This window comes from Mobula birostris, chromosome 15 (genome assembly GCF_030028105.1).
Source record: "Mobula birostris isolate sMobBir1 chromosome 15, sMobBir1.hap1, whole genome shotgun sequence".
Classification (NCBI taxonomy): Eukaryota; Metazoa; Chordata; class Chondrichthyes; order Myliobatiformes; family Myliobatidae; genus Mobula; species Mobula birostris.
Window position 1 is genome coordinate 51879717 of NC_092384.1, and position 144179 is coordinate 52023895.

The 144179-nt window shown below is 40.9% G+C and overlaps 4 protein-coding genes across 7 annotated transcripts; 2 read left to right on the forward strand and 2 right to left on the reverse strand.

Annotated features, from left to right (window-relative positions):
• Positions 1-376: 376 nt before the first annotated feature.
• Positions 377-19560, forward strand: LOC140210642 (zinc finger MYM-type protein 1-like). Of its 3 annotated transcripts, none has more exons than XM_072279782.1 (3): positions 377-2848; positions 5287-5477; positions 18612-19560. In XM_072279782.1, the coding sequence occupies exon 1, from the start codon at positions 551-553 to the stop codon at positions 1397-1399; it is 849 nt and encodes a 282-aa protein (XP_072135883.1). In that variant the 5' UTR covers positions 377-550; the 3' UTR covers positions 1400-2848; positions 5287-5477; positions 18612-19560. The 3 variants fall into 3 exon arrangements, with proteins under 3 accessions (XP_072135883.1, XP_072135884.1, XP_072135882.1); XM_072279783.1 differs by lacking the exon at positions 18612-19560 and adding an exon at positions 13695-14318; XM_072279781.1 differs by lacking the exon at positions 18612-19560 and adding an exon at positions 10242-11177.
• A 3153-nt stretch (positions 19561-22713) lies between these two features.
• Positions 22714-55170, reverse strand: LOC140210644 (ataxin-1-like). The gene is made up of 4 exons (XM_072279784.1): positions 55042-55170; positions 35620-35693; positions 29760-31625; positions 22714-29203 (listed from the first exon to the last, which is right to left on the reverse strand). Exons 3-4 carry the CDS (start codon positions 31518-31520, stop codon positions 28703-28705), a joined length of 2262 nt encoding a protein of 753 aa, XP_072135885.1. The 5' UTR covers positions 31521-31625; positions 35620-35693; positions 55042-55170; the 3' UTR covers positions 22714-28702.
• A 5013-nt stretch (positions 55171-60183) lies between these two features.
• nob1 (NIN1 (RPN12) binding protein 1 homolog) lies at positions 60184-80723 on the forward strand. 2 transcript variants are annotated; one of them, XM_072279785.1, is made up of 9 exons: positions 60184-60268; positions 68535-68667; positions 71730-71863; positions 73900-73971; positions 74768-74956; positions 75177-75404; positions 75908-76005; positions 79065-79209; positions 80331-80723. In XM_072279785.1, the coding sequence occupies exons 1-9, from the start codon at positions 60200-60202 to the stop codon at positions 80595-80597; spliced, it is 1335 nt and encodes a 444-aa protein (XP_072135886.1). In that variant the 5' UTR covers positions 60184-60199; the 3' UTR covers positions 80598-80723. The 2 variants fall into 2 exon arrangements, with proteins under 2 accessions (XP_072135886.1, XP_072135887.1); XM_072279786.1 differs by having other exon boundaries at positions 75180-75404.
• Positions 80724-82791: 2068 nt separating this feature from the next.
• cog8 (component of oligomeric golgi complex 8) lies at positions 82792-93539 on the reverse strand. The gene is made up of 4 exons (XM_072279787.1): positions 92980-93539; positions 89943-90761; positions 86359-86527; positions 82792-84184 (listed from the first exon to the last, which is right to left on the reverse strand). The coding sequence occupies exons 1-4, from the start codon at positions 93535-93537 to the stop codon at positions 83862-83864; spliced, it is 1869 nt and encodes a 622-aa protein (XP_072135888.1). The 5' UTR covers positions 93538-93539; the 3' UTR covers positions 82792-83861.
• Between the last annotated feature and the right edge of the window lie 50640 nt (positions 93540-144179).

Genomic DNA, 144179 nt, shown 5'->3' on the forward strand with positions numbered 1-144179 from the left:
GACATGACAGGAGGGAAGATGATGGTGGTGGTGGTGGTGGCGGCGGTGTTGTTGAGTTTATTGACGAGGTTTTACCTGACAAGATTTTACCTGACGACACTGAACCTAGTGAACTGGATGGTGTCAAAGAGCCTCGAACTGTCATACCAGAAGTGATTGAACAGCATGACATTGGACTTCTGAAGTTCGACAAGGATACTGGAAAAGTAATTCTGCCTGACGCGTGAGAACAGAAATAATAAAGCTGGGTTGGAAGTATTTCCAGAACAGTGAGGGGCCTTTCTTACCAACAAATAATTGCTCAATGTACAAAACTTAGTTCAAGAGGAAATTGGGAAATGGTCGTGGTGAGGAAGTGACTCGCTCATGGCTGGTCTATTCCCCTTCTAAAAAGTCTGCATTTTGTATCTGTTGTCTTCTGTATTCCTGGTCAGACCATCAATCCTGATTGAAGCAGGAAAGTGGATTCAACCAGTGGAAAACACCTGAAAGGATTAGTGTTCATGAAAATGCCAAGAATCATCGAGAATGCTTCACACAGTGGAAAGAAATGGAAAGCAATTTAGCTGGAAACAGAGGAGTTATTGACGTGGTATTTCAGTCACAGATTGAGAAGGAAAAGCAGAAGTGGTGTGATATCTTGACGAGAATTCTTCACTGCATAAAATTCCTTGTGACTCAAAACCTGGCTTTGCGAGGACTCAGGGAGTCACTTCAGCTAGACGATGACTCCAATGTGGGAAGTTTCCTTGGCTTATTGAAACTACTGGCCATCTTTGACCCTGTCATAAAAGAACACTTCACTCATTTGGAAAGTCATCCTGGATCCACATCTTATCTTTCACCGGGCGTTCAGAACGAATTCATCCACATGATGGCATTCACTGTTCACCAGAGTTTACTGAGAAGCAGTTGTAAAGCCAAGTACTATGGTCTCATGTTCGACTCGACTCATGATCAGGCACACCGTGAGCAGATGTCAGAAGGAGTGAGGTATGTGGAAATTGATTTTGAGAGGAAAACAGTCCGTGTTAGAGAGTCCTTCCTTGGTTTTATCCAGATAAGGCAGAAGGATGCGGAGAGCTTGGTTGAAGACATCTTGAAACAGCTAGAGAAGGACGAAATGGAGCTACAAGATTGTCAGTCACAGTGCTATGACAACGCTGCTGTGATGGCTGGACACAGAAGTGGTGTTCATCAAAGAATAAGTGAGAAAAACAACCTGGCAGTGTTTGTGAATTGCGACAATCACTCACTCAACTTGGTGGGTGTACATGCAGCCAAGCAGGATACAATAGTGGTCACAGTTTTTGGAACCATTGAAGCTCTCTACGTGTTTTTCTCTCATCCAACACAGCGCTGGGAAAAACTCAAAAATGCCTGTGCCTGTGGTTGTTAAGTCGGAGTCCGAAATCAGGTGGAGTGCAAGGACAGAAGCAGTGAAGCCCATCAACAAGTACCTTGAGGAGATACTTCAAGTTCTCCAGGACATGATAGACAATGAAAACGAGACCAGTGAAACAAGAAGTGATGCAAGGCAGCTGTACAACCGCACGTTGAGTTACAATTTTCTGATTTTGCTAGGATTTTGGAACAAAGTACTCATTTGCATTGACTGTATTCAAAAGAGGCTGCAGGATCCTAGCATGAACTTTCATGATGCTGCCCTGGATTTGAAATTCCTCTAAGATCATTTTTATGATGAAAGAGACGTGTTGGTCAGTGAGTCATTCGAAGAAGGAGTCTGTCTATGTCAAGAATGGAATATTGAAGTTGAAAGATGTCAGAGATGAAAGAAACGAATGGCGGATGAGAACTTGAGAGATGCTGGGTTAACAGCTAAGGAGGAAATGGAAAGAGTCATGAAGGGAACACTCGATCATCTTCACAGAGAAATGGACGAAAGGTTTGCTCGTTTGCACAACACTGACGCCAAGTTTGGGTTCCTTCTTGATATCGAGGGACTGTGTTACGGCACTGACAGTAATGACCTAAAGCAGAAGTGAGACAATTTGGGTGAATTGTGCAGCTCTGATGTTGATGGATGGCAGCTATATGAAGAAATTTTGGATTGCAGAATGTTGCTGTCAAGGCAGGTCAACGTGAAAATATCAAAACCTGAAGAGCTTCTTGAATTTATTGGTCAGTATGGAAATGAGTGTCTTCCCCAATCCTCACATTGCTATTCAGATAATGCTAACCATCGCAGTTTCCATTGCCAGCTGTGAGAGATCATTCAGCAGGTTAAAACTAATACTTTCATATTTGAGAGCCTCCATGGGTCAAGGCAGACTCTGCTGAGTGTAGAAAGAGAAGAAGCTGAAAAAACTGACTTTGATCACATCATAGACCAATTTGCATCAGTGAAAGCAAGGAAGGTGCGGTTATAATTTTCATGTCGTGCCATAATTTGTTAATTAAAAGATTAACAAACTTGACTTGTGTTTTTGAGCTGATATTATGGTAAAGTTATCTAAAAGATGTGTGTCAGATGTTTGGACGGGCGCAATTTCAGTGCTTGCCATAGGCGCTATTTTCCATAGATACACCCCGGGCAGATCGCATGAATGGTCTACCAGGAGATGGGATTAAAATGGCCCGTGGCATTGCCTATAGCACTGTATACCCTGCAAAATCAAGTTAGCCATTCAACTAAACTGACGCTTTTTGAAATATTAATGGGAAGATGTACAGTACATCAATGGGAACATGGCACCCACTCAGACTGGTCTCATCTGGATGAATGAGAAGGAGGAATCCCTCTGATGGCCGGACCCTTTAATAGAACTGGATTTACCTGCTGAGGAAACCTTGCACACCCGGAGTCGGTTTAAGAAATGGAACAGTGGTAAGAAGCAAATATTTTACAGGGTGGTATTTCCTCAGATACAACAGACCTCACTCAATTAGTCCCAAAGTGGAAGTTGGAGGGCAATTGGGTAGAGCCGTAAAGAGGAACATGCACTCATGTTATCCAGTCACTTGTCTGTTCCATGATTAAAAATACAGATGTACTTATTTCCTCCTGGTTATGTAACAGTTTGAGGAACAACTTCACTTGCATGTCAGTATTTGCCCATTCATCAGTACGCAGAAATCGCTCTGTAATGCAGAGCCAACTCTGCTGCAGGCTGTCCATGATATCAGATTGAATAAAGGTATCACCAGCTGAAGTCTGGTCTCTGGAGTCATTTTTCATTGACAGTCATAATACCACATGCAATAAATGTGCTCTCATGATTTGACTATTGTGTATCTTCACACAGAATTAAACATGCAAAAATAGTTTTTGATATTAAATTTTAGGTTTCATTATTATTATGCTATTGTGTACCAGAGCACAGAGCTTGAATTGTGGAGTACAACAATGATGCGATTTTGAAAAAAGTTTCTGCCAAGTGTTTCTTCATAAAGGGTAAAATGTAGGATCTACTATTTACCGAGAATAGTCAGTAGATTCAACCCTCACATATGAATTGAATTTCATAGTTTTATAATGTTAATTAAGACCATAAGGTATAGGAGTAGAATTAGGCCATTGGGCCCATTGAGTTAGCTCCACCATTTCATCGTGACTGATCCAATTTTCCTCTCAGCAATTTAACTGTAATTTCAGTGTTTTAAATCATTAATGTTTTTTGGCAATTTAATTTTGTCTTGTAGAAAGGAACAAAAGAGAATAAGGGATTATTTATAATCCAGGAAATGACCTAGTTTACCTAATGTAATTATAACACTCCATTATATAAAACCACATGTTTCTTGGGGAGAAATTTTTAAAATTTTGTTAAAATCGTAAGGCTATTTGAGGGCAAAAAGCTGGGAAATTCCACTCTGAGGCCAATTTCCAGCTAATTAAGACTAATCCACGGATCACTTTGGCTTTACAATTTCATATAGTTTGTACAAGCTAATGTTCTGTGCAATCTGATCACAACAGCCCTTGCTTAAAGGAATTAAGTGCTTACTGCATAAACCAACAAGAGCCTTGATGAGAAATTACCTCCACTGATATTTTGATTGAAGTTTGATCCTTTCCCATCTGATTGTCCATAAAGTAATGACAACAGTTTTGCACTTTGTTCTGGGCTTGTTCAAAGTAAATTTATTATCAAGGTATGTATACAACCTTGAGATTCATCTCCTTACAAGATAGTCACAAAACAAAGAAACCCCAGAAGAACCCATTTAAAAAGAGACCATCAAATACCCAATGTGCGGAGAGGAAAACAAACTCGTGCAGACAGTGAAAGTAAGCAAATAGCACTCAGACTGAAATTTTACAAAGGACACAAGGCCAGGCATCATCTCCGCTGAAACGGGCCACAGTCTCAGTTCAGCGCAGTGCTGAGTAAAAGTTGTGGAGCAGTGAGCAGAACCGACCCTCGCCTCGCCTCCGGTCCCAATACCCTGACCATCTCAATCTGGCACAGCGCTTAAATCGTCCAAACATCGGGTCATTCTTCGCTGCTGTGGGACCTGGACCCTGTCACCACAATTCAGCCCAATCCTGACCTTTCCAGTTCGGCCTGGCACTGAAATTGATCAGACATCGGGGCTTTCCTCACTCCTGCCTCCGCCATGCCTCGCCTTTACCTCTGCACACCTCTCCACTGTCAGCAGCGATGGTTACTAATGAGATGTTTAGTAATTTTATTTGTCTTGTATTTTGCCACCGATGAGTAGTCGCTGGACATAACCAGTGCCATCTTCAACCAGAATTGCACTTGGGCTAAAGATTGTACTGGTTCGATATTGACACATGTACCAAGATACAGTGAAAGTTTTTGTTTTAAGTGACCCCCCTCCCACCAGACAGATATGTAATCACATCGACATATTAAAATTAAAATAGAATGCAGACTATAGTATTGCAGTTACAGAGAAAGTGCAGAGCTGGTAGATAAATGAAGTGCATGGGCCACAACGCGGTAAGCTGGGAGATGAAGAGTTCAACGTTTAGTGTATGGGAGGTCAGTTCAGGAGTTTGATAACAGTAGGATAGAAGCTGTTAATTCAGGAGACCCTTCCCAGATGCTTTAAGCCACACATGCTGAGGGCTGGCATAGCAAAACAATACAAAACCTTGCAGTTTTCTGGTAGTGTCCTTTCCTAGCTAAAGCATTATTTCACAACCTTAAGCACTAAATAAAAGTGCCACTGAATGATTTGGAAACACTTTACAGTTTATTGCAAGATAAAAAAGGTACATCAGTTAAACTTGTAAATAAATTTCCAATTTTATCTTTTTTTTCATGTCAAACATTGTCGGTCTGTGCTTGGCAGACGGCTACAGTATAAATAGGCACTGAACCAAAGACGACAGTATTCAAAGGCAAATCAAGTTTGCTATGGGATCAAGAGAGTAAGGAGACAGAAGAAGACAGACGGACTAAGGACATTGCAAAGTACCATACCTGGAATGGAAGGAGGGAAGAAGGGATAAAGATGGAAATAAAGTCAGTAGGAAAGGAAAGGTATGTCGCATCCGGAGTTTCTCCAGTAAGTGGACGATTTTCCTCCATGCCTCTCTGACGTCGTGGGGGGCAGCGTACGAGGCAAGTTACAGCAGTGGTTTGCCTTTGCCATTGCCAAAGAGACCACCAGCTCGTAACCCAGCACGGATGGAAAGCGTGCAGGGGAGCGGCTGGATTCGAACTCAGGACCTTTCGTCCCAAAGTCCGGCACTGATGCCACTACGCCACCAGCTGGTAGAGACAAGTAAAATTGCATTTATTGATGAGAACATGGGGAATTCAGCATAGCTAGGGAAAACTTGCCATGCTCATAAACAGCGAGCAGGGATTGGATAAAGCAGTACAAAATTGAAGTTTAACATTAATGCTGTTAGCAAGTCAGCGTTTAGACCATTGATTTCCGTTCTGGCTTTGTTTCAGCTGTGGAGGGAGGGTTGATCTTTATAGTAACTTTTTAGGGCCAACATATCTTCTGAGGAAGCAGAAAGTTTGTCCAGTAGATTCAGAAAGCTAGTTTTAAAGACAACAATTCAAATATTACAACCAGTCTTGGTGCCTTTCTGGGGTGAACGGGGTTGAGGATGGGGAGGGGTGGGAGCAATAAATTAGTTTCCTGCTTCTAATTATTATTGAGTGATCCATGCTGTTACAAACATAAGGGAGTGCAGGAGCTGGAAACTGGACCAAAAGACAAACCTCTGAAGGGAGTGAATGGGTCAAGCTGCACCCTTCACAACCCACTGAGTTCATCAGGCAGTTTGCTTTTTACATGCTGTGAAAACTGGCACTGCTGCCGTTTTCCTTGCCAGGGAAGAATGAACTAATGGAGAGGCTGCTATACATTCACCACCCAGCAAGGTTTCATATGTTCTTCAAATGACTGTGAAGAAATCAATACTTGAGGACATTTCTTGTGTGAAAGAATGAAAATATGCAAGATTGCTTTTCAACACACACACACACACACACACACACACACACACACACAAAATGCTGGAGGAACTCAGCAGGTCAGGCAGCACCTGTGGAAATGAATAAACAGTCGACGTGTCAGGCCGAGACTCTTCTTTATTCATTTCCATAGACGCTGCCTGGCCTGCTGAGTTCCAACAGCATTTTGTGCGTGTTGTTTTGGATCACCAGCATCTGCAGACTTACCTCGTGTTGAAGGTCACTTTTATTTTGTTCTGTTGTATTTGGCCTTTCAAAAAGATCAGGAAGCAAGTGCTATGTAAATGAACATTTTTAAACAATAGTTTGTAAAAATTCACCTGCATTTCATACCAGTTTCTAATTTTCAGCTTTTTCGAGAATAGGTGGTGATGCAGCACAATTTTCAGAAGATGAATTGTTGCCCAAAGAATCAAAAAAAATCATTGACCCACCAGTAAGTTGGTGACAGTGGGATACTGTATAAAGACAAAACTGAAAGCAACCAAAAGTGGCAAATTTTTCACAGTCTGAGGCTGACCACAATCCTACTCCTATTTTCTGAGTTCTTTAATCACCAGCTGTTGTATTTATCCTGGTGAATGGATTACAAACCAGAAACTTACCGGTGTTTATTTTTCTTCACTTATCTATAGAAGATTGTAATTTGTGTTTATACTGTGAAGCAGGGTGAATTTGGACAGAACTTAAACTAAACATTTGGAACAATAAATAAATTTGAGGTGTCGCCTTTTATGTATCCTTCCGTTAATGCAAACTTTACAGAGGTTTCCTGGCAACTGTTTGCATAATTAACCCAGCTCAGCCACTGAGATCCTCAAACACGTGCTACTTACCATAGATTACGTCATTTGAAGAATGCAAATTGAACCTGTAAAAATAATTTTCTATAATGTTAATGGGGTTCTGAATCCAATTAAGAAAAATAAGCTTATGTATAAATTGAAAAAAAAGAGAGGGCACAAATAGTTTTCCTTCAGGAAACGCACATGAGCCAATCCAAACATGCAAAATTAAAAAGAATGGGCTTTAAGCATGTATCTTATTCATCATATAAACTGAGCTGCAAAAGAGAAGTGGCTACTTTAATATCAAGTGCTCTTAACTATGAACATATTTCAGAGACTAAAGACAAGGATGGATGATTTGTAAAGCTTACAGGAAGAATAGAAGGTACTGAAATAACATTGCTAGATGTTTATGCTCCACCAGGTAGTGAACCATCATTCTATAGACACATTTTTGACCTAATGGCCAGCTCTCAAGGGGTAGTGATCTGCGGAGGGGATTTTAATATTAGGTGGAACCCTGCATTAGATTCTTCAGGATCAGTTATTCAGAACAAACCTCTGACTAGGAAAGTGAAATCATTGATGGAGGAGTTGGGAATAATGGATGTGTGGAGGGAATTACACCCCACTAGTAAAGACTATACACATTACTTTTCCCCTCATTCAGCTTATTCAAGGATAGACTTTTTTTAAAAATATATTTAACATAGATAGGTTCAGGATAACAGAGTGTAATATTGCAATAATTGACTTGTCGGACCATAGTCCAGTCTCTATGTCTCTAATTCTGGAAAGGAAAATGAGGAAAACGCTATGGAGGTTAAATTCACATATACTCAATAACTCGAAAGTAATGGAGAGATTAAGGGGAGAAATCAAAGAATACCTAGACCTTAATGACACAGGAGAAACATCACCAGTGATCTTATGGGATACATTGAAAGCTGTACTGAGAGGGAAAATTATTTCCATTACTACTCATATGAAAAAATTTAAAGCACAAAAATTAGCAGATCTTCAAGGAAAATTAAAACAACTTCGTTGTAGATAGCAACAAAATTAATTCTAATTTAAAACAGGAAATCAAGAAATTGCAAAGTGAAATAGATGATATTTACACATGGGAAACGCAAAGAAATTTTCTTTACCTGAGACAAAAGAATTATGAAGTAGGAGGTAAATCAGATAGATTATTAGCATACAAGTTACTTAAACAACAAGCAGACAATACAATTCATAAAATAAAGAATCCAAAAACAAAGCTTGTTGAGAGTACAATAGGGAAAATTCAAGAGAGTTTTGAAACATATTATCGAGAGCTGTACTCTCAACCCCGGGCCTCCAATAAGCCATATATAGACACCTTCCTGAATTCTTTAGAACTACCCAAGCTTACAGATTTACAAAATGAATGCCTATTAGAACCAGCAACTGCCAAAGAACTGAATGTGGCCATCTCTAGATTAAAGGCCGGAAAGTCTCCAGGTTCTGCTGGGTTTACCGCAGAGTGGTACAAATCGCTGAAGTCACAGTTATCTCCATTATTACTTAACACCTTTAATTGGATCTTACAGAGTGGAGAGATTCCACCTTCCTGGAGAGAGGCAATTATCTCAGTTATTCCTAAAGAGGGTAAAGATAAACTAGAATGCAGTAATTACCAGCCAGTCAATGTCCTTAATTTGGATTATAAATTATTTGCATCTATATTAGCTCGTAGACTGGAAAAGCTTCTACCTGGCCTCATCCACTTAAACCAGACTGGATTCATCCAGCAAAGACAAATTCAGGACAACATAAGGAGAACTTTACATATACTAGAACAGGTTACTAAGAATGGGACAGAGACAATGGTAGTGCGATTAGATGCCAAGAAAGCTTTTGATTCAGTTAGATGCGTATTCCTATATAAAGTGTTAGGAAGATTCAGCTTTCAAGAAAAGTTTATTAAGGTAATCCAGACTTTATATGACAGCCCTACAGCTCAAATTAAGATAAATGGGGACCTCTCTGACTCTTATTTTAGACAGGGATGCCTAATTTCCCCTCTCCTCTTTGCACTATACATTGAATCTCTTGCCCAAGTAATAAAACAGAGCGAAATTGTATAAGGTATCAAGGTGGCAGGGATTGAACAGAAGGTGGTGCTATTCACAGATGATGTCTCAAGGTTGATTTATACTTGTGCGTACGGGCTACACCGTAGCCTATGCTATGGGCCTAATTTATACTTTTGCATAGCCCTACGTCATAGCGAGCATGCGTAGTTGTGTCTGCATCGCTCTGCAATTCATCACCAAAATGCTAGTTGGTGGTGGAGTTTATATGCCACTGTGTTGAGTTTCTTCTTGAGAGACATGGACGAGGAAGTGCATTTCAAATATTTTCGGATGTCGGCAGGTAGATTTGATGATTCGGTTCATTGTCTTCAACCATTTATTTCGCATCAGTGTACATACATGGTGGAGAAAAGCAACCAGAAATGCGTAGGAGTAAACGCAATGCTACCAAGCGAACCAATCACAGTTGTTGCAGTCTGCGTTGCTGTGATGTGTGAATTACATTTTTGGGAAGGTGCACATCACCCTACGACATACGGTATGGCGTAGGGTACGCAGTACCTATGGCGTACATTTGATACACAAGTATAACTCAGCCTTTAGTCTATTTGAGTGAACCAGAAAATTCATTCATAGGATTGTTACACTGTTGGATGTGTTCAGGAAAATATCAGGTTATAAAATTAATGTAAAGAAAACACAGGTTATGTCTCTAAATTATACCGCATCCAAAAAACTGCGGGATACATATGATCTTAAATGGGAAGCTAATTCATTAAAATATTTAGGAATAACCCTGCCAGAAGAGCTTTTAACGTTGTCACAGGTAAATTATGGGCCATTAATTTCAGAGATAAAAGCAGATATATATAGATGGAATCCTAACCCCTTTTTAAGTCTAAATTCAAGGATAAATACCATAAAAATGAATATTCTCCCTTGGTTACTTTACTTTTTTCCAGACTTTATCTGTGGAGGTAGACGATAATCAACTCAAGGTAGTGGCAAACAGCCGGACCTACCTAGCGAAGGCGAGGACACAAAGTGACAATTCCAAACAATGACAGACTGTTCCTTATCTTGACACAGCAAGGCCCTTGTCTTGCTGTGACGGTGTTACAGGCGAGGACACAGGCAAGGTTGCAGACAAGGCTTCAGAAGGAAGGGGAAGGAAAGGGAACAGTCCAGCAAACAATCCCTGGTTTGCAGAAGTATTTATGTGCCAGACCAAAATGAGAATCAGGTGCCTCAATTAAGGCACCCAACAGAACAAGGGAGAAAACATGAAAACCCGGAACAAGGTTTGACTGGACCGTGAACCAGAATGTGGACTTCATGGACCAAACTATGACAGTATTGTTTTTGGAACAGAAGAAAGATATAAAGCTGCTGCAGGCCCTTTTAGCGGCAAGTAAGAAATCAATTACCAGAAAGTGGCTAAATCCTACATCACCTACATTAGAAGATTGGCATGAAGTTATTTTGGAAATATTTAAAATGGAAAAGATGACTTATTCTCTGAGAATTCAGAAAGAAAATTTTTTATCAAATTTGGAATAAATGGATTGAATTTATAACCCCAATGCGAGCAGACTTTAGATAGCTCTCCTAAAGGTTCATACTGCTTTCCTCATCAACATAGTAATAGTGTTAACGTAAGCTCCCTTGGTTTGAATGTTCACTGTTTTATTTCCGGAAAGCATGGAATTAATACAAGTAAAGGAAAAGATTTGTGAAAAAATAATAAAATGAAGTAAATAAGTACACAGGGATTGGGTAAGTATGTCTGTGGGTCGGAGCAAACATGAATGTGTACTTGTGAATGTATAAATATATATAGATTTATACATATATAAAAAATGGAAAAGGTTTTATATGTAAAAAAGTTTGTGTAATACTTGCGAATACCTTATCCAAATAAAAATAAAATATATATAAAAAAATAAAAAATAAAGATTACGTCATTTGGTCCATGTATCCCCCTTGTTAGAGGACCTGAAATAGCTTCCACTCAGGCCATATTTTGATTTCTAAAATCCCTGTCCTTATTTTCAAATCATTTTGCCCTTCCCTTTCTCCAGCCTGCAAGTGTCCTCTGCCTTTGTACTTAAGTTGTACGTTTCCATGCACCACCAGTTTTTATGGGTCCACTGTCGAAAGCCATGATACCAGTTGCCTTTGACTACTGCTGTGGAATTTCAGAATGAACTCTCCTCTTTCCTCATCACGATGCTGCTTTCAAGCTTTTGCTTCTATTCTGCAACGTCATCTCACGCTGCACGATGTCAAATCTTACTTAAGAATCACTGTGAGAACTGTGCTGGGATGCCTTACTGTGTTAATAATACCAATACTTTTTGTGGGTAATATGATAAAGATTCAGTTGATTAAAGGGTTTCATTTCAACACTTTAATTTTGATTAAAAGTACGGAGGAGAGAGGCATCAGTCTGCATTTAGGGTTGGATGCTGGGGAAATCTCAGCAAAACTATTGCAGCACTAAAATGTTTTAAGAAATGTTAAAATGTGAAATTTAATGACTAGAAGATGAAACAAAGCTTTATTTGTAAACTCTTATTGTAACAATTAATGCACAATGTAGGATTGGGAGATACTAAAGGGGTCGTTAGCAGTACTCATGGCAGTACTTTAAGCTGCATTAGTTCATTGGATTAGCCTATGTCCATAATGGTGACAAACTATACTGGTGTGCAGTATATGGTCAGTCACTCACAGCAAAGAACCACATGGACAGGTCAATTAACTGTTGTTGATATCAGTCAATTTGAAAACATGATCCATGATGAAAGCATTGTCATTTGGACCCATACTTCATAAACTACCAAAAGTGCATAAAACAAGATGTATTGGGCCAGAGTTTACTACTAAATTAACACCAAGGTTAATGTTACTTGCTGTTGTTTATAGTCTATGATACCATAAGGCTCCAAGATATAGGAGCAGAATTAGGCCATTTGGCCCATCGAGTCTGATCCAGTTTTCCTCTCAGCCCCAATCTCCTGTCTTCTCCCCATGTCCTTCATGCCCTGACCAATCAAGAATCTATCAAGCTCTGCCTTAAATATACATAAAGACTTGGCCTCCACAGCTGCCTGTGGCAAAGAATTCCACAGAACCACTCTCTGGCTAAAGAAATTACTTCTCATCTTTATTCTAAAAGGTCACCCCTCTATTCTGAGGCCGTGTCCCCTGGTCTTAGACTCTTCCACCACAGGAAACATCCTCTCCACATCCACTCCATCAAGGCCTTTTACCATTCAATAGGTTTCAATGAGATCACCCCTCATTCTTCTGAATTCTAGTGAATACAGGCCCAGAGCCATCAAACACTCTTCATATGACAAGCCATTCAATCCTGGAATCATTTTCATGAACTTCCTTTGAACCCTCTCCAGTTTCAGCACATTCTTTCCTAAGATAAGGGGCCCAAACCTGCTCACAATACTCCAAGTGAGGCCTCACCTGTGCTTTATAAAGTTTCAAGGTTACATCCTTGCATTTCTATTCTAGTACCTTGAAATGAATGCTAACATTACATTTGCCTTTCTCACCACGAACTCAACCTGTAAATTAACCTCTAGGAAATCCTGCACAAGGACTCCCAAGTCCTTTTGCATCTCATTTTTTTTTTGTATTTTCTCTCCATTTAGAAAATAGTCAACCCTTTCATTTCTTCTACCAAAGTGCATGACCATTCACTTCTCAACATTGTATCCATCTGCCACTTCTTTGCCCATTCTCCTAATCTATCTAAGTACTTCTGTAGTTTCTTTACTTCCTCAAAATTACCTGTTCCTCCACCTATTTTCATGTTGCCTGCAAACTCTGCAACAAAGCTATCAATTCCATCATCCAAATCATTGACATATAACATAAAAAGAATCGGTCCCCATACAAACCCCTGTGGAACACCATTAGCCACCAGCAGCCAGTCAGAAAAGGCTCTCTTTATTCTTACTCTTTGTCTCTAGCCAATCAGCCATTGCTTTATCGATGCTAGAATACTTCCTGTAATACCATGGGCTCTTAACTTGTTAAGCAGAAGCCTCATGTGTGTCACTTGTCAAAGGCCTTCTGAAAATCCAAATACAAAACATCAACCCATTCTCCTTTATCTATTCTGCTTGTTACTTCTTCTGTTACATACCCCGAGGGTATCGCGTGACTGTCTTATGAGCATGAGGTAATGGTCTTGTGGAGGTCACATGATGTAATTTTCCCACCAGCGTGAGGTCACATGATGACCTGTTCTCAACGGGTATATAAAAGGGAAACCCTGGTGATGCAGTTAGTTTCAATTGAGTTGATGTTTGCTTCATTAGTTACTCCGTTATGCTGTGTATTTGTCATGATACAGTTTTGTTTTAAAATGGAGTTCTCCTCTCTATTTTAAGGTGCAAAGATTGGTGCTGGCAGTTTCGCCAATTGCTGCAGGTTTGTGTGTTGCATCTATAGTTTTCTCTTTTCAGTAGTATTGGAGAGTGAAGACTTTATTAAAGGACAGGAACCTGAAGGATCGTAATAAAGTTGGAGTCGTTCGGCGGCTTTATAAAGGATCGAACTTATTGAGGATTCGTTCATAATATAGTGACCAGTGTCTGAGATAACTCCTGCAAGAGCAGGGAAGTTGTGCAGTGTTCACTTTGAAGTTGTCCAGTGCACTTGTCAGGAAAAGGTCAGTTCCTTTAAGCCGTTTTATTTCCTTCGTCGTAAATCCTTTGGAGAATCAGCAGTAATGTCACGTCTTCGAAGAAATCCGTTTCCAGAGAAGTCTCTCCTTATTGACTGTGTAAATCACTTGGACTTTCGAATTTACCACTTTAAGACTGGGTTCGAATTTACCACTTTAAGAACTGTTTTCGCATTTACTTTTTTAGGAACTGTTCCAGAATTGCAGTATAGCAATTAACTTCCGGTTATGTTAGTCCTTTGAATACTTTTCGCTATTTGTTGAGCAGAGTTTAATAAATGTTTGTTTGTCTTTATGAAACCTGCCTCAATTGATAATTCATTGTTGCAGATCACGTGACACTTCAAAGAATTTGTCAGGTAAGATTATCCTTTGAGGAAACTATGCTGACTATGGCTTATTTTATCAAGTGCCTCCAAGTATCCTGAGACCTCATCCTTAATAATCAGGTCCAACATCTTCCCAACCGCTGAGGTCAGGCTAACTGGCCTATAGTTTCATTTCTTCTGTCTCTCTCCCTTCTTGAAGAGTGAAGTGACATTTGCAATTTTCCAGTCTTCCGGAACCATTCCAGAATCTAGTGATTCTCGAAAGATTGTTACTAAATGCCTCCACTGTTTGTGCAACCTGCAGAAGGGAATACAATCACCACAAGCTATGGTTTGATTGGTGCAACACACATCAAAGTTGCTGGTGAACATAGCAGGCCAGGCAGCATCGCTAGGAAGAGGTACAGTCGACCTTTCAGGGTGAGACCCTTTGTCAGGACACAGGGACTCTGACGAAGGGTCTCGGCCTGAAACGTTGACTGTACCTCTTCCTAGAGATGCCGCCTGGCCTGCTGCATTCACCAGCAACTTTGATGTGTGTTGCTTGAATTTCCAGCATCTGCAGAATTCCTGTTGTTTATGGTTTGATTGGTGCTGCTTTTGAGTTTGAGAATGGCACCTCGTGTTTAAATCCCCTGATAATTTTCACAAGGTTGTGGTATTTGTATATCATTTGCACAGTGAATCTAATGTGAACCCCATTGGGTCAGATATTACAATTAAAAGTAGAACTAGTCATAAAACAATTGAATGTGCAAAGAAGTTGTTTTAAAACAGTTCCTGTTAGCTGTTTGCTGATTCCATTCAACACATCATAGCATCTGGTCAAGCAGTTATACATTGTTGGACGTAGTGCAGGGAGAACATTTATTTCATTAGAGGGAAATTTATGAGGAATTAAAGAGTTAAAATTTCTTAGACAGCTTTTAGCTATTTCATTTAGAGTCTTGGAATATTTGATTCCCGCCATGTGTCAATTTTCTAATCCTAAATCCCATTATCATGTAGATTTTCCTGCTCATAATGATCCCAGTTGCATTTTCTCATTGATACCTTAGGTAGCTATCTCTATATAATCCAGGAAAAGTTGGAAGTCCATAAGACATAGGAGCAGATTTAGGTCATTTGGCCCATCGAGTCTGTTCCGCCATTCAATCATGGCTGATCCTTTTTTTCTCCTCAATGCCATTTCCGGCCTTCTCCCTGTAACCTTTGATGCCATATCCAATCAAGAACCTATCAATCTCTGCCTTAAATACACCCAACGACCTGGCCTCCACAGCTGCATGTGGCAACGAATTCCACAAATTCACCACCCTCTGGTCAAAGAAATTTCTCCACATCTCTGTTTTGAATGGACACCCCTCTATCCTGAGGCTGTGCCCTCTTGCACAAGACTCTCCCACCATGGGAAACATCCTTACTACATCTACTCTGTCTAGTCCTTTCAACATTTGAAAAGATTCAATGAGATCCCCCCCTCATCCTCCTAAATTCTAGAGAGTACAGACCCAGAGCCATCAAACGTTCCTCGTATGATAACCCTTTCATTCCTGGAATCATCCTTGTGAACCTCCTCTGGACCCTTTCCAATGCCAGCACATCTTTTCTATAATGAGAGTCCTGAAACTGTACACAGTACTCAAGGCGAGGCCTCACCAGTGCCTTATAAAGTCTCAGCATCACATCCCTGATCTTGTATTCTGGACCTCTTGAAATGAATGCTAACATGGCATTTGCTGTCCTCACCACCAACTCAACCTGCAAATTAACCTTTAAGGTGTTCTGCACAAGGACTCCCAAGTCCCTTTGCATTTCAGATTCCTGGATTTTCTCCCTGTTTAGAAAATAGTCTGCACATTTATTTCTACTACCAAAGTACATGACCATGCACTTTTCCTTAAGCTTTTCTTGTGGGAGGACATCCTTACCATCGGACTATTGAATGTCGGTGATGGAAAACCACCAGTCTCATTGTTTTGCTGAATATGCTACAGTCACTGCAAAATTTGGTTGTACCTACCACCATTCCCTACCTTGAAGCCCTTTCTTGGCTCTCCACTGTTTCATTGTTTCTCTAGTTCTGTTTGTAGCACTGTTTTTTCACCAATATCGAGAAAACCACCATGGCCTGCATCAATTTTGGTGATCTTCCATTATGATTTCTGTAATGTCAGTTCTGAAGTCACCAACTAGCATTCCCTCAGTTCAAAAACATTTGTTTTCCTGGGCTGAAGAGTCTTTTCCACTTTGGTTTTAAGGCTGTGATAGTTTCCCTCGCACTTTTAGAATTTTTATCGTTGATTATTGTTTCACTTGGATCATGGTGTTTTATGAAATACCTTAACCTAGGTTTGTTTTTTTATGTTTGCTTTCTTTGAAGAAGTAAAGGAAGGGTCACTATATTTTTGCTGATTTTTGCTTGTGATAATCAATTTACAGTCTGACATCACCTGATGGAAAATCAGTAATAGATTGTGACAATGAGAGCACTTCCATATCATTTTGCTAAATAATGGTGGCTACTGGCATGTTTTTTATCTGTGAAACATGTTTCAAATGTTTTTATTGTGAAGCAACATCAGCTTAACCACAACCGACAATGTCCTAAAGTACAATGCTTCTTTTTTCTTTTCTTTCTTATAACAACATAATGAAAATCAAATGAATGCATGTACAGTAATCTGTGAAACATATGTAACTTGAAGGAATCTCATTGAAGCTCCCAGAGACCTTGGTCCATAACTGGATGGTCCTTGCTCATACTTTTACAAAGACTGGAGCATGAATAGACTGCAAAAAGATTTAAACATTCTAATCTGCAGATGAAAGGGGAATATGTCAGCTTAGAGATCATAAGGCTAAATATTTTCAGAGACGGCAGGAATCTGAAGAGCAGAAGGCAAGGAGGTTACAACATGATGGGGTGGTTATGAGAATGGAAGGGCAAATGAGACACCAAGAAAAAGGCAGGTAAAACATCATGAGAAAGAGAAACAAAGCAGATAAAGAGAAATATACAGAAATTAGATACAGATCTAACAGTTCATGCTGTAGAGAGCCGTCGATCCCAGGGGATCATGGGGTTTGTCCCTCTGGTGGACTATGTCCTCTCCAGGACGCAAGCCTGGACGGGAAGATTTGAAGAACCGGCTGTTGCCCACGCAGCGGGTTCCTCTCGTACTGATGTAGTCCAAGGGAAGGGCAAGCGCCGATACAGCTTGGTACCGGTGTCGTCGCAGAGGTTCCCAGAGTGAAGTTGTAAACAACATCAAGCTGCCTTAGGGACCCCGGCTCCAGATTTCTTCCTCGGAGTTTCCATGGGTGGGTATGATCACAAGACAGTGGAGGTTTAAAATCAGAGTTTTCCTTCTCTTGGGCAGGCTGCCGTCCAAAGCTGATGAGCCCCACCTGCCTGAATAATATTTCATATTTCTAAGAATTTAACATCAGATCTGAATCACGAACACGATAAAATCTGTCTCATCTCTTTTTCTTCCACTCCTGATAAAGGATTTTGGCCTGAAACACCGCCTGTTTACTCTTTTCCATAGACGCTGCCTAGCCTGCCGAGTTCCTTCAGCATTTTGTGTGTGTTGACCAATTCTGAATGTTTTTTTCATTGTTTTTTTATTGAGATTCAGCACGGAAGGCCCAGGAATCCCCTGATTCAATCACGGATCAATTTACAATGAACAATTAACCTACAAACCGGTATGTCTTTGAACTGTGGGAGAAAACCAGGGACACCTGAGGGAAACCCACACGGTCACTGGGAGAACTAGAAACTCCTCACAGGCAGCAGCGGGAATTGAACCCAGGTCACCTGTAAAGTGTTGTGCTAACCATGCCACCCAATATATTTCTTCCAAGTCTGGAAAGTGAAGATAAAGTTGTAAAACTGTGATTTTACTTTTGACCTGAAATGAAAATTAATATCGAGAACCATGCAGAATGGTTCTTTCAGTTTCACAAAATCCAGAATCATAATGAAATTAAGGCCAGAAAATATAGCAATAGTACAAATTAAGTTCATAATTATGATTTCCATAACTGTGATTTTATATAATTCTACAAAACATTAAAACATGCTTTTAACATGATCTAGAGCTCAATGGATCTGAGTAATTCTTACAAAACAGAATTATGTGAACCATTCTTCTTAAGCACATTTTAAAATGAAGTTTGTGCTGAATTCTGTATTATTTGAGACTTGGACTAGGGTGTTTTAAGATAATGGACAGCAAATGAGATGAAATGATCTAAAATAATAACTATTTCTGAATGCACAGATGTTCCTCTAGATGGTTGCTGCACACGAATGCTCCGGATGGCTCTTAATGTGAGTTGGCAACAGCACATGACCAACGTTGAGCTCTGTAACAACCTACCGATGCTCTCCACTAAAATCGAGGCGAGAAGACTGCTACTAGCAGGGCACTGTCTACGCCACCCCGAGCTACCTGCCAGCCTAGTCATCATATGGGAGCCCAAGCACGGGAGGATGAACCCTGGGCACCCTCCCAAGACTATGGTCAACACGCTCCTAGAAGACAGCGGCGCGTCTAATGTAGATGAACTGAACACACTGATGAGGCAGAGGGAGACGTGGAGAGTCCGTCATCGTGCCCGACGCCGGCCCCCTAGGCCTGAGTCTACATGGTAGTGATAGTAGGTGCTCCTGAGCTTTTCCAGCATTTTCTGCTTTTGGTTTGGACAATTAACTTTCACTTTTAAGACGTCCTTGTATCCACTTTCTTCTGGATATTTTGAAACTGAGCAATGAATTCTCAAAATTCATCAACAAAAATAGCACAGTTGGGAGACAACATCTACTGTTGTACATCATGATATTTTAACTGAAATAGAGGTTCATAGATAGATTTAGTTTTTAAGGTATTGATATTAGGTATGAATATCATCATTGCAGTAGGAAACTTGCACAGGAGCAAAATATTTCATAATTGTCTGGACTGATCAATTATTGACAATCAAAATCTTGACAGGGTTGATCAAACAGTGCTAGTGTAAATAATATGGTTATGCTTTCAGTGGTTATAAACAATCCTGTTTTTAGAAGTGTCAGTTTAATATTCATTTTACTTGCAATGTTTTTAATCATATACACTAATTTGCAAGTTATTTTTTATAGCCTATGTTTCTTAATCCTGTGCATGAAAGTTGCTTCTTGGTCATGACCTGAATTGTTCTGATAGTTGATACTTTGTCATGGTATTAAAAGTTGATGTGATTTTATTTTAAAAATAAACTACATTCTCCATTTCAAAACAGTGTTTAAGTACTGAAATCAATTTAATCATGGAGTAACATTTGTAATACTATATTTTAAAACAAATGAACTTCCCCTCAAATGTTTTGCTTATATTAATATAAAATTGCTGGTATTGTGTTTATATTATATCCACATGCTTCATATTTTCATGGATCATTTTGGAGTAGGAAAATTAATTCAATCCAAATTTATTCTTGTCTTGGTAACTACACAGCCCACTAAAGAAATCAATATACAAGTTAAAGGCTACTGGAAATACTTGGGATTTCAATCACATTATACTTGAGTTGTCCTGAAAGTGCAAAAGGCAGTAACAGGAATTTTTACCTCTTCACACTTCATTTCAGATTTTATTCTGTACTTACTTTACCAGCCTGGTATCAGCATTGATGCAGTGAACTCAAACTAACAATAAACAACAACACTGCTGTCTTTAGACTGTTTCCGTTTGCTGATGAATGGTAATAGTCCAGAACATATTTATAAATTGTTATTTATTCTGGAAAGTACACAAATAGGCTAGTAAACATTTTTGGCCTATTCTTTATGAAAGCAATTTTCTAGAACCAATATATTTTTGCACCAAAAAGTGCATACTGAATATTATCACTTGTTAATTTTTGTGCATATAGTTTCAAAAGATCATTTGTCTAGGAAGTGGAATTGGGAGAAATAGTTTCTTTACACTTATTCTTTATTAATTACATTGACATTCTTTATGACAGATAATGAACATAGTTGATTCCTGAATAGTAACTGTTGAATATTACTATAGCTTCTCAGGTGTACCCTTGATTTGATTTAGTACTAGTAATCTGCTTGCGATCCTTGCCCATCCAAGAATGGTGAGATTGAAGTTGACCTTGATGCATTAACAATTAACACTGCAAATACAATTCCTGTCAGCAAGAGTGTGAAAACAAAAGGATGAAAGAAACCTTCTCAATTGTTATAACCTGTGAACAACTGACTTTTGGGCTAAAGGATGTCATTAATCTGGAAAGAGTGCAGAAAAGATTCACAAGGATGTTACTGGAACTGAAGAACTTGAGTTATAAGGAGAGAAGGGATATGCTTAGACTTTTATCCCTGGACCACAGGAGGCTGAAGTCACCCAACAGAATTGTATAAAAATCATGAGGTGCATAGATAAGATGAATAGTCAGCCTTTCTCCCAAGGTGGGAATGTCTAAGAATAGATGGCATAGATTTAAGGCAAGAGGGAAAAGATTTAAAAGGGGCACGAGGACCAACTTTTTCCATATAATGGCTGGTGGGTATCTTATTTATTTAGAGATACAGCGCAAAATAGGCCCTTCCAGCTTGAGTCGTGGTGCCAAGCAACCAACCGATTTAACCCTAGCCTAATCATGGGATAATTTACAATGACCAATTAACCTACTAACTCGTAGGTCTTCGGACTGTAGGAGGAAGCAGAAGACCAACATGCACACAGGAAGGAATGTATAAACTTGCCTACAGAGGAAGCCGGAGTTGAACCCCAACACCCCGAGTTGTAATCACATCGTGCTAACAGCTATGCTACCAGGGCGCCCCATGTGAAATGAACAGCCAAGGAAGTTGCAGAGGTGGATGTAGTTACAATGTTTGAGACCCTAGGGATTTGAGAAAGATACACAGATAGAGGTTATAGATCAAATGTAGACAAACAGAACTAACTCAGGTAGGCAACTATGGTCGATGTGAACAAGTTAGGACGAAGGGGCTGTTACTGTTTCTGTGCCGTACAGCTAATTTGAAGAAAAAAAGTTTTGAAATTGCAAAATCAATGTAAATCTAATCAATGTAACCATTTAAAACAAAAGTTAATGTTTCTTTCTGTAAAAATCTACTGGAAGCATACCCATCAGGAATAGATTTCCATGTTTGGCCGTTTTTGCATAGCTTTAATGTGTGAGAATTTGTATGGCATCGGAACAGTGTAAGATTAATGGTTTTCATTTTTCATTACTTCACATTTCCCTTCTGCTTACCTTTTCATGTGAATAATCGAGAGATTTGCCTCAAAGAGCATCATGCCCTCTCTTTGCATGCCTTCTATGCATTCATCTCTCACCAGGCATCTGTGGCCCCTAATTTTTTTTTTAAACTTTATTGGGGTATCAACTCTAGGCACAGCTCAATTTTACCAGAATCTTATTTCTAAATAGATTGGTGAATATTTTTCATGTCACTTTTATGATATTTATATTGGGGTCCATGGTGCATTTGCGGATAAACTATTGCAGGCATTGTCTAAAAACACAGTGGATTCTGGTTAATTGGGCCATCTGTTAACCCTGACAGCTGCTTATTTGGGACAACTCTTAAAGAACGAAAACTAAACAAGAAAATAGCTTGGATTGCCTACATTTATTTGGGACACTATGCCGCTTGATTGGGACAGGAGACTGTTGTCAAACAATGTCCAAATAGCATCAGTTGCATGTATTTGTGTTCAAAAAGAAATGATTTTTGCCACTGATAGTTGGCAAGAAATAAGCAGTACAACAACTCTGAACTGTTTTGCTCACTGCGGTGTCAAGCATTCAGGTTTGGAAACGCCAGATATGTCTGTGAGTAAAAATGAAATGATTTCACTTCTTTAACAAGTTAGGAACTATGAAGACTTTGAAAGGTATTGACAATCATCTTGAATGTTACAATGAAAATGAAGATTTGGAGGGCACAATTGTCGAAAGCATTTCCTGAAGGAAGTCCATTATCTGCATTGGGTGTCTGCACTCGTTTTGTTCGTTTACAGTCAATCAAGAGAACATGGCAGCAGACACTGGATGAATTCCTCTGTTGATAACCATTTGGAACTAGTACAGAGTTTTATAGTACTGTAGTAGCATAGGTAGATTACTGATTTTAACTATTTCCATGAAATTTGGGCTAATTAGGGCAGCCGCTTTATTGGGCCAAAATGTACTGATCCCACCGGGTCCCAATTAACCAGAATCCACTGTATGAACAATTGCCATAAAGGGTTTGAGCATAATAATGATAGAAGATAATAATGGAAAGGAAAATAGATGCACAGATATGAAGAAGACTGATTCATTTGACACCCAAGATTCAGACAATAATTATGGCTGGACAAAATTTTATTTAAATCAATCTACAGGAAATTAATGTCATAAGTAATGATTGTGTGAAGTTATTGAACCACTCAATAATCATCCTGAGACAGAAGTAAAATGTAGAGTTTATATTATGCAGTGTTTACATACCAAGAAATTAATGCAATACAGAGGTTAGACTCGACATAAAAATACATTTTCTCTTGCAGTACACAAAATTAACAGTAAACAGCATAAAAGGTCACAAAAATACAAATATACAATCTAAAAGTTTTAGTCTTTTTTCTAGAAAAATGGTTACAAAACACAACAAAATATAGATTAATGCTTTCAAGGATGCTGTTAGGAATGCAGTGATTTTAACATTGAGATATGACCAATACCTATGGGGCTAGAGCAATATTCTAGGCCTGACATTGAAGCTATATTAGCTTTTGCAGAACTTTCAATCTGACCATTTCTACAGATTAAAATGCTGCAAAATGATGTTAGAAAATCACAAACCAAATTTTGCTTTCTAAACAGAATGCAGGATAAATTATTTAATTGGTTTTGGATAAGCTAAGAGGGAAAAAAGTATTGTTTAGGCATTGGAATTGGGTTAAAACTTCCAAACCTTCTACAATAACATAAGCAACTTAAATGTTTATCAAATATCTGTGCGAAACAATTAAAATTTACACTAGATTTCAACATTTGTGCATCTCCTCATTGTGCATTGTAAGTTAAATTATAACATCTCTCATAACACACAAAAACACAAATAATGCAAGGAATGCCTCCTTAATATACATATTACTGTGTGCAAGGTCACTTGAAATGTCATAATATTGTTATAGGTATTGATCAAATCCTACTAGAAAAGAGCACTTAATTCACCAAATGTATACAACATCCATGAACAAATCGATAAAGCTGAAGCAAATTCTATATTGCAAAATTTGAATTGAAATGCATTATCATTTGTACATTTGTGATAATACCAAGGACATCATCAGTATATATGTGCATATGACAAAAATGAGCAAAAGTTTTATTTTTAAACTACGGCTGTTATAGTTTCATTTAAAATAAAACCTTTGCTCATTTTTGTCATATACACATATATACTGATGTTTTTACATTTTATCTCAACAGTAATAAAACATCCTGAAATTGTTTGTTTGAATGCATTCTTGCAATGCATTATATATGGGACGTAACAATGACAATGAAAACTATAGCAGACGATGTATAGCTCAAATAACAAAAAGTATTGAAATGATTCAGTAAGTCAGGCAGCATCTGCGGAATATTAATATTCCGACCAAAGATCACCAGCCTGAAATATTAAGGGAAACCAAAAATGCTGGAAAATTTTAGCAAGTCAGACTACATCAGTGAATGGTGAAGCATTGCAGGCTGATGACTTTTCATTGGGTGCCTGGCCTCCTTGCATTTCCTGTTTTATTTAAGATTTTCACCATCTTCAATATTTTCCTTTCAAAATTGTTTCTCTTTCCACAAAAGCTGTATGACTTTGTAAATATCTCCAGATTTTTCAACTTTTAATTTCAATTCTTTTACTTCATTGGGGTTTAATAGTTTGAATATAATTTCAATCCCTACAGTGTTTAAATGTTGCACTTAACTGCTGTAGACATAGAAAATGTGCAAATTTTGGAAAATGCAAATGAAATTCAGTTTTTGTAAAGCTAGCAGTGAAAAATAAACACAAATCTCATCATTTAAGGAATGAATACTAAGGCTATTGGTCAACTGCAAAACCTAACTTTTGAATTAAAAAAATATTCCTTCCTTCCTCCTCACCTCAAGATATATTACATTGTCTGTGTGTATAGGTTGTCTCAGCCAGTCATATTCCAGAGACATAAATGATTTGCAATAACATAACTCCACTGCACTTGTGTATATATTGACTAACAATGTTACAAGATGCTCAATATATTTTAAGCTAATTTACTTTGATTTACATAATTTTCCTTCTGTTGACCTGCACAGATTAGTTTAAAAAAAAACAAATAAATCCTGTCAGCATCCCTTCTGAGGAATCTTAAACCAAAAGTTGTTTAGTGTTCTCTTTATACTGGCAAACAGATGACCAGTCTCGCCATAGGGAATAAATGTTAAGAATTTTCTGTATGATCCATTAGGTGATAAATGTAAATAATGTTTTTAAGTTGCACTTAATACTTGGAATAAAATTTTATGTTGTAAACTATTGTACACATTTTTGAATATTTTAAGGTATACAAATTTACTGCAAATATTATTAAACACTACAAAGTTTTGTATGGGTGATTTTCAAATTCAGCAAGGTTATCTTATCAAAAGGGATACTGTCGACTTCAAACGTAAGTGCTGACCATCCTGACAAACACACCAACAGAAGATTGTAACACAATTCCCTACATAAGAGGTTAAATAGAATTATCTCCTTTATCAAATAGGCTGAAACTTCCATGCATTAAAAATTTCCTATAGCACAAACATATAAAACTAACATTTGTCAAACATTAATATACAACCAACAGAGCATAATTAAGGAGGTAAAACTTACCAATTGTTTCAATTTGCATTTTTGATAATTTCATAAAATGTTCTACCATAAAAGAACTTTCTGTACATCTCAATGTAAATAATCTGCAAAATGAAAATGCATCATTCCAAGCAACAAGTTGCAAAACAAATTAAAATACCCTTATGTCCTGTTTAGAATTCACTTACTAGTTCAGGCCCAAATGATTAGTAGAAATCAAGTCACCAATCAAGAAAACAATTCTGAAAAACTGTTAAATCAAATGAAAATAATGCAAAGTTGAAATAGAAGTTTATTCTGTAAAATGTCTGACAAAAATATTTTTAAATAATAAAAGCAGTCAGAATTAATACTGCATATCAGTAAGGGCCGATAGATTCTAAAATATTAAATTGTTTTTGTTGGAGCCGAACAATAGAAAAGATGTAGCTTCTAATGGAGACATAAGGGGATTTTTATGTGAGATTTGGTTACAGCAGTTTTGTTTTACTTTCACACCCAGTGGTTGTTTTTAACAAGTACAATTTTGAAATTTACTAGACGATATCAAACTGCTTAAATCTTTCACTTTGGTATAATTCTTAAACTTTTATATTTCCCTTTTACATCCTCCCATGTCAGTTTTGAGCACATGCAATTCCTATATAAATTAGAAATGCAGTTTGAGATATAAATACTGCATAATCTAGGCAGTCATTTACTTCCAGTGACAACACTAAAATTAAAATGTTCACAAAAGTGACTCCAAGTCTATTACAGTTGACAAAGAGCTTTCATTCCCCCATGAGCATAATTAGACTCAATTACTGGTGTGCTGCTAAATTTACCACATTTCGAATTGAAAAATTCCTCTGCTGCAAAAAAATACTGCAGCCACTCACATATCTAAATACATTTGAATAAATGTGTGCTAAAACACTCATGGTTCAGATTATGTTGCATTTTAAATTGGGAATTTGGGAGGTGAAATAAGGCTGGGCACCGTCAAGGTTACTGGAGACGTGGCAGTTAATTTAAAATGCAAAAGCCAACTCTTGTTTGTCCAATATGTTGTGCAAATATTAATGATTTTTCACAGCTACATGCATAAGTCCAATCCCCAGTTATTGAATGCACTTTGTTTCTGACACCACTGATCAAACACAATAGCTTCTCAAGTACAATAACCACAATTAATTAGATGAACATGAAAAATATTGTGCATAGGTTTCTCAATATATTTTTAATGTGTTATTAAATGCATCCTGAACTATGAAAACCTAGTTTTTTTGAGAAAGTTTCAGCTAAACTGATGTTAGTTTAAGGTCATGGAAGATTACATTTTAAATTTAAACTCAAAGTGCATAAACACAAACTAATGTCATGTGAAAAGATCATCAGTATGCACAGCAACATCAGAAATTACATTGGGCAGTTCAGTTAATAAGCTGGTATAGAATGATGCTCAAGGCATCAGCACTGTTAATTACATAAAAAGTGCTAGGTGACAAAATGTTTAAAATAAAATATAGGAAAACTACAGTAAATAAGTCATTTCAGCACTAATTCTACTTCTAATATTCTTTCATATCACCTTCATAAACATTTAATTAGTTTTATTTTCTGGGATCCTCAATCAGCAACAGGACAAACTAATTTTCATAGTAGTGCACCAACTATTCTCCAAATCCCTCAGTCACATTTCTTCTTTTTCCTCAATACCTCTTTATCCACCATTTCAAAATTAAAATTACACTTCACCTAATTGAAACTTCCTATTTTGTTTCTTTTCCAATGGCAGCAACCTAGAAACAGCAGAGGCAAAAACAATACAACATTGAAGTTTATCCTCACTATAACTGAATTTCAGCCAATTGATTCAGCAAAACTTTTCCAAATACCATTTTTTTTTCTTAAATAAGTCATGAAACACAACACAAAAAAATCCAAAATTAAATACCTTTCTAAAACAAATGCATGCATAGAACTTGGGCATCATGCAACAAGGGAAGCAGTAGATCACGTGTACAGTACAGCACAACTTAATCAGTCATTAACCACAGGAGTTGATTAGTGGGAAGGATCACATTAGCTATATATTTTGCATATTTCACTAAAATCTGCCACCTATGGAACAATGGGCTTTCACCTTTGTGTATCCTATTGTATCTCACTTTTGCTTACTTTTTCACTAATGTTTAAAATTTCTGTTTAAATGGAAGTCAAATTCCAATTATAAATGCAAGTTCAACTTTTGTACAGACTTGAAACATTGATTATTTTAGGACATCATAAGATGAAGTCTCTACAGCCAAACTTATTAGAGAGGAACCCTAAATATCAGTAACACACAGCAGAATTATTCAGCTTTTGGTACTCTGGTCGCTCACATATAAACTTAGGCAGTAATTCAGACTAATTTAGTACAAAAACTCACAAGCACCTTAAAACACTGGTACTCAATAGTTTGATTCTCTTAAAAAGATGCAAAACAATACTCTTAACATCTACTATCTCTTTGATTGTGTTTTTAGGTATCATTACCATTTAAATTACTTTAGATAGCTTAAATTTAAGAATAAGAAAATCAATGCATTATTTGACCATGAGTGTTAAAAACAGGTTACACAGTTACACAGGTCAACTACCTATTTTGTGAAAATTAAAATTTGACTTTAATGAGAACTGAACCAGGCACAACAAATCTTGAGTTTACTCAGTTAAAGAACCAGGGCACACCTCACTACAAAGAATAGTGATGGGCCCTTTAGGGATCTTAAACCAAGCATTCATATTCAATAACATGCACTGTATCTGGATAAGCAAAATGTATTGAAGCAAACCTCTGAAAACTAAGATGACCAATTAATCCAAGGTCAGACTTCATGTACCCTGTAAGTACGGCATTCATCTCTTTCCACCTGAATTTTGCTAACCAGCTTAACTTTTTATTATTCCCTGGTTTCTGTGATTATTACTGTTTTCCCAAATACGTCTACATAAATAAGTAATCATCTTGAAAATAACATTCAATAATTTTCTTTAAGTGATTATCTTTTATCAGATCATTAATATATTTAATGTAATATAAAATTTGCTTTGTTGTTAATGAAGTAAAACTAAAGTTTTTCAAATGGGGAAATGAAAATTAATTTTTGCTGCAAGTACTTCAAGAGTTTAATTTCTCATCCTTTCATAGAGGATCACCAAATGCAGAAAAAACATGCAGGGCATGAAACATCATTTAGAATTTACTAGGTATCTTTATGTTGTAAAAGGTATGCAGCATCAGATTAGCTCTACTGCACTTCAAAAATTCATCTTGTCACACACTCCCTTGCTACTAATGCTTCAAAGGTGAATCCAAGCTCTTCTATTTTGCAAATTATTTGCATAAAATTTCATAAGTACGTTTCAATACATTAATATAACTGGTCAAACACTGTCTTAGGTGGTGTGAAACTGCCTTAATTTACATTTCTCAAGTTACTTTCCAGCATTTGATCGTCCTTCTATTGAAAGTTTGACTTCCTGTGATATGAAGGATGGTCGAGTGGACATTTTTGCGTCCTCTGACTGAATACTCTCTCTTTGGAAAACCGGAGGAGACCAGCGACACTGGTAATCTGGGTGGCTGGGAACACCGGTGCTTTCAGAATCCGTGTGCAAATGCTGCATGACACAGTCTTTAGAATAATTTCTAATCTCAGAGCTTCTACTTATGTGGACTGAAATCTCTGGAGGAGCTAAGACAACCTCTGGTGTTGCCATGGTCCTTGACTCAAGAGCTGAAATGGTATTGATTGAAGATGTTGGCTGGGTAGAACTCCTGCTAGAAGTTTGTGCGCTGAGTGATATGCAGGTATTACCCACTGTAAGCCTTTGACATGAAAGTCCAAAGAGGTGTGCAGTGCGTTCTGGGCTACAAGAGGACCAACCCTGGCCAAATACAAAGAATGGGTGCTCTCGAGGGACCTCTACACTCACCTACAACACAGGAAAGAAAATCATAATGTCTCACTCCCACAGTAACACATTTCCATTCATGAAATAAAAATACTTTATTTTTCCAGGTTAGCCACCCCCATTTCACTTTTATAAATACAAAACTTCCCTTCATTGGTCAAGTCGCGTTTCATAAGTGATTTAAACAAATACGCTAAGCATTACTGTTTCACCCATTCTATGGGGCTAACTATATACCTGGACTCTGTTTGATATCCCACAGTCATGTGAGTTATTGATCCCAAACACACTATCCTTATTACTTGTTGCTCATCCTTCTAAGTAGATAACTATCCCAGCTGCAATTCTGCTTCAAGTCAAATGTTTGCCAGAAACTCTCTGTCATATAGCATTGTGAAAGTGCCTTCACTAGGATATCAATATTTAAAGGAGCCAGGTCACCAACTTGAAAATTAGGGATGGACGATAAAAGCTAGCCTTGTAATCCCGTTAATGTAAATAACCTGGCTCGGTAACAGTTTTTATTCAATATATGTGTATTATTCAGGTGATTACTTGTAACAGACTGTAGACTCACCTTCGATTTAGGTTCTCCTACAGAGAAATGGAGGGTGACATAGCCAGCCCGTTGGCTGTCCTCAATATCCATCAGTGTGCTGGAGTCAATTTTTAACCCAGTACTAATTTCTGCACTACGCACAAAGTCCTGCGCTTGTAAGTCTTCTACACGTTTCAGTTCCCCATTCGCTAACTGGATGATGGCACCTTTCATAAAGTGTGAAGGAATAGGAGCAGCTGGAGACTGCTGGACAAGGACAGACTGAAGAACTGGTACAGTGGGCTGTGAAGCTGGAAGTGGAACCACTGTACAAACACTTGTTTGTGCATCAACAGCCCTTTGAATTACGGGTTCTGTAGTTACAGCAGCTGTATTAACCAAGGAATTCGCAAGAGCAGGGGCATCAACAGGCATTAATATTGGCTGCCCATTGGCTAATACCATTGTTTTATGCAAATGCCCACATTGGTCATCCAGCATTTGCCTTTTGAGTCCTGGGGTAACATGCTGTTGAGCAGGCAGATATGGAGATTGTGGTAATTCTTCACTAGAACAAAACTCTGCAAAGTTCTTACCTGGAATGACTTGCAAATGGTGTCTTAATTGCTCTTGATTTTTGACTGAATTCTGAGAAACTTTCACATTACTTAAGACTTCGTTTCTAACAACTACAGGACCCTCAGTTCCTTGAGCACTCAAACTCCCAACTACTTGCTGGACTTCTAGGTCTGTGTCCGGTGTACTCCTTTGTGCTGGAGAGGTAACCTCATTCCTTGGTTCCCTATGAGAAAGAAAATGGGGACTGCCTCTAGCTTGCTCAATTGGTGAAGATAACTGCGGTTCTTTTCTGCCAACATTATGGGGTGCCTGAAGTTCTATAAATCTTTCTTGTCGCGGCCGTTTCTCAAAATTTTGATGGTTTGAAGCTCCTTCAATTCGGTTTGTTGAGACTTCCAATACAGCTTCAGCAATTTCTTTGTCTTTTGCCATTTGAAAGCTAAATCTATTGTTATGGGAGATATCTAGATTCGGTACTGCTGTAGTAAATGAGGCATATGATGGCGTTAACACCGAGGGTTGAAAATGAACCCTACCATGAGCCATACCTTGCGATGGTTCTGTTGCAGATAGGTGAGCCAGTGGTCCTTGTGGAGTCAAATTTTGTATAGGAGAACCAGTGGTTTTACTGTATGTTTCTATAGGAGAAGTTGTCTGTGGAGGAGGAGTAACAGCCTCAGCCATCACGGAAGGATACGAGACAAGATGAGAAAAATGAGAAGTGGGAATGCCCATGGTAGAAGAAATTAGAGGATTTGGCAGAATCCCATGAGACACATATGGTATTGTATATGGAGCTCCTACAAATTGCAGTGAAGCATGGGGTAGCTGGGTGTAATGAACAGGCATATATGGAACCCCATGATGTTGAAGAAGCGGAGATGCAATGCTGTAACCTGGTGACAGATGCCCCATGTTCACCAATGAATTCTGAGCACTTAATGAATTGCTTGCAGAAGGTACAGCCAATTTGTACATCATACTATACTGATCCACTGCAACTCCAGGTGAGCTGTCACCATTATCAGCTCTGACTCCACATCTCAGTGTTGTTTGATTCTCTTCAGCAGCACTTTTCGACCAATCAGCATCACTCACAGTAGTAATACTGGTTGGCAAAGTATTATTTTTTAAGACCTCCTCACCTCCAGTGCTATTCTGTAGAAGTTCTCGTTTCTTTGGTGGCAGGCATTCCTGATTTCGCTCATAAGCAGGTTTCATATTGTACTCTGGAGTATTATTTTTGCCTATAAATATCACCAAGGGAAGTCAGTGGGAGAACAAAGATATTCTGGAGCTCTCCTCAAACCACTTGCTGACGGGAGCCTAACCAATCAACAGAGAAAAAGAATATGTAAATAACAATAAAACAAAGGGAAAAATGCCTCTATAAAAAAGCATACATTCTCAAACAAAGACAATGCTTTTTCAAATTTGTTCTATTGATAATCAGTAAATTGATAAATGTAGTAGCAGTAATATGCAGAGTCAGTATCAAGCTTCTCAAAAATGATGTAACGTTATGCTTTAACTTCAATCATGGAGATCTGCTCTGCCATTTGATAAGCTCATGGCTAACCTTCCAAATCAATTTCATTTTCCAGCCTAATCCTATATCACATTAATTCTGTTTGTTCTCAAAAAGACTATTGATATTAATCTTGAAAATAGACATCACACTACTCTAGGATAGATAGTTCAACTGATTGATAATACTTGAGTAAAGAAGGTTTTTTTTGAACTTTAATTTCAAAATACCTTAATCTACAATGCCCAATCACATTTTCACCAGCCAAGGATACATTCTGTCAGCACCTGCAAGTCCTCTCAGAACCTTGTTTAAAAATAACCTTTCATAAAACACCAGACTATTTAGGCCTCTTAAAAGCTAGCTCACAATACCCCAGGAATCAATCTTGTGAAGCAACTTTGTAGTCACGACAATATATCCATTTTGAGTGAGTGTACCAAAACTGTCCATAATCATCATGAAGGTTGAAAAGGTTCAAAGGTTCATTTATTATCAACATATGTATGCAATATACAACTCTGAGATTCTTCTTCTCCAGATAGCCGCTAAACAAAGAAAAACCATGGAAGTCAGTTCAGAGAGAAAGAGCAACTGCCCCACACAAAAAAAGAACATGAACATCAACCCCCAAAATCATCGCCCCACACAAAATGCAAGAAGAACATTAGAACACTGGCTTCCCAATCCCCCTCCCCACATACAAAAAACACTAACAAAATGCAACAGGAACAAGAACATCAACCCCCAATGCCCTCGCCTGCAAAAAAAGCAACATGAAAGAACAGCAAAAACACAGAATATAAAAACCGTAGGACTTAAAAAAAAGTCCATAGTCCAAAATCCAGAACACAGAAAACTCAGTATCATCCATCAGCATCATCGAAAGAGAGAGACTTCAGGCACAGCAAGAGGCCACACAGGCTTCCCCTTTGGCAGCAGAGCGATCCCACCAGCAATCACAAGGCGGTCGGTGCTCGCCCTCTGAATTCGCCTCAATGTTTCAATATTCCTTGTCACTTTTAATTGGCAAACAACAGAAGCTTTATTTGGCGAAATGGAGTCAAACACTGGCTCGTGCCCATCATTATGTGCTGCGTTGTATGATGTAGGTGATCATGGTTACTATGATTGTTCTTAGCAAATTGTTCCTACAGAAGTGGTTTGCCATTGCCTTCTTCTGGGCGGTGTCTTTGCAAGACGGATAACCCCAGCCATTATCAATACTCTTCAGAGATTGTCTGCCTGGCGTCAGTGGTTGCATGCAGAACCAGGACTTGTGACATGCACCAGCTGCTCATATGACCACCCACCACCTGCTCCCTTGGCTTCACATAACCCTGCTTGTGGGCTAAGCAGGTGCCACTCCTTGCCCAAGGGTGACTTGCAGGCTAGCGGAGGGAAGGAGTGCCTCACACCTCCTTTGGTCGCGATGCATCTTCACTCTGCCACCCAAGTACATTGATAATACATCGGCTATATAAAAGCTTTACAGAATTGGACACTTCCTTGAGTTTTACCCTTTAAATCCCTTCAAATAAAGAGTAACATATCACTTGCATTAGACCATAACACATAGGAGCACCATTAGGCCATTTGGCCCATCAACTCTGCTCTGCCATTCAATCATGGCTGATCCTTTTTTCCCCTCCTCAGCCCCACTCCCCAGCCATCTCCTCATAACCTTTGATGCAGTGTCCAATCACGAACAAATCACGTTGTGCCTTAAATACACCAAATGACCTGGCCTCCACAGTTGTCTGTGGTAACAAATTACATAAATTCACCAACCTCTGACTAAAGAAATTTCTCTGAATTTCTGTTTTAAATGAATGCCCCTCTATCTTGAGGCTGTTCCCCCTTGTCCTAGACCCCTGCCCCCCTACCATGGGAAATATCCTTTCCAAATCTACTTTGTCTAGGCCTTTCAACATTTGAAAAGTTTCAATGAGATCCCCCCTCATCCTTCTAAATACCAGTGAGTACAGATCCAGAGCCATCAAAGGTTCCTTGAATGAGAATGTTCCTTTTATTCCCAGAATCATCCTTGTGAACCACCTCTGGACACTCTCCAATGCCAGCACATCTTTTCTTAGATGAGGAGCCCAAAACTGTTCACAATACTCAAGGTGAGGCCTCACCAGTGCCTTATAAAGCCTCAGCATCACATCCCTGCTCTTGTATCCAAGACCTCTTGGAAATAAATGTTAACATTGTATTTGCCTTCCTCACTACCAATTCAATCTGCACGTTAACCTTTAAGATGTTCTGCACATGGATTCCCAAATCCCTTTGCATCTCAGATTTTTGGATTTTCCTCCTGTTTAGAAAATACTCTACACATTAATTTCTACTACCAAAGTGTATGACCATGCATCTTTCATCATTGTATTTCAATTGCAATTCTCTTGCCCATTCTCTTAATCTGTCTAAGTCCTGATGCAGCCTACCTGTTTCCTCAACCCCACCTGGAACTGGGACCAAAAATAGAATGCTGGAAGAATTCAATAGGTTTCAATAGGTACATGTCAGAGATATGTATACAATATAAATCCTGAAATTCTTCTTCTTTGCAAACATCCACAAAAACAGAGGAGTGCCCCAAAGAATGAATGAGTTAAACGTTAGAACCCCAAAGCCCCCCACCCCCACGCACATGCATCAGCAAGGCAACGATCCCACTCCCACCAGCAAAAAAGCATCAGCAGGCCAAACAACATGTGCACAGACAAAAGGAGCAAGTCAGTGTTTTGGGTATAAGAAAGTTACCATTTTTGCTATAACCAACTGCAGCAATTGGCTGTAACTGCTACAGATGAGGAAGGGTAGATCTTTGATACTGCAAGTATGATGCACATTACAGTGCCATCGATGTGTAAAAAAAAATCAAAAATTAATGAAAAGAACTTAATTTTATGATTTAAAAAGAATCATATTAACATGAGAATAGAACTATATATTGCAAATTAAATCTATTTTCCAATGTTTTTGACAAACAGTTTGCAGTGCCTCTCAAGTGGTAAAAATATTCCAAATTGACCTTGGACTATTATCAAATTAAAACCGATTTCTCTGTTAATATTTTCTACATGGCAATAGATGACCTATACTTGCGTGCTTTATGCTGCATCTTAAAACGAGAAGAGAAAGAAGGAGGGGTTTTTAGTGCTGTGGGGGTGGGGGGGGGTTTAGTACCGAAGATGGGAATGCAAATGAAGCAATGATTAAATTTGAGGAAGATCTTGTAACTAGAATGAGTATTTCATGTAGCTCACATGTTCAAAAGGAGGAAAATGAAGAAAGTGAAACAACTATAATTTAAAATGAAAATTTTAAGACTGAGATATTCCTTATCTGGAACCTAATGAAGATCAACAAGCTTCAGGGTGACCGGTGAACATGACTGGTGACATGGCAGTACATTTCTGGCTGACCACAAGCATATGGAGAAGTGATTAACAGTCACTGGCCTGGACTCTATTTAAACAGCCCAGTCTAGAAGCGGTTTGATAGCATGAATAGAGTCAGCTAATGTTACAAAGATAGAAACCTTGTCTGAAGCTCATTTCTGGGTCGAAGAGGTTGTGAGATTATTCCATTTATTTCAGGTGCCCAGGAGAAAAGGATTGAAGTTTTATACACATGCATTACAGTCAGCCAGAGACTAATTTCCTCACATTTTCCCACCTACTATTAAAAATGCTTTCAGAGTATCTAAGTTTAGGACAATGCAAGTCAGAAATCTGAGTTTGCCCTACAAAGACAATCGGCATATAAAGAGTTACAACTTACCTGTGGAAGTGAATGAGAACATTGAGTGCTCAAAGCGCAAAAACGTTGTGTTTTCCATCTTTGGCATCTTTCACCTTGAGGACAGAGAAAAAAAATTAAACCCAAACATGGTCTGATATAAAGGATATAGTTATATCACATCTAATTCCTAGTTTTAGATTATATTAAAAAATAACAGGATGAACAACCTCACATAATTAACCTTCAATTGTTTAATAATATTTAAATTATGCAAATAATTCTATCCACTGAAGTAGAATCCAACCAAACAGCTTCTACCATAAACCTACAGGAAAACTAAATCAACATACACTCAGTGACCACTTTATTAGGTACAGACCATGAACATACACTGAGTGTATATTTGTGGTCTCCTGCTGCTGTAGCTCATCCACTTCCAGGTATGACATGTTGTGCATTCAGAGAAGCTCTTCTGTACACCACTTCTGTAACACATGGCTATCTGAGTTACTGGCAGCTTCCTGTCATCTTGAACCAGCCTAGCCATTCTCTTCTGATCTCTTTCATTAACAAGGGGTTTTCACCAACAGAGCTGCTGTCATTGAATATTTTTTTTGTTTCTCACACCATTCTCTATAAATTAAAGACTGTTGTGCTGAAATACTCAAACCACCCTGTCTGGCACCATGTCATTCTAGGCTCAATGTCACTTAGATCACATTCCTTCTCCATACTAACATTTGGTCTAAACAACAACTGAATCTCTTGACCATGTCTGCATGCTTCTATGAATTGAGTTGTTGCCACATAATTGGCTGATTAGATATTTGTATTAACAAGCAAGTGTACCTAATAAAGTGGCCACTGAGTGTATTTAATTAATATAGACCACGTTAAATGAATATATTTTATCATTAAGATTTCAGCAAAACATAATAGTCTACTTGTAGAATTTAATTTGATTTACAAGCATACAATTGCTTTCATAAGCTAATGTAATATTCAGAAATTAACATTAAGTGAGGGAATAACAGCTACAGTTCTAATGGTAGAAGGGAATATAATTTGCAGGACAAAAACATTTATATAGCACCTTTTCAATGTAGAAATATGTCACTAAACACTTCATTGGAATGTTATAAAGAGGATTTGAATCCAATTTTGTTTGCCGCATTTTGGAAAGTATATAACAGTCCAAGAGAGGCTGAAGATAAGAATCGCAGAAATTGTTGCAGGCATTAGTGATTTCAGATATAAAACTGAAAAAAACGACACAACTGGAGTCATTCTTCTTGGAGAAAAGAGTGTCAGGAGGGGATTTGTTTAAGGTGTGCAGGATTATGACTAGGTTAGGCAGGATAAAGCAAGAGAAGCAGATGATACAAGGACCATGGAACACGGATTTAAACATTTGCCAAATAATACAAGGGTTTGTAAAGAAAATCATTTTTAAATTCAGTAATTACATTCTGGAACACATTGCCTGAAAGAGTGGTAGAACGAAAGTCCACCACTGCTTTGAAAGAAAACAAACTCTCCGGAGAGAATCATTTGCCAGGATGGGTGAAAGCACAGGAAATTTCTACTAATGGAATGTCTCTACATTTGTCCTACAAGGCAAATGCTCAAAGTGATAGGTTGTAAGCAGCATCTTGGAAGATGAAGAAGTGGTATAAAGTCAAATACATTTCGGAAGGAACTAGAGAATTAACAACCAAGGTAGCTGATGGCATGATTGACAAAAGTAGAAAAATAAATTTCACGAACGTTCAAGAGCCTGATGGTTGAAGGGTAGTAACTGTTTCTGAACCTGGTGGTGTGAGTCCTGAGGCTCCTGTACCTTCCTCCTGATGGCAGCAGTGAAAAAAGAGCATGTCCTGGGTGGTGGGGGTCCCTGACGATGGATGCTTCTTTCCTGCAACAGCAGGACAGTATTTCTTGCAGATGTGCTCAATGGTTTGGAGAGCTTTATCGGTGATGGACTGGACCATGTCCACTACTTTTTTTTAAGGATGTTCTGTTCAAGGGCATTGGTGTTTTCATACCAGGCTGTGATGCAACCAGTCAATACACTCTCCTCCACACCTCCACACAAAGAAGTTTGTCAAAGTTTTAAATGTCATGCCAAGTATTTGTAAACTCCTAAGGAAGTAAAGGTATTGCTCTGCTTTCTTTGTAACTGCACTTACGTACTAGGCCCAGAACAGATCCTCTGAAATGATAACACTGAGGAATTTAAATTTGCTGATCCTCTGATGAGGACTGGCTCATGGACCTCTGGTTTCCTCCCCATTAATAAATTCCTTGGTCTTGCTCACATTGAGTAAGAATCAGAATCAGGTTTATTATCACCAGCATGTGTCGTGAAATTTGTTAACTTAGCAGCAACAGTTCAATGCAATACGCAATATAGAAGAGAAAAAAATAATAATAATAAATAAGTAAGAGTTTGTTATTGTGGCTAGATTTACAATCTCCGTCCTATATGCTGAATCGTCACCTCCTTTGATTCAGCCCACAACAGTGTTTTCATCTGCAAACTGAATACAGGCTTCCCCCGCCATCCGAAGGTACAGCGTTCCTATGAAACGGTCCGTAAGCCAGAATGTCATAAATCGAAGAAGCAATTACCATTTACTTATATGGGAAAAATTTGTGAGCGTTCGCAGCCCCAAAAATAACCTACCAAATAACACATAAAACCTAAAATAACAGTAACATATAGTAAAAGCAGGAATGATATGATAAATACACAGCCTATATAAAGTAGAAATACTTCTCTACAATCATTGCCGCACTGTTCTCCATAGCGAAAATCTCACGCAAGCGCTCTCGGCAGAAACACTCTCTCCAGTAACCTTTAAGCTATGAATCTGCCAAATCATACTTAATAACACATAAAAATACACAGCCTATATAAAGTAGAAATAATGTATGTACAGTGTAGTATCACTTACGGGAATTGGGAAGACAGCGCCAAGCACACTGATGACGGTGTGTTAGGCTGAGTCGTCAGAGGTTGGGGTGGTGCAGTGGCCCCCACCCTCCAGGCCGCTGAACGATACTGATCTGCGAAGAATGCAGTGGTGCAGCGGTGGCCGGGATGCACTCAGCACATCTTTAATAAAAAAGCCGAAATAAACAAGTTAATTAATTAGGTTCTGCCTGGCACGTAAATGTCGGCCCAGATCAGAGGCGGCGCAATCGGCAATCGCCTCTGATCTGGGCCAACTTTTACATGGCGGGCGACACCTAATTAATTAGATTGTTTATTTCAGCTTTTTTCTTAAAGGTGTGTTGGGTGCATCCCGGCTACCGCTGCATTCTCCGTGGCAATGTATTGGACCGCGGCCCGGGGGCTGGGGTGGTGGGACACTGCGATGTCATCTCATCGTCGTCTGTTTCCATTAGGGCAGGCAGGTCACCTTCTTCTATGTCTACCTGCCCCGATGTTGAAGGTCGAGGTTCATCGTCTGCTGTGGCTGATGTAGAAGGCCTGCTTGACTGCTTAGCCTCGTGCATTTTTCTATCATACAGTTCTTGTAAGCACTCAAACCATCTTGCAAATATACCCTAAACCGACGTACCCTTTCGAAATTAAAGTCATACTTTATCATTGCAGCAAAAATCTCACGCAGTTGCTTCACATCCAGATCCTGGACTTTTGGTCCGTTTGCTACTGCATTCGGTTTCGATTGTTATCCTTTCCTCCTCCAATTGCATCAGCTCTTCATCTATCACTTCTTGGTCATGAGATGCCAAAACCTCTTCAACATCATCTTCGTCAACTTCCACAAGCCAAACTCACGTTGTCCTTGCTTCGTTCACCACGATCGAAACTTTTAATTATGTCTAGTTTTACGCTAAAGTGTAACGCCCTTACAAGCTCTTTTAGGCTTTTCCGATACCTTAGAACTCATCTTGCTAACGGATGCTCACAGGCACGTGTTTAAGCAATGCCGGCGAGAATGCAGTTCCGAATCCAGGGAGGACCGGCTGCTCGGGGCGTGCGCTGATTTTTTTTGGCGTGCTGCCTTTTATCACACGCTGCTTTTTTCGTAACAGTGAAAACACCTTCTGTTAGCGAAAACAGGCAACTAATGTAGGTCTTTCGTAACAGTGAGATTTCGTAAAGCGAACATTCAAAAAGCGGGGGACACCTGTATCGCATTGGACACACACAGTCCTAAGTGTAAAGTGAGTAGAGCAGGGGGATAAGCACACAACCTCATGGTATATTTGTGCTGTTGGAGATTGTGGAGATGTTGTTACCAATCGGAACTGACTGGGGTCTGTAAGTGAAAAATTGAGGATCCAATTGCACAAGGAGGCATTGAGGCCAAGGCCTTGGAGCTTATTGATTAGAGTTGAGGGGATGATGGTATTGAATGCTGATCTGTAGTTGATAAAGAGCATCCTGATGTACGCATCTTTGCTGCCCAGATGTTCCAGGGTTGAGTGAAGAGTTACTGAGATGGCATCTGTTGTGGACCTGTTGCTCTATTAGGCAAATCAGCGTGAACCTAAATCGCTTCTCAGGCAGAAGTTGATATGTTTCATCACCAACCTCTCAAAACACCTCAGTACTATGGATTTAAGTTCCATTTGCTGGTAGTCATTGAGGTAGGTCACACACTCTTCTTGGGCACCGGGATAATAGAAACCCGCTTGAAGCAGGTGGGTATCACACACTGCTGAAGCGGGATGATAAAGATCTCAATGAATACACCAGCCAGTTTATCAGCACAGGTCTTTAGTACTGGCCAGGTACCCCATTTAGGCTGGTTGTTTTTCATGGTTCTCCATTCTGGAGACTGTTTGCACGTCAGCCTCAGAGACCAAAATCATATGATCATCAGGGGATGTGGGAGTTTGTAATGGCTCTTCCATGTTTTGATGGTCAAAGCAAGCGTAGAAACCACAGAACTCATCTGGAAGCAAAGTCCTGCCATCGCCTATGTCAGTTGATTGAACTTTTTTAAGAGGTGATAGTATTCAAGTCTTGCCACAACCCGAGCATCCTCAGTAAACCAGGAATACGGCTCTTAGTTTTCCTACTTTCATGAAAAAAAGATGGGAATTGTGGGATATGATCCTGAATGCAATTTTTGTAATGTTCAAGTGTATTATAGAGTTGATTTGTTAGTCATCCAATTCATCAAAGGTGGGTCTTTAAAAAAATGAGACCAGAAAATACAGCGGATATCAGTTAATTGGGACACATCAGGACTCAAACATGAAGTGAAGTTTCATGAAAATAGTTGAAAAGGTATAAAAATAACAAACTGCCATTTAACCGAGTAACAAATAATGTATTTAAATTAAATACAGAACAAATTAGAACACTACCACTACATTACTATAAAACTGTATATTAGTTCCTAATACTTATTGACTGAAGAATTGATGCAGTGCACACTTCTGTGTTCTTTTGATTGACTGTAAATGAACAAAATCAGCACACAGTGCAAATAATGGACTGCTTTCATACAATGCTTTCCAACAACTGCATCCTCCAAATCTTCATTTCCATTGAAACATTCAAGATGATTATCAATACCTTCAAATTCTTCATAGTTCCTAACTCGCTAAAGTAGTGAATTAGTTTCATCTTCACTCCTGGCAGTTTCTGGCATCTCCAAGCCTGATTGCTTGAAGCCTCAGTGAGCAAACTAGTTCTGAATTGCCTTATTGCTTACTTCTCACCGACTATCAGTGACAAAAATCACTGCTTTTTGAACACACACAGGTACAAATGATGCTATTTAAAAACTGTTCACTCTAAGTATGATGAAATTTCTAACGGCCACAAAGTGCATGCTACTGATGCTAATTTGGAACTGTTCAGCAAGTCTCCTGCCCAATTAAGCAGCACAGTGTCCCAAATGAGCAAAGGGAACCCCTGCTATTTTCTTGATTACTTTCTGTTCTTTTAAGACTTGCCCCAATTAACCAGAATCCACTGTATGTATTCTTTAACTTAACTTTTTTGTCTAAGGTCTAAGTCGGAAGTCAAAAATATCTTAAAATACCTATGACCAAGGATATAGTTGGTGCATCAAAGGTTGGTTAAAATTGTGTCTTAAAATGGAATAAAGATAATTTTAACACTCAAAAACATACTATATGTTTAAAAATTAAATTACAGATACAAGGAAGAGCCAATTTACAGTAGCCAACAAATTTCATGAAAATTCTATCACACTCTCATTGTCTCACTGTTCTTATATTACTAAGATTAAGACTTAGGTTCAAGTGATCACAAGTCCTGCAACAGAAATACAAAATAAAACTTATTTGCTCTGTAATAAAATTTATTCTTAGTTCATCCTCAGAGTAACAAGCCATTTATGTTCACATATTTTTTATGACACAGTGATAGTGATTCAGCCCATCCAGCCTAAGATGGTTCCCAGAGCACACTCATCAATTTAGCTCCCTGCAAGTCAGTCAGTCACACTCTCACACACACACACACACACACCACTACTCCTCCCCCCCCCCCCCCCCCATTTTCCCTCCAGATTCTACCACGCACCTACGACGGATGCAGTTTATAACACACAAGAAGACAGAGTAGGCCATCAGGCCCTTCAAGCTCAGCCGGTCCACAAGAATATTGTCAATATTAAACCAGTCCTCGGTGCAAAAAAGGTTGGGGACCCCTGCTCTAAGTCATTAATGAAATAGTGAACAACTAACTTTCAAAAACGCATTTCGCTTAGGATTACATTCAGCTGTCCAAAATGATTACCTCCAGCTTCTATTCTTAATGATTCTAATATCTTGCCAATATTAGCTGTTTAAATGGCCTGAAGTTCCCTGACTTCTGCCTTTCTTCTTTTCTGAACAAGAGAATCACCTCCTGCCATTGTTAGTAAGGAGCTTATACGTTTGCTCGTGACTGTGTGGGTTTCCTCCGGGTGCTCTGGTTTCCTCGCACAGTCCAAAGATGCACAGTTGGTAGGTTAATTAGTCATTGTAAACTGTCCTGTGGTTATGCCAGGGTTAAATTGGGGGTTGCTGGACAGTGTGACTTCAACACTCACAACATGCTGGAGAAACTCAGCAGGTCGGGCAGCATCCGTGGAAACGATCAGTCAATGTTTCGGGCGGGAACCCTTCATCAGGACTGAAGAGGGAGGAGGCAGAGGCCCTATAAAAGAGGTGGGGGGAGGGTGGGAAGGAGAAGGCTGGTAGGTTCCAGCTGAAAAACCAGTAAGGGGAAAGATAAAGGGGTGGGGGAGGGGAACCAGGGAGGGGATGGGCAGGAAAGGTGAAGAAGGAATAGGGGAAAGCACAATGGGTAGTAGAAGGAGGCGGAACCATGAGGGAGGCAGTAGACAGCTGGGGGAGGGGGCAAAGTGAAATAGGGATGGGGAAGGGAGGGTGAGGGAATTACCAAAAGTTGGAGAATTCAATGTTCATACCAAGGGGCTGGTTGGAGAATTCAATGTTCAAATGGACAGTGTAACTTGAAGGGCTGAAAGGGGCTATTCCACACTGTGTCTCAATAAATAAATAAATTGTTTTTTTTTCTTCTGGCATTCTCCTAGAGTTGAGCAAGTTATCAAAAAATTCAAGCAATGGATCAACCATCTCTGCAGCCACTCCCTTTAAAACCCTAGTTCATTGGGTCCAGGATAACTTGTCCACCTTTAGTCTCCCACCCCACTTTGACTTTCTCAATACTCTATCCGTTGTAATGTAGACATTTAAAAGTCTTAGCATGTTATTTGAAATTAGCTTGGCTGATATTTTCAGGATCATTGAAATGTGTTCCATGGTGAAGAGTCAAGTAAAAAATATTATTCAACATATTGCACTTTCTTTGTTTGCTGGCCGTTATTAATTCACCAGCCTTGTTTTCTCGAGGCTGGGCTTCCTTGTCCCTATTCGTATATCCATAGACACTCTTACAGTTTGTTTTTATACTACATGCAAGTTTTCTCTCAAAATCAATTTTCTCCTTTCTCATGAGCTTCGGCTGCTGGATCTTAAAAGTTCCAAGTCTAGTCTACCACTAGTCTTTACCACTTCTCTATACCCTACTCTCCAATTTAACATTGCCCTTTCTCCTTTGTTAAGCATGCCTCTTTCTGAAAGAGTCCCTCTTTTTGATTGGGATAAACTCTAGCTGGTTGAGTATCTCCCAGTGTTCAACTACTTACCCGTCTCTTAGTCCCATGCTGATTGTTCACTCCACTTAACAATTCTTCCATCAAACTATTACCAATATTCCTGTGTAAACTGACAAGCTGATTACGGACTGACAGTGCTCATCATCAAACTGCACTTCGAACTCTTTCATATTGTGGTCAGTTCCCTCAGGGAAATCTTTAACCAGAAGTTCCCTCATTAATCCCTCCTCATTACACGACATCAAATCTAAAATTTCCTGTCCTGCATAGACTCTGCAAAGTATTGCTCTAAAAGACGTACCTATTACGGTAGAAGAAATAAAAAATGCTATTTTTTTCGATGAACTCAGGTAAAGCACCTGGCCCAGACGGATATACAGTAGAATTTTTAAAATTTTTCTCTACTACACTGACTCCTTGGTTATGTAGTGTTTTTAGGGATGCAGTTTCAATAGGTAAATTACCACAATCTTTTTATCGAGCTTCTATCTCCCTAATTCTTAAAAAAGATAAGGATCCTACTGAATGTGCATCTTATAGGCCTATTTTTTTGTTGAATGTGGATTCTAAGATTTTTTCTAAAATATTGACAATGAGATTGGAGAATATATTACCTCAAATTATTTCTGCTGATCAGACTGGATTTATTAAAAATCGTTACTCTTTTTTTAATGTTAGGAGATTAATGAATATTGTTTATACTCCTTCACCCAGAATTCCAGAATGTGTTATTTCATTGGACACTGAGAAAGCATTTGACAGAGTTGAACATACATATTTATTTAATACCCTTGAGAAATTTAATTTTAGTTCAATATTTATATCTTAGATTAAACTGGTATATCTTACTCCTTTGGCTTCAGTATTTACTAATAATCAAAGATCTCCCCTTTTTCATCTATTCCGTGGTACTAAGCAGGGCTGCCCTCTTAGTCCACTACTATTGGATATTGCCTTGGAACCGCTAGCTATTGCTATTCGTGACTCCCCTAATATATTTGGCATTACCCATGGAAATGAGACTCATAAATTATCACTATATGCAGATGATTTACTATTATATATTTCTAACCCGGGGAAATCTATTGCGGCAGTATTAACTTTGCTTGCTCAGTTTAGTAGATTTTCTGGTTATAAACTGAATCTAGGTAACAGCCAACTTTTTCCATTAAATATGCAGGTTCCTATTTATAGATGTTCTCCATTTAGAGTGACTACTGACTATTTTTCTTATTTGGGAGTTAAAATTACTAAGAGACATAAGGATCTATTCAGGTTCAACCTTTTACTGTTAATTAATCAGGTTAAACAACTGATTACTAAGTGGTCCCCACTGTCTCTATCATTGATTGGCCGAATTAATGCTATTAAAATGATTATTTTACCTAAATTTTTATATTTACTTCAAACGGTACCAATTTTTATTCCTAAATCCTTTTTTGATACTATTGATTCCAAAATTTCCTCTTATATATGGCAGAACAAAAATCCCAGATTAAGTAAAAAATATTTACAGAAGTCCAAGAAAGATGGTGGTTTAGCACTGCCTAACCTAAGGTTTTATTATTGGGCAATTAATATTTGATATTTAATATTTTGGACACAAGATTGGAATATAATTTCAAGCCCACATTGGGTAAACCTTGAAGGCTACTGTGTACAAGAGTTCTCTTTGGCTTCCATTTTAGGAACTTCACTTTCTTTTGTACTAACTAAATCGAATAAACCAATGGTTAATCCAATAGTTAAGCTTACATTGCGAATATGGTTTCAATTTCGTAAATTTTTTGGTTTGAACAAATTTATATTATCAAGCCCTATTATATTTAATTTTTTTCAACCCTCAGTTATGGACCAAGCCTTTTTGAAGGTATAACATGTTTTCGTGACTTATTTCTGGATAACTGTTTCATGTCTTTTGAACAGTTATCTAAGAAATTTGATTTGCCTAGATCCCATTTTTTTAGATATTTACAAATAAGAAATTTTTAAAATACTATGTTGCCTACCTTTCCGACCTCATACCCTACTGACATTATCAATAGAATTTTAGATTTAAATCCTCTTCAGAAGGGATCAATATTATCTATGATATAATTATGAAATTACAGCCAGATATATCTGATAAAATTAAAAATGAATGGGAAAGGGAACTTCAACTTTGCCTACCTATAGAGAAATGGGATAAAATGTTTCAATTAGTCAGTACTTCCTCTATATGTGCGAAACATACATTAATACAATTTAAAGTAGTGCATAGAGCCCATATGTCTAAAGATAAATTAGCCCGTTTTTATTCCCATATAAACCCTATTTGTGACAGATGTCACTCTAAGGTGGCTTCTTTAACTCATATGTTTTGATCCCATCCTCTTTTGGAAAAATATTGGAAAGATATTTTTGATATTATCTCAACAGTTCTGCATTTTGATCTACAACCCCATCCTATTATGGCAATTTTTGGATTGCCAATGGTAGAACATAGATCTTTATCTTCTTCAGCCTGTTGGATGATTGCATTTGTTACTTTAATGGCTAGAAGATCTATTTTATTGAACTGGAAGGAAATCAATCCTCCTACTACATTCCAATGGTTTTCCCAAACTAAATTATGTTTAAATTTAGAAAAAATTAGAAGTGATATTTTTGATCCTTCGGTTAAATTTGAAGACTTGGAAACCATTTATTCAACACTTTCATATGATGTAATTTCACCTTTCCGAATCCTCTGTATTAACTTAAGATATATAAATAGAGGAGCGGAGTTGACGACTTTATTGAACCTGTTCGATTTAAGATATTGGTCTAGCCTTGTTTTGTTCTGTATGCTTTTTTGGGTTTTGTATTTAGTTCTTTTATTTGTTTTTTTTGTTTTTTTTCTTTGTATTTTTTTCTTTTTATTTCTTTTATTCTATGATTAATTACATCGTGAGTTTGGAAGTCTACTATACCTGTGTTATCTGAAATTTTTTCTGTATATGTTTATTAACAATAAGACTATTCCATTCTCTTTGTATCAACACTGTTATTTTGTTTATAATCTTGGAAAAATTAATAAAAAGATTTAAAAAGAAAGTATTGCTCTAAAAAGCAAACCCTGACATATTCCACAAACTCTTCTTCAACAAACAATGCCCTTGCAAGTAGCTAATTAACTTACTGGCATGTCTTGGAAGGAAACAGGAGCATTGAGGGCAAGACTATTCAGAAACGTGGAGAACATGCAAAATTCTTCTTAGTGCCCAATGTCAGGATCAAAGTGGGGACCCTGGGGCTGTGCAGCAGCAACACCTAGGCTGGATACAAATCATCCTCATATAAGTTTAGAGAAAGGGCTTTCATTCCACCAGGAATTAAGCTGCCATTGCCTGAACCTCACTATTCATAGAAGCCTGTGCAGGTTGCAAAGAGAAACAAACAAGATAACATCTGTTGATGCTGGAGATCCAAGCAACACACACAAAATGCTGGAGGAACTCAGCAGGACTGCTGAAGGGTCTCGGCCCAAAATGTTGACTGGACTCTTTTTCATAGATGCTGCCTGGCCTGCTGAGTTCCTCCAGCATTGTGTGCAGGTTGCAAAAAGGGCACTTTTTGCTACATCATGCAAAATCTTCTTCTCACTTACTTTACATCCTATAATAAAACAGGCATTTAAAATAAGTAACAGAGGAACATGATTATGAGTGTATAAACAAAGCACTGCTCTGCACCCACAGCTTCTCACTGTTGAGAACACTGCTTTTTGCAATTTCCTTTATTAAGTTTCACTCCTGAAAGCAAAGAATTTCACACAAATAGAATAATCAGTGCAAAGAAGACATCAACAATTTGGATAGCAATCTCTAGGCTGGAGGCTATTTACACCTACATGCAATTTGTCTGACTCTATCATGGATTGTCTAACTGAGCTCATGTTGCTGGTTGGCAAGGAAACCGGAAGTTTCACCACATACCAATCTACAGAAAAGCCACTCTCTGCATAGGAGTAAAACCATTACGATTACCACAACATAATTTAATTGGAAGAAACTGTTATTTTATGATACTGTCACAAGGATATCATTCACTCAGTCTTTACTTAGTTGTAAACAAGAATAGCTGTTCTACCCTTAGCTTCAACTTTCCACTTTCTTAAGGAAAGAATTATCTAAAGGCCAGTTAACATCTGTCAGAGAGATGTTAACATTATTAAAAATGCTATAGAAGAGCACATAAAAATTCGAGATATTCAAGCAAAGTCAATATGACTTTGTGAAACAAAATTATTGGTATTGTTTGAAGTAGTAAAATGTGTCATTGATAAAGATAAAACTGTATATTTAGTACCATATTTAAATTTCCAGAAGGCATTTTCTAAGAAATTGCAAAGGTTATTGCATATAGTGTTGGCATGGATGATAGATCAGGTAGCTAAAAGGAAACTATATAAACCCAATTGTGTTTTGTTTGCCTAGTTGAAAAGATGTAACAAGTAGTGTGCCACAAGTGATGGGGCTTGAACTTCTTTTTCACAATTTATATAAATGACTTAGATGAAACTATTAAAGGTATGAAGACCAAAGAGATTGCAGAGTGCAAATCAGAAAACCAGAATGCTGTAAGAACACAGTGGGTCAAGCAGCATCACTGGAGGCAGGTTTGCCGATGACATGGAAGTACTGGGGCTCCTCACTGACAATGATCAGACAGCCTGCACAGACAAGGTGCAAGAGCCTGAGGCCTGGTGCCAAGCAAATGACCTCTTCTTTAATGTCAACAAGATGAAATTTATTGACTTCAGGCAAACTCGCACCACTCACACCCCTCTACACATCAGCGGCACAGCAGTGGAGACTGCAAGTAGTTTCAAACTCCTGGGAGTGCACATCACACACAAACTCTCACGGTCCCAGTGATAAAGTTTAAGGGAATGGAGGATTCTCAAGATTCCTGTAAACAATGGATTCAGTACCGACTACGTCTGTGACTGCAGTGTGTTTGAATCATGTCTCACAGCTGCCTTCTTTGGAGCAAGATAATTAAAGTTCGCCCAGATCCACATCAGATGCCTCTGGGCTTTTCACACCTTTTGATTTTGACGAAAAGCAGTATCTGATGGAAATTAGCACATTCCTTTCTTAATTAAAGCATAAATTTGACAGATGTTCTTATCTTTGTAATTAAGTTGTGGCTCCAACAAACCAGGTAGGACATTCTTTTCTTTAATTAAGGTGACTGGAGTGTCTAACAAATTGGTTGTACTTTTGTATCAATAGTCCATTGACTCAACCGGAATGGTTATCAAACTGATTGTTCTTTTGTATCGGTGGCCTTATAACTTCTGACAATTCTGACATCGGGCAGTGAACTTGAAGAAATAAACGGGTGAAAAGATAAGTAACGATCTTTTTGTGCTGTCGTTATTTGATCCAGCAAAGTTACGTTTACACCAGAATACATCATACACAGTCAAGAAAGCTCACCAATGCCTCTGAGGCTGAAGAGAGCTGGACTTTGCACATCCATATTCACATGATTCTCCAGATACGTATAGCGAGCATCCTGACAAGCTGCATCACTGCTTGGTACAGAAACTGCACTACGGCGAACAGGAGGAGTATACAACGGGTAGTCAAAACTGCCCAACACATCACTGGCACCATCAAGGACATATTTACAGAAAGGTGCCAGAAAACGACCAGTAACATCATGAATCCCATGTAGCCTACTCATACAACACACATAAAAATTGTTGGTGAACGCAGCAGGCCAGGCAGCTGTTATAGGAAGAGGTACAGTTGACTTTTCGGGCCAAGACCCTTCATCAGGGCTAACTGAAAGAAGGGATAGTAAGAGATTGGAAAGTGGGAGGGGGAGGGGGAGATCCAAAATGATAGGAGAAGACAGGAGGGGGAGGGATGGAGCCAAGAGCTGGACAGTTGATTGGCAAAGGAGATATGAGAGGATCGTGGGACAGGAGGCCCAGGGAGAAAGAAAAGGGGGAGGAGGGAAGCCCAGAGGATGGGCAAGGGGTATAGTGAGAGGGACAGAGGGAGAAAAAGAGAGAGAGAGAGAGAGAAAATACATATATAATAATAATAATAATAATAATAAATAAATAAGGGATGGGGTATGAGGGGGAGGTGGGGCACTAACAGAAGTTAGAGAAGTCGATGTTCATGCCATCAGGTTGGAGGCTACCCAGACGGAATACAAGGTGTTGTTCCTCCAACCTGAGTGTGGCTTCATCTTTACAGTAGAGGAGGCCATGGATAGACATATCAGAATGGGAATGGGACGTGGAATTAAAATGTGTGGCCACTGGGAGATCCACTGGGAGCCTACTCATGGACTGTTTCTCCCTCTCCCATCAAAGAATAGAGTATGTAGCATCCATGCCAGGACCACCAGACTCAAAAACAGTTACTTTCCCCAAGCAGTAAGACTAATCAATATCTCCACCCACTAACTCCACCACTACTTTATTGTTTCCTGTCAGTCACCTTATACACATCCTAGCATCACTTTATGAACCTACCATCAACGTGTATATGCTACCTTATATATTTAAAATACTTTTAAAAAAATTATTCTGATTTTTTTTGTGCTGTATTGGATCTGGAATAGCAATTATTTCGCTCTCCTTTACACTTGTGTATGGGAAATGACATTGAACAATCTCGATCGTAAGTCTCGAAAGGGTACAAGTCAATGTTTTGGATTGCAGCATAAATGAGAGGGAACAGAAAAGACCAGTATACAGCACTGAGCAGAAGATGGATACAGTTTGACAGGCAGAAGGGACCCGTTGGGAGATGGGGAGAAAGCACTGAACATGGTTGGTGAGAGATGGAGTCACATGGGGAGGGGATGATTGGTAAATGAAACCTGGGTGAGTGAGATGATGGCAGGAATGAGTAAAGGTAGAAGAAAACTAAGCATATCGATGAGTGTGTGGGGGAGAGGAGCACCAGGATACGAGTTACCTAAAATTGGAATATTCAACATTCATACTATTATTAAACTGTGTGCTACTCAAGCAGAATGTGTGGTCTTGCTCTTCCAAGTTACGTTCAGCCTCTCCATAGCAATAGGGTGCAAAGGAGGTTTAAAAGGACATGCAATCAGATATGCCACCCATCTGCTCCTCTACTCATTCCAGCCTCTATACCATCTCCTTCCCCCCCCAACGTACTGCTATATATTGGCAATTTTTCCTGTTGCCTCTGAGTCAGGATCAGCAACTTTGGCTTACACCTTCTGCCTCCACAGATGCTACTTAACAAAATGGATTCTTACAGTGCTTATTTTATATTCCACGGTTGGTATAGTGGCTAATTTTCTGAAGGCGCAAAAGCCTGACTTATGTCTAACAGCTCTTCTTCAACTGTCAGTTCCCATCGCAGTCCAGTGAAGCTTTTCCAGCATGCCAGTGATCCTGAAAAGCTTAGCTTTCCATTTCTCTGCAAGTATTTTCACAACTTCAAACCTCTTCAACCATCACCTGAAGTGTATAGGAAGAGCTCCATAAATAAACAGTGAACAAGGTAACAAATAGCATAACAAAATCTACAAGCAACACACATCAAAGTTGCTGGTGAACGCAGCAGGCCAGGCAGCATCTCTAGGAAGAGGTACACTCGACGTTTCAGGCCGAGACTCTATGTCAGGACTAACTACAAAATCTACAAGTCTTTTCTAGCATTAAAAAACATTAAAAAGAACTGATCCCTCCCTAAGCTCTAATTTTTCTTTATATTGTGGTCTTTTTTTGTTATCAATAATGGAAGGTATAAGAGGAAATAACTGAACTAAAGAAGGTAAAGATGGCAGGATGTAACAAATAAGTGAGGATTTCTGACAAAGTTCGGTAAATAGTTCAACTGAGGCACCAGAGGCCTTGAAGAGCTGCCAACTTCATAGAGACACTGAGACAACATAGATAATTAAAGGCTATTAATTTAATAATGATAACAAAGAAATTTGTTAACCTTTATAGGTAAAATATCTGAAATCCAAAATGAAAAGGAGATAATTATAAACAGAAGGGATGCTGCAGGTGCTGCAAATCTTGAGCAACACACCAAAATGTTGGAAGAACTCAGCAAGTCAGGCTGAGATAATTAGAAGCGACCAAAATGTATTTCAGAAAAGGCCATAAAAAGGCCATTCTTTTTAAAGAGTTAACAGCTACTGAGAGCAGACTGTACTAAATGTTATGCTCAGATACCGTTTAACAAATTAGCAAAGGATTACTGAACGAGAGAAATTTTAGCAAGAGCAAAACTATAGTCAAAACGAAAGAAGAATATTAGGAACAATTTCTCAGAGTTGTCGGAAAGGATTATCACCATTCTAGGATCACTTCCTATTCTCCATATCTAACCAGAATTTGAACGCGGAACCAAGCAGGAGATAAAGTCTGCAGATACCACCAAAATTATATAGCAGCTAATTCTGGGAACCTAATCACACAGAAAGACATACGATGATGGAACAGGAAAAAAAAAGACATGAAATTTGGTGCCATATGTGAAGCATATATTTTGGCAAATTATACTTTATATACGAAATAGGAGTGTGTAATGGAAAAGTTAAGGGATGGTGAGATAAGAAGAGAAGGCACAGTGTAGATGCTGCTGAATGCGAGGGAACACAGGCATTGAAAACATTTGAAATTTGCATCAGGAAAAACTTTGAGGCAACACAATAGCATTATAAAGTTATTAAGGAAGGTTAGCAACTGTCACAAGCTGAAGTTCAAATTCCCGCTGATGCCGGAAATCTGAAATTATATAAACAGGAACTGTGGAAACAATTCTAAAAGCCATCAACTTAAAATATAAGCTGTTTCTCTCTCTGCAGATGTTGTACTCGCTGGCACTAATACCTGATCTGACCCCAAAGAACTCGTGAAGGGCCAACAATGGAGTGTGGCTATGTTTGAAGATATCCCAAGAACGGATACTCACAAAGAAATAAAAATGGATTGCTCGCAGTGACTTAGGAATTTGGAGTATGGGCACACAATTAAAAGTTTGAACGCAAGAGGTTTAGAAGAGATTGCATGATTGATTGAAGAGCATTTTCAGAATCATAGGTGATGTTAATGTTTAAGACAAGGTTAGATAAATCAAAAAAGAGAACTGCCAGAGCAATTCAGCAGGTCAACTAGCATCTATAGATGGGAATGGACTGCTGATATCTTGGGTTGCGACTCTCTCAGGACGAAAAGAATAGAGAGGAAAGAACCAGTATAAAGAAGTAAGGTGGAGGTGTGGGCGAGAGCTGGCAGGCCGGACGCAGATGAGGTGGAACGAGTGGGAGATAAAGTCATGTGGAGGAGGGAAGAGTGGAAATAGCAACAGAGTCTGGGAGGAGACAGGTGGAGGCAAAAAGGGCTGCAGATGATTGAGCCTGATAGAAAACAAAGATGGAGCAAGGAAGGTGAGGTGGGCAAACGTGAACATTGGAAGCTGCACTTATGATGGACAAATGGAACAGGTGGGCAGAGGGAAAGAAGCTGGGATACAGGGGGAGGGGAGGGGAGAGTAGAATGGGGGATGTGATATCAGGTACAGTAGAACGGTGGGGGCGGGGTTCAGGTGAACCTGGGTGAATCAGATAATACAGAAGTGAAAGTACAGGTGATCAAAAGCAGAGTTTCAACTTAAATGTGCCTAAATTTTTAGAAGGGTAAAAAGACTAGCCGAAGCAATGGTGTGCTTCACGAGAAGTAAAACTATTCCGTCGATAGCTGCGGCAAGGGTGGGATGAGTTATGTCAGAGTTGGAGGAAAAAATGATAAGGTCATGTAGTACTAAAACAAGCCACCGCATACACACTGATTATCAAACATCATTGTTTACCACAAGATGAAAGATAGCACTCAGCCAGCAAGTGGCCTGAACATTACAAGAGAGAGGAACTACCCCAAGGGCCGAGGAACATATTCTATGGTAGATTCTCTTAGTAAACTGCAGAAAATTTCTCAACCAATACTGAACGGTGTGACCAATTAGAAGTAAACAAATTTACTGGTAAGAGGTGGTGGGAGGTGAAGCTGGATGATGCCACAACACTGGCCTAAAACGTCATTACAATCTGTTTGCAGAACCCACCATTTTACTCATTAGGTCCACTTCTACCTGGAGCAGAACCGTAACATTTCCAGCACCGCTGAGTGCCTGCAGCGCAGTGACTTTCATGTCTCAATCGCAAGTGCTGCCCACAGAAACCCACTTGATTACCAGCTAAACCAAAGGCAGACGCCAAAGGATCTTAGCAGAGCGGATGTCTACTCTGGCAACTAGAACTAGCAGTCACTGTTTGAAACATATGAGGTTGCCTACAGAACAAAGACGAGGCAAGTTATATCTCAGTTAAAGAAACACAAACATTTGAGAAGGCAGTGGGAGAAGAGTTCTTGACTATTTATAAGTAGAGGTTGTCAGATTCTTGATAAATTAGGGTGAAACGATGCCAGGGATGTGAAGTTGAGATTCAGATCAGCCATGATCTCATGGAATGGTATTCTAGATGCAAAGGGTCAAGGGCTCTAATCCTGCCCTTTGTATGTTGTTAGCTTTAGCAGATCTCAGAAGTAACAATGCAGAATCAGAAAAATAAAAGATGTCAGTACATCCCTCTATTGTTGCTTCAGAGAGAGAGGGTGGGAATCAAGGCTCTTGTCTCTGCTCCTCAACAAGTTAATCTTAACCATTACCTCTCAACAGTGAAACTCTATGATAAGTTTAACTTAAAAATTAAATATAGCGGGAAAGTATTTCCTTTATTCAAACAATTCTCTGTATGTAGCTGAAGGTGTTAAGAGCTGATAATTTCAGAAACTGTCTACCAACACTGAATAAGCCTTCAATGCACGTATACATATCTGTCAATAGTGCAATTCTGGGAAGATATGCTCTTATTAGTTCAGAAGCTAATTCCGTTATCTTTACCAACAGCCATTTCAGCACAGGCCAGAAATCCCGTTAATTACCATCTCAGTTTTGCACTCGGGACTACATTCTCGTCAGGTTACCAAAACATCAAGGCATTATTATTGATGTTTTAATTTTATGCTCAAATGAAATTGTTTGCAACAAAAACACACCAACTTCAAACCGATTTCTTTATCTGTAAAGTTTCTTGTATTTATTTTGAAAGTCAGTTCGTGGAACACACACTATTCCTGACCGAACATGAAGCATTTCCTAAATCTTAAAGTTACACCACCGACAGGCCCAGCAGGAAATTAGATCCCGCTTTCAGATTTTTAAACTTCATCGAACAGACTGTCGGAGTGATTTTTTTTTAAGCTGAACTTCTTCTTTACCTGCAAATCTCATCCTGATTCTAACAGCCTCCGTGAATTCATTGGTTTCTGCCTCTCTGCCGTCGAGCCTTTAATTTTCTTTCGCCTGCAATTAGAAACTCAAGAAAAAAACTTTACATCGACAAACACCGAGGCGCAGACTGATGCCGTCATCCTACATTGGAAAGCAGAGTCGGTACTTTCCCACCTGCAGCGCCCCCAACAGTACGGGCGGACCATGTTAACCTGCGCCTTCTGGCTGTACGGTAAAGACCACCGTACTGGTACCATCGGAGCCTGGGGGCACGGTCGACATGCAGTATGAACCGCGAGGAGCTTTGGGAATGCCGGAGAATGTGTATCGTGGTTTCATAATACGGGTTCTTCAACCATCTCTGCTCCATCGCATTTCTGTTCCAACTTTCTCTCTCTCATCCCAACCACAACAAAGATAGGACTTCCCAGTCCTTACCTCAGACTTCCCACCCTGCAAAAACTCATTTCAGGGAGGTAGCACCACCCCCTCCACCCCCGGTCGACCTCCAAGGGTGTATGTATACAGAACATTTGATTATGAAAGAACACAACAATTTATTTGATCACATATTGAAACTATTTACACACACACACACACACACACACACACACACACACACACACACACACACATATATATATACACATACACACACATAAAACACACATAGATTAGGTTCTACTTTATTGTCTTGTGCCGAGTACAGATACAAAGCCAATGAAATACAGTTAGCATCTGACCAGAAATGCAAAGAATAGTGTTTGCAAAATAACTGCGAATAAAAACTAAGTGCGACAGCACACAAATATAAAAGTACTGAGACAGTACAGTATAGGTGCAATACTGCTTAGCGCTGTGATGTGAGGTTCAGCAGGGTCACAGCCTCAGGGAAGAAGCTTTTCCTGTGCCTGCTGGTGCGGGAGCGGAGGCTCCTGTGGCACCTACTGGATGGGAGGAGAGTAAAATGTCCGTGATTAGAGTGAGATGCATCCTTGATAATGCTTTTTGCCCTGCCCAGGCAGTGTTATTTCTTGTTGAGTATTTTGTTGGCAGTCTCAATGCTAATAGCTAAATGCCAATGCAAATAGCTTTTCTATTTCTTTTGCAAACTTTCCTTGTACTGTGATGTGGCTTGCTTGGCAGATTTGAGCATTTTGCCGGAGTATCAACCTCGTAACAGTCTGTATCAATGAATTTGTTAATTTTGCAAGACATCAGATTCACAAGTGTTTTGTGAGACAGCTGACTTCTGAATTCTGTCCTAATGTGACGCACCATGCTGAATGCCCTTTCTACATCACAATTAGAATTTGGCAGCACCAAAAGCAGCTTCATCAACTGGCAGAGCTCTTTGAACCTCAACTGCCCTGTGCTCACAGATTTTACTTTGGACAGCTTCCTCCAGAACTCATCAACTGGTAAACTTTTGTAGTTTGGCACCAGTTGTTCAAGGTTAGTTGAGAGATAGAAACCATAGAAACCACAGCACAGAAACAGGCCTAATCCAGGACTTCCAAGTGGAGCTGTTCTCTTGCATCTGCCTTGATCACATTTGGAAATCTCTTTGCCAAAGTCAAAATCTGCTCTCGGTTCACCTCATCTTGGCTCTCTATTGACCACTGACAGATTTTTCAAGATTTGGTCTCTCAATGACACCTGTTAAACTCACCTCAAAATTTCTTTTACAGTCATTTAACCCACCATAGGCAATGGAAAAGTCACTGTTGCAAACAGTGCAACGAGCAATACTGTCATTATTTTGACCCTTATTAGGCAGGGATACTCTGGGGTGAAGTAGGTTTTATATTTTCTTTTTTTGGAACACTCTGCCATGGCGCTGCAGGACACTAAACTGAACTGATGGACAATGAAAGTGAGAGAGAGGTCGACTGTAAAGCCCGCCCACAGATAAAACTGATTGCTCTACTTAGCACAAAGAGAGACCAATCAGGATGCTCTCTCTGTCACTCTCTCGCTACGTCTGTCACTTCCTCTCTCTGTCTCTGTCTCTCTCTCTCTCCTTCTCGCTCGCTCTCAAAAAAATCAATTTCTGGGATATTGTATATAATTTGTGGGCGTCAGGGAGCCGCTATCAATATAGCGGGAGACTCGGAACTTCTGGGAGAGGTGGGATGTCTGTTACCTTCTTCCATATTCCACTATATTCAACAACTTGAAAAGCAAATCAGCGATTCCAGCACACACCTCACGTTTATAGCATTCACTGCAATTTAATTCCTTTTCGCAGATACATCCAGACTTCATCCATCGTTTCTTAGGTGCATCTTTTCATTGAAAGTTAAACTTCAACATGTATTTTTAGTAACTCCATCACCACTATTCATGGAGAGAGCATCAGGATCATTTTATCTCTCCTGTTGCCACTGTGTCAAAGGCCTTTCCTATATTCTACGTTTCCCTTCTTCCGAAGTTCAAAGTAAATTTATTATCAAAGTACGTAGACTATGTGCCACCATATATTACCCTGGGAATCATTTTCTTGTAGGCATTCACAGTAGAACAAAGAAATACAATAGAATCAATAAAAACTGCAGACCAAGAAGGACCAACAACAACTAATCTGCAAACGCACAATAACCAAACAGATAAATAAACAGGCAGATGCCACTCGTCAGCCGCTGTTGACAACTCATCAAGAAGAAGGCCTTGGGAGTTAACCTGAGGAAAAATCCGGAGCTGGGGGTCCCGAAGACAGTCGTTTGTTAAGTTCAAGGTTGACTGGCAACTCCTGGGATGCCACTAGTGCCTAACTGTATCAGTCTCTGCCGTTCCTTTGGATTCATCAGGTTTGTGGAGAAGGGGAGCTTGCTGCATGGGCAACAGCTTACTCTCCATATTGTACAGCCTTGACTTGTGTATTGACTACGAAGGTAGCTAGGGCACAACATTCATGGTCAACCCTGACCAACAGAGGCCTCACAGATAAATACATACATACATCCATCATACGTGAGAACATGAGGTGCAGGTTACTTGAACGTGAGTCCATAGGTTGTGCGATCAGTTCAGTCAAGTTATCTACACCGCTCCAGGAGCCTGATGGTTGTCTGTTCCTGAACCTGGTGGTGTGAGTCCTGAGGCTCCTGTGCCTTCTTCCTGATGGTAGCAGCGAGAAGAGAGCGTGGCCTGGGTGGTGGGAGTCCTTGATGATGGATGCTGCCTTCTCATGGCAGCTCTCTTTGTAGATATGCTCAATGGTGGAGAGGGTTTTTCCTGTGACAGACTGGGCTGTATCCACCACTTTCGTAGACTTTCCCATTCTTGGGCGTTGGTGTTTCCATACCAGGCTGTGACGCATCCGGTCGGGATACTGTCCATAATGCACCTATGGATATTTGTCAAAGTTTTAGATGACATGCTGAGTCTGTGCAAACTAGAGGCACTGTTGTAATGCACTTGTGTGCTGGTCTCAGGACAGATCCTCTGAAATGATAATGCCAAAGAATTTTTAAGTTACTGACCCTTCTCCACCTCCAATCCCCTAAAGATGATTAGCCGATGGACCTTTCGCTCCTTCCTTCTGTAGCTGATACTCCGCTAACGTTGAGTGAAAGGACATTGCTGCAGCACCATTCAACTAGATTTTCAAACTCGCTCCTATATGCTGATCTGTCACTACTTTTGATTTGGCCAACAGCAGTGTTGTCACCAGCAGACTTAAATATGACAATGGAACTGTACTTAGCCTTATGTGATAAGCGTAAACTGGAGATGTTGTTGCCAATCCGAGACGACTGGGGTCTGCAAGTGAGGAAATCAAGGATGCATTTGCACAAGGAGGTAACGGGATCTAGATCTTGGAGCTTATTGATTAGTTTGGAGGGGACAACAGTATTGAATGCTGAGCTGTAGTTAATAATGAGCATCCTGATGTAGTATGCATCTTCACTGTCCAGATGTTCCAGAGATGAATGAAGAACCAATGATATGGCATCTGCTGTTGACCTGTTGTGCTAGTAGGCAAATTGGAATGGATCCAAGTCACTCCTCAGGCGGGAGTTGATATGTTCCATCACCAACCTCACTTCATCACAGTGGATGTAAGTGGTTGAGGACGGTGGTCACTGAGGCAGGTTACTGTGTTCTTTAAACAGTAAAAGGGCATATCTAGACATTATTGTAAAAGAAAATTCAGATCCCTATTTTACCTGACTCTCTACTTGTTTCAACCTGTTACATCTATACTTCTTACTTCCAGTTCTGAAAGAAAAGTAATTGATGCAAAGTGTTAACTTACACTCTTTCTCCACAGGTATTGCCACCTTTTGAGTATTTACAACATATTGTGTTTGAATTACAAATCTACATTTGTTTCATATTAAAGTCATTTTACGCCATTGAACAGCCTTATCATGCATAATTTATAGTTAGAAGCAGTTACATAACTGAAACTTTTCCTTCAGTCAATTGTTGCCTGGATTGGGGAGCATACTTTATGAGAATAGGTTGAGTGAACTCAGCCTTTTTTCCTTGGAGGGACGGTGGATGAGAGGTGACCTGGATAGAGGTGTATAAGATGATGAGAGGCATTGATCGTGTGGACGGTCAGAGGCTTTTTCCCAGGGCTGAAACGGCTAGCACGAGAGGGCACAGTTTTAAGGTGCTTGGAAGTAGGTACAGAGGAGCTGTCAGAGAGTGGTGAGTGTTAGAATGGGCTGCAGGCAGTGGTGGAGGCGGATACGATAGGGTCTTTTAGAGACTCCTGGATAGGTACATGAGCTTAGAAAAACAGAGGGCTACGGGTAAGCCTAGGTAATTTCTAAGGTAGGGACATGTTCGCAACAGCTTTGTGGGCCGAAGGGCCTGTATTGTCCTGTAGGTTTTCTATGTTCTACTCTAATATCACTATAACATTATCTGATCACTATTGCATCATTGTCTGTGGAATCTTATATTGTTATCTATTGCAAAGGTGACCGCTCTTCGACGGAATACTGTATAATTCGCTGTACGTTTCCTTGGAAGACCCGGAGAGTATGACAGGCGCTATGTGAATGCAAGTTTTTCTCTCCCGTTACACTCTGGGTTCGCGGAATATTATATTGCCCAATCAGCAGCAGGATTTCTGAACGGTGCTGCGCCAGCAATGTTGTTAGTGATTGGACAAAGTAAGAGCGGAAGATGGCGGCCTGTATGGTGGAGCATGTTGTGGCAGACGCTGGAGCTTTCCTGAAGAATGCGCCACTGCAGGTCGGTGCAGATCTTTGCCCTCTTGTCTGACAAATTTATTGAAAGTCATTTGTTCTGTGTAATAATTGGTGCTGGGTCTTCCTTATAGGAGCGAGCGGTGGTGGGGCTCAATCTCACTTTCCAGGTTCTGGGAAAGTTGTCGGCATCAGAAACGTTGCGAGCACCCGGTAGATGAGGTGAAATTACAGTATGTTTCATACTTTAAAATAGTAGGCACTAGATTGGTTTAAAACTGGATAGATCCCCAGGGTTTCGCAACCTAAAGGAAAGGGCGAGAGGGTGGGAGAAAAGAGGGGAAAGGGAGGTGGCTGGGAATCCATACTTGGACGGGTTGGAATTTATCAAAGGTGTTGAATACAATTTTGTTGGAGTGAAATCCCGTATGGGGGGGGGGATCTTAATTCTTTCCTCTTTGGGGGGAAAAAAATCAAATATACTGATGAGAGCAGTGTAATTGATGTGGACAATCATAGAAAAGTACAGCACAGAAACAAGTTCTTCGGCCCATCTAGTTCATGCCAAACCATTTACATTGCCTACTGCCATCGACTTGCACCATGAGCAAAGCCCTCCACACTCCTACCATCCATGTACCTATGCAAACTTCTCTTAAAGATTGAAATCGAGCTCACATGCACCACTTGTGCTGGCAGCCCATTCCACACTTTCACCACCCTCTGACTGAAAAAGTTTCCCCTCATGTTCCCCTCAAACTTTCACCTTTCACCCTTAGCCCATGACCTCTGGTTGTCCCACTGAACCTCAATGAAACAATCCTACTTGCATTTATTCTATCTGTACCCCTCAATTTTGTATGCCTCTATCAAATCTTCTCTCAGTCTTCTACGTTCTAAAGAATATAGTCCTAACCTATTCAATCTTTTCATATAACTTGGGTCCTCCAGACCTGGCAGCATCCTTGTAAATTTTCTCTGTACTTTTCAACCTTATTTATAACTTTTTTGAGGGTAGGTGTCCAAAACTGCAAGCAATATTCCAACTTGGAGGCCTCACCGATGACTTATGCAACTTCAACATAACATTCCATCTCCTGTACTCAATAACAGCGACACACAAAAATGCTGGAGAAGCTCAGCAGGCCAGGCAGTATCTATGAAAAAAAGTACAGTTGGTGTTTCAGGCTGAGACCCTTCGGCAGGACGGCATTGATTTATAAAGGCCAATGTGCCAAAAGCTTTCTTTACAACCCTACCTATCAGTGTCACCACTTTCAACAAATTATGGACCTATATTTCCAGATCCTTTTGTCCTACCGTGCTCCTCAGTGCCCTACTGTTCACTGTGTAAGACCTATCCTGGTTGGCCCATCTGTTATTTTTAAGTCCATTTATCCAACTGGCCCAGACCCGGCTGCAAGTCATGATAGCCTTCCTCGCTCCACTACACCCCCAATCGTGGTGTCATCTGTAAATTTGCTGATTCAGTTAACCACATTATCATCTAAATCATTGACATAAATGACAAACAACAATGGACCCTGCACCGATCTCTGTGGCACTCCACTAGTCACAGACGTCTAGTCAGCAAGACAGCCATCTACTACCAGTTTGGCTTCTCCCACAAAGCCAATGTCTCATCCAATTTACTATCTCATCTTGAATGCCGAGTGACTGAAACTCCTTGACCAACGTTCAATGCAGGACCCTGTCAAATACCTTGCTAAAGTCCGTGTAGATAACATCCACTGCCTTGCCTTCATCAAATTTCCTGGTAACTTCCTCAGAAAAACCTATAAATTTGGTTAGACATGACCTGCCACGCATGAAGCCGTGCTGACTATCCCTAATCAGTCCATGTCTATCCAAATAGTCATATATCTGGTCTCTTAGAATATCTTTAGATAACTTTCCCACTACTCATGTCAGGCTCACTGGCCTATAATTTCCTGGTTTATTTATAGAACCGTTCTTAAACAGTGGAACAACATTAACTATCCTCCGATCCTCTGGTATCTCACCTGTCACTAAGGGTGATTTAAATAGGACCCCAGCGATTTCTGCACTTGCTTTCCACAGGGTCCAAGGGATTTATCTGCCTTAATTTGCAAACACCTTCTCCTCCATATAGGGTTCATGAAGTTGATGCTGTTTTGCCTCACTTCTATAGACTATATGTTTGTCTCCTGAGTAAATGCAGTTGCAAAAAAATCATTTAAGATCTCCCCTATCTGTTTTGGCTCCACACATGGATTACCATCCTAATCTTCTAGAGCAGCGGTCCCCAACCACTGGGCCACAGAGCATGCGCTACCGGGCCGCGAGGAAGCGATGTGATTTGGTCGGCTGCACCTTTCCTCATTCCCTGTCACGGCCACTGATCAGCCATTACGCATGCGAGGTCATGACCTGCGCGTCATCCGTGTCAGGGCGGGAAGGCGATCAACTCCTCGAGCTTGCAAATGACAACGGGCTGAAAAGTATGTTTGACATAACATCTCTGTCGGCATTTTGGATCAAAGTCAAGGCTAAATATCCTGAGATAGCCAGGAAAGCACTGAACACGTTGATTCCATTTCCAACATTTTTCTGCGAAGCGGAGTTTTCTGCAATGAATGCAACGAAAACTAAATTGCGGAGTAGACTGGACATAAGGAACCCCCTTCAAGTATCGCTGTCTCCCATCACCCCTCGATAGGACGGTGTTGTTGCAGGGAAACAAGCCCAGGGCTCCCACTGATTCAGCGATATTGGTGTGTTGCAATGATTTTATATATTCATACGGGGAAAATATGTGCTGTGTGTTTAATATCCAAATATTACTTAAAATGTTATGATGCTATTGACTTATAAGTGACCTATATAACTATATAACAATTACAGCACGGAAACAGGCCATCTCTTCCCTTCTAGTCCGTGCCGAACGCTACTCTCACCTAGTCCCAACGACCTGCACTCAGCCCATAACCCTCCATTCCTTTCCTGTCCATATACCTATCCAATTTTTCTTTAAATGATCATATCGAACTTGCTTCTGCCACTTCTACTGGAAGTTCGTTCAACACTTCAAGCTCCCCTGATAATTGACTTATCATTATATTCATGCGAGGAAAATATGTGCTCTGTGTTTAATATTAAATTCGTTAGATAAACCTTTTTAGAAACAAAATTGAGTGTATTACCCACTTATCACCTATATTCCGGTAGTGATTAACACCCACCCCCACGAACAGAATCGCCAAAAACTATTTGCTTTGGGGGTTGGGAATCGGCAGGTCACGACGCGCATGCGTATTGGTGCCTGCGCAAGGCTTCATGGTCATTGTAGTCTTTTGGGTAAACAACGCTTTTGACTGCTACTCTTGTTCGTTGGCAACCCTACACACCCCGCCCGCCCCCCCCCCCCCCCACCGGTCGGCCGGTCCGCAAGAATATTGTCAATATTAAACCGGTCTGCAGTGCAAAAAAGGTTGGGGATCCCTGTTCTAGAGGACCAATTTTGTCCCTTGCAATCATTTTGCTTTTAACATATCTGCAGAATCCCTTAGAATTTTCCTTCACCTTGTCTGGTAAGGCAACTTCATGCTGCCTTTTAACTTTCCTGATTTATTTTTTAAGTGTTCTCTTGCATTTTTTATACTTCATAAGCACCTTGTTTGTTCCTACCTGCTTATACCTGCAATGCACCTCCTTTTTTTCTTAACCAATATCTCTTGACAACTACCTACTATAACAACCTTATGTTTCTTGTAACAGACTGCGATCTCTCTACGGAGTTGTTCCTCTAAATCCCTCAGACTGTTGGGTGGCCTGTAATATAGCCCCATTAACATGGTCATACTCCTCGGTTCCACCCATAATGCGTCACTGGACGGAGTTTTCCAATCTATCATGACAGAGCACTTCTGTGACATTTCCCCTGACTAGTAATGCCACCCCTCGTCTGTTAATCCGTCCCACTGTTGCGTCTGAAAAGAACAGCTGTCAGACCTGCTGCTCTTGGGCAGAGTGCTCACGTTTACTTAGACCAAACCGGACTGGAGGATGAGGTACATTCTAAGTCGGGATGGAGCACAGCTTGGAGGGAACCTGCAGCTGGTGGTGTTCCCCTGCAGCCACTACCCTTGTCCTTAGTGGTAGGGATCGCCTGTTTGGAAAGCGCTGTTACAGCAGTCTGAGCAGCTAACGGTAGTCCATTTTGTAGATAGCACCAGCTGTGTGCCAGTGGTGAAGGGAAGAGACACTTGTGGGGTTTTTGTGGTGAAAACTGAGTACAGTCGGCCCTTCTTATCCGCGGGTTCCGCATGCGCGAATCCAACCAACTGCGAATTGAGAAAACCCGGAAGTGCTCTTCCAGCACTTGTTGTTCGAGCATGTACAGATTTTTTTTTCTTGTCATTATTCCCTGAACACTGCAGTATAACAACTATTCTAGAGATTTAAAGTATACGGGAGGATGCGCATAGGTTATTGTGGATCGGGATAGAAATAAAAACCAGAAGTTCTCTTACTAAGTAAGTTGGAACAGGTACATCCGGCATTATTTAGTGTTAGTTAGTCAAACGTTTGTCTTAGTATATAGTATATATTTTACCTTTCTATGTATATAAAACACTTAAGAAACGTATGTTTCAGCGCCGGGCTCGGGAACGGAAATTCCCGAGTTCGATCCAGTGACAGACCGCTACCGAATGCGCTCTCCATCCGTGCCAGGTTGATGTGGAGGATCAAAAACCCAAAACCCAATAATTAAACCATTGCGTTGCTTAGTAATAATTGTAGCTTTCATCGGGGCAGGGCCTTTCTCACTTTATCCTTTAAAATTGTTCCGATCGTTGACTGACTGTAGCCTAACGCTTTTCCAATGACCGATGGCGCTTCACCTCTTTCTGATTGCTTTATTATTTCCACTTTATTTTAAATCGTGATTGTTTTCGTGAACAGAAACACTTCAGATTCAGAGATCCGCCGCCGGGTCCTAATGTCCACCGCACTGAGACAGGTTAAATAAGGTCCGGGCTTCTGCTGGGTCCTAAGGTCCACCGCATTTAGACAGGTTGAATAAGGGACTTGAGCATCTGCGTTTTTTGGTATCTGCGAGGGGTCCCGGAACCAATCCCTCACGGATAAGGAGGGACGACTGTAACTTGGAGCTGTTAAGGGAAAATTGCATCTAACTGTTTTTCAGGAAGCAGTAACAGGACGGGTGATTGCTCTTAAGTTTAATTTCTAGATAGATTTGTTAGGAAAACATGAACCCAATAAGAGACAGTAGCATGGATAGCAAACATTTTGTTGATATTTCAATGTCAATTTTTGTACATTGGGGAAAATATAATGTCATTTCTCAGAAGTCAGTACTGGGACAATGGTTTATTTTCATGCATTAATGACTTTTCAATAATAATTCCTCCAAACTGTACTGTTTGACCTGAAGTGTTACCTTTCCCTTCCCGCAGGTACAGCTGAGTATTTCCAACATTTTGTGATTTTACTTTAGATTTCCACTATCAGCAAGATTTTTAAAAAATTTCCATTTAATGACTCTTCAACTTGCAATACTGTAGTTGAAAAATAATTTCAAGAAGTTTGGTAATAGAAATTAAATTGATGGAAAGAAATAGCATGGAATAATGAAAGCTTTAGTGGAGAAGCAAGCAAAAATGGTGGCAAACAATGAATGGTGGGGGACAGGAGAAAGCTAATGAAGGAAAAAATGGAGGAACATGTATCTTTTAAAGAATTGTCATTTAAGTTGTTGCAAAGTTATTAGCTGCCTCCCATTTATTGCTTTGGGGGAAATTTGTGTGAATGGCACAGTACCATTGTGGTTAGTGTAACTGCATCACTATTACAGCGCCAGCAACTGGGGTTCATTTTAACGCTCCTGTCTGTAAGAAGCTTGTATGTTCTCCCTGTAACCATGTGGGTTTCTTCTGGGTGCTCTGGTTTCCCCTCATACTTCAAAGACCTATGATTTAGTAGGTTTCACACTCAAAATGCTGGAGAAACTCAGCAGGTCAGGCAGCATCTATGGAAAAGAGTAAACAGTCAATGCTTCGGGCTGAGACCCTTCATCAGGACTGGGGAAGAAAAAGAGAAGTTAGAGCAGAAAGTGGGAGGAGGGGAGGAAGAGGTTCAAAGTGGTAGGTGATAGGTGAAACCGGGAGGGGTGAAGTACAGAGCTGGGAAGTTGATAGGTAAAAGAGATCAAGGGCTGGAGAAGGGGGAACCTGACAGGAGAGGGTAGAAGACCACGGAGGAAAGGAAAATGGAAGGAGCACCAGAGGGAGGTGATGGGCAGGTGAGGAGATAAGGTGAGAGAATGGCAATGGTGAAGGTGGGAGGGGGTGCAATTACCAGAAGTTTGAGAAATTGATGTTCATGCCATCAGTTTGGAGGCTGCCCGGACAGATTGTAGGGTGTTGCTCCTACAACCTGAGTGTGGCCTCATCGCAGCAGTAGAGGAGGCCATGGACTGACATGTTGGAATGGGAATGAGAAGTAGAATTGAAATGGGAGATCACGGTTTTTCTAGCGGACGGAGCGTAGGTGCTCGGTAAAACTGTCTCCCAATCTACGTCGGGTCTCACTGATCATACAGGAGGCCACACCGGGAGCACCGGATACAGTAGACGACCCCAACAGACTCACAGGTGAAGTGTTGCCTCAACTGGAAGGACTGTTTGGGGCTCTGAATGGTAGTGAGGGAGAAGGTGTAGGGGCAGGTATGGTACTTGTTCCACTTGCAAGAGGAAGATTAGTGGGGAGGGATGAATGTATAAGGGAGTCGCGTAGGGAACGATCCCTGCGGAGGTGGGGGAGGAGGAGGGAAGGTGTGCTTGGTAGTGAGATCCCGTTGGAGAAGGCAGAAGTTACAGACAATTATGTATTGGACATAGAGTGGTTGGTGAGGACAAGAGGAACCCTATCCCTGGTGGGATGGCAGGAGGATGGAGTGAGAGCAGACATGCACAAAATGAAAGAGGGCAGATTTGGAGGAAGGAAAGCCCTTTTCTTTGAAGGAGAAGGAGATCTCATTAGTCCTGGAATGAAATACCTCATCCTGAGAGTAGATGTGGTGGAGATGGAGGAAGTGAGAGAAGGGAATGACATTTTTACAAGTGATAGGTGGGAAGAGGTATAGTCAAGGTAGCTGTAAGAATCAATGGGTTTATAAACGGTATCAGTAGATAAACTGTTTCCAGAGATAGACAGAGAGATCGAGGAAGGGGAGGGAGGTGTTGGAAATGGACCAGGTAAATTTGAGAACAGGGTGGAAGTTGGCGGCAAAGTTAATGAAGTTGACAAGCTGTGCATGGGGGCAGGAAGCTGCTCCAGTGCAGTTGATGATGTAACGTAGGAAAAGTTTGGGATTGATACCAGCGTAGGCTTGGAACATAGACTGTTTTACACAGCTGACAAAAAGGCAGGCATAGCTGGGACCCATGTGAGTGCCCATGGCTAAATCTTTGGTGTGGAGGAGCCGGAGGAGAAATTATTGAGAGTGAGGACCACTTCTGCTGGATGGAGGAGAGTGGTGGTGGAGGGGATCAGGTGGGGTCTGATACTTAGAAAAAAAGTGCAGAGTTTTAAGGGCCTCCTGATGGGGGATTGAGGTATATAGGGTCATCCATGGTGAAAATGAGATGATCGGGGCCAGGAGACTTGAAGTCATTGAAAAGATCCAGAATGTATGAAGTGTCACAAATGTAGGTAGGAACGGATTGAACCAGCGGTATAAAACAGAATTGAGGTATGCAGATATAAGTTCAGTGGGGCAGGAACAAGTGGAAACAATGGGTCTACCTGGTCAGGCAGGTTTGTGGATCTTGGGTTAGTAGATTAATTGGTCATATGGGTGCAATGGTGGCTTGGGCTCATTGGGCCAGTAGGGCCTATTGCTGTGCTGTATCTCTAAATAAAATGAAAAAGATCAATGTAGAACCTAACTCTTGTATTGAAAAATAACAGAAATATTTAAAGTATAGATTGGCAAAAGTCGATGAAGAAATGTAAATTATTTTCCTTACAGCTGTAAAAGTGATTTTGTCCACCTGTGCCCACTGCAACAAAAATAAGATAACTTAAAGGAGACAAAATGTGGTTTCAGTGTTGAGCCCTGAAGAAAAAGCATTAGACATTTCCACATGTCTGGACAAATGGATATTGCAGCATCACATTTTTGCTGTTCATGTGACAATCCCTTTTACTTCATTAGCTTTGGGTTTTCAGTCTGGGTTAGGAGTTTTTTGCATCAGCATTTGATAGATGAGATTTCATTACATCATTGCTTTTTGTTTTGAAAGGAATTTGGTAAAAACATCTACACATTAAAAGAAGTTGTAAATGAAATAAGGGATAAGGAAACTAAGCGAAGGCTTGCAGTTTTGCCGTACCAGCTCCATTTTAAAGAGCCATTTCCTGAATATATAAGACAAGGTGAGTTTTTCTTCCCCTTGTAATTCCCTTGGCTTAATGAATTAAAAAAATCTGTATCAAACTTTAAATGCTTCCTTATAAAACTGATATTAAATTTACTGTTTAACGATTTCACGGTTCTTTAGACAAAGTGGATATCCATGAAGTAAGAATTTGCAATCATCTCTCCAGATGTCTCACTAAATGCTTTGCTTGTGTTCAGTTACTTTGAAACGAGCCTGTTATGATGGTGTGTAGAGTAGCTATTTCATTCAGCAGGATCTCACAGTTAAATGCAAGTGAATTAATGACTGAAATGGTGTGTAAATGGCAGTTATTATCTAACACAGTTCAAGGATATGACTGTAAGTTAGAATTGTGTAGATTTTGATTAGGTAGCTTCCAAGCAATCAGACCTATAACATCAGCAGTAAACTTGTCAAATGTTTCAGTAAATGAAGCAACAGGAACCAGTAATATGATAAAGAACCAGGAATTCTACTTCTCAAATAAAAGTTAAGGCAACCTAAATGAAGATAAAACAAGACCATACAAAGTTGCAAAACAAGAGACAAAGGTTGTAAGACAAACATATTTAATAAGGTAATGGAAAGAACATCCAAAAAGAGAAAAATGAAAATACTGCCAAGAGAAATCAATATCAACATATTCACTGGCATTTAGAAGATTGAGGGGGGATCTTATTGAAACGTATAAAATTCTAAAGAGATTGGACAGGCTAGATGTAGGAAGATTGTTCCTGATGTTGGGGAAGTCCAGAACGAGGGGTCACAGTTTGAGGATAAAGGGGAAGCCTTTTAGGACTGAGATGAGGAAAAACTTCTTCACACAGAGAGAGTGGTGAATCTGTGGAATTCTCTGCTACAGGAAACAGTTGAGGCCAGTTCATTGGCTATATTTAAGAGGGAGTTAGATATGGCCCTTGTGGCTAAAGGGATCAGGGGGTATGGAGGGAAGGCTGGTGCAGGGTTCTGAGTTGGATGATCAGCCATGATCATACTGAATGGCGGTGCAGGCTCGAAGGGCCGAATGGCCTACTCCTGCACCTATTTTCTGTTTCTATTATAAATTTGCAAAGAGGGACCATAAGACATAGGAGCAGAATTAGGCCATCTGGCCCATCGAATCTGCTCTGCCATTCAATCATGGCTGATCCTTTTTTTAAAATCTCCTCCTCAACCCCAGTTCCCGGCCTTCTCCGTGTAATCTTTGATGCCATGTTCAATGAAAAACCTTTCAATCTTTGCCTTAAATACACCCAATGACCTGGCCTCCACAGCAGGCAGCAACAAATTCCACAGATTCATCACCCTTTGGCTAAAGAAATTTCTCTGCATCTCTGTTTTGAAAGGGCACCCCTCTATCCTGAGGCTGTGCCCTTGTAAACGTAACTTTGCTGGATCAAATAACGACAGCACAAAAAGATCGTTACTTTTCACCCGTTTATTTCTTCGAGCTCAGCCGGCGAGTGAACTTGGACCCGACATCAGGGAAAGAACCTTTCTCATCTCCCCGGCGGTTCTACAAGTTCACTGCCTGATGTCAGAATTGTCAGAAGTTATAAGGCCACCGATACAAAAGAACAATCAGTTTGATAACCATTCTGGTCAAGTCAGTGGACTATTGATACAAAAGTACAATCAATTTGTTAGACACTCCAGCCACCTTAATTAAAGAAAAGAATGTCCTACCTGGTTTGTTGGAGCCACCACTTAATTACAAAGATAAGAACATCCGTCAAATTTATGCTTTAATTAAGAAAGGAATGTTCTGTGTAATTTCCATCAGATACTGCTTTTTGTCAAAATCAAAAGGTGTGAAAAGCCCAGAGACATCTGATGTGGATCTGGGCAAACTTTAAGCCTCATCTTGCTCCAAAGAAAGCAGCTGTGAGACATTATTCAAACACACTGCAGTCACAGACGTAGTCGGTTCTGAATCCATTGTTTACAGGGATCTTGAGAATCCCCCATTCCCTTAAACTTTATCACCCACTTGTCCTAGACTCTCTCACCATGGGAAACACCCTTTCCACATCTACTCTGTCTAGGCCTTTCAACATTCAAAAGATTTCAATGAGATCCTCCTCTCATCCTTCTGAATTCCAGTGAGTACAGACCCTGAGCCATCAAACATTCCTCGTATGATAATATTTTCATTCCTGGAATCATCCTTGTGAACCTTCTCTGGACTTTCTCCAATGCCAGCACATCTTTTCTAAGATGAGGAGCCCAAAACTGTTCACAATACTCAAGGTGAGGCCTCGCCAGTTATAAAGCCTCCGCATCACTTCCTTGCTCTTGTATTCTGGATTTCTTGAAATGAATGCTAGCATGGCATTTGCCTTCCTCACCACCAACTCAACCTGAAAGTTAACCTTCAGGATGTTCTGCACAAGGACTCCCAAGTCCCTCTGCATCTCAGATTCCTGGATTTTCTCCCCATTTAGAAAATAGTCTGCACCTTTATTTCTACTACCTAAGTGCATGACTATGCATTTTCCAACATTGTATTTCAGGATGTGTGGATGGATAGATGGTTCAGGACAAGTTCAGGAGAGGATGGATGTGTGCATTGCAGGGTTCTTAAAAATTAATAATAGCAATAGTCTAATTGAAAATAAGAAGCTAGATTTCCCAGAAGCATAGCTCGATTAATTTATAACAGAATTCACGTGCAAACATGTAGGCTGTTAGTTTGGGTCATTGGAAAGATATTTGCTCCTTGAGTCTGTGAATTCAGATGTTGAAATTGTAAATATTGCATTATAGAGATTCTATTGGACTGAGATTGAAACCAAAGTTATCTCTGCTTATTTTAGCAAACATAAAATATTGCAATTGATTTGAACCACAAAGGTTCTCCTGGGGCTGTATGCACTAAAACAAACTAATGTTTATTGGTGTTTGTGGAACCTCACTATGTGGAAATTTATGGGTGGGTCTACCAATGTAAAGTTTCAAAAATTATTCGTGTGTTAATCCTGAAGAAGTGGATTAATGTTTTTCAACAATCTCAAAAAATAATTAAAACATTTTTCATTTTCACTATTTTTTTCATAGTGTCAGAATTTTCCAAAAAAACTGGTGACTACCCCAGTCTCTCGGCAACTGACATTAAAGTTTTGGCATTAACCTGTCAACTTGAAACCGAATTTGTGGGAGCTGGCCACTTGAAAAAAGAGCCTGTGCAGAAAGTAAGTAATTTATTAGTTGCAAGTTCTTTTACTGGATTCTTTCTAATACTGTCTAAACATCAACTGTGTTCAGATGCCTTTGGCTGTGGTTGGACTTTCCTTTGGGTGCATAGGTATCCTACTTCAGTTATTTTTTGATTGTTTCCCCACCTTCAGTGACATCCACACAACATCCAAGCTTTTGCTGATACGTGATACTGGCCAAGAAAAGGAATAAACAAAATTTGAATCTCCCAGAATCCATGCTGCTTTAGTGACCAGAAGCTCAAACATAAAATCATATAAATGCCACGGCTACCTAAGGTGATTGGGAACCTGCTTAATTTGCATCATCTAGAAAGTGCTGGTCGTGACGGGAAGTCTCTGATCACTGGTGTTCCATGAGGATCAGTGCTGGATCCTCTTGTTTGTAATATATATAACTCATTTTGACAAAAACCCAAGTGCTCTGATTAGCAGGTCGGCAGATGACACAAAAATTGGTGTAATTGCAGATTGTGATGAAGGTTATCCACAGGATATAGATCATTTTGAAATTTGAGCAGAGAAATGGCAAATAGTGTTTAATCCAAGCGAGTCTAAGGTTATATTTGGGGAGATCAAATGCAAGTAAATGGCAAGGCCCTTAAGAGCACTGATGTACAGAAACATCTTGGGGAGCAAGTCCATCGCATCCTGAAATAAGTTAGGTAGTAAAGAAAGCATATGACATGCTTGCCTTCGTCAGTCAGGTGCAGAATTGACTCAGCTAAATGTTGCCAGGATTGGACAGTATAAGGAGACCCTGCACAAACTTGGATAGTTTAATCCAAAGCATCAGAAGTATTAAGGGTGACCTTAAAAATCTTGATGGACATAGACAGGATACCTTGTCAGAACCTTCTCCCCAGGGTGACAATGTCAGATGATAGAGGGTATAGCTTTAAGGTGAGGCGGAACAGTTTTAAGGAGACTTGCACCAAGAGTCATGGGTACCTGGAATGCACTTCCAGTGGAAGTGGTAGAAGCTAATACGATAGCAGTGTTTAATAACCGTTTAGACATGTGAACATTCAGGGAATAAAGGGATATATGCAGGCAAATGAAATTTGATTTAATTTTCATTTCATAAAACAAAAATTTTAGTTCAGTTTGGAACTGTGCTGGTTGGCACAGCTATCATGGGCAGAAGGGCCAGCTCCTTTGTTGCCTGAAGAACAAGTAAAAGACTGGCACCATCCGGGTCAAAGTAATCAATGTGATTCACTAATGTAAATATCTGTTCCTGATGTATCGTGGCTGTAGTGTATCGTGACTATAGTGTGCACTACAGTAGGTCACCAGTTGCTCCTTGGCTGCACCTACCCACGAGGCAAGGAATATGCAAGAACATAGGAAATAGAATTGGCTGTGACCCTGAGCACCTACTCTGCGATTCAATATGATGATTGATCTTTTGCCTTGGAGCTACTTTCATAAGTACTAATTGCATATCTCTTGATTTCCCTTAATATCCAAAATGCTATTAATGTGTGTCTTGAACACATTTGGCTACTGAGCATTCGTATCCTCTTAGGTAGAAAATTCAAAAAATTTACTATGGACTGGACAAAGAAGTTTCTCCTTGGTCTAGAACTTAATTGTAGCTTGTTATTATGACCTGTTCCAGTGCTTTAAGAACGACGTAAAAATGTGTATCCATGACCCAGAATTCTCTTTTTTAAGATTTGTCCCTCATTCTTCTATTTCAAAATTAAAATTGTACCCATTGAGGATACAAAACAAGACAAATACAAGTCATTGGTCCAAAGTAAAATTACATTATTTACAAGGTAATATATTAGCACTATTTATCATGTCAAAACATGATATTGGAGCTACATTTGGTATATCTAAAGTATAAAGACTTTGAAGTGTGTTGATATTTGTGACATTTTTGGAATTTGCATCATTGCCTTGGTAAACTATCTCATCAGCAATCCAGTGATTATTTTGTGTAATAGGAATGTTTGGCAGCAGCACTGAGCAAAGTTACAATTCGTGTTTTTTTTTGGTAGATTGAAGTGAGTAGCACTTTAAGACACCCAGAGTCACCGATCAACGTAGCAGGCTTTCATCTGCCATCTAAGGTAAACAAAGTTAAACTTGCATGGTTTAGAACATTGTAAAGGGTTTAAGTTTGATTTTGAGCTGTAATATTAAACAGGAAATGCTGAAAACATGAAAACAATCAGCACTCAGGAAGCAACTGTGAAAAGAAATGGTTAATGTTTCAGATCAATGATCTTCTTTCAAATCCTTCAGATCACTGACCTGATACTACAATGCTATTTCTTTCTTAACACACACAAAATGCTGGAGGAATTCCTCCAGTATTTTGTGTGTGTTGCTTGGATTTCCAGCATCTGCAGATTTTCCCTCGTTTCAGTGGCAGGGCTTAAATGATACATGATTCAGCAAGGTCCAGATATACATCTGTGGGTCTTCCTGAGTCTGGGACTTGCTTGTGTGGAACCATCTGAATGTTGATGTTGCCTGTGGGATCATTGGTCACGGCCAACAGGATTTGCCCTGTGTGTGGTTTTTGTTGTGTGGTGTTGGAGGTAACATTGAGAGAACTGTTCAATGGAGGCTGAAATTCCTCAATGTATTCTTATAGTCTGAAAAAGTAGTCTCATTTGAAACTGCAATCTCTCACTGAAATGAGTGATGAGATGTTTTGGAGTAAGATTTAATTTATAAGCTAAGTCTTACAAATACAGACTTCATTTCTGTACTTCAGTGATTTAATATACCTTATCAAGTCAATACTTGGTCAAGAAAAGATATGTTTTATTAATGAATATCTACTGTTTAAAACTTAGTAATTTAGAAATGCAACAAATGTATGAAACATCTAAAAACGTTGTTATTTTTGTGGAGTAGAATCCTGAGAGGGGTTTCACAAAAGGAGATTGTGTACTTCCTTTAAGTTCTGAGGAGCTGTGCCATCCCCCTACAAGACATTCCAGTGCGTCGCCAGGAGTTGATTTATCAGAATTCGAAGCCTTTCACTTCTGGAGAAACCCGCTACCAAGTATTGAAGATGATCTACAAGATTTACTCACAAGTGATGTAAGTTTTATTCTGTTGACAGATTATTGTTTTGAAACATTTCTATTTGCGGCATTTTCTATTTTAAGCATTTGAAGTATTTTAATTAGTTGAGTTTTTTCCTGTTTTATTAATAAGTAGCATTTTTATAAATATAACAATTATGAATTAACTTTCAGATACTAAGAAGTAATTCCAGGTATCCTAATTGTAACTAATTTTGCTGCCTTTCACATACTAGCAGAACAAAGAGAATGTCTGCAATTCGAGAGAGAGATCGTCGAACCAGGATCAAGAAGAGCTGCATGGAAGCGAGGAGGGAGAGGAGGAGGAGGTGGAGGATGACAGTGACGACAGTGAAGGGTGGATAACGCCGAGTAACATTCAGCAGATTCATAGAGATATGGGCTGCTCTGAGAGGGCAGCAGATATCAGAGTTGGTTGTATGACGACAGATTTTGCAATGCAGGTAATAGATTTTGTTTCCTGTTTAAAGTTTTTGAATTGTTAGGATATATATGCACACACTTACGGGGAATTTTCATTATTGCCATTGTCCCTCTGCAAAAGTTTTTAAATAATTTGAAGTAAAAAGCAATCCAGCACACAAAAAACTGAGCTTCATGGAGCCAACTTGAACAATAGATCAGGTATTGTAGGCACATTTTGGACAACACAGAAAATAGGGGTCATTGATGAAAAATTAAGAGTTGGTACATCGAAGGTAGGAGCATGGACAGAAGGCTGCTGTGTTGTATGTTGGACAGGAAGTCACCTGCATGACATGGCATTTGGATCAAAGCTTACTTTGATTCTGGATCTATTTATTCATCATCTGTTGTCAACAAAATACATTCATTTACTTTACATGATCTTTTCTGACTATATTGGGTATTGCATTGTGTAAGTTAATTGTTCTATAGGCAAATGCAGCAATGCAGAAGGATAATTGTGAGTGCTTTACTTTCTTAGAATGTCCTTATTCAGATGGGACTTCATGTCATTTCTTTGAATGGAATGATTATAAAGCAAGCAAGGAACTTCATTCTGCGTTGTTTTGCATGTTTCAAGTGAGTATTAACAATGAAGGGGCTTGCTTATCTTTTTACTGCTGCTGCCCAGTGTGGGTGTTTAGAGCATTTTTTGCTTGTATTTTGAGTGTTAATATACGTTTGTATTTTGGTAAATTTTGCCAATATGTGAAACTAATGTTGGAATGCATAAAATGACCAGTATTTCATGGGGTAATTGGAGATTATCGAATGAAATCCTTGCATTTATTAGATTATTGTGTGTGTGAACCCTATGTATAACCAAGGAGAGATTTCAGGTTTTTTTCTTTTAAAAAGGCAGGATGTAAGATTCTCTAGAACCAAGATGCTATAAATGGGATGTTCAGAGAGAATGAAAACATAAGTAGCTGAAGTGATGTTAGCAAGCAGTATTACAAGACTTGTGTGGAAAACTACATTTCAAGTTAATTGAGAATTTATGAGGAACATAAAGCATACAAATTTGGTAGAATGGTAGGCTTCAGCATTGCTGAGATATTGAGGAAGAAAGAAGTTGAACACTGAGGTTATAACTTTTCCCTATTTGATGTTTTCATATACTGTTACGTACCCCCTAACTGGGTTGCCAAACCAGCAGAAATGGATCACTCAGTTGGAGTCTGGATTACTAGAACTAAGAAAGTTTTATTGAAGAAACAAGCAACACAGTAATCGAAAGGATAATAAATGCAACAGTTCAGCAATGATAAACACATGTGCACAGAATTAAGATAACAGCATCAATCAAGCTCTATTGTTGTCTAGGGGTAAATGACCAAATTTCAAAGTGACACAAAAGTTCAGTCCAATTTAGTTCAGTTCGCAGTAATCGTTGCTATGGCGATGGACGTGGGGGGAGAGAGAGAGAGAACGGGAACGACTGATCATTCAGACACGGCTTCCACTCACAGACCGGCGATATGGCTCACAAGCAGCTTTTGGGCAGGTCCTTGGTGATGTCACCTGAGGTCATCGACTGTGACCCCTCCTCCAGGTGCGGTCGATCCTCTGCAGTGAACTCGGCACCCAAGCAAGGGCGGACACACACCGGGTTCCCGCTGATCGTACCTTTCCACCCTGTGCGTTGTCCAGTACTTCCCACCGACTCGTGAGAGGCGCACCGCTTCCAGGGTCTCGTTACCTCGGGTGCCGTGTGTGTTGCCTTAGCGAACCTGTCCCTTTTTATCCCCCTTCTGGGGTATCGCCTGTCCATCACTTCAAACAGTTCAGGGTTCAAAGGGGGAGCCGATCTTGGCAATACCCAGACTGATGGCTCCTTCATTAACATCTCCACATGCTGCTTCATTGTTCCTTATCTCTCCTTCCCCCCTGAGGACAGGTGGCAGACCAACTGCTGATCACACAGGACAGCTAACATCTTATCTATGTGTATTCTCGTCACAATACATATTGACTTCGAGCACCAGGCAATCATCTGATATGTCCAGAGACACAAAAGAGCAGAAGTGGGAATTTGGAGTAACACAATCTACTGGAGGAACTCAGTGGGTTGAAGAGTATCTGGAAGAAAATAAATTGTTGACATTTTGGGTCAAAAACATAAATCTGGAGTGAGAATGAAATGGCCAGCATAGAGGAGAGAAAGGGAGTGGCAACAATTAATTCTGAGACACTTGAAGGACTTAGGAACCCTCTTCAGTCTACCAATCACCTCGGAATACTCTCTTGCCACTCCCCTTCTCTATATTGACCACTCTGCTTCTCCATTTTAGGCCTGATGCAGGGTTTTGACTCGAAATGCCAACAGTTTCTTTCCTCCCACAGATACTAATTGACCTAGTTTCTCCCAGTTTGTTGATCCAGTTATGTCTACCTGCGTCCAGTTAATTGAGTTGTAATACAGTCAGCCCTCCAACGTGGTTGAGTTCCACGTGCGTGAATTCAACCAACCGCGACTCAGGAAAACCCGTTAGTTCTCTCTCCAGCACTCGTTGTTCCAGCATTGTTCGTCTTGTGTCTCGTTCGTTCACTACTTCGTTTCTGTGAAAAAATGGCTCCCAAAAAGCAATTACGTGGTCAAAGCAATTCCTCAAACGCTAAGAATAGATCTTTTGAAAAGTGGCATGTCGCATTCCGAAGTGAGCCGTAAGGTCGGTCAGAACGAATCGAGCATTCGCACAATAAAGCAGAAAGAAGCTGAAATTCGTGGGAGTGTTAGTTCTAGGGATGGCTGGTTGGCTGTGTAAAGCGCTACAGCCTCAAGAACTTAAGGATCACGGGAGAATCGGCATCAACGTTCCCAGAAGACCTACGATGGTTGCGTCTGTACTGAACATGTACAGACTTTTCTTCTTATCATTATTCCCTAAACAATTCAGTATAACAACTATTTACAGAGCATTTACATTGTATTCGGTATTATAAGTCATCGGAACAGAAACACTGAGGGTGTCGGGTCCTGTGCTGCCCTAGGTCCTGAAGTCCACTCACACTGAGACGGGTTAAATAAGGGACTTGAGCATCCGCGTTTTTTGTATCCGCTGGGGGGGGGGGGGGGGGTCTCGGAACCAATCCCTCGCGGATAAGGAGGGCTGACTGTATATTTTTATCCTAGCAGTGGGAAAGGATTTTATTCTCCTTGGATGCTGAGACAGTATTCATTAAGTAAAAAATATTACAAATACCCACGAAGCAGCTTGCTACCTTTGGTCTAATACTGTGCTCAAGCTCCAAGCTGAAGAGCATAATACGGTTTTCATTTTTCATATCAGACATGTTTATTCCTCTGACTCATTGCTGATCTATTTTCTCACCTCAATTCCATGTTTACTGGACACAATGGAAAATCTTTTCCCATTTTAGTCAATTGGTCCTAAGACTAATTGTAACACACCTTCCACAACTGAAAATATTAAAACTGATTTAGCATTCAAGACCTGTGAATTTAACTTGTCTTAATTCTGTGTCTAAGTTAGTAGAATTTCCAAGCAACTTGAGTCATGCAACAGAGAGTTTTTTTATATTCTATTATTTTTTTCAGTAAATGTGAAAGGACAATGAAAGTAATCAAATATTGAAGTTCTGGACTAAATATATCTCTGCTTGCGTTTAACCAGGACCACAACTAACATGAATAAGGAATTCTGCCCAAACTGTGGTAACAGGACACTGAAAAAGGTAGCAGTCACTGTGAATGAAGATGGCAGTCTTCACTTCCACTTCTCAAAAAATCCAAAAGTGCTAAATCCACAAGGTTTGAGGGTAAGATCAGGTTTTATTTGTATTGTTTGACATGAAACATACTTTGAGATGTTGCATAAATGTTTGTATTTGTGTCTCTATTTTTAACATACCCTGTAATACAAAATAGCTGAGATTATAGTTTACATATTTAAGAGAAACCTGATGTTGAGTTAGTCATTACACATATAAAGCAACATCTCACGTTTTATGATTTCATTTTTTAAACTTACCACCGTTGCAAATGTTTTGGGTTCTGCCCTCTAAATATTATGGTTTAAATCAGTGTTAGGGTCGTAGAAAACTGCAGCAGAGGGACAGGCCCTCTGCCTAGTTCCATCGAGCAGCCACTGGACTATAGACCTCCACACCTCTCTCAGCCATGTACTTTTCAAATTTCTCGTAAAAGGTTGAAATCGAACCCACACCACTACTTGTGCTGGCAGCTTATTGCACACTCTCCCCACCATCCATGAAGAAGTTTCCTCTCATGTTCTCTTTAAATATTTAATCTTCCGCCCTTAATCCATGACCTCTAGTTGTTGTCGCACTCAACCTCAGTGAAAAAAGCCTGCCTGCATTTATCCCATCTATACCCTCATAGTTTTGTGTACCTCTATCAAATGTCCCCTCAATCTTCTACATTCTAGGGAATAAAGTCTTAAAAGGTGTTGTGTAGCATTTGAGTGCGGGTTAGGGGTGGGTAATTTAATTCTTTAAGGCTCATTGTAAAGAGCAATAATGCATGAAATGGTGTAATTGATAATCCCCCCCCCCCCAACAATGTCTTCCTGGAAACTTTAATAAAGGTGATCTTCTGTGAGAGGGGAGAGGAGGGAGATACATGTTTAACAGCTGAATTTGTTTAGTAAGTGAATTAGAAGTTAAATATGAAAAACTGCAGCAGTCCATACAATAACTGTTCTGTAGTGTAGTAGGATAAGTACTTAGTGAAAAATTAAGGAAAAATGTTTTAAATATATGGAAGGAATAAGAATAGATCTATTTTAAGATCAACTTTTGGTAATTCATGGTTAATCATATTTAGAAAACAATTGTGAATTCCTTTCATAGCATGATGTATATAAAATATCTGGACTTTAAACTAAAGGTGAAAATAATGTATTTTCCCTTCTCAATAGCATTCTCTTCCATTACCACATGGTGGGAAACATGCAAACAATCCGCATTTGACTGAGGATCAGAACTTCCCTCAGCAACGACTCTCCAAGAAAGCAAGGCAGAAGACTAATGTTTTTGACCCGGATTACATTGCTGGGGTTTCCCCATTTGTGGAAAATGATGTCTACAGCAGAGCTGCTCACTTAAACATTCGAGACAACAGATTTGGAGGTGGGAGGAGGAGGTTGAACCCAAATGCCGCCCCAAAAAAATTTGTTAAGAAATAAATGTTTTTCTTCTCAACTTTGGTATCCCCATTTTCAATAGTTTTGTTAAAAATTTAAGCTATACATTTATTTGTGTATCATGTAAATTGTCAGGATTTATTAAAGTGTTTAAAAGTGCTTTCAAAACATGGTTCTTTTAATTATGAACACAAGCTGTTGTAACCAAGGAACCCAATACAGGTATGTGAAACTGTTTTCTTTAGGGTGTGTTTAGACTTGCATTACTTGGTAAGAGAAGTTATCTGTCCAACTGTATGATGTTTACCTAATTAGTATACTAAAGAAAACAATACTGCTTAAAACTTACATTTTTCTGCATTCTGAGGCTAAACGGAGCTTGGGAGATATGGCTCGGTTGGAAGCAGTGAGTTTGTCTATTATCTTTTGGCTTCTGCACACTGCAAAAAAGGGACTTGTGGTTCCCAATTTGCTCCTCAAACACTCTAATTTCAAGTGGATATGGGCCAGGAATTCCCATGAGTTGATTGGAATGTTACACATCTACAGAGACTTCGAGAACATCTTTGAGTAGTTTCCACTGTCCTCTTGCTCTGGCATAACATAGAATGTATGTTTTGGAAGTTGGTATCAGGTACATAAAAAATGTAGGTCTAATCACTGGAATGATCCAAGTGATGAGAGCCTCTGATGGGACTGCCTATGTGGGAGAGGACACTTATCCTACAGTGAATTTGGAAGATTTTGCAGTATGTGGTACCTTTCCAATGGTTTGACCTATATAGGTATATGTGTAAGAGCACAGGGATTACTCTTTGGTAGATCTTGAGTGGAGATGATGAATTTCATTAATATTTTACTTCATGGAAAGTTGCTTCCTGTAGAGTAGTAGTACATTTATTCCAGAGACATAGCATGGATTTTTGGCAGGTGACTATGTTATGCGGAGGAATACATTTACATTTACATGCGGAGGAGTACAAGTTACATTTGACCAAAAGGAGTCAGCAAAAGTGAGAGTTTTGGTTCAGCAAGTCTGCTCCACCATTCCATGAAGAAGAAGAAAGCCCTTAGCTCCAGTGGAGTCATCGGGACGCCATCATGATGACTTTTTTTTTAGCAGGCTTTCTTATTTTTACAAGGCCGAGTTGCTAGCTCGACGGTCAACCCAGCATGGGTGGAAAGTGTGCAAGGGAGCCAGCTGGATTCGCACTCAGGAGCCTTCGCTCCAAAGTCCAGCTCTGATGCCTCTACGCTACCAGCCGGCCATTCCATGATGGCTGATTATTATTTGTCTCGACCCCATTCTCCTGCCTTCTCCCTGTAACCTTCAACGCCATTATTAATGAAGAACCTTAAATATACCCAATGACTTGGCCTCCACAACCATCTGTGGCAATGAATTCCACAAATTCACCACCCTCTACTTTCATAATGGACCCAGAACAGATCCTCTGAAATGATAACACTGAGGAATTCACCTCTGATCCCCTGATGAGAACTGGCTCATGGACCTCTGACATGGCCAGCTGTTAATGTTTGCATTTTCCAACAAAGTTGGGCACTCTTCGCTGCTGTTACCCTCTTTAGGGTCACTCCTTAATTGCCTCCATTCCCCCCAGTTATGCCACTCAAAGCCTGTGATCTAGCCAAGGCCCACTGAACCTCTCTGATAACTCCAGGAGAATCTTTAGCTGCTCTTCAATTCCAACTCATTTTCAGAAGACTGCAGCCTCCCGCTGCTCTGCAGGAAGGTTAGTGGGTCTCAGCACATTATTTAACAGCTCCTGCAGATGGATTCTTATTGCAGGAGTGGAAGCATTTCAGATGGTCACCATCACTCAAGGATGTACAATGACCTCAGGTTTACAGTGCTCCTTTTTAACTCAGTGGGTCTCCGCTGCACTTTTAAACCAGTTAGGGAGACTGAATACAATGAGAGTGTAAAAACAGCATGGGAGACATCTGAAGCCTTCTGAACTGCAGATTATATAATCCTTATTAAAACAATCTACAAGGAAAGATTCAGCAATACTTTTATCAAGAGAAATTGGATTGGATAAAATTTCTCAATTGACAAACAAACCTTCCAGCTATTCTGTACCATAAGTTTAGTATTTGTTTAACCAATTGAAACTTTAGCATGACTAAGAATTTAAGTCCTATATATAATTTTAAAACACCTGTCTTGTATTTAAAGTGAAAGAATGCTTTGGGAATTTTAAGTTTCCCATGTCAACATTGCAATATATAACACTACACTTGCCCATAATAAATATTCCATAGCCATTAGTACAAGTTTTATTTTCAGAATTTCCACCACCTGAACGCTTTCAGAACAACTCCATACAAGTTCTGTAAACCATCAGTTCCCAAAATGAATTGTTAAAAAGATGCAACGCCACACTGGTTGCTCACCTAGATCAGACTTAACATCAATTCATTAATCCTTTTTGTTAAATTCATTATCTTCCCCCAAACAAGTGATTTCACATTTCTAGAGTAAAATTGGAACACAAACATTAAAACCTAGTAGTACTGTGTTAGAATGCTTATCGGTTACTCTATCATTAGTATTAGAGCTGTTGAACATTCTGAGAACAGGACTTCAAAAAAGGCCTCAAATAAATTAAAACGAGTACATGAAATTTCTGCTAAAATGCTTTCAGCAGAGACCTGATGGCTTTCAGCTCCACAACTTGCGCAAGCATATGCAAATATATATCAAAAAATGGAAACTGTTCAGCTGATCATTGGAAACTGCCCATTTGTACTCCAAGATGAAGTCTAGTCATGGGGTGATTCAGCACACTGAAAACAACCCTTTCAGTTCAACAAGTTGGCAATAATCAAGTCTCTGCTCCCACAATAATTCCATTTCATTCTCCCCACATTCCCATCAACTCTACTTGAATCTGCTACTTACAAACACACGACAGTAATTTAGTAGCCAGTTAATTTATCCACATATTACAGACCAACTTAGTTTTAAACAGACGTTCAATCATTGGTTTCTCAGTTTTTATTTTATACAATTGTTTACATCAGAAGCTGAAATTCTCAATAGATGATTTAAGACTTTGATATACAAGTGTCTGATTTCATAATTTAAGAAAATTTATCAACTGTTAATATTATTAAAAGTTTACAATCTGTTGGAAAAATATTGGTTCTTAACTCACCTTGACTACCAAGATCTTTTATTTCCCTTTTGTTTAAACATTTAATAACCAAATACTCCCAGTCCAGTGTTCCCAGATCCCAATCACAGATGTATACAGTCTCAGTTTCTAAATTAAAATAGGCCTACGCCAAAGACTGTGAAATACCTTCTGCTCTTTGGCCATCTACATCAGGCATAGCTGGCTTGACTTCTTCTGTTCCACCACTCAACACAGCAGAAGACACTGGAGAATATTGTTCACTCAGCATCTCAGTTTTTGTTTCCAATCCCGGACTGTGCAAAGTGGTTTCCACTGACAGGATATGTTCCAGTTCAACATCCAGACTGTTCTTGGGTGGAATTATAATTTCTTTCTTGGGGAGGATAAAATCAAGCAGTTCTAGTATAACGCCTTTATTAATGGAACCAATGGAGCCATATTTATGAATCTGAGTGGGAGGAACACCTGTCCAAAAACAAAAGGAAATTCAATTACATAACATGAAGGATACCATAGAAAACCATAGAAACTACAGCACAGAAACAGACCTTTAGGCCCTTCTTGGCTGTGCCGAACCATTTTCTGCCTAGTCCCACGGACCATATCCCTCCATACACCTCCCATCCATGTATCTGTCCAATTTATTCTTAAATGTTAAAAAAGAACCTGCATTTACCACCTTGTCTGGCAGCTCATTCCATACTCCCACCACTCTCTGTGTGAAGAAGCCCCCCCAATGTTCCATTTAAACTTTTCCCCCCTCACCCTAAACCCATGTCCTCTGGTTTTTTTCTCCCCTTGCCTCAGTGGAAAAAGCCTGCTTGCATTCACTTTATCCATACCCATCATAATCTTATATACCTCTATCAAATCTCCCCTCATTCTTCTACGCTCCAGGGAATAAAGTCCCAACCTATTCAACCTTTCTCTGTAACTGAGTTTCTCAAGTCCCGGCAACATCCTTGTAAACCTTCTCTGCACTCTTTCAACCTTATTTATATCCTTCCTGTAATTTGGTGACCAAACCTGAACACAATACTCCAGATTCGGCCTCACCAATGCCTTATACAACCTCATCATAACATTCAAGCTCTTATACTCAATACTTTGATTAATAAAGGCCAATGTACCAAAAGCTCTCTTTACGACCCTATCTACCTGTGACGCCACTTTTAGGGAATTTTGTATCTGTATTCCCAGATCCCTCTGTTCCACTGCACTCCTCAATGCCTTACCATTAACCCTGTATGTTCTACATTGGTTTATCCTTCCAACGTGCAATACCTCACACTTGTCAGTATTAAACTCCATCTGCCATTTTTTAGCCCATTTTTCCAGCTGGTCCAAGTCCCTCTGCAGGCTCTGAAAACCTTCCTCACTGTCTACTACACCTCCAATCTTTGTATCATCAGCAAACTTGCTGATTCAATTTACCACATTATCATCCAGATCATTGATATAGATGACAAATAACAATAGACCCAGCACTGATCCCTGTGGCACACCACTAGTCACAGGCCTCCACTCAGAGAAGCAATTCTCTACCACCACTCTCTGGCTTCTTCCATGGAGCCAATGTCTAATCCAATTTACCACCTCTCCATGTATACCTAGCAACTGAATTTTCCTAACTAACCTCCCATGCGGGACCTTGTCAAAGGCCTTACTGAAGTCCATGTAGACAATATCCACTGCCTTCCCTTCATCCACTTTCCTGGTAACCTCCTCGAAAAACTCCAATAGATTGGTCAAACATGACCTACCACGCACAAAGCCATGTTGACTCTCCCTAATAAGTCCCAGTCTATCCAAATGCTTGTAGATTCTGTCTCTTAGTACTCCCTCCAATAACTTACCTACTACCGACGTTAAACTTACTGACCTATAATTTCCCGGATTACTTTTCGATCCTTTTTTAAAAGGAACAACATGAGCCACTCTCCAATCCTCCGGCACCTCACCTGTAGACAGCGACATTTTAAATATTTCTGTCAGGGCCCCTGCAATTTCAACACTAGTCTCCTTCAAGGTCCGAGGGAACACCCTGTCAGGTCCCGGGGATTTATCCACTTTAATTTTCCTCAAGACAGCAAGGACCTCCTCCTTTTCGATCTGTACAGTTTCCATGATCTCACTACTTGTTTCCCTTAATTCCATAGACTTCATGCCAATTTCCTTAGTAAACACAGACGCAAAAAACCTATTTAAGATCTCCCCCATTTCCTTTGGTTCCGCACATAGCCGACCACTCTGATCTTCAAGAGGACCAATTTTATCCCTTACAATCCTTTTGCTCTTAATATACCTGTAAAAGCTCTACACATTTGTCAATCTGGTAGGATTGTGATCCAAGTAGATTGATGTTATTGACAATGAACATAAATGGGAGTATTATACGAAGTACAATTATGACAGTGATCTTTGCTGTGCCGCACAGAACAAGCAGCAGCTGCAAAAGGAGAGAATGCAAAACCAAAAGACCCAAATCAGTAACCACAGCCACTGCTTATGCTTGCCAACACTGCATCAGCATACTGTATGTGGATCCTGGATTGGCCTCTACAGCCACCTGAGGATCCACCAATAGACAACCCCTCAGGAGAACATCACACTCCACTCATGATCAGACTACTACATACCAAGTATCTGTGCTAGTTGTGCTGGTGGAAAAAGCACTTGTAAACATCGATTCAAGTAGGGAACCAGATCTTCGGTGAATGTAACACAGAACTGGACAAACAGTTCCTGCTCTTTCACACTGAAAGCAGTTTCCTCAGCTCGGTGAAAAGCAAGAATTAGCTTTGTAACCTATACAAAAAAAAAATTAGAAAACATTTTTTTTTTTGGCCAGCTACTTACACTTAACATGATGTTATTGTTTCCTCCAGATCAATCACTGTTATTACAAACAGTATATCACACAGCATAAGTACGCAATTCCTTCTCCCCACTACACCAAAGTGTTTTGAAGGTCACTATTACAGTACAATATATACTAACTTTAAGGAATTCATTCCCAAGAATCAAGTCATCCTACAATTACTACCCTGAAGGACACTTTGGAATCATTTTTGGTAACAAAATGCTGGCATTTCAAGTAACTCCCATATTCCAAACCAAATAAAACATGTGGGATTATTCTACCAGAGCAATACAAGATGCTGGAGGAATTCAACAAGCCAGGCAGCATCTATGGAAATGAATAAACAGTCGATGTTTCAGGCTGAGACCCTTTAGCAGGACTGGAAAGGAAGGGGGATGATGCCAGAATGAAAAGTTGTGGGGAGGATCACTAGAAGGTGACAGGTGAAGCCAGGTGGGTAGGAAAGGTAAAGGGCTAGAGAAGAAAGAATCTGATAGGAAAGGAGAAAAGGACCCTGATGGAAGTGACAGGCAGGTGAGAAAAGGCAAGAAGCCAGAGTGGGCAACAGAAGAAGGGAAGAAATGTTTTATTTACCAGGAGTTCACGCCAGCAGGTTGGATACCACCCAGAGGGAATACAACGTGTCGCTCCTCCACCCTGAGGGTGGCCTCATTTTGGCATGAGAGGTGGCCATGGGCTGATATGTCAGAACTGGAATAGAAAGGGAATTAAAATGTTTGGCCTCCGGGAAGTTCTGCTTTTGGCAGATAGAGTGGAGGTGCTCGATGAAGCAGTCCTCCACTTTACGATAGGTCTCACCAATGCAGATGAGGCCGCATCGAGAGCACCGGATACAAAAGACGACCCAGCAGATTCGCAATTCTGCAGTGGAAGTGCTGCCTCACCTGGAAGGACTGTTTGCGACTCTGAATGGAGGTAAGGGAGGACGCAAGTGTAGCACTTTGGTCACTAGCAGGGATATTAGTGAGGAGGGATGAATGGAAGAGGGAATCATGGAGGTAGCATTCCCTGTGGAAAGCAAGGGGGGGCAGGGGAAGAGGAGGAGGTACAGGTATGTTTGGTGGTAGAATCCCTTTGAAGATGGGGGAAGTTGTAAAGAATGGTGTGTTGGATGTGGAAGCTCATGGGGTGGCAGGCAAGGCTGAGAGGAACTCTATCCCTGTCAAGGAAGAGGAAAGATGAGGTGAGCGCCAATGTTCGGGAACAACAGTTGAGAAATGGAAACCCTGTTCCTTGATGAATGAGGACATCTCTGATGGCCTGGAAAGGAAAGCCACATCCTTGGAACAGATGCAGCAGAGACAGAGGAACTGAGAGAAGTGAATAGCAATTTTACAGGAGACAGGGTGGGAAGATGTATAGTCAAGACAACCATGGCAGTCAGTAAGCTTATAAAAAATGTTGGTCAACAGTTTTTCTCCAGAGATGGAGACAGAGAGATTGAGAAAGGGGAGGAAGATATCAGAAATGGACCAAGTGATTTTAAGGGCAGGGTGGAAGTTGGAGGCAAAGTTGATGAAATTGATGAACTCAGCATGGGTGCATGAAACAGCACCAATGCAGTCGTCAATGTAGCAGAGGAAGAATTGGGGAGTATTACCGGGGTAGGCTTGCAATATGGATGGTTCTACGTAGTCAACGGGAAGGCAGGAATAGCTAGGGCCCACGCAAGTGCCCATGGCTACCCCCGAGTTTGGAGGAAGTGGGAGGAGCTGTGAGCAGCTGCCAAATAGAGGAGGGAGGTGATGGAGGGGAACTGGTTGGATCATGGACAGAATAACTCTTATAGAATAGATTGTCAATGAAAATTTAATGGCAATGTTAGAAATGTTAAAGTAGGTAAGAATCGAGAATTGGATCAGGTAAAAATTTAAGTAAATATGAAACACATTGAAGTTCTCCAAATTGCAATAAACTCAAAATAGCTAGACAACATACATTCAGTGACCACTTTATTAATTGCATCTGCTCGTTAATGCAAATATCTAATTAGCCAATTATGTGGCAGCAATTTATTGTATTAAAGCAGGCAGATATGGTCAGGAGGTTCAGTTGTTGTTCAGACCAAACATCAGAATGGGGAAGAAATGTTATCTGAGTGACTCTGACTGTGGAATGACTGTTGGTGCCAGACAGGGTGATTTTGTATCTCAGAAATTGCTGATTTCCTGGGATTTTCACACACGCCAGTCAACTAAAGTTTACAGAGAAAGGTGCGAAAAGCAAAAAAAACATCCAGTGAGTGGCAGCTCTGTGGGTAAAAACACCTTGTCAATGAGGGATGTCAGAGGAATGGCCAGATTAGTTCAAGCTGAGAAGAAAGTGACAGTAACTTGAAGAACTGCACGCTACAACAGTGAGTGCAGAAGAGCATCTCTGAATGCACAACACGTTGAATCGAAGTAGATGGGCAACAGCAAGCAAAAAAAAACAAGTATATCCTCAATGGCCAGTTTATTAGGCATCTCCTGAGGACATATTAAAAGATAATGAAAGGAAGCAAACTGTTTAGCTGATCCTGAAAAGAAAGTCATACCTGAAAGCTCTAACGGAGAATTGGAAGTTCTCCTATGTGTACAGAACTCCTACCAAATGAGTGCTGCAGTGAAAAGGGTTTGAATGTTGTTAAAAGCAGATACTTCTATATGGCCATGTCAAGTGGTGAAATTGAATATTGATTCTACATTACTTAGAGATACCCAGGGAAGACATTTGGAATAATAACAAAACTTCTCAGATAAGTTCCAAAAGCTCAGTGGAAACATTATTTTACCTATTTAAAAAACAAATTTGCTTCTGCTCAGGTTCCATCATTAGGCAAGTAATAGTGTTCTGCAGTACATTTACCACCAAGTTTTCTGGAAAGTTTTGTCATTGCCCAAGACTTTGCTGTTTATACTCCAAAATATCCTGCACTAAATCTTGCTCATACATCCCCGATCACATATTTAGTTCTATTTCTTCAACTACCAGGCTCAAAATTCCAGAATTTTCCTCATATATTCTGTCCTCTTCTTACTAGCCATCTCTCTTAACCAAATTTTGAATCATCCCAGTAATATCACCATCTTTGATTTGGATATTTGATAATGGTATCTCTGATTTTTGCCCCAGAACAATGATGCACAATAGGATTTGACAATTTTATATACAAGGAAAAACAAGATTAAATTAAAACTTGAGAGACAAGAGATGGCTAATGAGAAGAGTAAACTACAATTTTAATTAAACTAAATTGCAACAGAACATTTGTGTCCCTAAGCTTATTCATCAGCACTTTATCTAAAGATATTTTTGTCTTAGCATTTATCTAACTTCCTTGCAGTAGCAATGGAATACCTTCACAAGAGCATCTTCCAAGCACATCGCTACTTCCTGTGCAAGTGCCAGGGGACAGCAGAGTCGAAGATCATTAAAAGCCGCCAAATTGTTATTTAGAAAACATGCCAGTGGAGGGAAATCTAGAAGTACCATTGGAGGCTGCAGAGTTCCAGGCTGCTCAGTTGGCAGAGTCATAGGGATAGTACTCCCCAACATTGATGGGGGAGAAATTAAGGTATACAAATTCATGTCTTCTTGAAACTTCTCCACAGCTTCTTGAACTGCTTTCTCAAAAGTATTCATAGCAACTTTCTGAAACATCGGGGCAAGCTGCCCACGAAAATCTGCTCCGACTCGACTGAAAGAAAGTCCAAAGTACATACATTGGCCTAGCAATGAATCTAGGCGGCTACCAACTCCTTTCTGAAGGTCCAATTCCAGGGTTCCTAGGAACTCAGAAACCTTTTGCACTACCCAGCCATGGAAAATGGCACTTTCATTCACAGTGTGATTGCTGGAAAGTAGCAATGGATCTTCATCTGAGAAAATGGCACGATACTGAGTGATGATGTCAAACAGATGAACTCGGCAAGCTTCAATCGTCTTAGTTATGTGGAAATAAGGATCACTATCTGATACGGAGCCAAGCATGGATTTCAACCAGGCATCTCGTGCTTGAAGAAACTTTATTCTTAATTCTGCTTCAGTGAAAACATCCATTCTCCTCAAATAGCCTATGACTCGGAGGCAGGCTGGCAGTTGGATATTGGTGCGTAGCTGCTGGATGAGTTGGTTTAACATCAACTGTGCAGAGGAACGAACTTCATTCACTATTCCCTGTGAGAGAAATGCCATTTAAAAATTTTTTTTAAACAGTCCATCTTTTAAAAAAAACTTATTTACATTAGCTTATTTGAAACAATAATCAAGATGAGCAGAAACGACTCAAATACTCAAGAGTTGTTAAAAAAAACAACTCAAACTTCTCAAGGACTAGTTGGGCACTACAGTGGAATACTGGATCAACCTTGATCCCAGATCCTGTGTGAAGTTACCTCCAGGTGCCTTGGTTTCCCTAAGACCATAAGACAAAGGAGCAGAAGTCGGCCATTCGGCCCATCGAGTCTGCGCCGCCATTTTATCATGAGCTGATCCATTCTCCCATTTAGTCCCACTCCCCTACCTTTTCACCATAACCTTTGATGCCCTGGCTACTCAGATACCTATCAATTTCTGCCTTAAATACACCCAATGACTTGGCCTCCACTGCCACCCATGGCAACAGATTCCATAGATTCACCACCCTCTGGCTGAAAAAATTTCTTCACATCTCTGTTCTGAATGGGCATCCTTCAGTCCTTAAGTCATGCCCTCTTGTACTAGACTCCCCCATCATGGGAAACAACTTTGCCACATCCAATCTGTCCATGCCTTTCAACATTCAAAATATTTCTATGAGGTCCCCCCTCATTCTTCTAAACTCCAAGGAATACAGTCCAAGAGCAGACAAACATTCCTCATATGTTAACCCTCTTATTCCCAGAATCTTCTCTGTACCCTCTCCAATGTCAGCACATCCTTTCTTAAATAGGGAGCACAAAACTACCCACAGTACTCCAAGTGAAGTTTTACCAGCGCCTTATAGAGCCTCAACATCACATCCCTGCTCCTATACTCTATTCCTCTAGAAATGAATGCCAACATTGCATTCGCCTTCTTCACCACCAACTCAACCTGGGGGTTAACCTTAAGGGTATCCTGCACGAGGACTTTCAAGTCCCGTTGCATCTCAGAACTTTGAATTCTCTCCCCATTTAAATAATAGTCTGCTCGTTTATTTCTTCTGCCAAAGTGCATAACCATACACTTTCCAACATTGTATTTCATTTGCCCCTTCTTTGTCCATTCTCCCAATCTATCCAAGTCTCTCTGCAGACTCTGTTTCCTCAGCGCTACTGGCCCCTCCACCTATTTTTGTATCATCAGCAAACTTAGCCACAAAGCCATCTATTCCATAATCCAAATCGTTGATGTACAACATAAAAAGAAGCGGCCCCAACACGGACCCCTGTGGAACACCACTGATAACCGGCAGCCAACCAGAATAGGATCCCTTTATTCCCACTTTCTGTTTCCTGCCAATCAGCCAACGCCCTATCCACGTATGTAATTTTCCTGTAATTCCATGGGCGCTTATCTTGTTAAGCAGCCTCATGTGTGGCACCTTGTCAAAGGCCTTCTGAAAATCCAAATATACAACATCCACTGCATCTCCCTTGTCTAGCCTACTTGTAATTTCCTCAAAAAATAGTAATAGGTTTGTCAGGCAGGATTTTCCTTTAAGAAAACCATGCTGAGTTCAGCTTATCTTGTCATATGCCTCCAACAACTTCCCAATTACCAATGTCAAGCTAACAGGTCTATAATTTCCTTTTTGCTCCTTGCCCCCTTCTTAAATAGTGGAGTGATATTTGCAATCTTCCAGTCCTCCGGAACCATGCCAGAATCTATCGACTTTTGAAAGATCAGTGCTAATGCCTTCGTAATCTCCACAGCTACTTCCTTCAGAACACGAGGGTGCATTCCATCTGATCTGGGAGATTTATCTACCCTTAGACTATTCAGCTTCCTGAGTACTTTCTCTGTCATAATTGTGACTGCACACACTTCTCTTCCCTGCCTCCCTTGAGTTTCCTCCCACACCCCAGAGATGTACGGAATGGTAGGCTAAATGATCACTGCGAACTGCCACTATGTTAGTGGGGGAGCAAAGAATCTGGGGGAGCTGTTGGGAGTATGGAGAGAATAAAAGAGGATTCGTGTAGAATTGGGGTAAATAAAAAAGTTGAGTTGGGAAAGACGCAGTGGGCTAAAGGATTTGTTTAAGTGCTGTGTGACTTTGTGACTCTTTAAAAAGCTACTTTCCAAATAGTTATTTTGTTGTGTTACACACACACACTTTTTCCAAATAAGCTTACTTTCACTTTGTCTTAACTACTCAATTGCATCTATTTCAAGTCTCATTAAGCAATTCTAAAACCCCACAGGTTAGTACCTGTATGACGGGTATAGAAGAGTATTTCTTCTCCAATCTCTTCACGTAGGAGGCTAACTCAAGAGCTTCCTCGTAGTAGCAGTTCCTAACGCAGGTGTCCATGAGCTGCGGTATCTCCAGGATTTCGAGGATCTCAGTGTGGCGATTAAGGGTCAGACTGTTCATCCTTCTGCTGGCGCCAGTTTCCTCTGTCTCCTTGATGAACTGCTTGCATTTCTCGCTCAGCGCAGGCAGCTTGTCTAGGACAGAGGAGACGTGTTTTTCCACCAGCCCGAAGTCCCGGTATATTTCCTTGGTGCATTCTGCCGTTTTGATAAAGGTTTTATAATTGCAAAAGGCCAATTCTTGAGTCTGCTGAAGGATCTGGGCCCGCTCCTCCGCCAGCCGCTCGGGTTCGCGGTTCAGCTTGTCCACTCCGTACGAGCTGAGTTCGGACAGGTACAACGTGAAATCGGGGTTCTCTCTCCAATTCTCCGGGAAAGAGTCCCTGAAAATAGAAGCAAGGATACTCTCATCTTCCACGTCAATCCCAAGCGCAGCCATCTTGATGGCCGGCATGACTTCCGGTTTCAATAACGCAACTTTATCAACAGCCACGCAGACAGGCGTCTGACAGCTGGAGCCGAGGTTCCAGTTGCTAGGCAACGGCAATGCCGCCCAGTTCAAGAAACCTTCACAGCTTGCAAATCTATTGATATTTAGGTCTAGAGGTCTTGCTAAGCGAGTTCACGGAGGTTTGAGAAACAACCCCCGAAGAACTTTAAATCAAATTGTCTTTTTAAAAATTTGTTTAATTTAGTAATATGTAGTAATTAATGTTCAATTGGCACACATGAAGTTGATAAACGTTATTATCATTTACAAATATACCAGTACCCTACAAAGGATTTCCATGCAACACACATCAAAGTTGCTGGTGAACGCAGCAGGCCAGGCAGCATCTCTAGGAAGAGGTACAGTCGACGTTTCGGGCCGAGACCCTTCGTCAGGACTAACGAAGGAAGAGCTAGTAAGAGATTTGAAAGTGGGAGGGGGAGGGGAGATCCAAAATGAGTCAAAATGTGATCGAAAAGTTGAAGAGCCTTCTCTCACTGCTCCCCATCTGTAATTTCTTCGGTTCTTCAACTTTTCGACCACATTTTGACTCATTTTGGATCTCCCCCTCCCCCTCCCACTTTCAAATCTCTTACTAGCTCTTCCTTCAGTTAGTCCTGACGAAGGGTCTCGGCCCGAAACGTCGACTGTACCTCTTCCTATAGATGCTGCCTGGCCTGCTGCGTTCACCAGCAACTTTGATGTGTGTTGCTTGAATTTCCAGCATCTGCAGAATTCCTCGTGTTTAAGGATTTCCATGCATTGCTTTGGTCAACTCAATGAGAATATTCATACTTACAGGTAATTCTGAATATCATTATGCTTTTAATGTTGGGGCAGAGGAATATACGTTGTTACTTATTAAGAATCATTAGTAATCATATACAAAACTAGATTTCAGTCTGTTTGAACTGCATCTTATATTAACACTGCAAAAGTCTCCAGTTTGTTTTTAGAAATATTATGTAATGAGTGGCAATTGAAATTACAGGTGTGACTATATCAGTTAAATCACTATCCATTAGCTTGACGGCTGCCTTAAACAGACTTCATTCACTTGACATAATAGATTTGATTTAATATAATTGATCCTTAAAACTAACTATAGAATTTACACAGATTACTTTTGAAGCAAAGTACAACAAAGAAAATGGAACCCTTTGGGTATAATGAAGTATAAAGGGAGAGACAGGTTGGCATGTCATAAATCTGTTCAATACTGTGTTGGAGCTAGACCTTTACTTGTAGTAGCAGAATGTTACACCTGGAAAAGCACAGACAAAAGAAACTCTGCAGATGCTGGAGATCCAAAGCAACACACACAAGATGTCGCAGGAATTGAGAAGGTCAAGCCAGCATCTGTAGAAAAGAGTAAACAGTTGATGATTCAGGCCAAGACCTTCCTTCAGAACCCTTCTTCCGAAGAAGGCTTTCAGACTGAAACGTTGCCTGTTTACTCTTTTCTATAGCTGCTGCCTGGCCTGCTCAGTTCCTCCATCATTTTGTGTATATTACCTGGAAGAGAATGATGTATTTTATAGGGTATACAATATATAACAGAAAGAATCATAAAAGTAGTGCTAATATAACACCAGAGTTAAATGATAAGTTACAAGAATATAAAGATAAAAGAAAATAGAAGCAGGAGGAGACTAGCTGGTCCACCATTGCCATGGCTGATTTTCCCAGGACTCAGTTCCTCTTCTGTGCTAGTCCCATGTGTCTTTCAATACTCCAAACATTCAAAAAAGTACAGTATATATATTTATCTCCTTCAATTACCTGCATTAATCTAGCCCTCACAATCCTTTGAGCTGGAGAATTCCAGAAAATCACATCTTTAGTGCCCGTAAACTTCAGTTTTACTACTACATCGACTCAGGCCTAGGGGGCCGGTGTCGGGCAAATGGACTTCAGCAGACATCCCACCTCTCCCAGAAATTCCGGGAGTCTCCCTGATAGTGGCTCCCTGACGCCTGGAAATTATATACAATATCCTGGAAATAGATTTTTTTGAGCGGGAGGGGGAGAGTGAGCATCCTGATTGGTCTCTCTTTGTGCTAAGAGCGGTCCCCAACCACTGGGCCACGAGGAAACAATATGATTTGGCGATATGAAATGATATGAGTCAGCTGCACCTTTCCTCATTCCCTGTCACGCACTGTTGAACTTTAACGCACACGAGGTCATCAGTGACTCAAGACGTGCAAAGGAATGGGTCCATGAGCCATTTATGAATGTCCCCGGTGAATCATCCATGTCAGCGCGGGAAAAAGATCAACTCCCCGAGCTTGTAGATGACGGTGGGCTGAAAAATATGTTTGACATAACTTCTCTGCTGGCATTCTGGATCAAAGTCAGGGCTGAATATCTTGAGATAGCCACGAAAGTACTGAAAACATTGCTTCCATTTCCAACATTTCTCTGTGAAGCGGAGTTTTCCGCAATGAATGCAATGAAAACTAAATTGTGGAATAGACTGGACATAAGGAACCCCCTTCGAGTATCGCTGTCTCCCAACACCCCTCGAAGGGACCGTCTTGTTGCAGGAAAACAAGCCCAGAGCTCCCACTGATTCAGCGATATTGGTGTGTTGCAATGATTTTATATGTTCATACGGGGAAAATATGTGCTGTGTGTTTAATATCCAAACGTTACTTAAAATGTTATGATGCTATTGACTTATAAGTGACATAATTTAGTGGTCCCCAACCTCCGGGCCGCGAAGAATACAGCGGTGGCCGGAACGCACCCAGCACATCTTTAAGAAAAAAAGCCGAAATAAACAAGTAAATTAATTAGGTGCTGCCCGGCACGTAAACGTTGGCCCAGATCAGAGATGATTGCCGATTGCGTCGTCTCTGATCTGGACCGACATATACGTGCCGGGTGGCACCTAATCAATTAGCTTGTTTATTTTGGCTTTTTTCTTAAAGATGTGCTGGATGTGTTCCGGCTACCGCTGTACCGCTGCATTCTTCGCCGCTCGGAGGTTTGGGACCACTGTTATAATTGACTTATCACTACATTCATGCGAGGATAATATTAAATTTGTTAGATAAACCCCTTTAGAAATGAAATTGAGTGTATCAGACACTTGCAAGTGACTTATAGTTGACTTATCACCTATATTCCGGGTGCGTTTAACACGTACCCCACCCCCCGGGTTGGCCGGTCCGCAAGAATATTGTCAATATTAAACCGGTCCGTGGTGCAAAAAAGGTTGGGGACCCCTGATATAAACTAGCTGGCGAGCTGCCAGGGAGCTACGCTATTGATGTCCTACGTGATGAGGCCAAACTCCCTGTAGACTTGCTTAAAGTTGTAATAGAACAAACATGATAATATAATATAATATAAGTACATATTTTAATATCACATTTGCTGCATATACCCAACTTGGCTTACAGATTAGACAAAATCACTAAACAAAGTATTACACACACCCTTGGAGGTAGACGGGGGGGCCGGGGGGAGCGGGGGTGCTACCTCCCTGAAATGAGTTTTTGCAGGGTGGGATGTCTGACTTCAATTTTAATGTTTCCTAATCGTTAACTGTGCCCTCTCATTTGAGACTCTCCAACTAATGGAAACATCTCAGCATCTATCAGGTCAATGCCCCTGAGGATCTTATATTTTTATGCCTGATTATGCTCTTTAGAATGTAAATCTACTTTATTTTTTTTACAAAGTAGGATTTAATAGGACACCATTCTCCTATGACAACAGCCTTCTGAACTGTTTCCAATGTTAAGGGGATCAAAATTGCACAAAGTGCGTCAGGTGTGTCCTGATGAACACCCTGTTCTATTTTTAATCTTTATTCCTTCTAGCAATAAGGATCAATATCTATTGCTTTCTTTATTAATTGTTGTGTCTGTTTCCTAAAATTTTGTGTTTTACACATACGAACACTTAGATCCTTCTATATGGCAGGAGAAAAGAGTTGTGAGGGAAAATATATTAGCCTTGATTGAATTGCAGAACAGACTCAATGGGCCCAATGGCCGATCTCTGCTCCAAGTATCATGGTCTTATGACCTCATGATTCATCTGCAACACCTCTTTATTTAGGTAATAGTCTGCCTCTTGACTCATCTAAGTGAAGCGCGCAATTGTATATTTTCCCAGATGTTATCCTATCTATTCTCAACTTGAGCAACTTCTGATCTGCCTCTTCTCCAACTCCTTAATACAAGTAATGGTACATAACTAAATGCTAAGAAATGTTCTTTGAGTGATTCCACTAGTTACATCTTTCCAGTCTGAAAAATAACTGCTTATTCCATTTCTCCATGTGATAGCATGCTAACACATTCCCCCCAGTAAGATAAACCCTTAACTTGCGCAAAAGGCTTTTATATGACATTTTGTGAAATACCTTCTGCAAATCCAAATACTGTACATTACACTTACAAGTTGCTGCTTTATTGACTCTATTTCTTACTATCCTAAAAAAAATCCTGAGCAAGTTTGTCAAACATTATTTTCCTTTCATGAACTTATGTTGACTTGGTTTGATTGCATTAAATTGTGGACCTGAGGCATTTACTGTCCTCTGTATATGGAATTCAACTACGTTGATCCCCAAACAATCCTTAATTTAAAAATCTCTTTTTAATCCTGTGCCTTTATATTCTGTATGACCAAATCTAAAATAGCCTGTAACATTGTTTTCATAAACAATTCTGACACGCTCCACAAATTCTTCTTTTAATGACACCCTTGCCAGTTTCATTATTCCAAGTCAATATGCTGATTAAAATACTTCTTACATGCCTTTGGTATTTCCTCATTTATTCTTTATTCTATTGGAGACAGCATTTCGAGTGCCTATGGAACACTCTCCTGTATGTTTCTTTTCCCCCTTCTAAAATCCAAATTAATTTACTTCATAATCCAATAAATGCAAGCCACAAGAAACTGTAGATGTGAAAACTAGAGCAAAGAACAGACATCTGAAGGAACTGCTGCAGAGTCTTGACCCTAAATGTCGACTATCCCTTTGCCTCCACAAATGCTGCTTGACCCCTCTGAATTTCTCCAGCAGTTTGTTTTTAAAATCCATTTGTCTCTTCACCACTACCTTAATTAAAAATACCAATCTACCTGCTATTCCCCTTTGACTATTTTGGAACACCTGGCGTATTAATTTCCTAGTCCTGGTTACCCTGCAACCATGTCTCTGTAGTTGTGTACATACATCTATTGATGCTTCTGGACACATCTTCAGTGATGTTCCTGGAATCATCGGGTGTTTTGGGTCTTTCAACATCATACACTCTCCTCCAGGTGACCCAGCCGGGGCTGATCAGACCCCAGCTTGTGTCCAGATGGCTAGCTACTTATGACTCCATGGCTCCCCTCTTTTGAGCCACAGCCATCTTGAGGCCCTCTCTGCCGCATCGGTGGTACTGTGGATGGCTCTCCTCTTCCTCTCTCCCTCGATGCCCAAAATGCTGAAGGCTCTAACTAAGGAACAGGCTGCGAATCCCCTACAACCAACCTCCACTGGGAGACACCTCGCTCTCCATCCAGCCTGCTGACAGATGCTGACCAGTCCTGCGTACTTGGAGAGCTTCCTTTCAAAGGCCTCCTCCAAGCTATCCTCCCATGGGACTGTCAGCTCCAGCAGCACCACTTGCTTAGTAGACATTTTTATCTATTTGTGTCATTATAAATGTATATATTCAGTTTGATTTTATACAACTCTTACTTACTCTGAAATTCAACTTCTCCCACATAATTTTGATCATATTTTCTTCCTCTTCCTGATAAAGTTTGATTTTTTTTATTCATTAGTCACTATCCTGAGCTATTGTTCTCTCACTTATTTTGATTTACTGAACTTCACGTTACTGAAGTCCTTTCCCTTCTCTAATTACATTAAAACATTATCTTATTTACCTCCTGCCAGTTTGTATTTGGCTCTGGTAACAGCTTAGAGGTTCTATCCCCTGACAGTCCTTTTCTATTTTGTACTTAGCTGCTCACAATTCTTCAGCAAAACCTCCTATCTATCTGGTAGGCGCCTGCATAGGCTACAAGAACTGGATCATCGTGCTCCCACTGCAAGCTTTTACGCAGCCCACAGCAAATCTCCTTAATCCTGGCACAGGACAGGCAATAAAGCTAACAACAGGAATTCTGCAGATGCTGGAAATTCAAGCAACACACATAAAAGTTGCTGGTGAACGCAGCAGGCCAGGCAGCATCTCTAGGAAGAGGTGCAGTCGACGTTTCAGGCCGAGACCCTTCGTCAGGAATAAAGCTTCTGTCTTTGCTGCAGAAAGCGTCTGCTGTCCCTTTATGTTTGATGACTACAATGTTTCTCTTATTCCCCCAACTCCCACACCACGGTACTGTGGTGCTATGCATCGTTTGCACATCTCCTCTTGCAGTCCCCACCCATATCCAAACAGAACCCAGATCTGTTGGAAGAGGGTTGGGCTGGCTCCTCCAGAGCTATCCTCTAGGTTCCTTTGTCTGCTTCATTTGCAGTAACACCAGCTGCAGACATCCCACCCTGCAAAAACTCATTTCAGGGAGGTAGCACCATCAATTTACGGGAGACTTCCGGGAGAGGTGGGATGTCTGCAACAGAGTAGCTCCTTAGCAGCTAGCCAGCTAGTTTAAATAACGTTAGCTATGCTAATGAACGAATGACACCTGTTAAACTCACCTCAACATGTCTTTTACAATCTTACCCCACCACGGACAATAGAAAAGTCACTGTTGCAAACAGTTCAGTGAGCAACACTGTCATTATTTTGACCCCTATTAGGCAGGGGTACACTTTACTGTAGTCTGGGGTGACGTACATTTTATATTTTCTTTGGAACACTCTGCCATGGCGCGCTCTCACTTGCGTGCTCTCGCTTGCTTTCTCTCTCTCTCGCTTGCTTGCTCTCGCTCGCTCTCTCTCGCGCACGCTATCTCTCGTGGTCGCTCTCGCGGTCTCTGTTGCTTTTCTCTCGCTCGCTCTCAAAAAAATTGATTTCCGTGATATTGTATATAATTTGCGGGCATCAGGGAGCCACTATTAATATGTGGGAGACTCCCGGAACTTCCGGGAGAGGTGGGATGTCTGCAGCTGTTCCTGATCACATTTGAAATTATTTATCTAAGGATAAATCATTTGCCTTCTGGAACAGCGTGTTGCTCTTTCTGATGTATCATAGTTCACAAAGCACCAACTCCAGTTTATTAGCTCTGAGAGTGCGTCAAGCAGCCAGGAATAGAATGCAACAACTCACACATCTTCTAGCACATTGTGAATCATACTTAACCCCTCACTTCCAGCAATGGGCTTTGATCACTCATCCAGATTGCCTTTCTCCAGCTCCTTGCACCCATTTGACCTCTTGGTTCCAGGAAAGTAAAGTGGAATTAAAATGGCTGGCTTCCTGCTCCTTCTACTGATTCAGTGTCTCAATGGAGTTAGATTTAGAGCTTTATTGCTGAGGACAAAGAGATTACAGTGTTACTCTATTCAATGCAAATAAGCCTACTGGCAATTCAATTACTAAAAACCCAATCAACACACAGAAAAGTTGCTGGTGAACGCAGCAGGCCAGGCAGCATCTCTAGGAAGAGGTACAGTCGACGTTTCAGGCCGAGACCCTTCGTCAGGACTAACTGAAGGAACAGCTAGTAAGAGATTTGAAAGTTGGAGGGGGAGGGGGAGATCCGAAATGATAGGAGAAGACAGGAGGGGGAGGGATGGAGCCAAGAGCTGGACAGGTGATTGGCAAAAGGGATATGAGAGGATCATGGGACAGGAGGCCCAGTGAGAAGGAAAAGGGGGAGGGGAGGAAAACCCAGAGGATGGGCAAGGGGTATAGTCAGAGGGACAGAGGGAGGAAAAAGGAGAGAGAGAGAGAGAGAAAGAATGTGTGTATATAAATAAATAACAGATGGGGTATGAGGGGGAGGTGGGGCATTAGTGGAAGTTAGGGAAGTCAATGTTCATGCCATCAGGTTGGAGGCTACCTAGACGGAATATAAGGTGTTGTTTCTCCAACCTGAGTGTGGCTTCATCTTTACAGTAGAGGAGGCCACTAAAAACCCAATGACAGAATCTGAAATAATGTCAGTTATTTACTAACAATGTCCTATCCTTTATACTCACTCTCTGGTCGAGGTAGAAATAAGATCTTTATGGCAAGATTTGAAAGACATAAAGGGGGTGATGAATTGATTCCACATCAATATATTCAAGGCCAATCAGGACCAGTTTGAATGTTTCAAGAACGCACCTAATGTTTGTCTTGCAGGAGAGGCAACAAGTGAAGGCAGAGAATTTTCCAAAGGGGCAAAGAGTATTTTCAAAAAATGTATCATAGAGGAAGCTACTCTCCTGAAAAAATGTTTGAAATGAATGATACAAGGCGCTTTTAAAAATGTCCTCAAGCACTTTAATTTCAGATTAGAACACTGCTCCAGACTTCAAAACAATGAGGGATATAACTCCTTGGGTATAAATTCAAACCTCTCCTAATCTACCACTCAGAAGACTCAAGAATCTAAAGGTGTATTTAAAGGACAATTGTTCAGTGAAGTGGCAATCTAACACAAGGGCTTAAAGGTTCTTCCAAAATTGTATTGTATCATTTTTCTCTTCTTTCAACAAATGTTATTATGTGAGGAATAACCTAGATAAAAAGCCTTATTCATGCATGGAACAGACTTAATATCTGCAGTTCATAAAGAAACCTGTCATTACAGTGTGAAGCAGCAAAGGTAAAGATACAATATTAAGTCAGTTATAGATTACATCTGTGGTTATTAGGATGAAATAACCTATCAGATAATGAATTGTATTTGAAGGAAATTATGGCCGAGTGTTTTCAAGTCTCCCATGGGTTTATGACTTAGAAAAAGCACCAAGAAGACATTGTCGTTGCCAAATGGTTAAGTTTAATGACATAGACAAGGATGATATGGAGCGAGTACTGGAAAAAACACAAGAGTTCACAAAACATCTTGAAAACAGTTCATATGAAAAGGCCTTTCAAGGCATTCTTCTAAATTGAAAAGGTAACTGACACTTACACTGTGTCACGGTCCGGTCCATTGACTCCTCATTCCAGTTATTTCCTTTTCCCCGTGGTCCATTGGGTGCCTTGTTTGCTGCTACTCAAATGGACTGTCCTCGTTTTGTCGTCTTGTATCCAGCTCAGTTGGCAGGCCATTGCCGCTACTCGAATGGACTGTTGTTGTTTTGTCGTTCCGAGTCCTAGTCCAAGTCTAAGTCCAGGCTCTGTGTCCGAGCCAAAATCCGAGTCCAGGCTCTGTGTCCGAGCCCAAGTCCAAGTCCAGGCTCTGTGTCCGAGCCAAAGTCCAAGTCCTAGTCCAAGACCAAGTCCAAGTCCAGGCTCTGTGTCCGAGCCAAAGTCCAAGTCCAGGCTCTGTGTCCGAGCCAAAGTCCGAGTCCTAGTCCAAGACCAAGTCCAAGTCCAGGCTCTGTGTCCGAGCCAAAGTCCAAGTCCAGGCTCTGTGTCCGAGCCAAAGTCCAAGTCCTAGTCCAAGACCAAGTCCAAGTCCAGGCTCTGTGTCTGAGCCAAAGTCCGAGTCCTAGTCCAAGACCAAGTCTAAGTCCAGGCTCTGTGTCCAAATCCAAGTTCAAATCCAGGGTCCAAGTCTAAGTCCAAGCTTGAGGCCCTGCTCCATGTCTGAGTCCAAGTCCAAGCTTGAGGCCCTGTTCCATGTCTGAGTCCAAGTCCAAGTCCCGGTTCCGTGTTCAAGTTCAAGTCCAAGTCCCAGCTCCGTGTCTGAGTCCTGGTTCCGTGTCTGAGTCCAATTCCAAGTCCAGGCTCCGAGTCCAAGTCCAAGTCCAGGCTTAGTGTCCGCGTCCGCGTCCGAGTCCAAGTCCAAGTCTAAGTCCAAGTCTAAGTCCAAGTCCAGGCTCCATGTCTGAGCCAAAGTCCAAGTCCAGGTTTTACAGGTTTGTTATCCAACGTTCATGTCCATGTTGGCTTTTTATCCTCGTTCCCTGGCCTTCTTAGTAGCTATCAATAAATACATTTCTGTTTATCCTAGCTCTGTGTCTGTGACCTGCACTTGGGTCTGCTCCCGTCCAACGCCCCTTGCAATAGAACGGACCAGCCAAACACAGACCCAGTGGACACAGACACTGTCTTACAAACTCTCGCTAACCAAACGCCCCCCCACCCACCCGGGTCGTCGATAATTCGGGCAAGCCTGTTCGATCGCCTGGATGCTCCCATGGCGGGGGGTGGGGGGTACTGTTACGGTCTGGTCTGTTGACTCCTCATTCCAGTTATTTCCTTTTCCCCATGGTCTTAATCAAGGCACCTGTTTCTCATCAGAGCCGGGAGTATAAAAGCTCCGCTTACAGCTACTCGGTGCTGGACTGTCACCTGAGCAAGTGCAGTTGTGCCCGATTCGGGTCTCCGTTCATTGTGCACTCTAAGTGGCTTCCGTGCCTGGGGTGCTTTGTGGATTTGGTCGTTTTCATATCCAGCTGAGTTGCCGGCCATTTGCCTCTACTCTGAGTCAAAGGTATGAATTCTGCCGTTTCCATGACCAGCTGAAATTTGCTGGCCATTGCCGCTACTCCAAGCTGAGATTCGAATGGACTGTCGTTGTTTTGTCGTCTCGTGTCCAGCTGAGTAGGCAGGCTGTTTGCCCTACTCGAATGGACTGTTGTTTTCTCGTTCTGAGTCCCAGTCCAAGTCTAAGTCCTGGCTCCATGTCTGAGTCCAAGATCAAGTCCAGGGTCCAAGATCAAGTCCAGGGTCCAAGATCAAGTCCAAGTCTGAGTCCTGGCTCCTTGTCCGAGTCCAAGTCTGAGTTCTGGTTCCGTGTCCAAGCAGAAGTCCAAGTCCAGGTTTTACTGGTTTGTTATCCAACGTTCATGTCCATGTTGGCTTTTTGTCCTCGCTCCCTGGCCTTCTTAGTAGCTATTAATAAATACATTTCTGTTTATTCTAGCTCTGTCTGTGTCCTGCATTTGGGTCCACTCCGGTCCAATGCCCCTTGCAACACACTGTTTTTATACTTCCACTAAGGTGTGTAGCATTAGATGTGGAAATGATGGAAGATAATGATTTGCTACAAAGAGCATTAGGAGATGAAAGCAACACACACAAAATGCTGGAGGAGCTCAGCAGGCCAGGCAGCGTCTGTGGAAAAGAGTAAACAGTTGATGTTCCAGGCTGAGACCTGAAATGTTAACTGTTTACTCTTTTCCATACATGCTACCTGGTCTGCTGAGTTCCTCCAGCATTTTGTGTGTGTTGCTTGGATTTCCAGCATTTGCAGGTTTTCTCATATGAGGAGGTGAAAAGACAGCTTTACAGTCATTGGCTTTTCTTCAAACCTCATTCATCAGCCACCCAGAAACAGAGGAAGACCCTCACCTACAATGTCATCAATTCTATCAAGCTCAGATACACCATCACCAATATCAAAACATCTGTGACAACTCTTTTTTCACTTCTCCTGCTACCAATTTGACCTACAAAGTCATCACTACTACTTACTTATAAGATATGAATTAGAAGTTTACTACTAAGTAAACTGCTCGCTGCTTCAGTCTAAGATCCCCTTGTGTTTTAAGAAGGCAATGATAATCCCAGTGCCGAAGAAGAGCAAGGTGGCATGTCTAAATGACTATCAACCTGTGGCTCTGACATCAATTGCTATAAAGTGCTTCGAGCGATTGGTTATGGCACACATCAACCACAGCCTACTGGTCAACCTCAACGCTTTGCAATTCGCCTACTGAAGCAACAGGTCAATGACAGATGCCATCTCTCTGGCCCTACATTCCCCCTTAGAACACCTGGAGAATAAAGACGCATATGTAAGGCTCCTTCTCATTGACTACAGCTCTGCCTTTAATACTATCATTCCAAATAAACTGATTCCTAAGCTCTGGAACCTGGGCCTTAGCACTCAGATCTGCAGCTGGATTTTCAACTTCCTCATAGACAGGACCCAGGCTGTAAAAATAGGGGACAAGCTCTCCTCTACAATCACTCTGAGCACCGGTGCCCCACAAGGCTGTGTGCTCAGCCCCCTGCTGTACTCACTGTACACCCATGATTGTGTAGCCAAGTTTCCATCAAACTCAGTATATAAGTTTGCTGATGACACCATAATTGTAGGCCATATCTCGGGTAATGATGAGTCTGAGTACAGAGAGGAAATTAAGAACCTGGTGGCATGGTGCAAAGACAATAACCTATCCCTCAACATCAGCAAGACGAAGGAATTGGTTGTTGACTTCAGAAGGAGTAGTGGACCGCACGACCCAATTTACATCGGTGGTGCACAAGTGGAACAGATCAAAAGCTTTAAGTTCCTTGGGGTCAATATCACAAATGACCTGACTTTGTCCAACCAAGCAGAGTCCATTGTTAAGAAGGCCCACCAGCGCCTTTACTTCCTGAGAAAGCTAAAGAAATTTGGCCTGTCCCCTAAAACCCTCACTAATTTTTATAGATGCACCGTAGAAAGCTTTCTTCTAGGGTGCATCACAACCTCTTATGGAAGTTGTCCTGTCCAAGACCAGAAGAAGCTGCAGAATATTGTGAACACAGCCCATCACATCACACAAACCAATCTTCCATCCTTGGACTCATTTTAGAACCATAGAACCATAGAAACTACAGCACAGAAACAGGCCCTTTGGCCCTTCTTGGCTGTGCCGAACCATTTTCTGCCTAGTCCCACTGACCTGCACATGGACCATATCCCTCCATACACCTCCCATCCATGTATCTGTCCAATTTATTCTTAAATGTTAAAAAAGAACCCACATTTACCACCTCTTCTGGCAGCTCATTCCATACTCCCACCACTCTCTGTGTGAAGAAGCCCCCCCTAATGTTCCCTTTAAACTTTTCCCCCCTCACCCTTAACCCATGTCCTCTGGTTTTTTTCTCCCCTTGCCTCAGTGGAAAAAGCCTGCTTGCATTCACTCCATCTATACCCATCATAATTTTATATACCTCTATCAAATCTCCCCTCATTCTTCTACACTCCAGGGAATAAAGTCCTAACCTATTCAATCTTTCTCTGTAACTGAGTTTCTCAAGTCCCGGCAACATCCTTGTAAACCTTCTCTGCACTCTTTCAACCTTATTTATATCCTTCCTGTAATTTGGTGACCAAAACTGAACACAATACTCCAGATTCGGCCTCACCAATGCCTTATACAACCTCATCATAACATTCCAGCTCTTATACTCAATACTACGATTAAGAAAGGCCAATGTACCAAAAGCTCTCTTTACGACCCTATCTACCTGTGACGCCACTTTTAGGGAATTTTGTATCTGTATTCCCAGATCCCTCTGTTCCACTGCACTCCTCAGTGCCTTACCATTAACCCTGTATGTTCTACGTTGGTTTGTCCTTCCAACGTGCAATACCTCACACTTGTCAGTATTAAACTCCATCTGCCATTTTTCAGCCCATTTTTCCAGCTGGTCCAAGTCCCTCTGCAGGCTTTTAAAACCTTCCTCACTGTCTACTACACCTCCAATCTTTGTATCATCAGCAAACTTGCTGATCCAATTTACCACATTATCATCCAGATCATTGATATAGATAACAAATAACAATGGACCCAGCACTGATCCCTGTGGCACACCACTAGTCACAGGCCTCCACTCAGAGAAGCAATTCTCTACCACCACTCTCTGGCTTCTTCCATGGAGCCAATGTCTAATCCAATTTACCACCTCTCCATGTATACCTAGCGACTGAATTTTCCTAACTAACCTCCCATGCGGGACCTTGTCAAAGGCCTTACTGAAGTCCATGTGGACAATATCCACTGCCTTCCCTTCATCCACTTTCCTGGTAACCTCCTCGAAAAACTCCAACAGATTGGTCAAACATGACCTACCACGCACAAAGCCATGTTGACTCTCCCTAATAAGCCCCTGTCTATCCAAATGCTTGTAGATTCTGTCTCTTAGTACTCCCTCCAATAACTTACCTACTACTGACGTTAAACCCACCGGCCTATAATTTCCCGGATTACTTTTCGATCCTTTTTTAAACAACAGAACAGCATGAGCCACTCTCCAATCCTCCGGCACCTCACCTGTAGACACCGACATTTTAAATATTTCTGCCAGGGCCCCTGCAATTTCAACACTAGTCTCCTTCAAGGTCCGAGGGAACACCCTGTCAGGTCCCGGGGATTTATCCACTTTAATTTTCCTCAAGACAGCAAGCACCTCCTCCTTTTCAATCTGCACAGTTGCCATGGTCTCACTACTTGATTCCCTCAATTCCATAGATTTCATGCCAGCTTCCTTAGTAAATACAGATGCAAAAAACCTATTTAAGATCTCCACCATTTCCTTTGGCTCCGCACAAAGCCGACCACTCTGATCTTCAAGAGGACCAATTTTATCCCCTACAATCCTTTTGCTCTTAATATACTTGTAAAAGCTCTTTGGATTATCCTTCACTTTGACTGCCAAGGCAACCTCATGTCTTCTTTTTGCCCTCCTGATTTCTTTCTTAATTATATTCTTGCACTTCTTATACTCCTCAAGCACCTGATTTACCCCGTTTCCTATACATTTCATACAACTCCCTCTTCTTCTTTATCAGAGTTGCAATATCCCTTGAGAACCAAGGTTCCTTATTCCTATTCAATTTGCCTTTAATCCTGACAGGAACAAACAAACTCTGCACTCTCAAAATTTCCCCTTTGAAGGCTTCCCACCTACCAATCACATCTTTGCCAGAGAACAACCTGTCCCAATCCACGCTTTTTAGATCCTTTCTCATTTCTTCAAATTTGGCCTTCTTCCAGTTCAGAATCTCAACCCTAGGACCAGATCTATCCTTGTCCATGATCAAATTGAAACTAATGGCGTTATGATCACTGGAACCAAAGTGCTCCCCTACACAGATTTCCGTCACTTGCCCTAATTCGTTTCCTAACAGGAGATCCAATATTGCATCCCCTCTAGTTGGTCCCTCTATATACTGATTTAGAAAACTTTCCTGAACACATTTTACAAACTCTAAACCATCTAGACCCCTAACAGTATGGGAGTCCCAATCAATGTATGGAAAATTAAAATCCCCTACCACCACAACTTTATGTTTCCTGCAGTTGTCTGCTATCTCTCTGCAGATTTGCTCTTCCAAGTCTCGTTGACTGTAATACAATCCCACTAATGTGGCCATACCTTTCCTGTTTCTCAGCTCCACCCATAAGGACTCAGTAGACAAGCCCTCTAATCTGTCCTGCTTGAGCACTGCTGTAATATTTTCCCTAACAAGCAATGCTACTCCCCCACCTTTCATTCCTCTGCCTCGATCACATCTGAAACATCGGAACCCTGGAATATTAAGCTGCCAGTCCTGCCCCTCCTGTAGCCAAGTTTCACTAATTGCTACAACATCATAATTCCACGTGTCAATCCACGCCCTCAACTCATCCGCCTCCCCCGCAATACTCCTAGCATTGAAATATATACACCTCAGAAGATTTTTACCACCACTCACAACCTTTCTATCAGCGGATTTGCTTAAACTTTCAACATCATTTATTTTCACCCCAGCCACACTGTCAGCTCTGGCACTCTGGTTCCCATCCCCCTGCAAATCTAGTTTAAAGCCTCCCCAATAGCACTAACAAACCTCCCTGAAAGGATATTGGTCCCCCTGTGTTTCAAGTATAACCCGTCTCTCTTGTACAGGTCCCACCTGCCCCAGAAGAGGTCCCAATGATCCTGAAATCTGAAACTCTGCCCCCTACACCAGTTCCTCAGCCACTTGTTCCTCCTCCAGAGCATCCTATTCCTACCCTCACTGGCACCTAGCACAGGTAGCAATCCTGAGATTACCACCCTGGAGGTCCTGCTTTTCAACTTCCTACCAAGCTCTCTATACTCACTGTCCAGGACCTCTTCACTCTTCCTTGCTATGTCATTGGTGCCTATGTGCACCACAACATCTGGCTGGTCACCCTCCCACTTCAGAATGTCATGCAATCGATCAGAGACATCCTTGACCCTGGCACCTGGGAGGCAACAAACCATCCTGGATTCTCTGTCACGACCACAGAACCTCCTATCTGCACCTCTAACTATCGAGTCCCCTATCACTACCGCTCTCCTCTTTCCCCCCCTCCCTTCTGCACTGCAGAGCCAGACTCAGTGCCAGAGATCCGGCTACTGCAGCTTGTCCCAGGTAAGTCATCCCCCCCAACAATATCCAATGCGGTATACTTGTTGCTGAGGGGAATGGCCACAGGGGAACCCTGCTCTGCCTGCCTTTTCCTCTTCCCTCGCCTGACAGTGACCCAATTTCCTGTTCTCTGCTCCTTTGGCTTAACTACCTCCTTGTAGCTACGATCTATAATCTCCTCATTCTCCCAAATGATCCGCAGGTCATCCAGCTCCTGCTCCAGTTCCCTAACGCGGTTTGTCAGGAGCTGCAGCTGGATGCACTTCTTACAGGTGTCGTTGTCAGGGACACCAGAGGGCTCCCTGACTTCCCACATCCTGCAAGAGGAGCATTCCAACATCCTGCCTGGCATTCTCTCTACTGTAAAGAATCTGAACAAAAAACTTACCAGAACCTACCCTGGCCTGTGCCTGTTCTCGCCGAAGTCTGTTTGAGCTAAAGCCGTCCCACTCTGACTCAGAACACTCCGACGATGGCCGCTGTATATGGTGGTCTGCTTTTTAAACCTTGGCGCGCTACGTCACGTGCCTGCGCAGTGCAGACCCTTCTCCCCGAGCAGTTCTTTAAAAAAAACCGACTTTTTCGACCCGAAATTCTTCCGCTCACTTCTTCAGCCACTTGCTTACACTGCACGCTGTCAGGATAGTTCTGCCAGGATAATCAAGGACACAACCCACCCAGCCAACACACTTTTTGTCCCTATTCTCTTTGGGAGAAGGCTCAGGAGCTTGAAGACTCATACAGCCAGATGTGGGAACAGCTTCTTTCCAACTGTGATAAGACTGCTGAACGGATCCTGACCCAGATCTGGGCCGTATCCTCCAAATATCTGGACCTGCCTCTTGGTTTTTTTGCACTACCTTACTTTCCATTTTCTATTTTCTATTTATGATTTATAATTTTAATTTTTATTATATTTACTATTGATTTGTACTCCAGACTTTGTGGCAAATCTTTTATTTTAACATGATATCATGGAGATGTGTGAAACTCTGCAGTACAAGGAAAAACTTGTCTTACTATCTTATTAATAAGTGTGTGAAACCTTAGCAGAACCAAGGAGTTAGTTCATAATTGCTTTTTTTTAACATGACTTGTGGTTCATCTATCTACATTCATCTCATTTGTACAGCTGTGTTATTGTTATAAGGAGAAGGAGTGTCTTGTACATGGAAACCACAGGAAGTTCTCAAGGACGCAAAGCTTTAGCAATAGATGCAGTTCTTTTAATCCTATATTCAAAATTTTCTTCCACAGTGTATCTGATTGCAACCATAACTCCAGTTTCCCACCCACTCACAGCAATTGTTCACCCCATTGGTTTCAAAAAATCTGCCTCAGTGAATTTCTGCTTCCATTGGTCTTTGAGGAAGAGAGTTCCCAGGACTCAGAATACTGTGAGATTTTTTTTCAAAAAACCTTATTTCTGTCTTAAATAGTCCCTAGACTGTTAATGCTAGTTCTGGATCCTCCTACAAGAGGAAAGCTCAAGACCCTTCAGGATCTTACTCTGGATGACTACTCTGAAGGGCAACATTATGTCCTTTTTATTAATTTAAGATTTAATTATGAATAGAATTATATTTCATTATTTCAGATACTTATGTCGGCATGTTTTAGACCATAAGATATAGGAGCAGAAGTAGGCCATTCAGCCCATCAAGTCTGCTCCACCATTCAATTATGGGCTGATCCAATTCTTTCAGTCATCCCCACTCCCCTGCCTTCTCCCCATACCCTTTGATGCCCTGGCTAATCAATAACTTATCAATCTCTGCCTTAAATACACCCAATGACTTGACCTCCACTGCTGCTCTGACTAAAGTAATTTCTCCACGTCTCTGTTCTAAATGGACGTCCTTCAATCCTGAAGTCGTACCCTCTTGTCCTAGACTCCCTTACTATGGGAAATAACTTTGCCATATCTAATCTGTTGAGGACTTTTAATATTTGGAATGTTTCTACGAGATTCCCTCTCATTCTCCTGAACTCCAATCAATGCAGCCCAAGAGCTGCCAGACGTTCCTCATATGGTAACCCTTTCATTCCCGAAATCATTCGCGTGAATCTTCTCTGAACCCTCTCTGATGTCAGTATATCCTTTCTAAAATAAGGAGCCCAAAACTGCACACAATACTCCAAGTGTGGTCTCATGAGTGCCTCATAGAGCCTCAACATCTCATCCCTGCTCTTATATTCTATACCTCTAGAAATGAATACCAACATTGCATTTGCCTTCTTCACCACCAACTCAACCAGGAGATTAACCTTTAGGGTATCCTGCACAAGGACTCCCAAGTTCCTTTCCATCTCTGCATTTTGAATTCTCTGCCCACCTAAATAATAGTCCACCCGTTTATTTCTTCCACCAAAGTGCATGAGCATACACTTTCCAACATTGTATTTCATTTGCTGATTCCCCTAAACTATCTAAGTCTCTCTGCAGGCTCTCCGCTTCCTCAACTCTACCTGCTCCTCCACCTATCTTTGTATCATTGGCAAATTTAGCCACAAATCCATTAATCCCATAGTCCAAATCATTGATGTATATTGTAAAAAGCAGTGGTTCCAACACTGACCCCTGTGGAACTCCACTGGTAACCCGCAGCCAGCCAAAATAGGATCGCTTTATTTCCACTCTCTGCTTTCTGCCAATCAACCAAAGCTCCACCCATGCTAGTAACTCCCTTGTAGTTCCATGGGCTCTTATCTTGCAAAGCAGCCTCATGTACGGCACCTTGTCAAAGGCTTTCTGAAAATTCAAGTACACCACATCTACTACATCTCCTTTGTCTACCCTGCTTGTAATTTTCTCAAAAAATTGCAGTAGGTTAGTCAGGCAGGATTTTCCTTTCAGGAAACCATGCTGGGTTTGGCCTATCTTGTCGTGTGCCTCCAGGTATTCCGTAATCTCATCCCTCACAATTGATTCCAACAACTTCCCAACCACTGACGTCAGGCTAACTGTTCTGTAGTTTCCTTTCTGCTGCTTCCTTCCCTTCTTAAATAGCGGAGTAACATTTGCAATTTTCCAGTCATCTGGTACATTGATCAATTCTCGAAAGATCATTGTTAATGCCTCCGCAATCTCTCCATATTTTTAAGTGTCTATGTTCATATGACCAAAATTCTTCACTTCTGTAATCCAATCAGAGTTTTTACAGTGAAGCTAATGCAATATTTTCCTGTAACATAGTTACTTTGATAAATAAGGAATATGGAAAGCTGAGGTTTTCTGAATTGTAAAAGTTTACATAATGCAGCATTTCCCCAGAGCATAATCCCTTTATAAATCAGGAAATACCTTTACCTGAGAGAGCAGGTGTATATGTTTTACCATCTTACTTGAAAAACACAGCTCCTTCCACTGTGCTGATTTATTTCTGCACTGTTAGCTGCAGTTATACAGTCAGTGGCTACGTCATTAGATACCTCCTGTACCTTCATGGTCTTCTGCTGCCTTAGCACATCTATCTCAAGGATTGACATCTTGTGCTTTCAGAGATGCTCATCTGCACATTACTGTTACAATGTGTGGATATTTAAGTTACTGTTACCTTCCTGTCAGCTTGAACAAATTTGGCCATTCTCCTCTAACCTCTCTCCTTTACAAGGTATTTTTTGCCCACATTCACTAGATGTTTTTTGTTTTTTGCACAATTCTCTGTAAATTCTAGGGAGTGTTGTGTGTGAAAACCTCAGGAGATCAGTAGTTTCTGAGATTCTCAAACCACCAGATCTGGCATCCACAAATTATTCTACGGTCAAATTCACTTAGATCATATTTCTTCCCCATTCTGATGTTTGGGCTGAACAACAACAATCTCTTGATCATGTCTGCATGCCTTTATGCATTGAGTTGCTGCCACATGATCGGCTGGTTTAATATTTGCAATAATGAACAGTGTACAGGTGCATTTAATAAAATGGCCATTGAGCACCCACTATTGAGCACATCTAAATGGAGCACTACTGCAGGGCTGCAGCATTGATCAGCAAGGACCCCTGACACTCAGACTATGCTCTCTTCTCACTGCTGCCATCAGGAAGAAGGTACAGGAGTATCAGGACCCACACCACCTGGTTCAGGAACAGTCATTACCCCTCAACCATCAGACACTTGAATCAAAGGAACTCTTGAACTCTTCAGTCAACTTTACTTGCCCCATCACTGATTCACTTTCAAGGACTCTTCATCTCATATTCTTGATATTTATTGCTTGCTTGTTTATATATTTATTTATTTCTATTATTATTTTTCTCCTTTGTAATTGTACAATTTGTTGTCTTTTGCACATCAGTTATCCATCTTGTTGGGTGTGGCTGGTTTTTCATTGATTCCATTGTGTTTCTTGTACCTACTGTGTATGCCCCCAAGAAAATGAATCTCAGGGATGTATATGGTGACAGAGTTACAAACTACACATGGACTAAGATGTTAACTGTCCTGTGCTATCACCAGTGGGATCATCAGTCGATCTGCCACCTGTCTTCAGGAGTTTCGGCCCGCTTATGATCAAGACTCCCTCGAGGTGGTGGGCCAGCAGTGCTAAAGCACCACCTCCCACTGGTGAGCTTAAAAACTTGGCATCTGCCTCTATCAGAGTTGTTGGTCACTTCCATCCAACAGTTAGTCTACTCTTCAGGTGTCTATGCAACTACTGAAGGGTTTGCAAGATATGTATACACTGTCTGACTATCTGCCCCTCTGGACATACTTGGTCCACACCCATGTTGATCCTTTGTCTGCTGCCTCAGCTACAGCCCTGCTGGTTGACTTGATCTCCCTCCTAGTGAAGCCAAGGTCACGCAGCCACTTCTGGAGAGTGAACGCAATAAACCCACGGCAGCCTACTTTGAATGGATAGCATAAGACCTTCCACCCTCTGTCTCTGCACTCTGATCTTAACTCTGCATATTTGGTTAACTTGCAGTCATGGGCTTCATCGATGTTGACAATAAATTTTCCTTGATCTTTGAACTTTGAGTGTGTATTTACATCTCAGGAGTACTACAAAAGTCCACCACTTTGTGAGTTAGAGATATAGAGATTTCAGAAGTATTGTAGCAAGATTGACACCTAAAAAAGGATTCAGCACTTATCTCGTTGAATCAAGTTGATCTCTGGTATACATAGTCGAAGGCTTGGATACAACTACTTCAAAATCAGCGAGAATGGGTCCCTGGGTTACAGAAGGCCTGATTTTCAGATATTGTACTTCCAGTAGAGGTCACCAGCAGCAGCAATAAAAACAATTAGTTGTGCTGAATGCTGTTCCTCTCCTGTGTTTTTCATTTTGTATCCTGAGAACACCATAATGTACCAATATATGCCCAGTCCCAGGATCCAACATCTCTGTACACAATAAATGGAAATAAAAATATTTTAAAAAGCAGATGATGGAATTCTGAAATAAAAGTAGAAATGCTCAAACTCTTGCCAGACAGATAAAGAAAGATCGACCTCTTGCTGAATAGTGGGAAGATATTAAAGAAGGTTAATAAAATTATGAAAATAGTGAGTCTGAAGAAATAGCCATTTCAAGAACATTATAAGAAAATATGTGTTACAACCGGATGTTTTTGAGTAGAGTATGTTACTTGGGGTAAAATGTAAGAGGATTATCATAAATCAATATGTAATCAGTTAGGGTGATAATGATTTTAGTTCTCACACTCCCAATGCTGTGATTAATGTAAAGTTGTTTAATAAATAATCACACAATAAATTTAGTTGAATAAAGCTTCCTATTGAATTTTGATTACTGACATGGTTTCATGAGTTATCTCAATTCATTTCAATCAGAGTTTTGGGGATCAAGCAATTTTTATCAGGTCCTGGCTCCACATCGTTAGTTACCTGTATCTTTACACATTCTTTCTTTAAAAGAGCGTCCACTTCCCTAAGCTCCACTGATAGCAATGAATGTTTCATCCACTGGGGGAAGGGAAGATTTCAATGGTATCCCAAGGTGAGGGATCACCTTAGAGTGACAAATTTGGTGAAGAGGTTGAGGGAATTGTCAGTTCCCTCACCTTGGCAAACTCACCATCAGAGCCCAGTGTCTTCTCCTGGATGTCTGAAGGAGAAGGCTTTCTAACTGGCCATCTGGATGTTTTGCATGTATGCATTTCCTGTATTTTACCAGCCTACCTATGACAAGTGCCATGATTAGACGGTCTCTTCCACACTGACAACTAGCTGCTGTAAGACAGGTGACGCTAGGGTCCCTTTGGGAAAAAGTGGAGGAAAAAATACTGAAAAAATTGCCCCCCTAACCATCTTGAAGATTTGATGGGAAGTGGGTAAAACTCACATCTATCTTTTCTGTCAGGAGTACAGGAAAGACTCAACCAAAAGGTAAATGCCTTATGAAGGAAGTGCTCAATTTAGAGTCCCATTAAGGTCGAGCTGTAGAGGATTGAACCCTTTGGCATAAAAAGGACATGCTGAAGGACCTGCAACTCAGTGGGCCCTGAGGGATAAATGGAGATTGCAGATGCTGCAATGAACAGTGCCTCACTCTTCTTCTGCACTCTGGAAAATGGCAGAAGCTTTGGAAGCAGCTCATGGAGCTGCAGGCCGATGCTGGTTCCTCCATGAGGGATCCGGAAGGAATGGATTCAGAGAGATACAACACAAAACAGGTCCTTCACAAATCAGTTCATGTTTGATTTAATAGATGGTTCTACGAATATTTGTTTTGATTATATTTGAATTAGCACCCATCTTATGCTATTCCTAGATTAATGTCTTTTTTAATTCTCCCCACATGCTCTTCAACTCCCACTGTACCTCAGTACATATGACAATAATAAACCAATTCCTGTTCCATGTATCTACTCACTTAGGGCAATTTAGAGTGACCACAGTATGTGACTTCACAGATTCAATCAATGAGAATGCACACATAGTTTTGTGGAGTACCTGCTGAAAGGTTGGTCCAGGAGTACTGATTGACAGGAAGCTCAGCTGACATTAGAGAAGCTAATTGGGACTGACTAGAAAGTTCCTTGGGGCTTTCTGTGATACTATGAGAAAAGTGAAGGTACATGGTTCCTTGGGATTTGGGAAATGCCTCCTTTCATTGTCAAGGCTGGTATCATTTTGCTGTCTAAGTGCGCGATGTCAGCCTCTTAAGGAATTGGCACTCAGTTTCCCACCCAGGACATGACTATTTTCTTAGTTCTACGTTGGCCATTGTGATTCATTTCAACCACTTTAGCAGTTAGCGCGAAGCTATTACAGCTCGGGGCATCAGAGTGCAGAGTTCAGTTCCAACGTAAACTGTAAGGAACCTGGACGTCCTCCCCGTGGAATGCATGGGTTTTCTCCAGGTGCTCTGGTTTCCTCTCATAGTCCAACGATGTAATGGCTAGTTGATTAATTGGTCATAGAAAATTGCCCCGTGATTAGGTTAAGGTTAAATAGGGGGTTGTTGGAAGGTGCTGGGTGGCACGGCTCAAAAGCCCATAGGGGCTTATACCGTGCTGTATCTCAAAACACAAATAAAATAAAATAATTCCAGACCGGTCTATTGAGGACAATGATATCTTGTCCAGGACCTGACCCACCTTTCTCAAAGGATTGCTCAGTCAGTCAAGGGAGAATAGAAGAGCAATAAAGGGAGAGTATGTTATGACAGGATGAGACTTGGAAAGAAAGGGAAGTCCAGGAGAAAACAGATTTGGAAAGAGATTGGGTACAGTAGTAGAGACGGAATCTGAGAAGGAGAGAATGTGGTGACAAAATGAGGAAGTGTCAAAAAAGACCCAGTTGCTATAATATTTGTTCCTTGACATAGGGAAGCTAGCCATTCTAATGTATATTAGCACATAGTTATTAATCCTAAACATGAATAAGTTGAGGTGGTAAATTTATTTGTTGTGGAACTTAGTCAACAAATTGTATGTGAATAATAACCCTTCCTGCATATTTTGAAGAACTGAGAACCAGATTTATAAAACACATAAAGGAAACTGCAATTCTCACTGATTCTTCTTGTGTTTGCCAACTTCATCATCAGACACTCCTAGATTCCAAATCAACTGAAGATACTACTTTATAATTGATTGCAAAACGCCATTTAATTCCAATCAAACCAAAACAAATGTTCACAGAAGAAACAAACAACAGGAATTCTGCAGATGCTGGAAATTCAAGCAACACACATCAAAGTTGCTGGTGAACGCAGCAGGCCAGGGAGCATCTCTAGGAAGAGGTACAGTTGACGATTCAGGCCGAGACCCTTCGTCAGGACGAAGTGTCCTGCAACCAGCAACTTTGATATGTGTTCACAATGTGCTGAGCTGTGTCTACAAATCTCTGCAGTTTCTTACAGTCTCAGGCAAAGTAGTTCATGTATCCAGGTAGGATGCTTTCTATGCTGCAATGATAAAAAATGGTGAAGGTCAAAGGAGATATATCAAATTTGTTTAGCCTCCTGAGTAAGTAGCAGCACTGATGACTTTCTTGGCTGTGGCAGCTGCATGGTTGGATCATGAAAAGCTACCTGTAATGTTCATTTCTTGAAGCTCTCAATCATCTTGACCTCATCACTATTGATGTAATGAGGAGCACGTGCACTGACCCCTTCCTGAAGTCTACGATCAGCTCTTTTGTTTTACTGACCGAGAAGAGAGGACTGTTTCCATGGTATATTGTCTGCCTATTTCTTTTGAGTACTCCAGCTCATCATTATTTGAGATTCAGCCCACTAGGGTAGTGTCATCTGCAAACTTGTAGAAGGAGTTAGAGTAGAAACTGACCATGTAGATTTTTTTTTAGTGAACCAGTGAATTTAAAGGGAATAGGAAATAACCAGACATTTTTAATTCTGGCTGCAGCCATGACCCTAGCTAAAGTCCTGACCCCTGGTACTTCAGACACCATCTCCAGCTCCAGCTGCACACTTTACTCATAGTCTGCACCCTCATCCTGGCCACACTCCAAAGCCTTGGCTCTAGCCACACACCCCACATACAGGATAAACCCTGACTGATACACTTGATTATTGAGCGAGACTGATGTCGCAATGTTTTTCAAATTCATAGTTCAAATTAAATTTATTATCAAAATATGCATATGTCACCATTCACATTGGAACAAAGAAATAAAATAGAATCAATAAAAAACTACTTATAAAGTCTGACAAACAACCCATGTTCAATAGAAAGCAGACTGTGCAAATACAAAATATGAATAAACAACCAAGCAAACAGATAAATAAATAAATAATACTAAGCACATAAGTTGTAGAGTCCTTGAAAGTGATTCCCTAGGGAGTGGAATCATAGGTTGTGGATGTCAGATTAACAGAATTTCATTGTTATTTGAAATCTGACTGTAAAATGGAGGGGGGGGGAGCTGATGTAGAGAGGGAGCTGATGCAGAGGGGAAAAGCTGATGTAGGGGGATAAAGCTGATGTAGAGCGATAAAGCTGATGTAGAGCGATAAAGCTGTTGTAGAGGGGTAAAGTTGCTGTAGAGGGGAAAAAGCTGATGTAGAGGGGTAAAGCTGATGTAGAGGGGAAAGCTGATGTAGAGGGGAAAAGCTGATGTAGAGGGGAAAAGCTGATGTAGAGGGGGAAAAGCTGATGTAGAAGGGAAAGCTGCTGTAGAGGGGAAAAAACTGATGTAGAGGAGTAAAGCTGATGTAGAGGGGAAAGCTGATGTAGAGGGGAAAGCTGATGTAGAGGGGGAAAAGCTGATGTAGAAGGGGAAAAGCTGTTGTAGAGGGGTAAAGTTGTTGTAGATGGGAAAAGCTACTGTAGAGGGGAAAAGCTGATGTAGAGGGGGTAAAGCTGACGCAGACTGGGAGACCGCTTTGCTGAACATCTACGCTCTGTCCGCCAGAGAAAGTAGGATCTCCCAGTGGCCACACATTTTAATTCCACATCCCATTCCCATTCTGACATGTCTATCCACGGCCTCCTCTACTGTAAAGATGAAGCCACACTCAGGTTGGAGGAACAACACCTTATATTCCGTCTGGGTAGCCTCCAACCTGATGGCATGAACATCGACTTCTCTAACTTCCGCTAATGCCCCACCTCCCCCTCGTACCCCATCTGTTACTTATTTTTATACACACATTCTTTCTCTCACTCTCCTTTTTCTCCTTCTGTCCCTCTGAATATACCCCTTGCCCATCCTCTGGGTCCTCCCCCCCCTTTCTTTCTTCCCGTTCCTCCTGTCCCATGATCCTCTCGTATCTTTTTTGCCAATCACCTGTCCAGCTCTTGGCTCCATCCCTCCCCCTCCTGTCTTCTCCTATCATTTTGGATCTCCCCCTCCCACTCCAACTTTCAAATCCCTTACTCACTCTTCCTTCAGTTAGTCCTGACGAAGGGTCTCGGCTTGAAACGTCAACTGCACCTCTTCCTAGAGATGCTGCCTGGCCTGCTGCGTTCACCAGCAACTTTGATGTGTGTTGCTTGTAGAGAGGGAAAAGCTGATGTAGAGGGGTAAAGCTGTTGTAGAGGGGAAAGCTGATGTAGAGGGGAAAAAGCTGATGTAGAGGGGGGAAAAGCTGATGCGGGGGGAAGAGTTGCCCTAAGGAGGAAAAGCTGGTGTAGAGGGGAAGAGCTGCAGTGGAGGAGAAAAGCTTCTCTAGCGGAGGAAGAACTGCTATAAACTGAGGTATAAAGTAGGGCAGAATGTTTGGCAAGGAAGCTGGATAACGTATCAGAAATAAAGACATGTCTGGTTTCTAGAGGCTCATGTCCGTTAAGGGGATCAATGGTAACTCTGCTCTCTGGCAATTCAAACCACATTATTGTAACAACAAGTATTGCATTGTGTGGGAAACTGAGACTTTGAGCTATCAAAATTTAATTTACTTATGGTACTTATGGTAAGTCAGAACAGTATTGACATGAAAAATTGACATGAACTTGAAAGAAAGAAAGGGATATAATGAAAGCAGGAACAGAAGTTACATCAACTGAATGATATCATCTCAATCCGTCTGCACCAGCTCCACATTCCTGCATATCCTTTTCAAATGTGGAAAAATGAGGAGATAGTATTATTATCTTTGTAAATTAAAATTATGAGACAGTCTCATCTATCAATATAATTAATAACTATGTTTAATGCTTTGTAACACATGCTTCTTAAAATGCATTTTTAAATAGCAGTAAAAAATAATGTAGCTCACATTATATTCACATTTACTGTAATGAGATTACCTTGTTTCTCTTGCAATTAGTGAACCACGTAAGTATTTTAACTGGCAACATACTAAAATCCATTCAGGATGTGAAAGTAAACATGAAAAAGAAAAGTGCTCAAATCCCCATTTACTTTCAGTGACGTTACCGTCATAGCTTTGATTCCTCGGACTGCACAGCATTTGTAGCCAACCAAGCACATTATAATAAGTTTTGACATTCTTCAGAAAAGCTTCTGGATGAGTTCACTTGTCCTGAGGGGAAAAGCTGAGATGAGCAGTTCCAGTCAGAGGAAATAAACCTCCTGCATAAAACTTGAATTAAGTACAAATGTTTCACAGAGACTGCAATAGCAATAGCCAGAGACAGGGATTATTATACAGTCATCATTATTATTACCTGATAACACCAAAATTCAGCAAATTCTTTCTCTCTGAGGTGTGATTATAAAGGAATAGATTACCCCAAGAATAAAACTGAAAGCAATAAAATAGTGGGCAGGGCAATTCAGAATTGAGCCTGCAGTTCTGAAGTATATCTGAAATGGATATTATACTAAAATCTTTCCTATTTGCTTGCATATTTATATTTGCATGTATAATAGGACAAGTTGATGTGCTAAGTGTTAAGAGAGTTAATGGTGCAAATGGCAGAAGGCAAACTTGTACAGAAGGTGGTCGTGTAGAGGAAGTATCTTAACTCAGCAAGCCTAGTAAATTGTGTGCAGTATCAGTACAAGCATCCATATCAAATTGCACTCAATTTCATTTCCTCTTCACTTCATATTACATTCAATAACTGAAGCTAGATAGTGTTACATATAATCATTAAAATGTTACCACTTAGTTGAGTTCAATATATTCAAAAGTTATTACATTTCACAACTTAGTATACAGGATTTACAGTACCTTTTTTTAGTATTTACCAGCTTCCTAGAATCTTTTTGTCTTCTTGGCATTATTTTAATATAAGCGTGCTGCTTCCTGCTTCAAAAATGAAAGTTCTGTTAGCAAGAAACAACTGTGAAACATTAGGTATACTGTAATAAAAGAAAATTGTTTGGAATGAGGAATAAGGAGGTATTTATAAAATTATCTTACAGGTTGTTGGTATTGTGGGTTGTGGGTCTAAAATTTTGAATAGCATAAAATACAAATAACCTTGGAAAGGGAGAGAGTGAGAGGAAGGGCTCAAGGAATAGATGGGCACAAGGGGAACGTATGATGATGGCACAGGGCACGGAAGAGAGAGGCACAGAAGCAGGAGGGGGAGAAAGGAGCAGAGGCGCAGGGGAAGGGAGGAAGGAGAAAAGTGGAGAGGAGGGAAGTGTAGAGAGCATGAGAAATTGGGAAAGTAAGAAAAGAGAAATCGAGAGAGAGGTGGAAGTGCCAGTCTGTGTTAGAGATGGGAGAACACGCAACAAAATAAATTTAGCTCAGCTTTGATGGAGGTTAGGGAGCTTTGTTCTGTACATTTTGTTGTGTATTTAATATTTCAGTAATATTGTAAGTATATTGTTGATTAAGCATCCATTATTGTTTATATAATTCATAATGGTTATATGTACAAATATACATGAATGGCAAACATCATCGCGCCACCATATCACACGTAAATTCTGTCTTTTTGCAATTGATAGATAGACACATTTTTGCACTTTCTTCAACAACTATATCAATTAAGTTTTGTAGTTCTTCCTCTGTACTTGCAATTAACACAGTGTCATCTGCATATCTGAAATTGTTGATGTTTTCACCACCAACTTTGATTCCCAAGATGTCTCTTATTTTTTGTAATATTGTTTCACTGTACACATTAAACAAATCAGGGGACAAAATGCACCCTTGTCTAACGCCTCTCTTGATTTTCGTAAATGACTCACTTCTCCATCTACTCTTACAGCGGCAGTTTGTTCCCAGTACAGATTTCTGATTAGACAGAGGTCAGTTCCTTATACCATCTGTAATAAAGCAGTCACTGTCACAATGGCAGGGGCTTTGGGAGCAAGGGTGAACCCAAATGCAAGACACATCTTGTGAGGTTACATAGATTTAGTTTATTGTTCGATACCAGGAGAGCAAGGCAGGAGCAGGAAATAGCGAACTGGACAAGGACTCAGGACTACGACTAGGCTGGGACCAAGGGTCTGGGCTTGGACTTGGAATTGGCTCCCAGAACTAGAGGAGACATGAAGAGGCTAGGGTATGGACTCCGAGCCAGAGACTGGGCAAGGACTCCGTACCTGGGTCTTGCCTCGGGCTCGGACCCCAGAACCAGGTATGGACGTGACATGGGCTAGGGAGAGGAGGAACATGGAAAACAGAGCCTCGGTCTCGGGAGAGCAGGTATACAAAACCATGGACTCATACACAGAACACAGAGTTGGGACCCCTCCTTGTATAGAGGACATAGGGCCAGGACTCACACACAGAACAGAGAGCTGGGACCCCTCCTTGGGTACAGGACATAGGACCAGGACTCATGACCCTCCGTGGGGCAACGGCAAGACAGCCTGACTTACCCCATGGAGGCGAGGACAAGACAAGAAAAGACATGACTCCCCGCGGGGCAACGGCAAGACGGCCTGACTTACCCCATGGAGGCGAGGACAAGACAAGACATGACTCCCCGCGGGGCAACGGCAAGACAGCCTGACTTACCCCACGGAAGTGAGGGCAAGACAAGACAAGACCAACATGAATGAACACCAGACAGTACCTATCTAGCTCCGGTGATGGAACTAGACCGAAGTGCAGGTGGGGGCTGCAGACGAGGGCTAGAGGCGAGAGGGGCAGAGAAGGGATTCAGACAAGGGGGTAGGGCAGGAATCACAGACCGCCAGGGCCAAGACTCGACTCAGAACTGGGAAGCCGCCAGGGCCAGGACTTGACTTGGTGCTTGAATGCCACCAGAGACAGGACTTGACTTGGTGCTAGAATGCCGCCAGGGTCAGGACTTGACTTGGTGCTAGAATGCCGCCAGGACCAGGACTTGATTTGGTGCTAGAATGCCACCAGGGCCAGGGCTTGATTAGGTGCTAGAATGCCGCCAGGGCCAGGACTTGATTTGGTGCTAGAATGCCACCAGGACCAGGACTTGATTTGGTGCTAGAATGCTGCCAGGACCAGGACTTGACTTGGTTCTTGAATGCCCCTGAGGCCAGAACTTGACTTGGAGCCTTCGGGTAGTGGTGAGCTCTCGACTCGGCCCAGGAACAGTAGACAGCGGTTCTTGATTCCCTCCGACGGGTTAACTCAGTGAAGAAACTTTGCAGGCTCGCTTTGGCAAGGTAACTGGACATGGTTGCTCCGGTGAGGAGAGGCGAATTACCGGCACTCACTTCGGCAGAGACCAGGCTTGCTCTGGCCAGATGACATCGGCACACCGTACCTTGGATGACTTTGCAGACGCTCCCGCACCGAACGGCTGAAAGCCGGAGACTATAAACTACCGGTTCAGCCGAGTGTTAATTACCTCTAATCATCAAAGTCGAGGGACACGGGAAAACAGGGAATCAACAGTCCGGATCGTAACATAAACCAGGTAAATTTAAAGGGACCCCGATCCGGACCATGACAGTCACTGAGCTAGATCACATTGAACCTGAAGGAATACTTTCCAAGGTTGAGTGGAGCCCATGGGTAATACCAGTGGTCCCAGTAGCCAAGAAGAATAGGTCTGTCAGAAGCTGTGGTGATTTTAAGGTCACCATCACAGACATCCCACCCTGCAAAAACTCATTTCAGGGAGGTAGCACCGCCACCCCCGCCAAATAGCTTTTCTATTTCTTTAGCAAACCTTCCTTGTACTGTGATGTGGCTTGCTTGGCAGATTTGAGCATCTTGCCGGAAGTCTCAACTTCAGAGCAGTCTGTGTCAATGAATTTGTTAATTTCGCAAGCCATCAGATTCGCAAGTGGTTTGTGAGACAGCTGACTTCTGAATTCTGTCCTAATGTGACGCACCATGCTGAATGTCCTTTCTACATCACAATTAGAATTTGGCAGCACCAAAAGCAGCTTCATCAACTGGCAGAGCTCTTTGAACCTCAACTGCCCTGTGCTCAACGTGTCTTTTACGGTCATTTAACCCACCATGGGCAATAGAAAAGTCACAGTTGCAAACAGTGCAGTGAGCAACACTCTCATTATTTTTGACCCCTATTAGGCAGGGGTGCTCTTTAGTGTAGTCTGGGGTAGGTTTTATATTTTCTTTTTTTGGAACACTCTGCCATGGCACTGCAGGACACTAAACTGAACTGATGGACAATGAAAGAGAGAGAGAGGTTGACTGTAGAGCCCGCCCACAGAAAAAACTGATAGGTCTACTTAGCACAAAGAGAGACCAATCAGGAGTGATATCTCTATCACTCTCTTGCTACATCTGTCACTCGCTCTCTCTGTCTCTCTCTCCCTCTAGGTCTCAAAAAAAAAGATTTCCGGGATATTGTATATCATTTGCGGGCATCAGGGAGCTGCTATCAATATGCGGGAGACTCCCGGAATTTCCAGGAGAGGTGGGTTGTCTGCCATCAACCCATTACTGGAACTAGGCCAATACCCTCTGTCCAGGATAGAGGATATCTTTGCAAGTCTTCAAAGGTTCTAAGGTTGAATTTAACATCAGAGAAATGTACACAATATATATCCTGAAATGTTTTTTCTTTGCAAACATCCATGAAAACAGAGAAGTGCCCCAAAGAATGAATGCCAGTTAAACGTGAGAACCCTATATTCCCCCTCCCCAACTTCCCCATCCCGTGCGTAAGTGGCAGCAAGCAACGATCCCCACTCCTCCCACCAGCAAAAAAGCGCATCGGTACTATCACCAAGCCCAAGCGTGTGCTAAGTAATAGCAAAGACACAGACCAAAGTTACCCCAAAGGCTTCGCATTGCAACTGACATTCGACATCCCACAGCTCTCCCTCACTCCCTGGCAAGGGAGACGAAGGTGTCCCCAAGTTTAACAGTGAGAGGGAGACATAACAGCAACCCGCTGGCTTACAATGTTAAAAGTCCATTTTGTCGCTTTTTTTACAAGCTCTGTGTCCGAAGATTGCAAAGACCTTGGGTCTTCGGGCCCACAGCGAAAGATTTTCCGGCCTCTCTAATGACACATGAGTCTCCTGCTGTGACACTGACCCTTGATCTGCCCATCTCCAGAGCACCGAGACCTTAGGGTTCTGAACACGATCGAGACTCTCAGGCTATGTCCCTGGCATGTTGAATAATGGCCAGTCATGGAACCCCGGGGACGGGTCCCATTCCTGCAAGGAATCGAAGCCTGCGTGTAACCCCAGGTCAGGGTCTTCAAAAGAACCCTGAAAGGGAAAAATAAAGATATTAAAGGTGGAAATAGAGCTGTTACTGAAGATGCAAGCAAAAGAGTTGCCGTTAGGCGCCATTATCCCTCCTGCTATATCAATCATTCGTGCCCATTTTCAATCCAGAGTAAGGTGCTCCACTAACAGCAGCAGCAGGGATGCAGGCATGGGTTCTTTCTCTTGGAGGACACAATTACAAAATCAAATTAAAGAGGACAACTAATCATGGAAATGCTGATGGAGAACGGAGAAGAAGGGTGTCCGGAACCACTTCCTGCAGTCCTAGAGACAGCTTCTACAACCAGCACGGACGAGGCCCCAGAATAGGAGCTCATTTTACAGCCACATGTCTCACCTGCCAAGCAGAGTGCTCCCCCACCCCCACCCCACCCACCTGTCAGGAAAAACACTATCCCACAAGAGTGAGAAATTCTCCATAGCAATTGAATTGTTACGCCAGAATGGGACAATTTATAATTTACTATACTCTGGATGTCTATATAGTAGTTGTATGCATTCTGTGTTGACTTGGAGTTTAGAGCTAAGCAGGGAGGAGTGTTGTGTATCAATAATATTGTAAATATATCATTTGATGAAGCATTCTTTATTGTTTATACAATTCATTATGGTTATATGTATGAAGTAGATGAATGGCATACACTATCACATCACCACGTCATATGTGCACCCCTCGCTTAAAGAAAAAATTATGCTAGACATGTTATTCCCGTCTCTGTGTTTTTATTTTGATTAGTTTTTATATTTTGGAGTTACAAAACATTTCACATTTCTCTCACCATGACCCTCTCCTTCCCTTCTGGTCTATTTCACCTCCTTTTCCTCTATTTCTTTTCTCCCTTCCTCCCCTCTCATCTCCCTTCACAGAATTTGGAGTTGAGATGTGTTACATTAAACTTTAATTTGTGGATATCAGTACATCTGTATTTACATCAGTATGTATGCAGTTAGGTTCTGCCTTCACTCAAGAGAAAGTCAAAGCATCAAGAATCAGTTGGAGATTGGTGCCAGCGGTGAGAGCTTGTCTTTCTGGGGTTGAGGGTGTCCCAGCAGTGAGATGAAATTGGCAAGATAAGGGAGTGCACATCAAAAGATTTTTAAAAAAATTTTCTGTGTAACTTCAAGTATTATGGAAAATGTAAGAAGCTATATGAAGCATATGTATTGATTGGCCTGAGCATTAAAGTGTAAGCCAAGACCTCAGTGATTTTTTTTTCTAAACTTAGTTAAGTCAGTGAGCAGTGAAGATTACATAGAAGGCAAACAACTAAACAGCCATAGAAAATTCAAAGTTCAAAGTAAATTTATTATCAAAGTACATATACGTCACCATACATAACCCTGAGATTCATTTTCTACTGGGCATACTCAATAAATCCATAGTAGAGTCAATGAAAGACAGCACCAACTTGGGTGCTCAACCAGTGTGCAAAGAATAATAAATAAAAAGAAAATACCAAAACAAACAACATACAAAAACAAAGAAATAATAATAATAAATAAATAAGCAATAAATATTGAGAACGTGAGATGAGGAGTCCTTGAAAGTGAGCTCATAGGTTGTGGGAACATTTCAATGATGGGGCAAGTGAAGTTCAGTGAAATTATCCCCTCTGGTTCAAGAGCCTGATGGTTGAGGGATAATAACTGCTCCTGAACCTGCTGATGTGGATCCTGAGGCTCCTGTACCTTCTTCCTGATGGCAGTACTAAGAAAAGAGCATGACCTGGGTGGTAGTGGTCACTGAAGATGGATTCTGCTTTCCTGTGACAACGCTCTGTGTAGATGAGGTCAATGATGGGGAAGGCTTTATCTGTGAAGGACTTGGCCAGGTTCGCTAATTTCTGTAGGATTTCTCATTCAAGGGCGTTGGTGTTTCTATACCAGTCTGTGAAGCAGCTAGTCAATATACTCTCCACAACACATCTATAGGAGTTTGTGAAAGTCTTAGATCTCTTGCTGAATCTTCACAAACTCCTAAGGAAGTAGAGGTGCTGCCTTGTTTTCTTTGTAATTGCACTTATGTGCTGCGCCCAGGACAGATCCTCCGAAATGATAATATCGAGAAATTTAAAGTTGCTGACTTTCTCCACCTCTGATCCTCTGATGAGGAGGGACTCACAGACCTCCGATTTCCTCATCTGAAGTCAATAATCAGCTCCTTGGTCTTGCTGACATTAAGAGGTTGTTATGGCATGACTCAGCCAGATTTTCAATCTCCCTCATGTATGCAAGTTCATCACCACCTTAGATTCATCATAGAACAGTGGTGTTGTCAGCCAACTTGAATATTCGAGTATTCGAATATTACAGCAATAAGTGTAAAGTGAGTAGAGCAGGGGCTAAGCATATAGCCTTGTGGTGCACTGTGCTGATGGAAATTGTGGAGGAGATGTTGCAAATGAGGAAATTGAAGATTGAATTGCACAAGGGGGTATTGAGGTTAAGATCTTGAAGATTATTGAATTAGTTTTGATGGGATAATGGTATTGAATGCTGAGCTGTGGTCTATAGAGAGCATCCTGATGTTTGCATCTTTGCTATCCAGATGTTCTAGGGCTGAGTAAAGAGCCAATGAGATGGCTCCTGCTGTGAACCTGTTGCTTCAATAGACAAACTGGAGCAGATCCAATTCACTTCTCAGGGAGGAATTGATATGTTTCATCATCAACCTCTCAGAACACTTCGTCACGGTGGATGTAAGTGCTACTGGATGACAGTCATTGAGGCAGCTCACCACATTCTTTTCAGACACCAGTATAAGTGAAGTTTCTGATTTCAGTGAACACTCCAGCCAGTTGATCAGCACAGTTCTTTGGCTCGTGCTAGTTCGACTAGATGAATTTTAATTAGAGATAGCTGGCTTTAGTATTTCTTGCATCTCTGTAGTAAGTCATCCATCCAACCCAAAATTCTATTCTCTCAAATAGTATATTGCAGGATAGATTGGCTACGAACACAGGCAAATTGGAGGCAAGCATTAGGTCAGAGGTGAAATGCAATAAACACAAACAAAATGAAACAGTGCAGTCATTAGTAATTCACTATTAATGCAGTAGGTCTAGTCTGTGCATCACAGAACTTTTAAAGTAACGAAAATTAAAGAAAGTAGATTATATGAAAGACTATTCTGGACCCTTCAGGGATTGTATGTCAACAGAGAGGATTGGATGATTTTTCACAAAGGTTCTAGAATTACTCTTGTGCGTTCTGTACAAACTGAAAACAGCTGTATCCACTTATACCTTTCCAGAATGCAACAAAGTTTGGAAGGTCAACCATCCCTTTAGATCTCTCAGATACAAACTACTGAATCCAGACTAATTCCCTTAATAATATTTGTTTACATGAATCTTTTCCTCTTGTGATATTGCAGCAAGTTCCCATTCAAATCTGCCACATGTTAACTTTTATTTCTGGTATATGTATATTTAATGTCTTCTACTGTGAAACATGACTATTAATATTGATTCAAAGTCTGCTATTTCTTTATCTCTCATAATTATTTCTCTGTCTCTGTACCCAAAGGACTAAAATTTACTTTTGATAATATTTATGTGGTTGATGAAGCTCTTAGTATCATTTAAAATATTTCTTGGTAGTTTATTCTTATACTGTATTTGCTCTCTTTTTTAAAAATCAATCTATTAAAGTCATTCTCTGCTAGTTTCTAAAATTATCCAATTTTCCCGGGGCTGCTACTATTATTTGCAGGTTTAAAACACTTTTTAGTCAATAATAGACAGATTGTTGATAGTAGACAGAGGAATTGATTGTGTGGAAAGGCAGGAGCCCTCTCCCAGGGTTGAAATGACTAACACGAGGGGACATAGTTTTAAGGTGCTTGGAAGTAGGTACAAGGGGGATGTCAGAGGTAAGTTTTTCACACAGAGAGGGGTGGGTGTGTGGAATGCACTGCCAGTGAAGGTGGTAGAGGCAGATACAACAGGGTCTTTGAAGAGACTCTTACATAGGTACATGGAGCTTAGTAACTGTTTATGTGATCCAATCTGTTTACTTTGTTAGAAGTACTAGCCTTTGGGGAGGTTAAATGCAAAATATCCATCTCTTGGGAAATCGTGATTATTTTTATTCAGAAACTGCGCAGATGTTGGCTTAATAAGCAGATGTGTTATCTGTAGCTGAAAAAATATACAAATGATGGTTATGTTTGATATCTGCAGTATGGTTGAATGCTTTATTGTGCCATGGAACAAAGTCATTAAAATTAAAAACAATGGGCTAGAAACAATTACAAGGCACATTACAGTGGAACTGTGAGAAGTCCCATACCAAATTTTGTTAGTATTGTTACAAAATTCAGTATACTTTAATAGAATATATTTTAGATTTTAAATTAGGCATTATTGTTTGTTTATTTAATCGATTTTAGCATCTGAATACTTCCAAATTTTTTTTCATAACATTAGCACATGGTGTGATTGGTGATGAAAGCTGGCCAAACTGTACAATAATGCTTTAAATCGGTGACTATAATTGAAGACAGTAATTTGGCCTGCTTTTACTTATTTATACTTACTTTATACTTTAATGACTCATTCCACAAATAGAAGTATCTCATTTTACTGTTTCATGCAAATACTGCCAGCACTCCAGCAGCACTGCACTGAAGAGTCAACCTAGATTAAAGCTTCAAAGCTTCAGATGAAGGATCTCAACCCAAAATGTCAACCAAACAATTCTCTCCATAGTTGTTGCCTGACTGCTGAGTTCCTCTGGTATTTTGTATGTTGCTCCAAATTCCAATATTTCCACAAAGTTTTTATTGTTGAACAGAAGCTTGAATCAGTGATCTTTGATTTACCACTGAGACAAAGATAAAATATTAACTAAATGCTTCCTACCAAATCTCTTGTTGTATTTTGTAACTCTAAAGCATAAAAAAACTAATTGCAAGAAAACAAGAGAGCTGGGAGATAACTCCTGTATGTTCTCAGGTTTATTTTTAGCAAGACAAACACGTATCACGTACTGATGTGATGACGTACGTCATTCACGCACTTTTACATATAATCCATAAGACTTATTTAAATAAACAAGAATGCCTAATCAAACAATATATTTACAATATTACTCAAATATTACTGAAATAGTAAATACACAACATTCCCCTGCTTAGCTATAAACTCCAACTCAATATACAATCTCAGGGTTTGGAGCCTCCTCCGTGGAGGTTGTAGGAGTCGAATCCACCGTGATACAACACTTGGCCGCACAGGAGGTCGTTCCTGCCTGTGGCCATCGAACGTGCAGCTCCTCCCGTGGAGGGTCAGACACCCTGAGTTAATAGACTGGTCCTGGACTTTTTTCCATCTGGCACAGTTTGCATTTTGGTCTTTGATTGTTGGGTTTTTTTGTATTGCTATATTTACGCTCTATTCTTGGTTGGTGCAGCTGTAACGAAACCAAATTTCCCTCGGGATTAATAAAGTATATCTATCTATCTATCTGAGATTGCAGAAGGTGGCTCTGACAGTTCTGGACAATTTTCTTCTCCTTTTCTTGGCTTTTCTCTCTGGATCTACTTTGATCCTTCCTTCTCTCCTGGTCTTGGTTTTTTTTTTCTCTCTTTATCCTATTCCTTTTCTTTCTCACATTCCTTCTCTCATTCACAGCTTTCTCTTTCTTGCTCATGTTCTTTCTTTCTGTCTCTTCTTCCCTTTTCAACATTTTGTCTTTCTTTTTCTCACCTTCCTTTTTTCTTCTATTTACTTGTGAGTGTTTCTGAATTTGCTAATTTCTCGAGAAATATGGTCTCGCATATTCTCTTCCATTTCTATAGCACTTATGCCATCCTGCACTTCCTTTGCCCTTTTCTTCTTTCTAGGATGTACATCTTGATCTTAGGAAGGTGCATTTAGTTCACTGGGGTATTCTCTTATTAATCCTTCTATTACTCTCATTACTCTCTGATCTTTCCTCTTGGTTACCCCATCCACAACATCATCTGATGAATCCTCTGTTTCTGTATCTCTATTGACTCCTTTCTTTTTGGCCTTCCATTCATCCAGCATTCTGGTTCTTATACTCACAAAAGCTGAATGGTTGCAACTTTCCTGAAGCTCCTTGAACTCTCTTCCAGCTTAAAACCAAGCTACATTTCACAAGTAACTGCCTGATTAACATATCAGAAGCCTTCTCAGATATGTTGCCTACCAAAACTGTTGTAGTCAACCACTGCTTTGTCACAGTCAAGATTCATTTCAGCAGCATAGTCCTTCCTTGGTCCAATATGCTTTCTAACCGGAGGCACAGAGGTTGGCACCAACACCTGTTTGCCATCTGTTGGACAACGATTCATGGTGAAGAGCATGGAGACAGTTGTGGCATCATCCAGTACCTTTCTTAATTTGCTTTCAGTTGACTCTCTTACAGGGATGTGGATGGATCTCCAATCAAGTTGTAGTTGTCTTAGCCAATCACATTCCCACAATGCTAGCTATCCTGTTTTACCACATATAAGACCAATGTTCCTTGTTGGTTGTTGTATTTCACTGTCACAAATGCCATTCCCACAGAAGTTATCTTTTCTCTAGTCGAAGTTCTTCATTAGATATATATATATATATGTACCTCTGTTGTCCATCGCTCCTGATTGGTTAATTCTCATCCAATCAGGTTTCCGCTGGGCCACCTTGTTTACAATTTAATTCCAGTTCTTACTTAGAGCAATATCTTTGTCTTTGTTAAAATTCTCTTTCTCTAGTTTAATTTGAAAGGCTTCCTTCACCAGATGGTCCAAAAGCCATTGGTGTGGCACCGTAGTTTTGTGCTGAGGTCAATCCTATGCCCATTACGAATGCAATGTTCTGCTACCGCCGATTTCTCTGGGTAACCCAAGTGGATACAATTTCTGTGCCCCTTGATGCCGGCCACTGTGAGTCCCATCTGGCTGATACACGCTGCTCTGCATTCACAGGGAATCCTGCAAACGCCAGCTGACCTGAGTCCCAGGTCACCTTCACACACAAAATAACTGTGGTTTGAGTTTCCTTATGGGTTTGTGGATGGGATTAATCCGATATTTCTTCAGGATCCTGGTGATCCTTTCAGAAGCCGTGGAAATATAGGGAAGAAGGGTGGTAGTGATGGGTTCTTCCTCATTGTTAGGTTTCCTGGTTTTTCCACTGGTCCTTTTTAAGGGCCTGATTGATTTCCTTCTCCTTGTAACCATTCTGTAGCAACATCCTGCATAATCATCTTATTTCCTCATGGAGATTCACTGGCTTCTAAATAGTTTTTGCATGGTTTATCAAAGTAGAAAGGACTGCTCTTCATTGGGAGGCACGAAAGTGGCTGTTATTATTGAGGTATAAGTCTGTGTGATTGGGTTTCTGACTGACACCATGCCCGAGGCTACCATCCGGTTTCCATCATTTTTGAATGTCCAGGAATGGGAGGCAAATCCAGGAAACCTAACAACGAGGAGGAACACATCACTTCCACCTGCTTTCCCTGTATTTCCACTGTTTTTGGAAGGATTGTCAGGATCCTGAACAAGTACCAGATTAATGCCACCCACAGATCCATAAGAAAGCTCAAATCATAGCTATGTGTGTTAAAGGTGACCTGGGCCTCAGGACAGTTGGCGTTTACAGGATTCCCTGTGAACGTCGAGCAGTAAATATCATCCAGACAGGACCCATGGCAGAAACACACATCAAGGAGCACAGGAGGTGTATCCATTTGGGTTACCTGGAGAAATTGGCAGGAGCAGAACATTGCCTTTGCAATGGCCATAGGATTGACTTCGATGGCACAAAAACTATTGTGTCACACCAATGGCTTTTGGGACTGCCTGGTAAAGGAAGCCATTGAAATGAAACTAGAGGAAAAGAATTTTAACAGAAACAAAGGTCTCATTCTTAGTAAGAACTGGAATTTGATTGTAAACCAGGTGGGAGAGTGGAAGCAACACACATAAAAGTTGCTGGTGAACGCAGCAGGCCAGGCAGCATCTCTAGGAAGAGTTACAGTCGACGTTTCGGGCCGAGACCCTTTGTCAGGACTAACTGAAGGAAGAGTTAGTAAGAGATTTGAAAGTGGGAGGGGGAGGGGGAGATCCAAAATGATAGGAGAAGACAGGAGGGGGAGGGATGGAGCCAAGAGCTGGATAGGTGATTGGCAAAGGGGATATGAGAGGATCATGGGGCAGGAGGCCTAGGGAGAAAGAAAAGGGGGAGGGGGGAAAATCCAGAGGATGGGCAAGGGGTATAGTGAGAGGGGCAGAGGGAAAAAAAGGAGAGAGAGAGAAAAAGAATGCATATATGTAGATAAATTACGGATGGGGTATGAGGAGGAGGAGGTGGGGCATTAGCGGAAGTTTGAGAAGTTAATGCTCATGCCATCAGGTTGGAGGCTACCCCACCCCTTATATTCCAGATGGAATATAAGGTGCTGTTCCTCCAACCTGAGTGTGGCTTCATCTTTACAGTAGAGGTGGCCGTGGATAGACATATCAGAATGGGAATGGGATGTGGAATTAAAATGTGTGGCCACTGGGAGATCCTGCTTTCTCTGGTGAACAGAGCGTAGGTTTTCAGCGAAACGATCTCCCAGTCTGCGTCGGGTCTCGCCAATATATAGAAGGCCACATTGGGAGCACCGGACACAGTATATCACCCCAGCCGACTCACAGGTGAAGTGTCGCCTCACCTGGAAGGACTGTCTGGGGCTCTGAGTGGTGGTGAGGGAGGAAGTGTAAGGGCATGTGTAGCACTTGTTCTGCTTACAAGGTCTAAGTGCTAGGAGGGAGATCAGTGGGGAGGGATGGGGGGGGATGAATGGACAAGGAAGTCATGTAGGGAGCAATCCCTGCGGAAGGCAGAGGGGGGAAGAAGATGTGCTTAGTGGTGGGATCTGTTGGAGGTGGTGGAAGTTACGGAGAATTATATGTTGGACCCGGAGGCTGGTGGGGTGGTAGTTGAGGACAAGGGGAACCATATTTCTAGTGGGGTGGCGGGAGGATGGAGTGAGAGCAGATGTACGTGAAATGGGGGAGATGCGTTTGAGAGCGGAGTTGATTGTGAAGGAAGGGAAGCCCCTTTCTTTAAAAAAAGGAGGACATCTCCTTTGTCCTGGAATGAAAAGCCTCATCCTGAGAGCAGATGTGGCGGAGACGGAAGAATTGTGAGAAGGGGATGGTATTTTTGCAAGAGACAGGGTGAGAAGAGGAATAGTCCAGATACCTGTGAGAGTCAGTAGGCTTATGGTAGACATCAGTAGATAAGCTGTCTCCAGAGATAGAGACAGAAAGATCTAGAAAGGGGAGGGAGGTGTCAGAAATGGACCTGGTAAACTTGAGGGCAGGGTGAAAGTTGGAGGCAAAGTTAATGAAGTCAATGAGCTCAGCATGCGTGCAGGAAGCAGCGCCAATGCAGTTGTTGATGTAGCGAAGGAAAAGTGGGGGACAGATACCAGAATAGGTTTGGAACATAGATTGTTCCACAAAGCCAACAAAAAGGCAGGCATAGCTAGGACCCATACGGGTGCCCATAGCTACACCTTTAGTTTGGAGAAAGTGGGAGGAGCCAAAGGAGAAATTATTAAGAGTAAGGACTAATTCCGCTGGATGCAGCAGAGTGGTGGTAGAGGGGAACTGGTTAGGTCTGGAATCCAAAAGGAAGTGGAGAGTTTTGAGACCTTCCTGATGGGGGATGGAAGTTTATAGGGACTGAACATTCATGGTGAAAATAAAGCGGTGGGGGCCAGGGAACTTAAAATCATCGAAAAGTTTCAGAGCGTGAGAAGTGTCACGAACATAGGTAGGAAGGGATTGAACAAGGGGGGATAAAACCGTGTCGAGGTATGCAGAAATGAGTTCGGTGGGAGAGTGGAAACCTGATTGGGTGAGGACTAACCAGTAAGGAGGGGTAGATGACGGGGGTATAAATACCACCAGACTAGACATGCCCAGGCATCATCCCTGATTAAGATGGCAGAATTTGTCAATGAAATTTCGGTTAAAATCAATACCTGCACCAAGTTGGAAGCCCGAGAAGAGTTTATTCGTTGAGTTTAGTATCTTTGAAATGCCATTCAAGCCCATTTTGTGGAATGACTGAAGCAGCTGAGCCAGTGCCCAATTCCATTTTAATTAACTTGCTGTCCACTTCTGGTGTAAGCCATGTTGCTTGTCTATTGTTAGTTTTCACATGATAGATCTTAGGGCTACTCAGTCCTGTGTCACTGTTATCATGATCAGATTTTTCATCAACAGCATGCAGGTTAGTAACACACACACAAAATGCTGGCGAAACACAGCAGGCCAGGCAGCATGTATAGGAAGAAGTACAGTCGACGTTTCGGGCCAAGACCCTTCGTCAGGACTAACTAAAAGAAGAGATAGTAAGAGATTTGAAAGTGGGAGGGAGATCTGAAATGATGGGAGAAGACAGGAGGGGGATGGAAGAAGCTAAGAGCTGGAAAGTCAATTGGCAAAAGGGATACAGAGTTGGAGAAGGGGGAGGATCATGGGACAGGAGGCCTAGGGAGAAAGAAAGGGAGAGGGGAGCCCAGAGGAAGATGGAGAGCAGGCAAGGAGTGATTGTGAGAGGGACAGAGAGAGAAGAAAAAAAAGGGGAAATAAAAATAATAAATAAGCGATGGGGTAAGAAGGGAAGGAAGGGCATTAACGGAAGTTAGAGAAATCAATATTCATGCCATCAGGTTGGAGGCTACCCAGACGGAATATAAGGTGTTGTTCTTCCAACCTGAGTGTGGCTTCATCTTGACAGTAGAGGAGGCCATGGATTGACATATCAGAATGAGAATGGGACATGGAATTAAAATGGGTGGCCACTGGGAAATCCTGCTTTCTCTGGTGGACAGAGTGTAGGTGTTCAGCGAAACGGTCTCCCAGTTTTCCAGTATGGATTAATGCTCCTTTTGAAACTACAAGTTGACTTTTTAGCTTTTTCCCTTTCCTGTGCAGTCCATTTATTTTTGTCTGCCTGACATGGTCTTTGACTGTGTCCCACTTTTTGCATTTTCTGCAAGCTTCACCTTTAAGCGTGCATTGGTCTGGGGTATCTGAGCCCCTGCCATAACGGTAACACAATTTGTTTGGCCAGGCCGGTTTCTGTTTAGATGTTGCTATTTCGTTCATGATCACTTTTATTCTTGACTGCAACTCAATTGTGTCTGTCTGTTGTTTCCATTGATACAACTATTTCAACTGTTCTTTTAAATGTAAGTTGTGCTTCAGTTAGGAGCCGTTTTTGAATGCTTTCTTGAAAGATCTGACAAACTAAGTGATCTCCCAATGCATCATTAAACCCATCATTCAACTGACAACGCTCAGACAATCTCTTCAATTCAGCCACATATGCTAAAGTGGACTCTCCTTCTTTTGTAGAACCTAAAACATTCTGCAATCCATAATGGCTTTGGTTCTAAATGTTCCAGAATTACTTCCATAATATCAGCAAAGCTCATTTTGACTGGTTTGGTTGGAGTGGTCCTAACCAAATTGTGTGTTTTTCTATCCAATTCACTCAGCAAAACTGGTACTTGTTTCTCATTAGTTATTCCATTTGTTTTAAAATATTGCTCAATTAGCACAATATACATATTCCATTTATCTGTTGTGTAATCAATTGCGATAATCTTTCCGATGTAACCAGCCATTTCCCCTCTTTTTTTATGATTATGATTATCATCACCCGGTACCCACTGTTTATGAAACCATGAATTCTTCATTTTTTAACTTGACAGTCTCTGTCTCCTTTTCTGATGAAGCACGTGCTCTGCTTTTTTAAAAAATTGAATGTCTCTCTGCACTTTAAAAAAAACTCTACTGTCTCAATGCACTCAAGAGGCAGGTAGTTGGCCTGGGTTTGTTTAAAACATCCTCGGTGCCGCTGTTATGTTTTGTAATTCTAAAAAATCTTTTAAAACTAATTGCAAAAAAATCAAGGGAGCTTGGGGATAACTTGTGTGCATTTTCAGTTTTCTTGTTTAGAGAGACACACATGTAGTGATGACACATGCTATTCACACACTTTTACATATAACTTGTAATGAATTATTTAAACAAACAAGAACGCTTGATCAATTATTACTGAACTATTAAATACTCTACATTCTTAGTTAACCTTATAATTGCTTTCAAAGATTTCTGTGATCTATTTTTTCAATGTGGTGATCAAATAGGACAAGAAAATTAAGTTTTACAGTAAAACCTGTGTCTAAGCACAGTGTTGATGTCCATGAAAATAGCATTTTTTTCACTTTCCTGCCTAAATTTATTCATGAGTCTAAATCACTCACTGACTACTTTAATGTTGTGGTTAACATGATAAAAACTGATGTAAATCGCCAAATGAATCATTGGGTTCAAATCTGAATGTTAGAGGTTTAAATCATTTGATGCCTGCCTTCATTGAACTCCGCTGCTTGAAAATTATATCTAAGTAGAAAGTACAAAGTAAAGTGCATAACAAAATCAATGAAAGACCACCCAACTAGGGTGTTTAGTGTGAGTGCAGAAGACAACAAACTGCAAATGGAAAAAGAAGAAATAATAATAACAAAATAAATAAATAAGCAATAAATATCAAGAACATAAGATGAAAGTGAGTCCATTTATTGTAGGAACGTTTCAGTGATGAGGAAAGTGAATTGAGTGAAGTTATCCCCTTTGGTTCAAGAGCCTGATGTTTGAGCCAGGTTCCTGAACCTGGTGATGTTAGCCCTGAGGCTTCTGTACCTTCTTCCTGATGGCAGCAGTGAGAACAAAGCACGACCTGGGTGGCAGGTCTTCTTGATTGATGGGTGTTACTTTCCTGCAACAGCATTTCACGTAGGTGAGCTCAATTTCTGGGAGAGCTTTGCCCGTGATGGACTGGACCACATCCATTACTTTTTGTAGGATTTTCCTTTCAAGGATATTGGTGTTTCCATACTAGGCTATATTGCAGCCACTCAGTATACCCTCCACTACAGATCTGTAGAAGTTGGTCAAAGTTTTAGATATCAGGCTGAATCTCTGCAAACTCCTAAGGAAGTAGAGATGCTACTGTGCTTTCTTCGCAATGGTGTTTATGTGCTGGGTTTAGGGCAGGTCCACAAATTAATAACACCCAGGAATTTAAAGTCACTAAATTTATCCACGTCTGATTTTCCAAGGTGGACTGGCTCATGGACCTCTGGTTTCCTTCTCCTAAAGTTTATAATCAGCTCCTTGGTCTTGCTGGTATTAAGAGGTTGTTGTTGTGGCACCACTCAGCTAGATTTTCAACGTCCCTGTGAATTCATCACCGTCTTTGATTCAGCCTATGACAATGGTGTCATCAGCAGACTTGAGTATGGCACTGGAGCTGTGCTTAGCCACTCATTCATAAGTGTAAAGTGTTAGAGCAGCGGACTAAGCACACAGTCTTGTAGTGCACCTGTGCTGACAGAGACCATGGAGGAGATGTTGTTGCCAATCCAAACTGACTGGGGACTGCAAGTGAGGAAATTGAGGATCCAACTGCACAAGGAGGTATTGAGGTCAATCTGATAAATACTGAAGAATTAAGTGAAGAGTGAGAATTATGTTAAATAACTTGCATAATGGTGTTTTAAATTAAAAAAAGGTAATCACTAAAAGTAGATGGTTGACCACGAAACAAGATTACACAGCAGGCAGCAAGTTAATGAGCTTATTTCAAATTTTTCAATATTTTGCCAGTTGCCAACTGTTTTAGTGGATCATTAATGGGCAAGCCAAGATCCTGACTGGCTAGCTCCAGTTAAATCTAGCTCGAATGCTTCTAATTCTAGTTTTGCCAACAGCACTAATAACTTCTTACTTTCATCTCTTCCCAATACCATATCCTGACAATTGTTCCCCTTCCCATTTCAGATAACGAAGACCAGCAATTTGTTCCATCTGTCACTCGCTCACCATTAACAACCAGCCATCACCATCTGTTATGATTTATATCAGATATTCTCTGATCATAATATCTGTATTCACCTTTAATCTGATTTTCTCCCTCACCTCTCTCTCCCTGAACCTGAATTCTTGACCCTCTTGATTATGACTTCAAGCTTACTCCTTCTCTCTGATCAGACCTCTTCTCTTCCACCCTTCTAACTTTAGTTCTGAGCCCAATCTCTCTCTCACTTTTCCTGTGATCACAATACTTTTCTTTCTCTGTTACCTTGTCCCTTTTACCTCACCATTTCTGGATTTTAGATAATGACCATGAAACTAATGAACCATCATGTGGCTGACAAGTGAAGTCAGAGCCAAAGCAAAAGCAAAAGCAAAAGGGAGGGCATGCAATGAAGCCAAAGCTAGTGGCAAGATAGAGGACTGGGAGGCTTTTAAAAACTTGCAGAAGGAAACCGGCATCAAATTCCCTGTATGTGTCTACATACTTGGCAATAATAAAGGATTCTGAAAAAACTAAGAAGGTCATTAGGAAGGAAAAGATGGATTATGAAAGGAAGATACTAAAAGCTTTTTTAAGTATACAAAGGGTAAAAGAGAGTTTAGGGTAGATATAGGACCAATAGAAAATGACGCTGGAGATATTGTAATGAGAAACATAGAGATGGCAGAGGAACTGAATGCGTATTTTGCATCAGTCTTCACAGTGGAAGACTTCTGCAGTATACCGGACATTCAAGAGTGTCAGGGAAGTGAAGTATATGCAGTGAAAATTATGACTGAGAAGGTGCCCAGGAAGCTTAATGGACTTAGAGACCTGATGGAATGCACCCTCAGTTTCTGAAGGAAGTAACTGGAGAGATTGTGGAGGTATTAACAATGATCTTACAGGAATTGATAGGTTCTGGCATTGTATCGGATGACTGGAAAATTTCAAATGTTACTCCGCTATTTAAGAAGGGTGGGAGACAGCAGAAAGGAAACTATAGACCTGTTAGCCTGACATCAGTGGTTGGGAAGTTGTTGGAATCGATTGTTAGGGATGAGATTACGGAATACCTGGAGGCACATGACAAGATAGGCCAAACCCAGCATTGTTCCCTGAAAGAAAAATCCTGCCTGAGTAAGCTACTGAAATTTTTTGAGGAAATTACAAGCAGGGTAGACAATGGAGATACAGTGGATGTGGTGTACTTGAATTTTCAGAAGGCCTTTGACAAGGTGACACACGAGGCTGCCTAGCAAGATAAGATCCCATGGAATTACAGGGGAGTTACTAGCATGGGTGGAGAATTCGTTGATCGGCAGAAAGCAGAGAGTGGGAATAAAGGGATCCTATTCTGACTGGCTGCCGGTTACCAGTGGAGTTCCACAGAGGTCAGTGTTGGGACCGCTGCTTTTTACGATGTATGTCAATGATTTGGACTATGGCATTAATGGATTTATGGCTAAATTTGCCGATGATACAAAGATAGGTGGAGGAGTGGGTAGTATTGAGGAAATGGAGAGCCTGTAGAAAGACTTGGGTAGTTTAGGGAAATGGGCAAATGAAATACAATATTGGAAAGTGTATGGTCATGCACTTTCGTGAAAGAAATAAATGGGCAGACTATTATTTAGATGGAGAGAGAATTCAAAATGCAGAGATGCAAAGGGACTTGGGAGTCCTTGTGCGGGATATCCTAAAGGTTAACCTCCAGGTTGAGTTGGTGGTGAAGAAGGCAAATGCAATGTTGGCATTCATTTCTAGAGGTATAGAATATAGGAGCAGGATGTGATTTTGAGGCTCTATAAGGCACTTGTGAGACCACACGGAGTATTGTGTGCAGTTTTAGGCTCCTTATTTTAGAAAGGATATAGTGACATTGGAGAGGATTCTGAGAAGATTCACGAGAATGATTCTAGGAAAGAAAAGGTTACCGTATGAGGAACGTCTGGCAGCTCTTGGGCTGTATTCCCTGGAGTTCAGGAGAATGAGGGGGGGATATCATAGAAACATTCTGAATGTTAAAAGGTCTGAACAGATTAGATATGGTAAAGTTATTTCCCATGGTAGGGGAGTCTAGGACAAGAGGGCACCACTTCAGGATTGAAGGAAGTTCATTTAGAACAGAGGTATGGAGAAAATTACTTTAGTCAGAGGGTGGTAAATCTATGGAATTTGTTGTCATGGTGGCTGTGGGGGCCTAGTCATTGGTTGCATTTAAGGTTGAGACGGATAGGTTCTTGATTAGCCAGGGCATCAAAAGCTATAGGGAAAAGGCGGGGGAGTTGGGCTGACTGGAAGAATTGGATCAGCCATGATTGAATGGTGGAGCAGACTCGATGGACCGAGTGGCCTACTTCTGCTCCTATATCTTATGGTCTTTTGGTCTTATCATACAAACCGATGGGTTCACAAAGGTCTTGTTAGATGGAAATTAATCAAGCTTATCTGGCCCTTGCGCATTTCCAGCATGGTAATAATATAGTTCATTCATAAATGCCCAAAGGACCACAGCATTGGCAACAATTTGGTTCATTCATAAATGGCCAAGGGACCTGTGAATAGACAGCACAATAGTGTAGCAAATAGTGCAGCTGCTTTATGGATTTAGTGATTCAGCTTCAATTCTGACCTCTGGAGCTGTCCGTGCAGAGTTTAAATATTGTCTTTGTGATTTTATTGATTTCCCTCAATGCTCTAGTTTCATCCCACATCCCAAAGATATGCTACCAGATTGGTTAATTGGCCACAGTAAATTGCCCCAAGTGTAGGTGGTGGTAGGAGAATCAGGGTAGAGTTATCTAGCAGATCAGAGAGAAAAATTCATAGGGAAATTATCGGGGGAAAGGGATTGGTGGGATTGCAGAAAGGGCTAGCATAAACTCAATGGGATGAATGAGTTCCTTGTAATTTGTGCAAGAACATGAATAAATGTTGTCTGCAAGTGGAATCCCATGCTGCAAGTGAAGAAAATAATTGCTAATAGTCATAATCAGGAAGCTCAAGTCACGTCTCTCTCTCTTTCCATGATGCTGGACAATATTACCAATGTTCTATGTTTATGGATTTGAACTATGGAAATGTTGATAGACCTCTTCAGTCTTATGGTTTTTATAAGAACATAAGACCATAAGATGTAGGAGTAGAATTAGGCCTTTTGGCCAATCAAATCTGCTCTGTTATTTCATCATGCTGACCCATTTTCCCTTTCAGCCTCAATCTCCTGCCTCCGCCGCCCCCCATCCTTATCTCTTCATCCCCTGACAAATCAAGAACCTATAAACATCTGCCTTAAGTATATATAAAGACTTGGCCTTCAAAGCAGCCTGTGGCAAAGAATTCCACTGATTCACCACTCTCTGGTTAAAGAAATTCCTCCTTATTTTCATTCTAAAAGGACACCCCTCTATTCTGGGGCTGTGTCCTCTGCTCTTAGATTGTAGTTTTAGCCTTATATTCTGCGTTGCCATCTGTACTTTCTTGTTTTTCTGAGTGTGTGGGGAGTGGGGTTTGGAGATTGACGTTCTTGTTCCACTTCTGTTCATTTTTCTCGTGCGGGTGGAGGGGGATTTAGTGGTCGATGTCCCTATTGTTCTTACTGCGTTTTTGTGTGGGGGAGGGCAACTTGGGTCTGATGTTCTTGTCGCATTTTTGTTCATTTTTTGTGCGGGGGAGGGGGATTTGGGGCCAATGTTTTATGTGGGCAGAGGGGAGATTTGGAGGGTTTATGATCATTTAGCCAACTGTTTTTTGGGCGTGTGGTTAGGTTTGCTGTTTCTCTTTGAACTTACTTCCATGTTCATGTTCTTCTCCATTTCGTGGCTATCGAGAGAAGAAGAATCTCAGAGTTATATACTGCATGCATATTTTGATAATAAATTACCTTTGAACCTAATTCTATTAATCAGTTTGTACTCTTGAATGATAACACCATAATGCTGACACCAAAAAACCCTACTATATTACTTTTCTTGTAAGTATTGTCTTGTGAATCCTTCCTGATTAGAACA

Excerpts from the sequence above, each read along its gene's own strand:
- LOC140210644 (XM_072279784.1), bottom strand. The coding sequence starts at position 31,520 with ATGAAACCTGCTTATGAGCGAAATCAGGAATGCCTGCCACCAAAGAAA. Across the intron at positions 29,204-29,759 it reads TAGGAGAACCTAAATCGAAG|GTGAGTGTAGAGGTCCCTCG; the intron begins GTGAGTCTACAG and ends CCTGTGTTGTAG.
- nob1 (XM_072279785.1), top strand. The coding sequence starts at position 60,200 with ATGGCGGCCTGTATGGTGGAGCATGTTGTGGCAGACGCTGGAGCTTTC. Across the intron at positions 71,864-73,899 it reads AAAAAGAGCCTGTGCAGAAA|ATTGAAGTGAGTAGCACTTT; the intron begins GTAAGTAATTTA and ends TTTTTTTGGTAG. Across the intron at positions 75,405-75,907 it reads CGACAGATTTTGCAATGCAG|AATGTCCTTATTCAGATGGG; the intron begins GTAATAGATTTT and ends TTACTTTCTTAG.
- LOC140210642 (XM_072279782.1), top strand. The coding sequence starts at position 551 with ATGGAAAGCAATTTAGCTGGAAACAGAGGAGTTATTGACGTGGTATTT.
- cog8 (XM_072279787.1), bottom strand. The coding sequence starts at position 93,537 with ATGCCGGCCATCAAGATGGCTGCGCTTGGGATTGACGTGGAAGATGAG. Across the intron at positions 90,762-92,979 it reads CTTCTATACCCGTCATACAG|GGAATAGTGAATGAAGTTCG; the intron begins GTACTAACCTGT and ends TTTCTCTCACAG. Across the intron at positions 86,528-89,942 it reads TGGAAGATGCTCTTGTGAAG|GTTACAAAGCTAATTCTTGC; the intron begins GTATTCCATTGC and ends TTTTTTGTATAG.